Source organism: Erigeron canadensis, chromosome 9 (assembly GCF_010389155.1).
Source record: "Erigeron canadensis isolate Cc75 chromosome 9, C_canadensis_v1, whole genome shotgun sequence".
Classification (NCBI taxonomy): domain Eukaryota; kingdom Viridiplantae; phylum Streptophyta; class Magnoliopsida; order Asterales; family Asteraceae; genus Erigeron; species Erigeron canadensis.
In genome coordinates, this window is record NC_057769.1 from 24,536,876 (window position 1) to 24,658,771 (window position 121,896).

General features: G+C 33.2%; 6 protein-coding genes, 1 long non-coding RNA gene, 2 other non-coding genes and 1 pseudogene across 9 annotated transcripts; 6 read left to right on the forward strand and 4 right to left on the reverse strand.

The window, feature by feature from the left end:
* Window positions 1–1,778: 1,778 nt before the first annotated feature.
* On the forward strand, window positions 1,779–3,022 carry LOC122583387. The gene is made up of 2 exons (XM_043755797.1): window positions 1,779–2,705; window positions 2,819–3,022. Exons 1-2 carry the CDS (start codon window positions 1,779–1,781, stop codon window positions 3,020–3,022), a joined length of 1,131 nt encoding a protein of 376 aa, XP_043611732.1.
* A 41,375-nt stretch (window positions 3,023–44,397) lies between these two features.
* On the reverse strand, window positions 44,398–46,803 carry LOC122583828 (metacaspase-4-like). Its single transcript, XM_043756208.1, has 2 exons — window positions 46,458–46,803; window positions 44,398–45,289 (listed from the first exon to the last, which is right to left on the reverse strand). The coding sequence occupies exons 1-2, from the start codon at window positions 46,801–46,803 to the stop codon at window positions 44,418–44,420; spliced, it is 1,218 nt and encodes a 405-aa protein (XP_043612143.1). The 3' UTR covers window positions 44,398–44,417.
* Window positions 46,804–47,762: 959 nt separating this feature from the next.
* LOC122581164 (callose synthase 2-like) lies at window positions 47,763–65,173 on the reverse strand. The gene is made up of 43 exons (XM_043753331.1): window positions 65,077–65,173; window positions 64,609–64,827; window positions 63,461–63,561; window positions 63,066–63,184; window positions 62,551–62,644; window positions 62,344–62,454; window positions 62,150–62,266; window positions 61,684–61,776; window positions 61,480–61,571; window positions 61,206–61,332; window positions 60,225–60,362; window positions 60,071–60,147; window positions 59,670–59,754; window positions 59,074–59,196; window positions 58,861–58,978; window positions 57,523–57,857; window positions 56,959–57,011; window positions 56,809–56,869; window positions 56,582–56,663; window positions 56,436–56,485; window positions 55,883–55,969; window positions 55,664–55,798; window positions 55,470–55,561; window positions 55,291–55,375; window positions 54,681–54,841; window positions 54,474–54,597; window positions 54,233–54,333; window positions 54,025–54,151; window positions 53,681–53,832; window positions 52,995–53,104; window positions 52,796–52,921; window positions 52,640–52,708; window positions 52,359–52,548; window positions 52,105–52,261; window positions 51,274–51,393; window positions 51,089–51,204; window positions 50,446–50,529; window positions 50,237–50,349; window positions 49,930–50,159; window positions 49,058–49,852; window positions 48,897–48,947; window positions 48,552–48,737; window positions 47,763–48,188 (listed from the first exon to the last, which is right to left on the reverse strand). The coding sequence occupies exons 2-43, from the start codon at window positions 64,796–64,798 to the stop codon at window positions 47,943–47,945; spliced, it is 5,823 nt and encodes a 1,940-aa protein (XP_043609266.1). The 5' UTR covers window positions 64,799–64,827; window positions 65,077–65,173; the 3' UTR covers window positions 47,763–47,942.
* A 14,849-nt stretch (window positions 65,174–80,022) lies between these two features.
* TRNAS-GCU lies at window positions 80,023–80,104 on the reverse strand. Its single transcript has one exon. It is a non-coding gene; the product is annotated as a tRNA-Ser (tRNA).
* Window positions 80,105–80,261: 157 nt separating this feature from the next.
* Window positions 80,262–82,929, forward strand: LOC122581666. The gene is made up of 2 exons (XM_043753912.1): window positions 80,262–81,205; window positions 82,649–82,929. Exon 1 carries the CDS (start codon window positions 80,337–80,339, stop codon window positions 81,165–81,167), a length of 831 nt encoding a protein of 276 aa, XP_043609847.1. The 5' UTR covers window positions 80,262–80,336; the 3' UTR covers window positions 81,168–81,205; window positions 82,649–82,929.
* Window positions 82,930–85,768: 2,839 nt separating this feature from the next.
* On the forward strand, window positions 85,769–93,633 carry LOC122581292 (citrate synthase, mitochondrial). The gene is made up of 20 exons (XM_043753493.1): window positions 85,769–85,944; window positions 86,129–86,186; window positions 87,487–87,549; window positions 88,302–88,343; window positions 88,786–88,851; window positions 89,013–89,078; window positions 89,186–89,299; window positions 89,425–89,488; window positions 89,605–89,687; window positions 90,295–90,344; window positions 90,430–90,507; window positions 90,900–91,028; window positions 91,126–91,168; window positions 91,409–91,495; window positions 91,746–91,847; window positions 92,564–92,671; window positions 92,774–92,824; window positions 92,973–93,046; window positions 93,138–93,189; window positions 93,293–93,633. The coding sequence occupies exons 2-20, from the start codon at window positions 86,136–86,138 to the stop codon at window positions 93,383–93,385; spliced, it is 1,416 nt and encodes a 471-aa protein (XP_043609428.1). The 5' UTR covers window positions 85,769–85,944; window positions 86,129–86,135; the 3' UTR covers window positions 93,386–93,633.
* A 260-nt stretch (window positions 93,634–93,893) lies between these two features.
* LOC122581293 lies at window positions 93,894–94,458 on the forward strand. The gene is made up of 2 exons (XR_006321005.1): window positions 93,894–94,063; window positions 94,147–94,458. It is a non-coding gene; the product is annotated as an uncharacterized LOC122581293 (long non-coding RNA).
* Window positions 94,459–94,704: 246 nt separating this feature from the next.
* Window positions 94,705–96,012, forward strand: LOC122583388 (annotated as a pseudogene).
* A 9-nt stretch (window positions 96,013–96,021) lies between these two features.
* LOC122582573 lies at window positions 96,022–97,944 on the reverse strand. The gene is made up of 3 exons (XM_043754985.1): window positions 97,746–97,944; window positions 96,610–96,717; window positions 96,022–96,535 (listed from the first exon to the last, which is right to left on the reverse strand). The coding sequence occupies exons 1-3, from the start codon at window positions 97,824–97,826 to the stop codon at window positions 96,317–96,319; spliced, it is 408 nt and encodes a 135-aa protein (XP_043610920.1). The 5' UTR covers window positions 97,827–97,944; the 3' UTR covers window positions 96,022–96,316.
* Window positions 97,945–102,002: 4,058 nt separating this feature from the next.
* On the forward strand, window positions 102,003–102,090 carry LOC122584085. Its single transcript, XR_006321436.1, has one exon. It is a non-coding gene; the product is annotated as a small nucleolar RNA snoR116 (small nucleolar RNA).
* The last annotated feature ends 19,806 nt before the right edge of the window (window positions 102,091–121,896 follow it).

Below are 121,896 nucleotides of genomic sequence, written 5' to 3' on the forward strand. Positions count from 1 at the left end.
CTCAGGTGAGAACTGTCCAGAGCCGCTTCAGTTCTTGGCTGGATGGTGGTGTTTCATTCAGTGATGTGGTGAAGGGATCTTATGGGATGGAGTCTAAAGAGAAAAAGATAACTATTCTGCCAAAGGAGAATGCAATGACGGAGATTCATAAGAAGGCTCTTGTTGTTAGATGCAGCTACCTGCATCATCTAAGTAACTAAGACTTAGGCGAAGTTGTCTGAGGTTTAGGTCAGGTATTTGGGTGGCCTTACTGCTCTTCTTGTGTTTCCTGACGAGAGTAAAGCGGTCGAGTTTATTTACAAGGAGGTTATTTGGAGGAAGTGGCTCTCAAAATTGGAAGCTTGGGAAGGCCAAATTTTACCTTTTGAAAGGGTGGCATGGCTCCGTTTATGCTGGATCCCTGTCCATCTTGCCTTACCCAAAACCTTGAACCTGATTGGAGGCAGGATAGGGAAGGTGATCTATACCCCCCTTGTTAACGATAAGTGTATTAATCTGGTCATGGTGGGACTCTTGGTGGGTGAAGGAAGTCCAATCAACATGTTTGTGAAACTTAAATGGAAAGACAAAACCTTTAAAATATGGATATCAGAAGACAGGAGAGGGTGGTGCCCTTTTAACTCGTCGCCAATGATGGTATCTGATGGCTCGCTCCCGGAGCTTTCTTCCGGCATGGGTGGTATGGAGGGTGGTGATGGGAAGTCCAAATGGGCAGGGGTAGTCGAGGAGATGCATGGGAAAGACAAATCGGGAAGCACAAAAAGGTGGCGGCTAAGAAAAATCAAAAGGATTTTATGTTTAATGAAGCATGGGCCAATAAATTCAATGATTTGAATAATAGGCCAAAGAAAAGATAAAGAAAGGAAGAGTTTAGTGGTCCGTGTGATTTAATGGGCCTGAATGGGGACTTTTCACTTCAAGCTTCTAAACCTTAATCTGATGAGCCTAAGTCTTTTGAACTGAACCCAGGAGTGGAGAAGCTCGTTGATAATACCGATCCTGTTATTTCCTCCAATAATACAGATCCTGATATTTTAGGGTTTCCCGTCAATAATAATAATAATTTAGGAGAAGATGAGGTTATGGGAGAAAATACTGGTGAATGGGAAGGAGATGCAAAAGAGAAACAGATTGAAGAAAAGGTGAAAGGGACGTTGGAGATAGGTAATATTGTGGGGGTCGCCCTGCAGACACACGCAGTAAAGATCAAAGAGGCTGTCATCAATGAAGGTATTAATGTGGTTATCCAATGAATTGTTTATCTATCAATATAAGAGGGCTTGGGGGTCTGGGCAAAGCTAATTGGGTTCGGGGAATCAAAAACAAGGAAAAGGTGTCGTTTATTGCTTTCAAAGAGATTCAATGTGCTTCGGTCACAGAACAAATGGTAAGTAATTATTGGGGAAATATTAATTGGGGTGGGATTTTGTCAACCCTTGCGGGAGGTCAGGGGGTCTTGTTTCAGTATCGGATTGGAGCAAATTTAAAAAGGTGGGATATATTAACGGGTCAAATTTCTTGATTATCAAAGGCTTTATAAAAGTGTGCGATGAGATGATTTTTTAGCAAATGTTTATGCTCCACAAAAAACCAGAGATAAGAAGAGGCTGTGGGGTGAGCTTCTTAATCTAAAGGTCTTGGAAAAAGGGTGGTGGATCCTTATGGGGGACTTCAATGCGGTTAGATTCCCGGAGGAAAAAATGGTTTCCGTGTTTAATTCGGTGTGAGCTAGGGACTTCAATGAGTTCATCTTTGAGGCAGATCTTCATGAGTACGAGATGAAGGGTTGTAGGTTTACTTTTTGTAAGGAAGACAGAGGCAAGTTCAAGCTTAGCAAAATTTACAGGGTGCTTGTTGGGAATGAGGTGATGGATAAGTGGCCTAATGCTACTCTTAGAGCCTTGCCCCGGGGCTTGTCTGATCGTAACCCTCTCCTTTTGAAGATCAAGAATGTGAACTACGGTCCTAAACCTTTCCGTTTTTTCAATTCTTGGCTTGACAAGGGTGAGTTGGAAGAGGTTGTACATAAGGCTGTTGAGTCGTTCGTTTACAATGGGCCTGCGGACTTGAAACTTATACTGAAATTGAAGCATACCAAGAAACATGTGAAACAATGGCGAGAAGAGTCAAAAGTAAAAGACGAAGAAGAGATGGCTAAAAGCAAGAAAGAATTGGAGGAGATTGATTTATTGTTAAAAGAAAGGGAAATAAGTGATGAGGAATGTTGGATTCGGACAAAGTGTTTGAAGAACATTATCAAATTGGAAGAGGCTAAAGCAAAAGACTTGAAACAGAGAGTTAAGTGGGCGATCGATGGGGATGAAAATTCTCGCTTTTTTCATGGCTTTATAAATAAAAGAAGAACGGTAAATTGTATTCAATGGGTCCAGATTAATGGTATTTGGGAGGACAGGCCGAAGTTTGTTAAGAAACATATACATAACTACTTCAAGAACAAATTTCATGAGGATTGGGCCAGTAGGCCCCAGTTGTCGAACTGGACTGGAGCTACTTTAAATAGGGACGAGGCGGCTGGATTCATTTTGGAGTTTAGTCCGGGTGAAATAAAGAGAGCCATTTTCGAATGTGGCAATGACAAAGCTCTAGGGCTTGACGGATCCAATTCAATTTTGGATTTGTCAAGCAGTTTTGGTATCTTCTGGAAAACGATTTTGTTGATTTATTTAATGAGTTTTATGTTTCAGGTAAAATCAACAGAGGTTGTGGGGCGTCGTTCATCACTTTAGTGCCTAAAGTGAAGGACCCGGTGGAGCTCAGTGACTATCAACCGATTAGTTTGATTGGGATAATTAATTAGGTTATTTCTAAAGTCCTCTCGAATAGACTTAAGAAAGTATTGGCATCTGTTATCTCTTCTAACCAAGCCTTCTTTTTGGGTGAGAGAAACATCATTGATGGGCCTCTCATTCTCAACGAGGTGCTGGCTTGGGCCAAGAAGAAGAACAAGAAACTGTTTGCTTTCAAATTTGACTTTGAGAAGGCGTATGACAACTTTAACTAGAAGTTTTTGATTTCGATCTTGGAGTGGATGGGGTTCCCGTTTAAGTGGTGTAAGTGGATTTATGGTATCCTCGAGTCTGCCAGGTCTTCTGTTCTGGTGAATGGGTCCCCCACCTTCGAGTTTCAGTGCCACAAAGGTATGAGACAAGGAGATCCCATTGCACCATTCCTGTTCATTATTGTCATGGAGGCGTTGTCGGTTCTTTTTAAGAATGCTATGGAGGCTGGTTCAATTAAAGGGGTGGAAATTGGGAGTGATCGTGTCACTCTCTCCCATCTCCTCTTTGCGGATGATTGTATGATTCTTGGCGATTAGAACGAAGGGAACCTTAATAAGGTGGCGAACTTGCTCAGAGTGTTTAATTTGTGCTCTGGTCTGAGAATACACTTTGGCAAATCTAGCTTGTTCGGGGTCGGGTCGAAAATAATGAAGTGAGGGAGATGGCGAGTCTAGTTAGTTGTGCGGCTGGGTGCTTCCCTTTTAAGTACCTTGGGGTACCAATTGGAGCTAATATGAATCACCTCGCAAATTGGAGATTCCTTTTTGATATGTTTGAAGCCAGGCTATCTAAATGGAAAGCTTCAAGCCTGTCTATGACGGGGAGGGTGACTATTATTAAATCAGTCTTGGAGGGTGTCCCAACTTACTTCCTGTCAATTTTCAAAGTACCGATTGGGGTCATTGATGGCCTTGAATAAATCATGAGGAAGTTCTTATGGGGTAGCTCGGATGAGGTGAAAAAAGTCCATTGGGTTTTATGGGATAAGGTGGCATATTCAAGAAACATGGGAGGTTTGGGTATCTATAAACTGAAATATAGTAATGTTGTAACACCCCACTAAAGCGGAATATACGGGATGCACAGATAAGCACAATTGCACACAGTACAAGTTCCAACACAGCCAATAACATTAAGGAAAGAAGTATAATAGTTATTACAGAACATGGGATATACCCAGAATAGTCAATGAACAAAAGACAGAACAATTGTCTTTAAGTAACAAGGTCTTGAACTGAACAAGCAAAGGAAAGTCTTCACAGCTCCTGATCTTGAACGCTCGAACAATCGCCAAATGAATGAGCTTAAAGGAAGAAGACTCCTATGCTACAAGATCTAATGGCCTAGCCTGAAAAGCATGTAAGTTCAAAAGGTCAACTACAAAAGTAGGTGAGATGCACATAAAGTACGATTTAGTTTACATATAAATAATATGTAGAGTAAGAGCAAGATCACAAGATTCGTACGTTTAACAAAAGTACTTTGTAGTAGTAGGAAAGTAAGAACTAGGTCATAAGATCTGTACGTTCACATAAGTACTTTGTAATAGTAAGAACAATGCAAGAACATATGGTGAACTGTAAGTATATTTGGTCACTGCTAACCCGATTGGCCAGAACTAAACTGTAATGTAAAGATATACTCATAATATTCAAGTAAGTCAAGTAAGATCTAGGTCAGAACAAGAACAGATAATATGCATCCTCCAGAACTGCGGAGAATGAGGGTGGGCCTACCCAAAACAGCGCTATCCATAATTACCTATGGTTCAATCCCTGAACTGTGGGATATGAATTGATAGCAGTGAACAAGAACTGAACGAGTACAAGTAAGAACTAGAACGTGATCATGAACAAGCGCAGTGACATAAATGTATTTAAGGATCCTGCCCATTCAAGACTTAAATACTCTTTGTAAACAATTAAAAATCATATCATAAGTATCTCGTAAGTTCGTATAATAGTACGTGAAATAGCTCAAGAACATATGTACACGTACAAAATAGTTTTCATGCTTTTCAGTCCCCGATAAAAGAACTTGAACAAACTGTACGAAAGGGGGATTAGTGAACTCACAGTGATCTGGTACAAGCACAGTTTATAAGCATAGAGAACAGGCACAGAGATAGATAAGTTATATCTACCGAATTCCAAGCACGTCTTGATGGAAGCCTATGTACATGTCATTGATCATACATAAGTACGTATATTAGTTCATGTGATTAATTATTCACTGAAATGTCCTTGATGAACTGATGATTTGGTCCTTGATGATCTTTTAATGTTTTGACTCAAAATGAGTTTGAACGAACTTTGGTACTTGAAATGGACTCGATTTGAACGTCTTTGAACTCATACATAGGTAATTACAATGTTAAATTAGTTGAACGTCTCTTTAATAATGAACTTTAGCCTTAAGAACTTAATTTGATTGTTCATAGAACTTGTACTTTAATAATTAAGATGAATCATGATTTTAATGTACTTGGTCAAGGATTTGAGCAATGATCTTCGCTAGGATTCGAGTTTGAGCTAGACTTGACATGTTTGTACAGCCTTTAGTGTATATAAAGTACGAGATCTGGTCGAATTAAGTTCAAGTATGCCAGTTATAGGTCAAGATCGTTTTAGGGTTTCCATAGAATTAAGGTCGTCCTAGGTTATTAGCCAAGATCATCCTAGAGACTTGGTCAAGACCAAGATTATCCTAAGGTCTAGGACCAAGATCGTCCTAAGGTCTAGGACCAAGATCATTTTAATCTTCATTTTGAACAAGATCGATTTAGAGACTAGAACAAGATCGTTTTGGATGTGCTATGATCAAGATCGTCTTAAAGGTACTAGTAAAGGGACGACTTTGAGGAGGTCGTTTCAAGGTTCAAGGGCAAGAACAAGAGTACATGATCAATTCTGGTTCAAGATCATTGGATTGAGCGAAACCAATCTAGAAGATTAGCTACCCAAAGAGTGCATGGTTTCCCAACCACAACAACGAAACAACATCACAATCACAATACGAGCTCAAACGAGCAAGCACAAGTGAACAATTGGGGCTGCCCTAGCGCGGTCTTGGTGATCAAGATCGTCCTAGTGCAAGGTCGTTCTAACCTCCAAACAGGCACGAGCACACAATGGAGTTCTAGGTCGATTTTCAGGACTTGTTTGGACATAGCACTAGTACATATATACACAATAACATTATTTGCTAACCCTTTTACTGATTTCAAGATCAAATATGACATGAACAAGTTGTGACTTCAAGAACAAGTTGTACCTTCATTTTCAAAAATGGGTTTTGTAGATTAAAGCATGTTATGACCCAAATTTGCTCATACAAATGTTATTAAACACATTTAGACACAAACCCATTAACTATTAACACGATTTTCAATCAAAATTGGTCCAAATCATCAAGAACATGAACTCGAAAAAGTACACTTTTAATTTGATCCAAAAACTCATCAAATGTTGTTGTTACCTGAGATTTGATTTAAGAAGTATGTTTTGATTATCACAAGGATGCTAAAAGTACAAAAGATTTCGATTAAATGTATTAAAATCAAAAGACGCTCTTGTGTGTGTTTTATGGTGGCTGAGTGTGTGTTTTAGTGAGAGAGTGGTGAGATGGAGAAGATGAGGAGAATGGGATTTCTCTCTCTAACTCTCTATTTATAGTTTTCCAATATTAAATGAACTTAATAAATGCAAGGACTATTTGCGAACAGTTTGAACTAGAACTTTTATGAACACGAACGTTTACGAACCGAACATTATTATTTCATCGTATTTTAATCATAAACTCGTCATATAATCAAGGTTTAAGATCAAATTGACCTTCATATAAGCACATATTTTGGTCTAAAGCACGTCAAGAACTTAAATAAATTGAACTGTCTGGCCGTTCTAATGGCGAAAGTACGATTCAAAGAACTTATTTAGAACTTTTCTAAGACGGTTGTTACAAATGTGGCACTCCTTAGCAAATGGATTTGGAGATTCAAGAATGATACTAACAGCCTATGGAGAAGAATTGTTGCAGCTATCCACGACACGAAGAGAGGTTGGTCTAGCATCCCCTACAACAAATATATACCAGGTACTTGGTCTAATATTATTAAATGTGTCGAGGCTGTCAATATAAGGGGCAAAGGTATCAAGAACTGTATCAAAGGGGTCTTGGGTGATGGGAAGGAAATTAAGTTTTGGGTTGATCATTGGTTAGGAGACGGTCCGCTCATGGACATCTTCCCAGAATTGTTCAGATTAGAAAAGGATAAAAAGGCTCGGGTTAGTGACAGACTAGTTAGAGTTAGCGATGTTGTGAATGTTTGCTGGGACTGGTCGTGTCAACCTTGCTCGAGTAGCTCTCTTTGTGAGCTGGGTAGGCTGACCGCGTGTTTAGAAAACGTTGTAGGGATCAATGGTCCAGACAGATGGGTTTGAACGAGAGGGAATGACGGGGTGCTGACTGTTAAATGTGTTAAGGATTTTCTAAGAAGTGACGTTATCTTTAGTGATAATTATGTCTTCGAATGGTGTAAGTGGGTCCCTTGGAAATGTAATCTTTTCATGTGGAGAGCTCTTTTGTACCGTATCCCCACCATCAAGTCTCTGTTGGATCGGAAGTGTGTCCAGGGCAGTAACACCAATATGGATTGCGTATTTTACAGGGATTCGATTGAAACTGTGGACCATCTCTTTTGCGAGTGTGTGGTAGCGGCCAGGGTGTGGCATATGGTTCAAGGGTGGTGTAAAAGGGCTCCATTCTTTGTATTCAAGCTGAAGGATCTATTGGACGTCCTTAAGGGGCCAAGAAAGTCAAAAGAGGAGAATGACGCATTAAAAGGAATTATTATCATTGGGTGTTGGAGTATTTGGAAAGCTAGGAATGAAATCAAGTTCGAGAATGCTACTTTTAAGATCAATAATATCCTCCAAGGCATTAAATTGATTGGTTATCTTTGGTATAAAAGTAGATCGAAGAAGAAAAGTATTTCATGGAATGAGTGGTGCAACTTTAAGTTTGTATAGTCCGTTGTTGTAAATATTGTATATATAGACCGCCGGCGTTTTTGCCAGGGTGAGTATGTATGAAATCTTTACTTTTCAAAGAAAAAAAAAACTATCTTCATGTGGTAGGTGGATGGTGTCGGACAGATATGCTTTATTTATTAGGTGTTGTTTAGACAATATATTTATCTGAATATAGACTCTATATTATTGTTCTGTAATAATAGATAATACTGTTTGTTGCCTAAATTTTTTTTTTCATAAAAAAAAAAGAAAAAAGACTTACTTCAAGTATGATCATGTAGTTAAAGTTAGATTTAAACAAGGCTTTCATGAGTAAAAAATATATTATAAGCTATAACTCACATCGGAATACTCATTCTCTAGCAGGGGTTCACGGTTTGGTTTTATCCGGTTAAACTGTAAATCGAGTCGTTTAAAAAATATAAAAAAAACAAACCGTTTTTTAAATTTGGTTTGGGTTTGTAACCGAAACCGAATTATATATCTGGTTTTTGGTTTGGTTATGGGCATAGCTGATGAATTTGGTTAAACCGAAAAAACCGAATAACATAAATTTAAATTATGTATTTTTATAAATATTTAGTACTTATCTTTCTTTATATGGAATTATGAATAATTATTAATGTACTTGTTACCTTTGATGTCTATTTATATGTTATATTATTTTTTTCCGTAGATTAATATAAATTGAATTGAAAAATAATGAAAAACTTGATAAAGAATTTTTAATAATGATGACAAAAAAAAAATAAAAAAAATAAAAAAAAATATGACAAATAAAGGTTTATCTGTTAAGACTAATTTCTTTGGTTATTACTCACTTATGTATCTATTATGTATCTATTTTGTGTTTGAAGTTTAATTTCACCACTTTTGAGAAATTTTGTATTTATGAACTTATTTTGGTTGAATACAATTTAGACAAGAAAAAATAGTGAATATGTGTTTTCATATTTGGTTTTTTCGTTTTGAAAACGAAAACGAAACCGAACCGATTCTAATTTGGTTTTTGGTATGGTTTTTCTACTTTTAATTAGGTTTTCGTTTTTAAAAATAAAAATAAAAAAATATTTGAAAAACTCAAACCAAATAGATCGAATAACTGAAAACCAAACTGATGAACACTCCTATATCTCTAGTAATTGTAAGATACAAATTCTTTAATGATTTTGCTCTTTCATCCAATGTAATGCCCACTTAAGCATTTACTTTTGATAGTAATAAATTCTCGTATTATTTTTATTTTTAAAAGACAAAGTACTTGTACGTTGCGACGGTAAGATGCTGAGGGTAATAAGTCATAGAGTATGAAAGGTTATAAGAGATGATATGTTATAAAGTTTGATAGCCAAAAGCTTTAGCAGTACGGGCTCTACCCTCGGATTTAAAAGTGAGTTTTTTTTCCAAACTAGTGTAGTGGAAAAAATTATTTACCAAATTAGTATAGTTTTAAAAATATTTACCATTTTGGGTTGGAACTTAAGTTAACAATTTTTTTCATTAAGTTTAAAACTTATTTAACATTACTTTACCCGCTATAGTGTTGTTATTCAACTTTTATAAAAATAACAATAACAGTAATTGGTTTTCTTACAACTTATACGCATGTAATGACTGTCAATTTTTTTTTTATGTATTTTGGAAAAAAAAAACAATTGAAACTTTTGGTCAGAATGAACTGAATAAATTTTTTTTTTTAAAATTTGTAAATTTAACGATTGAACTGAATAGTTTTGTAATGAAATTCACAAACGTTATCAGAATTACATATTTACAAATATATAAATATGAGTAACACTTACACTTTTGGTCAAAAAGGAAATGAATTATCTGGACTTTTGGTTAAAATGAAATGAATAATCTGGTAATCGGATTCAAGATCCGACTTTCAAATACCGCTACAAAAATTCAATTTTTAGAAAACCATTTATTATTAAAATTGGCTAAATGGGTCGGCATGGGTAATCCTCAAGATCTTATGCAAAGTTTATGTTTTATGATTCAATGTCTAAAATATAACTACAAAGTTATCTTATTTTGCTAACAAATCAAATTCTAAAAAAGATATTTAAAGAGTTTACTTATTAGTTATAAAAAATATAATAAAATATAATGTAAGATGTTTAACGAAAATTATAAAAAGATAATATAAAAATAATAGTTTGTGAAAAAGATTATTTAGAGAGTTTACTCATTAGTTATTTTCAGTAATTTTAAATTTCAAAATTTTAATCAATTTCATATAATAAAATATAATATAAGATGATTGGTGGAAGTTATAAAAAAATAATTGTTTGTAAAAATTTAATGTATAATGATGTAATACCATAATACTATATAATGTTAAATTAAATTTTAAACCAAAATGGTAAATATTTTTAAAAACATACTAATTTGGTAAATAAAATTTACCATCACACTATTTTGGAAAAAAACTCTTTAAAAGTTCGTCGAAAGTATAGCGAATGACATCTTTAATGAAAAAGCATGGAATTTTAAAAACACACATATAATTTTATAATTTATCGATGTACGTTTTTTGAAATAAATTATTTTGAATAAATTAGAAGAATAAAATGATTTATGGAGGTGAGAGAATAATGAGTGGTTGAGATTTGAGAAAATAGAAAAATGAGTGGTTGAGATGTATATAGATGTATTGTACATTATGTATTAATAGGTGTACATTGTTGAAAAGTTAAAATTTTTTGGAGGAAACAAATGTTTTATAATATAGTAGAGATAGAGATAGAGATAGAGATAGAGAAGAGAGAGTAGAAATAATATAAAGTTTTCGTTTTTAAGGAGAGTTTTATTTAAGATATGTAAATTAACTTAATTCCTAGATCTAAAAATCAAAAATTGGACATAAATCTCAGTAACTATTTTTCATAATTTTATCCATTAATTTTTTCAATATTATCATTTTATATAAATTGATTATTAGACATTTAGACATTTAGATAAGATTAATTTATCATAATCTTTTTATTCCCATCGTTTTGTTACCACCACTTGATGAATATACTCCACTATAACATATATGCTTTATTGTTTAGACAAATGACATGAAAAAAAAAAACAGACAATTTAAATTCGATAGAACAATCACTGCACTTAGTAATATAACAAAATAAAGGTTTGTTAATTAAATGCTCTCAATAAAAACTATTACAATATATTAAAACTTGTATTTTCTGTAAAAGTTGGGATGATTTTTGATATATAAACCGTTAAGATTGTCAATAGCATTTTATGCGAAAATTAAAAGAACAACACTAAATGTTAGCAATAAACACATTAATAGTAGTCATAGAAGTTAGAGACATAGAACACTCAGTGTTCAAGACTTGTACACATTTCAGAATGAGTTATATGTTCTTAATGATCACGTGTACTTACTTCACCATTATATTTAGTCATGTTGAAATAAGTGATTGGAGCCTTTGTCTATGAGAGGTCAAGAGTTCACTTTTCATGCTTAGCAAGGCCGGAGGTCGTTTTTATTACCTTTGATACATCTGGATGAAGCCTATCTACCTTTGATAGGGATAAGATTGTCTAAAACTAAACCTTCCCCATATACCGTTGAAAACGGTATACAGACCCAAAACCCGTAAAAACACATTCGGGGGTTATTTACTTTACTCTATGATATTGGGAATAAAATTTTGGAGTAAGCATACCGACATGCTTACATACCAATTCAAGTGTATGCTTTAGTTGTTAACTTTCTAATTCATATCTTTATTCGCAAAATGTTCCATGTAAAAAAGAAGTACATTCGGATTACTATATGGAAAATGCTTTTGATCAATTTGCACTTTACAAGAACTAGTCTAGTCTTTTATTTTTCATTTCTTGTTCAAAATACAACATTTTCAATTTACAACAACCCTATTTAACACAGGTATGCTAATCAAGATTTCTGGGGTGTTGTAAGGAAAAACGGGATGGAGCTGAAACTTTTCTCTCTTTTAATCTTCACACACTCTTTTATTATTGGTCTAATTAAGAAGTGGCTGCACTAAAACTTCTTAAATACATAGCTCTTTCATCCAAAGTCAACAGATATCCTTGACTTTAGGTTTGGGCTTATTTGGTGGGTTTTATCTCATGGGCTAAGGAAAACTAAACCCAACACTTGGTTTGTATATCTACTTTGATAGCAGTTTCTAGAAGTTTAGTCTCTCAACATACGAGTAATACTTAACACATGCTTCGGTAATAAGAAGTTGTCTATGCATTTGAAGTTTCAGTAACGCTCTATAATTGTTGACTGTTGAGAACATTGTCAAATATTTGGTTTTTCTAATAAGTGGTGTATTCTCCCAACTAATTCAGAATCAATTGACTTCCCAACTAATTAAGATTACCGACATATGAAAGATATAAACAATGGTAAATAAGAAATTAACCAAGATATGTACACAAGCAGTGTAAGTGTAGCCGTAATACTAAATACAGGTTTTGAGCATGGCAGTGCGAAAATGCCAAACAGCTTCCCACGACCGATATTCTCGCGCAAGTTCTGTGCACCATCGACCTCCATCTCGACATGCTTTTGTGAATACAACAAAGCACCTGAAACTTCAGCATCTGTTTACAACTATTTCTTAGAAAGGATCAAAGGCATCAAAATGGCAATCAAGATTAGGTATTGAAGGATCCAATTAAGGCCGAGCCACACTCACTGTCCCTCTTTGTTCCTTGTGTTTCCCAAACAAACCATGATAAACGGGCAACGCTTTCGCAGCTGCCAGCTTCTCTTTAACTGCCTTACCATCCAACATCGCTATCACAGGCGGTATACAGCGCCGATTCTTTCTTTACTTTCGTGTTAACACACCTCCCAACCTAAAAGCCGCTTTTGCAGACCGAACCCTCACTCCTAACACACCAACAATCCTTTAGCAGATGCAAAAAAATCAGCCGAAATGAATACATTCCACCCCACACGATACAACTTTCAAAAACTCGACCGCAACTTCCAGACTCGTAACCCGGCAGGCCGGAGCAGAATCCCAAAGCGTTTTCATAACTATCAGAGCTAGCCACCCCCTAAAAGCACAGAGACCGCGTCATCTTCCATAAAATTCTGAAAGTATCAGAAAAAAAACAGACAAGTTCACCAACCGCGATAGCCTGCCAACACGCGGGGTCGCCCACATTCACAATTAATCTCCAAACGATATGGCGATTCCACCGCGCGAGCCAATGAATATTCAATAAGCAAAACAAAAAAGGTGACTAGCTAGTAATTAATCACACAGGCATGCATTATGAGAATTAAACGGAACATCAGAATTAGAAGTATCCTACATCAATTAACGCACTCACAATTAAGTTCAAACAACAGAGTACTCGATACTAATTTAATTAAAATTATAAAGAGTAGAATTAGTCTTGGTCATCCTCGTCCTCGTCCTCTTCCTCCTCCTCCTCATCCTCGTCCTCCTCCTCCTCGTCCTCATCTTCCTCCTCGTCACCAAAACCAAATTCACGATTATTGTCATAATCGTCATCACCAGTGGCGGAGCCAGGATTCTGGGTCTGGGGTCGCCAAACTTTTTTTTTTTAGCACCATATGAGTAAGTTTGTAACACCCAATGCCGTCTTCCACGGGTTTTGGGTCCCAATACCTCGACAGTGTATGGGGGAGGTTAAGATGTAAACAACCTTACTCCTACCACGACGGTGTAGAGAGGCTGCAAAAATATAACTACGTAATAACTTCACAATAGATTTTTCATTCAAAAAGTTTGAGTTGCACGCGACGCTCTCTTCCATCACCAAAATCATATAGAATTGAATGTAAACTAAAAGTTCAAGCAATATCCTTCTCAATATAGAGAACCAGGTTGTCAGAAATGAATTCGTCACTCATTCTATTGCGTAGTCTAGTTTTCACAATTTTCATGGTTGAAAAATTTTCACAATTTTCATGGTTGAAAATGCACACGCTTAGTGGTTGCAATAGACACGGGATGGGTCAACACAAGTCGAATCAACCTATCAACAAGATAATAGTGACTTGTTTTTCTCGTTTTTGCTAAGGCTTAGCATTATCCAGCAATTGGATTCCATGTTTCCCAACAACGGATGATCATTTACATCGGCTTCAAAATACCTCAACTGAAATTCCAAAACCTCTAATTCCTTTTCAGTGAAATCAGTGGAATGATATTTCTTTGGCAAGTTTGCAAATAGAATCTATCTTGAATGATTTATAACCCTCTCTTGGATCTAAAGCAAAGCTCAATTCTAACAACTCCACAACTTTCTCATGAAACATAGAATAAAGTTCTTGCAACTGAAAATCAATTTTTTCGTTGAATATATCAAAATGGAAGTGGTGCCTTTTAGTAATTGTATCATGGTTCTTTCGGCCCCTCCCTACATAATAAGGAGCATCTAAATCAGGAACATACACACCATACACACCATGCTTCTCACAAAAATTGGTGACTTCATCTAAAAAGGAAATTCATTTGTCAACTCTAAGGGTTTTAATAAGCTTTTTTGTTTTGGAAACCAATGAAACTGCACTTAAAATGTCTTGAGACTTTTGTTGTATTACATAGTATTAAATAGGGAAAAGAATCTGTGTGTGTTTGTAACTTGTTTTCGGCTACTATTATAGGAAAGAAACTTTGTTTTGGTTCATTGTATGTAAGTAACCTGCTAAACTGAACGAATCGTGTAAATAATCTGCTAAATGCTGATGTGGTCATTAGGCCATTAAATTGAAGGTATAATAATCTGCTAAATATTTTAAGTGTAAAACTAAACGAACGTATCAGATGTTTGATGGTGCCACGTTAGTATATGGCCGATTTTTTACACAATTCGTTCAGTTTTGAGACAAACTTACATACAATGAATCAAAACAAAGTTTCTTTCTTACAATAGTAGCTGAAGACAAGTTACATACACACACATATTCTTTTCCTTATTAAATAAATATGTAACTTTAAATTGAAGGTATAATATTTGGGTTTAGTATTTGGAAGTGTAAGAAACTTTTACAGTTTTCCTATTGTATGAATATAACTTAGATTTGGTACATTATAAGAAGAAACTTTATAAAACTGTTCAAATAATGTAAAAGTGTATACGTGAAAAATTATATGAGCTAGCACATGTAATCTTTCGATTGGTGCATGTCAAAATGTTACATTATTTGAACAGTTTTATAAAGTTTTTTCCTACAATGCATCAAATGTAAGTTACATTCATACAATAATAAAAGTGTAAAAGTTCGTTACACTTCTAAATACTAAACCCATAATATTTTAAGTGTATAATTTGTGGGGTTGCCATTTACTTTTGAACTAAAAAAATACATGAAAATAGTACTAAAAATATAGAGTTTCATAAAAATTAAGGGGTTGCCATGGCAACCCGTGGCAACCACATAGCTCCATCACTGGTCATCACCGTAATTAGGCTTCTCTTCATAATGACCATAACCAATAGTATTATGAACAGGACCAACAATACCAGCACCATGATCATCATCGATTAGCAAGCGGCCCCTCTATGTTAATCCTCAGCCTTTGAATTTTATAGGGATTAGTTTTCTGGAATGTAACTATCTTTGACCGAATGTCTATAGTAGGAAAAAACTAAATTTATGTGTATTGTATGTAAGCAACTTGAAAAAATGTTTATTGTATGTAAGAAAACATACGTGGCAACCATATACAGGTGCCACTTGTCAGTTTTAATTGGTTGAAACGAAATTCTTACATACAATAAACATTATTTTAAAGTTGTTTACATACAATACACACAACTTTAGTTATTTCCTACTATAGACATTTGTTCAAAGTTTTTTACATTCGAGGAAACTAATCCTAATTTCATAAGGCCAATTAGGCTCATCATCATTATAACAATTAAAATACTCATTATGTGTTTGAAGGATTCCAGGCCCCTTTCTAAACACTCTCACACAATATATAACACTATATATGTATACGTATGGAGTAATATAGTATAAGAGAGTTAATGAGAAAATGCTTTCTATTAAAATGAAAAAGGGTACTGAATACAACAAAAGAAAATGGCTATTTATAGCCTTACAACCTAGAACGTGTGAAACTAAAATCCAATAGGAAACAAAATAAATCAACTAAAAATCTGGTTAGTAGCATGATTATCTCCTATCAATGTGCACCTCAACGTACACTTCCCATTGATTCGGTCAAACCTCTACCACTCCTTTTATTCAACATGTGTCTAAACCATGCTACTAAATAACTTAAACTAGTCCTAAATATAAAACTATAACTGTTGGCATGCACATCATACGTGACCCATAAGCGAGACCCGCATACAAACCCGATTAATTCCAACAGTGTTGTCTTCCGGCTCCCCTTTCCATCATGGTCGCAGGTACGACCAGGCATCTGCATTATTCACGTAATAATGTAAATGTTTTAAGTATTAATTCACCGCATAATATTTATAATAAATTAAAATTTTAACATCATTATTTTAAAAGTTAAAACATGTACTTACTTCCTCGTCGTCATCAAGTCCAAACCGCCAAAAGGCTTTGTCCACCTTGTGGGTGACCTCAAACTTTCCCTCGAGGATCCAAGGAGAACCGCTCGGGGGTATGACCACCTTACCGGTACTTCCACATCCTCAGCCTCTTCCTCATCCTCGTCCTCTTCGTCACTAAAAGAATCATAGTCTCCACGCTGCGATATAAATAAAATAATATAAACGAGACAAGGTATACTAAAATTTAATTAGTCGTATTTTAGAACCATATCGATCATTACAACGTACTGTAAGTAATTAACTAAAGTTGCTACATCTTACATCGAATACCCTTGTTAAAGCCTCCCGTGCCGGCACTTGCATCTTTAAGCGGGTCCCCTCGGAGCAGTCACGACATTCAAGCTAGTAAACAATTTAAATTTATTAGCATATACATTCATATAAGGCAGGGAAGTGATGATATGCTAAAAATTTCATCCATAATTCTAATTTAAATAAAAAACAAAACTGAACCTTTCATTTTTCTTAACATTTACTACAAAATTATTAACAAATGAAAATAGATAAAAAAATGTAAGGACCCCACAACCGTTGCTTCAAGTACTTACCAAACAAAAAAAATTTGTTAGAACAGAAGTTTTAGATTGAAAGGAGTTTTCGATTAGAAAAGAAAGGTATCGAACGTTGAAAGGAGTTTAGATTGGAAAATAAAGGGATCGATGAAGTAGTTATAGGGATGAGAAAAAAAACCGTTGACCCGTGCCCGACCCGGAACTGGCCCGAACCGACGGGCCTGAAACCCTAACGGGCCAGGTCACGGGTCAAGCTTTTGGTGTTTTCGCGGGTCACGGGTTGGACGGGTCGGGTGAAGGCAAAAACTGCATAAGTGTGAAGGAAATCCGTGACCCGTCCGAAACTGACCCGAACCTTCACGGGCCGGGTCACGGGTCACGTTTTCATGCTCTCGTGGGTCGGGCCGAGTTTTTGCGGGTCGGGCCGGGTTTGACCCGTGCTCATCCCTAAGTAGTTAGCTAAAAATATCAACCGTACGTTCTCTATTTTTAAATAATTGTGGACCTTCCAACTCACTATTGAGCTTAAAGAAAAAATTTTGTGTAAAAAATCAATAATTAACCTGTAATTGAAAAGCTAAAAAGGATGTGATATGGTAAATTAGGAAAGTGTAAAAGACGTGGACACGAAAAAGTTGCAATATATTAGTTGGAAACCCCAAAGGAAAAAAATTAGGCAGAAAACCAATAACTAACCTGTAATTGAAAATCCAAACAAAATGTGATTTGACAAAATACGAATCGTAGATGAGAATGTACCGTCGACGAATAGTTACTATTCATAAGTTCATTGCCTTTAATAGAGCATAAGTTCATTGCCTTTAATAGAGTATAGAATTTGTAATTTACGTACCTTTGACCGACTTTCACATTTTGTCATGGATAAGTTAATCAATCAATAAAATGTGAGTTCACTATAACAGATTATCAAGATTAAGTAAATGTGAACTTGACCATCATATTACAAAATCAGAAAAGTTTTCAAAACACAAACTACAGAACATATTGAGTCCATTAGTACAACAACACTCAATCCCAACATAAGCAACTACCGGGGAGGTGGATGTAATTTACATCATGTAAATAGTGTAAAAGGACCGTTTCCACATATGGGACCTCGGGCCAAACTAGAAAGAACAATAGAGCTTCAGCCTGCCAGGCGTATGACACTGTCGAGTTTTCCCTGCAAATCGAAGAATTCAAGTCCGTGAGTGCATCTATGATTTAATATATGGACGTACTCTTACCCATGACTAAATACATACATTACGCAACTGAATTACAATATTCTAACACTTCTTGTTTTATTCAATGCATAATTAAAGACAACATGCATGAAATATATATAAACAATAATAATCACTCTTTAATAATCCGAAACCCCTCCAAAAGGTCCCGAACAAGAAAAGACGTGGATATTTAACAAATTGTGTACATGATTCTTAAAGCGTTGTTGCGTATTCAAATCAGTAATGAAAATACTAGGTGATGCTAACATAATCTAAGAGGGGAGGGAGTGGGTGCGGTAAACCCTTTCCCCGATAGCGGCCCCGGGCGGCAACACCGCCGCCGGTGGTTTGCCGATGGAGAGAGAACCAACAAATCGGGGTTGTTCACCGATGGGGGAGAAGGAGAGAGAGGGATTTGATTGGTTGTCAAAGAAAATGAGGGACCCACAATACTATAGATTTATTTAGAGTGATCGACATAAATCGTCCTTGTGGTTTACCCAAACAGTCAGGTTTCGTCCTTTAACTTTCAAAACCTCAGGGATAATCCTTTATAGGAGGATAAGGTTCAAATTTCGTCATTTCCATTAACCGACGTTATCCCATATCCGTTAGTGCCCTCACGTGTAAACCACGTGAGGGTATATTTGTATTTAGCCACCCTTTGACTTCCTTTGACTTGTTTTTCTCTCTCTTTTCCTTATTATATTAGCAGATTCATATTCATATATATATATATATATATATTTCTCCCTTTTCACAAAAACCCTAAATTAAAAACCATATATTATTTCTTTCTTTGTGTATCATAGCCGATCAATCATAAAATCAAGAATGGTGTTTTGTTGGTGCGGTAAGCAAGCAATACTACGAACATCATGGACTGACAGAAACCCAGGAAGGAGGTTTTTTGCTTGTCCCAAAGAGGTTTGTACTCAAAAATTAATTGTAATTTGGTTATACAATTTGACCTAAATTGGGCGTTGTTGGTTACCAGGGTTCCAAATGTAGATTGATTGGATGACATGATCCAGAAATGTGTCAACGTGCTACTGAAATTATACCCGGTTTGCTTAGGTCAAAAAATCGAGTTGAAAGACAATTGAAACAAAGAGATGAGCAAGTGAAAAGATTGAAGATAATGTTGTTGCTTGCTTCGATTGTAATTTTGTTTCTTGTATCATTGTTATTGGTGTGAACTAGGATCTTAGATGTAGGAAGTGGTATGTTTTTGGTAATTTTGTTATGCATAATTGACAAAAACATTGTAATGCAGAATGAACTTTAAAGTATGAATGAAAATGGTATTATTTTGTTATGCAGAATTGGCAAAAGTACCTAAATGCATAATGAAGTCAAAAACATATGTTGCATCCAACACAAATGCAGAAATATTACATGAATTGCAGAAATCTGGTAATGCGTAATGCAGAAATGCATAATGCACAAATGCATAATGCAGAAATACATATTAAACCTAAACATATTACAAGAGAAAATGCAGAAATACATATTAAACCTAAAAATAATGCAGAAGTGCATAATGCAGAAATCCTAGTAAACCTTAAAATAGTTTTCATTACCAAGAGAAAATGCTAGAAAATGCAGAAATACAGAAATGTAGAAATGCAGAAACACAAACACATATTAAACTTTAAAATAACTGCATCACATTACAAGCCAAATACATAAGTTGCATTACACATGACACTAAAAGTCTTATAGTAGCCAAATACATAAGTTGCATTACATGACATAATATACCAAAAGACAAATTGAATTACATGACCAAAAGACATCAAATTAATCTAAATTTGAATTGGCTTGAGTCCACCCTTGGTTTTAACCCACCTAATTGTACCACCTGGACTAGTAACAGCTTTGGATTTCCTTGAACCACCAACAAATGTACCACTTTGACTCACATTTTGACTGGCTTGATCTCTTACATTTTGCCTTGGCACATTTTGACTCACTTGAGCTGCTACATTTTGTCTGGCACCTTCACTTGGAACATTTGAAGTAGCCTGACTAGATTGGGTTGGAACATTTTGACTGCCAGAAGCTTGCCCATCTTTGCATGACCTCTTGTTATGACCAGATTTTCCACAAGTCTTACAAACAACCGACTTGTGTTTCCTAGACAACTTTCCCATTTTGACCATCTGAAGCTCTTCTTCAGTCTTTCTTCTTTTCTTTCTAGGCCTCCCCACAGGTGTGTGATACTTGGGTGGGATGATCATTGTTGGAATCTGGGATTTGTTCCACATGTTCACACCATTGGTGGGATTGATCTTAAACTTGAACATCAATTTCCAAGTATCAAGCCTATAAATAGGACCAACCCATGTCTCAATTGCACCAACTGGTCTTTTATTTAGTGCCATATTCCAGTTCACACAAACTGCATGTTTACATGGTAGTCCAGTTATTTCCCATCTCCTACAAGTGCATGTCCTTTTCTCAACATTTACCACTGTTTGATCCCCCCAAGGCCCACTAACTTGATACACTTCTCCATTAAATATAGCCTTGTATGGATTAGCCTCTTCTTTCACAGCTTCCAACAGTTTATGTGCAGTTGGTGTAAGTGGTCCCTGACATTTATCAATCACCTTTTGCACATCCCCTATCTTAATCATCAAGTATTCCCTAATGTATTCCAGGCAATGAATTATAGGCTTATCCCTACCCTTGACTGTTTTTCTATTCAAGACCTCACACATATTGTTAAGCAAGACACCAGACTTGGCCATTCCTGTTGGATCAAATATTATTGACCTTAGCTTAATAATTAACTTACTAGAATAAAGGACAATTAGACCATGAATGTTGTACCTGAAAAATGTGATCTGGCCCAATGTTGAGGTGGAATCTTGACTAGACAGTTGTATGCAGGCTCACTATACCTTTTAAACTCTTTCTCAACTTTGAACTGGTTGCTTCTTTCTCAACAGTCTCTTCCTAATTCTATTGGTGTTATCTTCTGAGTCAGAAGCACTTTCAAATTCTTCATTGTTCAATACCTAAACCTCTTCATCATCACCAACAACTTCATCTATAACGGGGGGTACATAGCTACCCATGAACTCTACATTGGGATCAACATGCAGGTGAAAGTCTCTCATGTCCACTTCAACATCCTCAATTTCATTATCTTTATCTACAATGTAGTCACTATCCTGACTATCTTCTCCTTCACTATCTTTACTTTTTTCTGCTTCTTTTTTTTTCACTATCTTGACTCTCTTCTCCTTCACTATAATCACTTTCATTGCTACCCATTTGTGCTTCTTCTAATGGTGCTTTACCCTTAGCAGTTTGATTCACATTCACTTCCTCATTCACATTGTCAGTTTGTATGTTCTCTTGACTACTAGGGGTTAAAACAGGTTCTTTCTCATTCCAATCAAGCAACAATCTCCTATAAGTTCCTTTATTTTTCATGGATTTTGATGGTCTAGGCCTAGATGAAGTGGGTGTATCATCAGGGATCTCTTCAATCACAACTTTTGATGGTCTAGGCATAAAATACTGACACTTAGACAACTTCTTTGTTTAGTTCGTCTAACATTAAGAGGTTCCTTTATTCATGTATCATTTATGTAGGTTTTCAAGAATAATGTAATTAACAAGGTCAAATTTGAAGGGTAAGTGTATTTATCCTAATCTTGCTGCATTTTGTAATCTAATCATTTTTTAGAGAAAAGTTGGCAATATTTATCTTTAAGCTTATTTAGTTTAATCAATATTATTTGCATTTTGCAATTAGTGCAAGTACATAAGTTGATGGTTTAAGATAAAAATGGACTTTTTTGTTACTAAAATCATCAACTTAATAAATGAGAAAATGTTTTTGCAACACAAGAAAGCCCAATGATTCATTTGCTTAATTAGGTACTATTTCATTTTTCATTGTTCTTATAAGAACCAAATCATCAAATTTCAAAGTATAGAAATATACATATCATGAGTAAGCTTTGATAACAGGTTCTAAATGAGTATTATAATGTCGACTCGACTTAAGCGGAGTTGAAAACTTGAAGAGTTGATTATTATGTTTTCATTTGATGAAGTGAAACTTGAGAAGGTTTTGATGATGATTTGCAGGGGGTTGAGGCGATGATGATTTGCAAGGGGATTGAGGCGATCGGATTGGAGAAGTTATGTGGACGGTTTCTCATTCCAAAACAAAGTGATCAAAACACTTCACTATAGAGGTTATTCTCGCTCCTTTTTCGGTTTTCATAAGTGTATGCCTCAAAAGTTATTGTAAAGACAATTGTGATGGTGTATTGTTAATGTTTTTGTATGTTTTGTTTTTGTTTTATTGTTGTTTATGTAGTTTTATTATTGTTTGCCGAGTTGTTGTTTAGTACAGTTTTTATGTGTTGTTTGTATTATAATTTTTGCTTTTTTTAGGCCTGTTTTAAGTGGAGTTAAGTGTTGCTTTTAGTGCAGTATTAAGGCTATTTATGCTCCAGTTGTTACGCTTGTTTTAGGTTGTTGTTTAGGGTTGTTTTGATGTAGTTAAATCTTGTTTTTAGTGCAATTTTAAGGCCTGCTTTGCTGCAGGTTAGTCTAGTTTTTTGGGGCTGTTTGGGGTTGCTATGTAGTGCTTTTCAAGGTTTTTATTGATAGAGTTTAGTGCAGTTTATTGGATTGTTGTTTCCTGTTTGCCACGTCTCTTTTCTTTGCTCTTTTTGGGACCTTTGTTTATTGCTATTTTACAGTTATGACAAGTCAAAATAGAAACTATTGTGGGTGGATGACAGAAAAAGATATAAGGGTTCAAAGTTGATAAGGGTTTAGATCCATGTATAAAACTTGAAGTTGATTTAAAAGAGACGACTATGCTAGCTATGGAACTTGAAAAATGACATCATTATCTCAATATGAAAGGTTAAGGCAATTCGAAAGATATAAAGTGATCCAAATAGCGTGCTTTACATTTTGAGATTTGAAAGAATAATAAAAGAAGGATTGGGTGCGATTTGTGATATAGGAAAGTTAAGAGAATGAGTAAAGTAGTTATAGCTTATTTTAAATCACTCGCACTATCGACCTTGAGCACAATCCATGATTCCATGTGTAAGCACAATTTATGGGCATAAAACATTTTATTTAGAACTATAAAAAAAATAGACCAAGAAAAATAATATGGTGTTTAACTTTCTCAACTGATGATTTTTTGCGTTTGGTGAACTTGCAGGCTCTAGCTAATCGTAGTTTATCTATCTGTTTAGGGTGATTTTGTATAGTTAGCGCTTAAATATATATGAAATTTTGAGATGTGGATAAGAAAATGTTTGTAGATTGCATATTAGATATATATATACATATATATATATATGAGGACATGAGGTTTTATAAAGTTGATAAAAAGTGTACTTAGGTTAACAATTGATGGCGGAAGTTTTAAGACAGTAAAGAAAATGATTTCTTAAGGCTACAAGTCTTTTAGGAACTATGAGATATTGTTGTACACATTATTACATAGCTTCTTATGTGCGTTTTATGAAGTTTCTTTGTGATTCTATAAATTTTATCAGCCAAATTTATCATGTGGAATAGTCAGATAGACTTCATGTGTGGAACTACACAATATCTAAAACTGTTTTTTATTTAACTTTTCGATGCAGTGTTGTGTGTGTATTCGGCCTTATACACGAGGTGTCCTTGGATGGTGCAGCCTCGCAACCATATCTTGCAAGCCATTGCTTAATTTGTAGCTGGGCAAAAGGTCTAGGGTAAGCTACATGTAATTTGATGCTAAATGCATATCAATACTTTTTTAAAGGTACTTGCAACAATATGAAAAAAGGCACAAGATGGTTTCTAACCATTTTCAGTGATGTGCTCTATATTGGGGTGGTCGTTGTCTTTTGTCAATTTCTTTTTTGTGCAATTTACTTTACAAATGAAAATGCTAGCTTTTCTTCTTTGTGACAGTGCTTTTGATTATTATGTTTTGTAAATTTTGAACCCCAGGAAACCGATGTCAAAAACTTACATTTTGAAGTAGTTAAGATTTTTTTTTTTGGTTATGAATGGTTGTTAGTGTCATATGCTATTACTTTTCGTATCACAAACTACTTCAAACTAATAAATTGCTTATAGTGCTTTATCATTCAACTAGATTATACCCGTCCGGTGGACGGGAACACCAAAAATATTACGTAATTACTAACTACTTATGTATATCATTTTATCAAATGATAAATCAAATCATATGAAAAGATATGAAAAGATCATGTAAATATAATAAAAGATAACTAAAGCTACTTTTATAATGAGGTTTAAATGAAACAGGTTGATGAAATTCACCAAACATGTTTTACATTATTGTACTGTACAACACCTTAATGTATAGTTGACAGAAAGAATAAAATAACATATAATATGATTGTAACCAGTACAAATATGTAACTGATGAAGTTGTCGTACGTACTTAGATGAAATAAGTAACGTCAAAAACAATTTAACTTATAGAAAGTCTATCGGTTGTCCGTGTTTTTACACGGGTTTAAAACTAGTGAAGATTTATAAATGATTAGAAGTCATATCTTTTAGAGGGTGTTTGGGATTGAGTTATAAAGTGATTATCTGATTATTGCGTTTGTAAAACGCAAATAATCTAGAAAAGTGTTTCTATGAAAAAGTGATTATCAGCTATGAAAACACAGTTTTGGAGAAACATGTACCTACCTGCTTTTTCAAAACGCAATTTTCAAAACGCATAATCTATTTTGAAAACGCGGATTCTGTTTTGTAATCGCAATACCAAACAAACGTGAATGTTTGTTAATTTTGGAAAATTGCTAATCATATAATATTTTTAATATAAATCGGTTATATATGATTGCCATGAATATATGGTCGCATATTTTAACTCCAATTTATTATCTGTTTTAGTAGATATTAATAATAATTCTATTTTAAACTGGACTATATATATATACTTATGATATGATATGGCCCAAGTAATAATGTGGCAGAAAGTAAACCAAAAAAAAGCCACTTTATTAATAGCAACAGGAAATATAACTTATGAAAAATTCCAAGGCTACATTTGAAGCTACGTACATAAACATAAAACGTTTCACAATACATTTTGCATAAATAAAACATAAATATAACTTGGGAAAATGATCCGTACTGCAGATTTTACCTAAGCTTAGGTACTGCCACATTAAAAAAAATTATAAATTAAACCTTTGAATTTGATAAATATACATAGGCTCCTGAGTTTTACATAACCTCCCTCTAAATTTTACATAACCCCCCTTGCTTTACCTAAAATAAATACTACATGTTTTACCTAACCTTTACCCATATAACTTATGTTCATGGATTTTGCATCATTTCAAATGATCTCTTCTTGGGCATGCTACTTCCAAATTTATTTAAAGTCTCCACATATGCATCATCGTCTTTCACATATGTATCATCATCTTCCACGAATTGAATGAGATAGTTGATTCCTATCATACATAACAAATATTAAACACATCAAGTATATTCGTAAATTATTATAATATAAAATGAAATTGGATTTATACATTATTATTTAATTAAACAATTATAATCATTGATTAAAATAGCGTTGTACCCGCGCGATGCGGCGGTGGTGGTGGAGACGAGTGTTGGTGGTGGATGCGACGTCGAGTGCTGTAGATAATTCATATAAAAGTAATTGATTTAAAAGGTTAATGAAGATATTTTAGAAAAATAAAGGATTGATAGTGTAATTTAATTATTAATGTTAAGAGAATAATGTATTTGAAAATATTTTAAAGGGTTGTAGCCTTGTAGGTGAAAATATTACATAGGAGGACATTTTAGACATTTTCCCATGTAACTTTCAACATGGGAGTATTTTCTTTAATATAGAGTATAGATAGGTACATACCTCTTCACTTGAATCAACTTTTTCAAATTTGGAAACAAATTTGTAGTTGTTCGACACGTCCAAGACTTTATACATTCGGTTACCATTCTCAAAATTAGATTTTAAGATTTTCAATTTGAACACCATCTTCTTGTTTAAGAGAACCTTCACTTCTTTTTTGAAATGATACATTAACATTCCCTACAAATATATATATTTAAGGTTTGTATTGTTAAATATAGTAATACATGTTTGTATCAAACATATGAATTTTTTATATCAATTATTTTAGTATAAACCAAATATACCTCATAGTTTTCATCACAAATTTGATATGCTATTTTTCAGATAAGATTTGAAGGTTGTTGATCATTCATTTTAACTCCTACAGTGGCGTCTAAAATCCCAACTTGCACATTATACCTACAATATAAAATAAAAAACAAAGTTACATTTTTACCACATAACAGAATAATTATAGAGTTTTAATATGTTATATAAATATATACTTATGATTGATAGGAACTCCTTTGTTACATGAACAGCAAAACCACATGTTGTTGTCCCTCAAAGCATCAAGAATGTCTATTATATCCATGTAAAGATCTATCAATATAACTTCCTGAGTACAGTTCACGCATTCCATAGAATACCATAACTGGTCGGTTGGAATAAAACCTATTGTTGCAACAACAGACACTTGATTAAACTGTTCAAATGAAAATGTTTATAAATTAGAATGTTAATTAAAAAGCTAGTTATAAATTTAAAAGAACATAATGTCGTGTAATATAATTGTACCACTTTCATAATTTTAAGGTCTGAGATACATATGGTCGGACAATCATCAAAATTATCCAACTGAAGTGAAGAGTCGTATTGGCATTCACAAAGACATGATTTGTAACCAACACTCCCAAAATGTAACATAAACCCGGATAAAATCACAACATTATGTGCTTATATGTTGGTGTTATAAAAATTGTATATGATAATAAAATTGTTACAAACATCTATCTCTCGTGTCAAGCGGTCCGAAACTATCAGAAAAAGTGAACAATTTACTTGCTTTGTCATTGGCGCTTATAATAGGAACACCTAACCAATTCGTAAAGATTAGTCAATGCATTTTTTTTCACATGGATTATTCAAAATATAAATTCAATACATAATTATATGTACCATTATGTTTGATTATTGAAGCCAGTTGTAAAATAATGATAACATATGATTTTGATGATGACATTAGATATGTACGTAGACATTTGCTTAGCCATTTCATCAAACAATTTACATTTAATCCTTAGTCCACTGTGTAAAGAAAAATATTAAAGTAAATAGCAAATATAAAGGGTAAGATAAACACAAATAGGTAATTAAAATATATACCTAGTAGTTATAGGAACTCCTACCACATGTTATTATCCCTTAAATCGTCAACAATGTCCACGTCAGTCAATTTCACTTCTTGATCACAATTCATGCATGTCGTCATAGAATACCAAAGCTCATCTGTTGGAATAAAACCTAGTGTTCTAACTACAACCACTTCATCAATCCGTTCAAATGAAATTGTTTATATATTATAATGTTAATAAGGTAGTTAATCGTGCAATATAACTGTACCATATTCATATTTTTAATGTTAGAGATACACATGTTGGGACAAACATCAAAATTATCCAAATGTTGTGAAGAATCGGATTGGCGTCCACAAAGAGATGATTTATATCGACAGTCCCAAAACGTAACATCAATATGCATAAAATCAAAGTATTATGTGCTGATATGTTGGAGTTATAAAAAATTTATTTGATAATAAACTTGTTATAAATACCTATCTCGCGTGTCGATTGGTCCAAAACGATCAGAAAACATGAACAATTTAGTCACATTGTCAGTGACACTTATAATAGGAACACCTAACCAATTCGTAAAGATTAGTCAATCCATTATTATTTTCACACGGATTATGTAGGGATATTTCCACAAAACTAAAACTAGTAATAGTATTTGTAAAAGTGAAAATGAGCAGTGAAATAAAATAATTTGATATCACAAACTACAAAACAAAATTAGGAACGATCTTATGATTAACCTCGCCATAGAAACAAAGCCTAATTGCTACAACTTCAGTTAAACCTAACCAATTTTTCACATAAGGACACGTCAAACAGAAGAAACAAATTGCTGATACAAAGAAATTCGACAAACTATTGACCCTCCTGTACGTATGCGTTGATGACCCTTCTCCCTTCAAACAATTTGCTCTATTAATTTCTTGTTTCTTCTTTATACTTGGGCAGTCAATAATAATATATATGTGAATTAACAATTAAAAAAAAAAAAAAAACATACTACAACTAAAATCACATTTATCCTATGCAGTTTTGTCGATCAATCTTGGAACTTGATGGTCATTTAATTGGACTGATATCATATTACACCCGTCATGTCATAAAAGTTAACCATAGATAATCCAATTTAAAAGTTAATTTGTCATAAAAAGTTATCTTAGAATATATACTCTGCATGTAGATATATAATACATTAGCTATATTTAATTTAATAAAAAGAACTGGTCGCTTAACACAATATATGCAACACAACAAACTAAATTAAGTTAAATTGTGTATTACACACAAATATATAATAAGTTAAATTGTGTACGGGTATAAATTATTGAAAATCATGATACGCTTTGTATTAATACCTTCTTTTAATTAACTCCTTAATTTCGCACACAAACTTCTCACATTCACCAATTGTTTCAAAATCTTAGAAGTTAAAACACTGTAATTTCGTTGAGAATTGACAAAGTAGAATCAACAGAACCACGTCATCTTTTTTATTTTCATATGCACATTACGACTCAAACGCTATTATCCAACTCTTATTTTCTTTTATTTTTAAAAATGCATAATTAAAAACATCATGGGGTAATTGGCACGTTTAAATAGGTAACATAATCTAACATATCAAACATTAAAAAGTTCATAAAAAAGATGTCTAAAAATATATCATAGCCGAGAAATAAAAATACCTTATTCTTAATTTAAACGGGGAAAGCATGATCGATAGATCCAAACCAGCAATACTTTTTTTTCGGGTGTGAAACCAAACCAAAAAACAAGACAAACCCATCTTACGTGCGTGAATGATAAAGTTTCCAAACACAAACATATAGATTTGGCCGGTGAGGAAATAGACTAATACTCTCATATATTTGTGAGGAAAGTTATAGATTTCACATACATGTGACTCATTGTAGCATTGCTCTTTCTTTTTTTTATTGATTGGAAGTGAATAAAGTTGATTACACCATCCCATATTTATACTACTAATAGAAAAGAAAAAATTACTAACCCACTAAATTCTACCGCAACTTCCCTGATTTACTCACAATCAGTTTTAATTGACCAAAAAATATGGACAACTAGTTAGACGTACTATTCTTATATTTTCAACACATGGAAAATTAAACTAAGTAATAACCAACTTAATTAGGTGACATTTATTTTCACATACATACATACACAAACAAATATATATTTAGTGATAATCGGGATCTTACAATTTACAAATGTGATGTGATGTGATTTGATCTAATCTAATATATATTTGTTTTATTCTATAATCTACCATGTTGGCTAGCTGGAGAGGAACCCCCACAATATTAACCCATGCAATTCTTTCAAACGGGAGGGATTGACCAACCCATGTGTCAACCATGGACAGCCCTGCAGAACTTTTCTTTGTACATAATAAAATCTGTGACCATCTCCTTGTTGGAAAAAGAGATTAAGATGCTTAGACCACCCAAATAAGAGAGATCGAAGTCTAAAAAACCTGCCCCCAATAAAAGATGAGAAAATCACAGCATTTCGCAACCACAGCCCGGTCGTATAAACTTTTTAAGGCCCCGACATTTGATTCTACCACAATGACTTTTTCCTTCGCCATTTCATTAGAGATAGATAGATGTTGCCAATCACCATATCTTTATAGGACACACCCGAGGACGAGGGCTTCGCCCAGGAATCCTTCTTACGAATCCCCTTCTCCTCCGCATTCTCCAATGCATATCTCCCTATGTTAACCCTGAGAGTAAATTTACCCACCTTCACACCTTTAAGCTGTCTTTCCAGTTCCTTGCCATTCTTGACCCCTTTGAACTTCACAAATCCAAATCTCTCCCCATCCTTATTCTTCCTTCTGGCGATGTAAACACCCGACACCTCTCCAAAACCCGAAAAGATGGAGCTAAGTCCCATGGTCTACAGCCATCCGGGATGTCTGTGACATAGAACTTAACCTCAGACGAGATCCATTGTCTTCCATTATTCGAAACGTGTTTCCTTCTTTGGGACTCTACAAACTCCCAGCAGTCTTCGTTATTTTCTCTCTCCCCCATTCTCGTATCGTGGGTCACTTTAACTTTATAGTAGAAGAAGACTTTTTTTATTTTTTTTCCTTTAAACAATTCAGCCTTTTAATTATTTTTTTTACCCCTAACCCTTTAACACCTATATCCTAAACCCTTAAACACATTTACATAAAACCAAACATCTTCACACATATTTCATATTTCACAACTCTTTTTTCATTAACTACCTTTACATTAATAACCACACCGTTAATGTCATCATCGCCCGTCGTCGCCGCTATACCGCAGCATTGTGCGGTTACCCCTATCGTACCTAATAAAGCAACCCCCCCCCCTTTCTTTTTAAACTTTAAGCCTTTGATATGACCAAAACACCCTTACATGAAGCCAAACATTTTCACACATATTTTATATATCACAAGTGCGCATTTCATTAACAATATTATCCTTTTAAGTCAACTACCTTTACGTAAATAAGCACACCATTAATGTCACCATCATCCGTCGTGTCCGCCCTGCCGCCGCATTGCGTGGTACCCCTCTCGTTTTACAAAATTTGGAGGCATTTGAAACTTAATGATCCAATCATCCTATACCGTTTTACTATGTAGAAAGATTGTTCTCTTTATTATTCTGACAAAAATTTTTGTTATTTGCAAATTTTTTTCTTAATAACTATATCATTGTTAACAAAACATAAATAAAATAACTAAATGGTGATTGAAAAAGATGTTTGATTATGTATTTTTTTAACGACTAATTTGGATCACTCACATACCTTTAATATATTATCGTGTTCCTAGTGGTACCACTTAATCATATCCTAACACTACGTGAGAAACCCACCATTGGTTTTACTTATTTACTTGACGATGTCAATAATGTATTTCTAGCTACTCCAATAGATAAGTCATTAACAAGTAACTCCTCACAATCACAACCAAATCTTGTTACCATAACAAACAAGCACACTAAGGCAGAAAAGTTGTTTAACTATATCATTATATCAAGACTCTCCATCTAGCTTGCTAGAAACTTGTGTTTCCATTGCGGGTTTCCCATAGTTTGCATTGTCCTCGAGCTTCTCTTTTAAGAATTGCTGAGCCAGATTTCCAACCTTGCTCAAAATACCAACACCAGATTCGTTATGGCACCACTATCGATCTTTGAAGCTGTCCACTTGAAGTGGTTGCCTAACGAAATTTCATTGTGGGTTTCACTATAAACGTTTTTCCATTGAAGTGGTTGCCTCATGAAATTTTTAAAATTTGTATATAATTGCATCATAAATTTTTTTTATTGTAGTGGTTCTATTCAAACTCTCAAAATTATCTAGATATGGTCATTAAACTCTCCAAATTTGTACACATATGGTTAATTAGAAATTCAAATTTTGATAACTTTGTAATGACCGTATGTGACAAATTTTGAAAGTAGACTTGATTATTTATTTACTAACTAAATGACATAGTTTTAAAAAAAGATTTGTTTTGATAGACTAAAGATTTATGATGGAGTTTTAAATATAATTATCTATTTAATTAACAAATAATAAGTAATAAAAAATTTAAAGATAGAGAGAGAGAGAGTGCGCTATAGAGTAATTAAGTGAGAGTTTTAGTCCCAAAAAGGGCTTTAAAGGGTGTCAAGTGTACCTCAATGTAACATTCGCAACTTTTGACTATGTTGACTTGTAACGAAACGAAATTTAAGGTATGATTAAAATGACAAATTTCCGGAACGTTTTGACATGTTTTAACGTAACGTTGAGTTAGATTGTGTTTACGGTTTCGTTCTAGCGTTTAAATGGGTAAAGAATAGCTATTAGTCGAAGTTAGCGGAGCGGGAGCCACCTTTGGACCTCTATAGGCCGGCCCCCAACTCCCTCCCCCTTCCTTTCCCTTTTCATTTCTTTCTTTCTTTTTCTCTCTAAAGGAAAACACCAAAACACCTCCTTCTTCTCTCTAAATTCTTGGATTACGTATTGTTGTTTGGGCTAGATTAGTGATAAATACTTCATTATCATCATCATCAACTAAACATCATATCAAAGGATCAAATCTCCAAGTGCAAAGAACCTCCATTTTTGGGTCAAAATCGGATTTAAGGGCTTTTGGAAGTTTTGGTAAGTAAAAACTATCTCATAATAACCATTTTATGTTATTGAACATGTCTCTAGTCAAATCTAAACGTTCTTGGGTCTTGAATCGAGTCAAAACCGGATTTGAGTCGAATTAGGGTTTCATTTAGGGTTTTGAATGATTTTGAGATGAATTCGGAATTGTGGGAAGTTATGGATGGATTTTTGTTATGGGTTATGTTTATATATGTTTAATATGCTTAAAAATGAGTATTTGCACTCTCAAAATCGTTCATAGGTCAAAAATGGGGTTTTTGGTTGGTTTTGGATCGTGCTTAGCTTCAAGATCTTGTGCAGGAAGTTCTGGTGCAGAACTGGCGTAACTTACGCCCCCTCCATCTTCCATTTTCATTTTGCTTTCTGTTTATGCCCATCTTACGCCAGTCGAGACGCCAAAACATGAACTTCCAAGCCACCGTAACTTATGCCCCCCAGGGCCATAACTTACGCCCTTACAATTTTGAACCAGCGTAACTTACGCCCCTCAGGGCCGTAACTTACGCCCCCTCCCTTGAGTCACTTTTCAGATTTTCGTTTGTTTTGCGCATCAGTTTTCAAACGTCAATAACTTTTGAACCGTAACTCCGTTTTAGACGTATGACCTATCGTTGGAATCGTGAGAGAGTATACTTTCTCATAGTATAACTCTTGTAACTTGAATCCCCCACTGTTTCCAGAAATGTCGTGTTAAAGTGTCCTTGTTTATATTCGGTTGAACCAATAAGACACTTTAGGATTGTAACGTAACCGAGTTGAGTCCCAATTGTCCTTTAAGGTTGATTTAATCTTCTAGAACCTGGATAGGGTTTGACACGTGATTTGTAATGTATATGTTAATAGGTGGTGAACGCTAAGCGATTATTGGATGTTTACAACTCGATTATAACTTGTACTTAGCTTGCATATCCAATCAAGGTGAGTTTCGTAAACCCTCCCTACTCAATTGAGATTCGGGCTGAAAAGTGTACGTGCTTGTTTGTTTGTTGCTTAATCGATTGATTGATTGTTCAGCTAACACATTGACTTGTTGCTCGTTTAATTACGCTTTCGCTTATGAATACACGTTGTGATTTGGTTAGTTGTACATACATATAAGATGATCTTACTTTCAATGAGTTGGAGATGTGGTGGGAAGGCTGCGGGTGACCCTATATAAAAGCATCAAAGGTTCCTTGAAAGTAAAATCGTATGAAGTGTATGTGCATTGTGTTGTTGGATGATGGAAAACGTTTTGATATGGAACGGGACATAGGACATTGCATGATAATATTTCCCCCTATAACGTATTATAGATTTGTGATTTGTGATAACGATTAAGTCCATCTTGATCTTATCAAGATAAGCCCACGATTTGTGGTATAACGTTGTTGATAACGATATTGTTTAACGTGTATATTGTATATGAATGTTTAGTTGAAACGTAACGTGATATGACGCATTTGAAATATATGTAAGTCATAACATGATATGACGTATTTGAAATATATGTAAGTCGTAACGTGATATGGCACATTATTCATTATATAAGTCGCAACGTTATGGGTATCTTTATATCCACGTTATGGATTGTTGAATCCACGTTATGGGTATCTTTATATCCACGTTATGGATTGTTGAATCCACGTTATGGGTATCTCTATATCCACGTTATGGGTATTTTTATATCCACGGTATGGGTATCTTTATATCCACGTTATGGGTTGTTGAGCCCACGTTATTGAACGTTGCTAATCATTAGATGAATCGTTGTTGTTAAACGTTGATTGTATTGATATTGTGCTAACGTGAAACCTTTTAGGGTTTCCTTGGAACGTGATTAGGTATTCTAATCCTCGTATATAGTTAACAGTTGTTATCCCGATGTAACAATCGTGGTTCCTGACCTTTTGACCATATGTACAATTTAACCAACTATCGAGTTGGCCAATATAGTTCAAGTGCAATTTGGAGTTCATGTAAGTGCAATGTGTCCAAATAGATCAATTTATCGTTTAATTTAGGACTTATGTGCTAGTCGATATCATCGTTGATGCAAATCGAACCTAAACCTTGAGATGACATTTATATCTATGTAACATTCGTGAATTTTGACTTTTGTTGACTATGTGGTTAATTGTAACGCTCGTGGTGTTGGACCCATTTACTTTCGTTAATTATGTATGTGACATCTGCCTTTTCCTTTTTGGATTCTTCATTCGTGTGTATAACTCGTGTTTCTGATTCTCGGGGTAATAGTCTAAAAGACCATATGAGACTAATTCATAGAGTAATAGTTTAAAAGACAGAATGAGACTAATTCGTAGAGTAATAGTCTAAAAGACAGAATGAGACTAATTCGTAGAGTAATAGTCTAAAAGACAGAATGAGACTAATTCGTAGAGTAATAGTCTAAAAGACAGAATGAGACTAATTCGTAGAGTAATAGTCTAAAAGACAGAGTGAGACTAATTCGTAGAGTAATAGTCTAAAAGGCAGAGTGAGACTAAGTCGTAGAGTAATAGTCTAAATAGACAGAGTGAGACTAATTCTTGGAGTAATAGTCTAAGTGCTGGAACCCCACACCCCCTTATCTTAGACTTATTTCCCTTCCACCCATCTCATTCTATCTTCCCTTTCTCTCTCTACTTCTCTCCCATGAACACACACAAACACATATCTCCCTCTCTCTAGATTTCTATCATATTTATGGAAATTTAAGCAAGATTAAAACTAGAATAATAATCATCAAGATCTTCTAAGCAACACATCAAAGATTTGAAGGTCAAAGTCCAAGAAATTCTTTCATCTAGCGAAAATTCGGGTTTGACTCTTTGAAGATAATTTTGATAAGTAAAACTCATCTCAAATCCACCATTTTATGTTTATAATCATGTTTCAGGTCAAATCCAAGTGTTCTTGAGTGAAATTGTAGGTCAAAAGTGAAATGGGTCGAAATTAGGGTTTCAAAGTGGGTAAACTAGGTCAAATCCGAATCTAAACTAAAAATAGATGTTCTAAATCGATTTTTGCAGTATATGTACCTAATTTTCGTTCATATATACTTCCAAATGAGTTCCAAGCCTTCAAAAAGGCAATTTGGCCGATTTAGGGTTTTTGCAAAAGTCAAAGTGGGTCAAAACGGGTTTTGATGATTTTGTGAGTCATGGGTTAAACTTTTGAAGTGGGTTATGTTCATTGATGTTATTTCATGTCTAATAAAGCATAAAATTCAGTTTTGAAGCATTACAAACCGGTTTCAAGTGTCTAATTAGGGTTTGGATGTTCTTGGTCAATTTTGACTTTTTAGTCAAACCATTCTTACCCATGTTGCTGCCCGTTTTCTTCCTCTTTGTCTTTAACTCGTTTAATCCATGTCATAGTCAATTCCTAACATCCCCCAAATCTCATATCCGTCCAACAAACATCATTTTGATTCTCATGATCGAACGATTCCCGAAGAATGAAATTATGAACGTGTATTGATATGCATATATGTATGACTATAGGTTGTGAACGTGTGACGAATATTGTACGCTTGTGATCATTCTTAACTTAAGTCTTGCCAATCAAGGTGAGTTCGTAGCTCCCTACTCGTTTGAGATTCGGGCTGAAAAGTGTATAACCTTTGTGTGTTAACTTGTTTGTTTATGCAATTATGTGTTTGCCTTGATTGATGACATAGTTCAATTGTGCATACGTTTGATTTCCTTGATGATGACATGACTTGATTGTGCATATGTTTGAGTGTCTTGAGTGATGACATTGTTTGATTGATGGATTTGTTGACGTGTAAATACATGGTTGTTATATGATTATTGTATGTGCATGTTTGGTTGATTATTAGGTTAGTTGTGTATATATGGAAGACGGTAATACCTTCGAAAGGTTGGAGATGTGGTGGGAAGGCTGCGGGTGACCCTATATATAAGCATCAAAGGCCTTTCAAAAGTAGTATCGTACGAAGTATATACACATGGTGTTTGTTTCTGGGTGGACATTGATGGTCATGGTGCAATTGAGTACATTGAAGTACATTACGTGCAATTGAGTACAATGAGGTACATTACGTGCAATTGAGTACAATGAGATACATTACGTGCAATTGAGTACAATGAGGTACATTACGTGCAATTGAGTACAATGAGGTACATTACGTGCAATTGAGTACAATGGGTACATTACATGCAATTGAGTACAATGAGGTACATTACGTGCAATTGAGTACAATGAGGTACATTACGTGCAATTGAGTGCAATTGAGGGACATTGATAGACATGTTTGGCATTATAGAACTTGTTAGATACTTATTGATATCATTATTACTTGTTCTTGTTTACTATGCGTATTCTAAATACCTTGCGTAGTTCATTATGTGAGTACATATGTGAGGGTCATTGATGGACATTGATTGATTATGGATTGTTTGAGTATGATTGATTTATTTATGATTAGGATAGTTGTACATACATGGAAGACGATGATACATTTAATGAGTTGCAGATGTGGTGGGAAGGCTGCGGGTGACCCTGTATACAAACATCTAAGATTCCTTAAATGTAAAGTCGTATGAAATGTATGTGTATTGTGTTTGGTTGTGTTTGATGGACAAGATGTACTTGAGACAATAGGGTGGACAATTGAGGTGCAATGTGTACAAGTGCAATAAACGGGTACTTTATGTACTTAATGAGAATTGAATGACATGAGAACAATTTAGGAACATTGATGAACTTGTTTGACATTTTAGAACTTAATGGCTACTTGTTGATGTCCATATTTTTTGTTCTCGTGCATTACATGTGTTCTAGCTATGGTATAATTTGTGCAATGGATACGTGTGGGTCTAGGTTTGCGCTACGAGCCAACGTAAATTGAATAATTGTGCCTTTTAAGGACTTATTGTAAGTGTGTTCCTTGTTAATTATCTTTGTTCATAATGCGAATGGATTTGGCTTTAGATCCTTGTCATTTGCTCCTACGAACTCACCAACCTAGTGTTGACTTTGTTTAGTACACTTTTCAGGTTTTTCAAGAGAATCCAAGATTTTTCGGTTGATTGATGTTTGTGCTAGAGTTTAGGGCTTGGACTTACATGGATCCAGGATTCATTTGCCCGTATTTTGCATTATGCATTATGTACTTGTTTGTTGTTGTTGGATTCACCGAATCCCCTCTATTTCATATAGTTCATGTTCTACGATAATCCCATGCATACGCTATATCTTTTCAGTAATATTTCGAGCCTAGCTCGGGGTGTTACACCCGACACACTTGTTTCCTTTTACTTGTCCCTACGAACTCACCAACTTTATGTTGACCCGTTTTAGTACACTTTTCAGGTGACAGCTTAGCTCCAGGACGTATTGGATGATTGTTTGATTTTTTATGCTAGAATTGGACTTGGACTCCTTGGATCCGTAATTCATTATTCCCGACTAGGGGATTATGCTTATGTGTGATCCGGTTACTTGCTCTATTGAATGGTTCGTATGGATTACTTGATCCTTTACATGCATTTAGATTTACTCTACATAATTTCCATGTCGTGTTGTGCTTTTCTAAGTGATACCCCATGATTACGCCTTGTTGGGGTGTTACACTCAACCTCCTATTTTGGTTATATGATATATTGTAAGTTTTAGGTTCTTATAACCCAAGTATAAAATGAAAGTGTCCAACCTATTTTATATTTTAGTTATTTACTAGATTATATGACGCGTAATACGTGAATATATATAACAAAAAATTGCATGATTTATATATATATTTATATATATATAAAGCTTGAGTGATCAAAATATTTATATTATATTTGTATCATTTTATTATTAACAAATATAAATAAAAGATGTTAGAAATTTAGTGATGTTGTCATTTTTATAACTTTTTACTTTTGATTATCCTAGACACTATATGTTGATATGTTTTATCTATATCTATATTTCTATACTATATAATAAGGCAAATGACTCTTTTTTTTTCTTTATAAGTTAAGCCTTTAAAAACCCAAAAATACACCTCTCCTTTATTTACTAATTTAAACATTTTCACCAAATATATCTATAACATTCTTGATGAAATAATCTACAATATAGATCTCTTAACCCTTAAAATAACTACATTGTCACCTTAAACATCAATTACCTTTACATTCACCACTATTACCACCTCCACCGTTGTCGCCACATGTCACCACCACCTCCGCTACCCGCCTTCACAACCACTACCCCCACCGCCGTCATGTTGTGTCGGCATAAGTCTAGGTTTAACTATCATAAGATATTAACGATGTAAATTTAAATCCTTATAACTATAACCAATATTAACATGTAATTTTTTACATCGTTATAGTTAAAAGTATTTAAAAAAAATAACGATTTTTAAAAAATAATATAAAGTTTATTAATTATTCTTCAAAATTTATGTCATTAAATTAATTACTTTTTATAAAATGTAGAAAATTACCTTCCATAATTAATGACCATATCTAAAATATATTAAATTAAAAATAAATCTAAAAAAGTTATAAAAGATATATTACATTATCATTCTGAACTTTTAATTAAAAGTTGAGCTATATTCAAAAGTCCAAATTTCCCAGGCCATTTTAGAATTAAAGTTTCTCTTTTATATACATTTGGAGATTGTTTTAACTTGTTTTTAACAAATAGTAATTTTAATTTTATTATCTTAATATATACTAAAGGTAACTGACCTAACCTCAATTAACCAATCACAATTCTTAATTTCTCTAATCTAATGAAATTAACACATGTCATAATATAATTTACACTTTTTTTTTCATCATCACTTTACACTTTTAAACTTTTTTCTTAAAATAATAATTTTATTGAAATAAAATACATAAAATAAAAACCTCATGTTTATCCCAAATATGCAACTAATTAAATAATTTAAAAAATATCTTTTTAATAAATAAAAAACTCAACTTTGCGTACAATTAGTCTTTGTCCAATTATAATTATTACTTATTCAAGTTATTTTTAATTATAACTTATCAAAATATCAATGATTATATATATATATATATATATATAACTAATAACAACTATATGATTTAAAAATTTTCATGAAAAAGAAATACCATAACAAAAATTACAAGAATTTTTTTTTAATTGTGTTAAGAAAACAGTTACAACAACAAGCCTTGACATGAGGTTTTTTCTTTTTAACATCGAGTTAGTAATTAGTAGTTAACAGATAGCATTCGAGACATGCACCACAGAGACATCCATTTGAGCAGTATGCGAAGCTCGAACCACATGTCTGAGATGAAACTCAGGACTCTCGACCCCCCCCCCCTCCAAAAAATAAATAAATAAATAATCCACTTATACAAATGTAGAAAGTAGGATTCAATACGTGATGGATTTTTCAGTATTACATTCTGTTATTTTGATTTTCATTACATTATTTAAATTTACATTTACCGGTTTGTTTTTTCATAATTTTAACTACAATCTTTATACTTGAATTCACTGACTTACTCGTTCACAACTTTTTTTGAGTTATACATATTTAATTTAATTTTTAATATGTGATAAACAGTCAGTGTATTTGACACGAGGCTAAATCAAGTTGTTAATCTAAAGTGAAAAGTCGCTTTTGTATTTATTTTGTCGAATTATATATATTGTAATTTAATTTTGGGTACATCGTATTGGATAGTACCCAACAAAATGAGCCTACTTTCTTTCGAACCGTACTTTTGAGACTTGAGTGAATTACGAACTCGTATCGCAAATTTGTACCGAAACAAACCGTGACTTAAGTTACTATGGCTCCACTAACTCAGTTTTTTTTATTAAAGAATTCAACAGTAATGGGGTTAGATTTGACTATTGGGCTATTGGCCCATAATGTCTCGCTACCCAACAACCTTAATGCTACAAGATGGAATAAACTCGTCCCCCGCAAGATTAATATTCATGCCTGGAGAGTTTTGTTGAATAGAATTCCTGACTCGAAGTGATCTGGTGAGTAAAGGCGTTGATTTACCTTTAATCCTTTGCCCATTGTGTGATCAAGCTACGGAATCAAGTGAGCACGTTTTTGGAGCTTGTAATGTTGCTAGAAGAATATTGGAATTGATTTCCAAATGGTTAGGAATTCCTTTATATTTATCTCATGGACCTTCTGATCTTCTTTCATTAAATGACAATATGCCGATTTCCTTGGATAAGAAGAATATTATTGAAGCTATAGTATTTTGCGGGTGGTGTGGTCTATGTGGAAGTATCGAAACGAGAAGGTGTTTTCACCCAGGAAATTGCACAATCAGTATCTCTTCGATCTTATTGTTACTCATTCTTATTCGTGGTCTTCTAGTATGTGTAAGAAGAAGTTTCTTGAATGGAGTGGTTGCAAAATTCCCTTCTTGTCTTGTAGTTTCCGTTATTCTTCAGGCTTATACGGGTTGCTTCAAAAACAGCACGAACTGAACACCGGTGGCTCGGCCTCCATTGGTTAAGGATTTTTCTCGTATCTCAGGTCACTGTAATTGGCACGAGTTTTGTTATATCATTTTTGTTACCTTCACAATTCAAGCCTCGAGAAATGTTTAGAATAGTTACAGTGTTGATTTCTAGATATTGTAATTGTTCCTGTATTACCTTGGGCTACTAGTAAGTTGCTAGTGCCCTTTTAAATTTAATATATATTGTCGTTCTAAAAAAAATATAATATATACCTTTAATGGTTTATTGTTGGATTCAGTTTGTTTGATTATAAATACTCTGTGTTTTTCCTATTTTATAAAGTTTTTTAAATTTTTAGGAGAGTTTTAATTAGAAAAATAATAAATAAACTTAATTCATATACCTAAATATCACTCTAAAACTCTAAAAATTGGATTGTAAATTTTTTTTACCAATGTCATCATTATTTGACACTTTTTTTTTTGAACAGTTGCTTATTTGACATTTAAGTGATTGATTTATCATTATTTTTTATTGTTAAGACAAATGACATGCTGGAAGGGATAGGACAATTTAAATTTGATAGAACAATCATTATACTTCGTAATATAAGAAAATAAAAGTCAGTTAGTTGAGAACGTAAAAACTATTTCAATACATTATAATTCCTGTTTTCCTATGTAGAAGTTTAAAAGGTAATTTTTAATATATAAAGTATTACTTTTTATACAAGTAATAAGCCGTTAAGGTTATTAGCATTTTATGTGAAAAGAACAAAACTAAACCTTAACAAAACACACATTAAAACTAGCCATAGACTTAGCTACATAGAATACTCAATGTTCATGACTTGCACCCACTTCGGAATGAGTTGTGTTGTTGATGACCATGTACATTTTCTTCACCATTATCTTCAATCAGATGAAAATTCTGGAGTAAGAATACCGACATTCTTACTCACCAATTCAAAGATATGGTTTAGTAAGCAGTTTTCCTTTGTTAACAGTCTAAACTTTCTCTCTAATGTCAAATCCTTATTTCCACATGTTTCATAAATATTAGAAGTAGTTGCATTTAGATTAGTATCCGGATACAACAAATTAAATGCTTTTGATCCATTTCCATAAACTCCTTTTTTTTTCCTTTTACCACCAACTGATTCATCAATCACGAGACCCAACCTCTTTAGATTCACAATGTGCCAAAATTCTTCCCTCAAACGCAACATATTATCCTACAATTATCACATACAATGATATAAGTATGATTAATTTAACAAACAAACTATAACAAGGTTTTTAAATTAAAAATTACATTGATTTCTTTTGATCTTGCATTACAAAAAGTGAGGTTATCATGATCTTTGGTGTGAGTATACAATAAAAGTTCAATTTTCTGTAGGTGCACGACCCAATATAGCTACCTATAATAAAAGGAGACATTAATAAGAAAGTTGGACCGAAATGGACTTGGACGGGGTTATGGGCCGTTGTAAATGTCATTGTGGATAGTTGTAAAATGGGCTTGTGGGCTGCTGTTTGTACTCAAAGTCTAACCTACGAACTTTGTAAACCAGCTGTAGGCCTGTAACATACTAACATATAAAAACTTTTGTATACAGTAAATCTGCTGTACTAAAATACATTAAATCTGAAATAATAATAATCATGTTAAGTAGAATCAACAGAATCAGGTCATCCTCCTTTTTATATGTACATTACGACTCAAACGCTATTATCTAACTCTTTTTTCATTTATTTTAAAAATGCATAATTAAAAACATCATGAAGTAATTGTGCACCTTATTCTTAAAGAGTTGGCACGTTTCAAATAGAAATGAAGCACTTAGTGACAGTAACATAATCTAACATAACGAACATTAAAAAGTAATAAAAAAGAAATGTCTATAAATATATCTAGCCGAGATATAGAAATACCTTATTAATTTAAACGGTGAAAGCATCGCCGATAGATCCAAACCAATAACACTTTTTTTCGGGTCCAAAACCAAACCCAAAAACAAAACAAACTCCTCTTATGTCCGTGAGTAAAAAAAGTTTCCAAACACAAGCATATATTTGGCCGGTGAGGAGGTAGACTAAGAACATATATTTTTGATGAACATATATTTGTGATGAAAGTTATCGATTTCACATACATATATGACTCACCGACCCACACCTATATGTTAACTGTAACTATTTCTTTTTATTGATTGAAAGTGATAATAAAGTAGATAACACCATCCCATATTTATACTACTTATAGGAAAAGAATAAATTACTAACCCATTAATTTTTACCCCTACTTCCATGATTTACTCACAATCGGTTTTAATCGACCAAAAAATATGGACAACTAGTTAGACTATTCTAATAATTTCACCACATGGAAAATTAAATGAAGCAATAAAACTTAATTAACTATGACATTTATTTTAACATACATAAACAAACAAACAAATATTTTGTGATAATCGGGGTCTGATTTGATCTAATCTATTATATAAGCTTTTAATACTTTGATGGTTTTATTATCACAACCAAATCTTGTTACCATAAAGAACACACTAAGGAAGAAAAGTTGTTTAACAATATCATTATATCAAGAATCTCCATCTAGCTTGCTAGAAACTTGAGTTTGCATTCCGGGTTTCCCATAGTCTGCATTGTTCTCGAGCTTTTCTTTAAGGAATTGCTGAGCCAGATCTTCAACCTTGCTCAAAATACCATCACCAGATTCATTATAGCACCACTATCTTTGAAGCTATCCACTTGAAGTGGTTGCCTAATGAAATTTCATTGTCGGTTTCACTATAAACGTTTTTCATTGACCTAATGAAATTTCAAAATTTGTATATAATTGCATCATAAATTTTTTTTATTGTAGTGGCTCTCCATCAAACTCTCAAAATTAATTAGATATGGCCATAAAACTCTTAAAACTTGTACACATATGGTCAATAGAAAATCCAAATTTTGATTAATGACCGACAGCTTTTGAAAGTTTATGGTCATTATAAAGCAAACTTTGAAGTGACTTGATTACTTATTTACCTATTAAATGAAAACGTCGATAATATATTCATAATAACTATAAAGTTAAGGGTTTTGTTAAACGCAGTTCTTCAGGTTGTCGTTAAAACGCATTAAATAATTGACACTTACAATAAAAATTTAGGCCTAAACTTTTGATGTAAAAATATAATTTTTTTATGAACATTAAACTCGGCCCTAATGGGTATTTAATATTAATAATTACCATAATGAGTATACCAAGACAGAACGGTTGTTTGATCATGATTTTTTTTTTAATGTTAACTTACAATAAATTAACGCTACCCAAATTAGGTAGTCACAACACAATTAAGATCATATGTAATAAGCTTGATAAACTTAGCATTGTACCATTTGGGCCTTAGGGGTACTAAAATCAACAAATGAAAGAAGCATCAGCATGTTTATCCTCACAATAAAGGCCTGGTCTTTGCTTGAACCCTTGTTTCTTCATCAAGTCCCTAGCTTTCATCACTAGCTCGCGATTAGTTAACTTAGCATCCGATTCCTCAACGATGGTCTGAATTGCATGGCTAAGAGCACCATAAGATTCAGCCTTACCAGCAGATGGGGTGGCATCTGCAGATGTTTGATCAGTTTGGCAACCACTAATCAAAATCCCATTTTCAGGTAACTTCTTTTTCTTTGATCCTGCATATGCATCTTGCTTGCCAGAAACTTGTGTTTCCATCGCGGGTTTCCCATAATCTGCATTGTTCTCAAGCTTTTCCTTTAGGAATTGCTGAGCCAGGTCTCCAATCTTGCCCAAAAGACCACCACTGCCTTCACCACCAGATTCGTTATTAGCACCACTTCCTTGGAAGCTGTCCATGAGCACCTTCATGAACTTCTTCACCTTTGGAGTCGAATCTTCTCCAAACAAATCAAATAAAGTTGGTCTCACATTACCAACATTTATATTCTCATTCCCGGTTTTTTGTTTTAGTATATCCAAGACAGTCTCAAGAGGCAGTGCTCGATTTTTGATGGTTGAACCTTCCACCAACTCGTCACCAGCATTGTCACGGTGAAATGCAGAATGAATTGCATCTCCAGTCTTTTGTATTATATTCCCAACAAATCCTAAATTCGAACTATCCTCTCCCTTTTCGTTTGAGTCATCTTTGCAGCTCTCACCAATCTGTTCTTTAGCATCATCAATGAGTCCACCACTATGGCATGAATCTGATACAATAGTTATCCTGCAACCATGAGGTACTTTATCCACAAGCTCCCTGAAGTCATCATCTAAAAATGCACCAATATAATTAATCGTGACACAAGTTCAAAATCGAAAAATTATCACATATTAGAAATCAATTGAGACATACAATTAGTTGCTTTGCTAAAAACTCTGCTATTCAAAAGAAAAAAAAATGTATTTGGAATAATGTCTAGCCAGAAGTCATATTTTTGTATATGGTTATTGCCGTCAACACTTTGGCTAATGTATTGAAAGTTAAACCGAAATTTTGGTTTAAAATGTTAGAAAGTATTTATGTGTATGGTTGTCAATCGGGTTCTGGTTGCAGGTAGAAAATCATTGACGCTAACAGACCCACTAAACTTTCACGGCAGAAATTTCACCCTGCCTGTCAATGCAAACCCAAACCATCAACCTGAAAAAAATTGGGTCGGCGGGTCGAGTTTTGTGGTTGGCGCGGGTCACATGGGTTGGTGCATTGGCAGGTTGATTTTAGGTCATATGGGTCGTGTACTCGTGGTTGACGGGTTGATTTCAGATGAAATGGGTTGTGGGTTAGCGGATCAAATGGGTTGGTGAGTCGACTTATTAGAAAAAATTAATAAACTTAGAATATCTTCGGGTTGTTGGCTTGACTTAACATTAATGGTCAACCCAAACCCGACATGAAAAACCAGATTAGTGGATTGGCGGATTAATGGGTCGAGAATTCACAACCCTAACTCAGTTTTTTCAGGTTGGGTTTCATGTTGGATTGATATTGACATCCCAGGTATATGTCTAGTCAAAGGCGGTAGCTGAAAAAAATTCAAAAGATGACATAGTTAAAATAAAAATTAAGAAAAAAATCAAAAGGGGTCAAATATTATTGATCCATATGAAAATTATAAAAAGTACATGTCAAAATCAAAATTTCAAAGGGGTGTCCATATGAAATCTATGATGAGGCGAGTATATTCATATATTAAGTGTAATTTGTTCATTATAGCAAAGATTATATCAAGCAAAATGTTTAATTTTACATTTTAGATGATAATTACTAATTAATTAAATTTCTTAAGGAAAAACGTCGATTCAATATTCACAGATTGAATAATAGTTAACCTTGATAATTCCTTTGTGGCATAATAGGTACGATACCCCTAATATAACGGGAAATTTCATACTAACAAAATAAGTAATCCATATAAAGTAAATAAAAGGATGTCATACCGGTTATAAGGTTCATGTCACATGGAACAATGCACTCATCATAACCGGTATCATCATCTTCACCGGTCTCAGCAGGGAGTCGAGTTCCATGGCCACTATAATGAACAAAGAGAAAGTCCCCGGATTCAGCTGATCCAACGAGATCAGATAAAGCATTGCGAATGTTACGACCTGTGGGCTGAGTAAATGAATCGTCCATATCAATGAGGACCTTAATGTCACCTTCCGCAAAGCCATAACGATCAATCAAACAACGATGCATTCTTTTGACATCATTTGTGCATCCTTTGAGCTCTGCTTTCGTCCCCGTGTAGCTACATCCTATCAATACCGCCTTTTTCCCCATTATATATAAAATCAACTATGTTGGAATATATATTGTAAATAAAATATGATCACGGTGATTGAATTTCTGCAGTTTTATTTTCGAATGAATCATGAACAATAAAAGATACAATGATATTACTATATATGGAAATATGGTTATGGATGCGTTTGAAAATGTCTAATGCCCGAATTTTCTACTCCTAATAAAAGGAAAAAAAAAACTCGTTATTTGTGAATATTAGATTTTAATTTAGACCCGGAGGAAAGAGTGACCATTTACCATGTTTAAAGCATTTATATTGGTTCAATACGAGAGACTGTAACTTTAGAGGATCGTTTTTAACTCATAATTCAAGTACGCATGTATAAAAGATAAACCAAACCGAAATCTGTTGGAATTAATATGACTTCAAATGTTCTAATCTGTTGGAATATGACTTTGTGTCGATCATTTTTCTAATGTTTTGACATGATAGATAGTTTCATTTCCTAAAAAGCAACAAATATATTTACGAGTAACATCTTTTTAGGATTCGGTTTGTTTCTTATGTTTCGAGTATAACAATTTAACCTAGGTTGAATCAGAAAACACAACGTACGTTTTTGATGGACATGGTAAATGAATTTATTTCGTACCGCACATAATACACTTTTGTGAACTAACGCAAAAAAATAATAAAAAATAAATAAAATAAAATAAAAAGTTGCCCTCTAACAAACACTAATGCTGCCAGTTGAGACCATTTATGTGGGTTCGATAAATGCCACTTCTCTAAAGCTTTAATGAGGCTAACTGAACTAGTCCCAGCAAAGCTAACTGGACTAGTTCGCACTGCTTTTGCGTTGGCCGGCGCTTTTAGCACCTAGATGCTGATAATTTTCAACAAGCTTGAACCCCAGTTTCCAGATTTAGATTTGTATTAAGATAACCAACTCAAAGGACAAAACAAGAAGAGATTAAGATCAGTGCAAGTCGTATCAAGAAACGCATGCATCATTTACATATTAGCACTTGCGTGAAAGTATGAGATCTCTCTCAAAATACCCCATCACCACAATCCACGTGGCGCTGGTGTATTTTACATACATGTATGTTTTGTGAATAGAACAAATATGTATTTACATTGTTCCCGTGGTAGTGAAAGTATGAGATCTATCTTAACTGTTGGAGGATTTGTCTTTCTTCTGTCCACCACCAAGAATACGAGAAATCTGTAGACCTCTACTGAAGGCTTGGTTAAATAGCATACGTGTTTGGAACTCTGAGACGAATGGGAACCAAGCTAGAAAAGCGACCGGAGTGAATAGAAGTAAACCCATGATTATTTCATAGTATTGTGCTAGGGTTCTGATCGATGACCACATTCCAGATCGTCTCAGAACTGGCCTCAAGGCTTGTGCAATCTGATAAAGAAGACCATTTAACATTATTAATACACAAGAACAGCAAAGTTAATATCATGTTTCTTTATTTCCAACTCGAGTCCAACTTTTAGAATGGAAAAACTTCATGAGATTGTATCAAAGATAACACAGAAAACACAACATTTTATTGTTAACGTTGTCAAAAGACAAGCCAAAATAAAAAATGATGATGGTAAAATTCATGGAAATTAAGTATAAAAATTGAGATCGTAAGCTATTCCTTTCACACCGCTGACAAATTCAACCATTTCCCCAACTTGAATCTCGTTCAACCCATAAAGAATTATAAGTACATCAAAATTTTGGTGAATGAAGCAACGTTTGAAGATAACTTTTACTTACCAAAAGCAGCCCCCATCCCGTAGGCAGAAATGCTAGGATGCATATTACTATATCCTTTATAGTCATATGAGGTAATGCAATCAAAGTAATCAGAGTAGCAGCAAACGCAAGGACGATAAAACCATTTATCAAACGGAACAGAAGTTGATAGTCGGCACTAAGAGTTTTTCTCCAATATGACATGACCTGAAATTAATTAGCAAAAATAAATAAGGTACATACAAGCTAAAAGTATTCAAGATGTATTTATAAAGCATAAATAAGAGTCAATCTTTCTTATCTGAAGCATAGTTTCAGTGCCATTCTAAATGATTATAAAACTAGAGAATACTAAGTGTAACACACCTTCATTAAAAATAGTGCCCCAATTAACACAATCCATGAAATTCCATAGACCTGCAACCAAGAAGCAAATTTCTCAACACTTGAGTTACGGACTTTTGAAGACCTTGAGGTTACACAGAGTGATAGAGAATAATCAGAACAATCAGAAACATAGAATGTACCAAAAAACTTTTGCTCTCTGTTAAGCTGAGGTGATACACAAGTCCAAACTGATAAATGAAGAACCTAAGCGCCAAAACAATCTCTGTAATGGTACCCCGTACCCCAGAAGATATAAGATGCTCTTGTTCTTTTTCCCACCATGATTCCCAACTTTTATCAACGGAAACACCAATTCCTCCACGATTGCTTATCCACTTGCTCCAATCTGTCCAATCATCAACAATCTTTTGCCATTCGAACCCCGAGGGATTAAAAAGAAACGGGGCAAAGAGCCATGATCCCACCATAAACCACATTGAAATTGTAATCAATATGTATGCAACTGAACCTCTATAAGACTGGCCAAAAATTTCATATACAACAAGTAAGATCAGAAGCTCAATTCCCTTGACAAAGTGGCTCCGAGAGTAAAGTCTATAATTCTCAGCAAACTTGGCATGGAACACGACAAATCCACGACCTGTAGCTCTGTACTGAGCACCTCCATGAAGCAAAGTCCGTCCATAGTAATGGGTTTTTGTTCCGAGTGAAAATGTAAAAAATACAGAAGCTAATTGTAGTTGCATCAAAACAAAATCGGTAAATGCTCTATTGAACCCTCTTTCGAGACCTATTTCCATCATCATTGGCAGTGCCATAAGAAAGCCAATTTGAACAAAAGATTGAGAGGCAAGAGCTACTTGAAGGGGTTTATCGTTCACCACCGCCCTATTAGTAGTCAACTCTCTCTCAAGTCCACTCAGAACAAGGTAGAGACGTCCATAAAGAAAGACATATACAATAAGTACTGTGAGCTGCCATAAAACACAAATTAATGGTCAGTCATTATTGAGTTATAAAATTCAGAAAACATGACATTTTCAAATCTTACCAGTGTATTGAAATAGAATCCCACAGTGGTGAAATAGCATGACATCATGCGAAAGAAATCAAAACGATGTCCCAGCCTATATATATCACGACTCATTGTCTGCTCCCCATTTCCGTTAGCTATCTTTGCCTCAAATAACGAGATTTGGTTAAGACCGACGTCTCTGCCTTTACCAACTTGTATGTATTCATGATGAGTTACATTTCCTCCACGTAATGTAGAATTGAAACCTGAGACAGATGGAATATGTAAACACAAGACAGGCAAATGATAGTGAAATACATGGTAAAATATAAAAAATACTTGCCTGCAAAAATATCCTCACTCAGGTTAACGATTTTAGAAGCCTTGCTCACACCACCTCTGGTCAAGTGAAACAGTCTTTCAAAAACATCTGGATGCCCATAATGAAATCGCACTCTGAATGAACAAGGTTACATGAACTGTGAGGTCAACCTGGGCCAGAACTATATAATTACATGAATATCTGTGATATGCCAAAATCAAAAAACTTACTTTAATGGGTTGGCCAACAATCTTTGACCAATAGTAACAAAACTTGTCTCCTGATTTGACATGAACCATGCAAGAGAGGAAACACTGCAAGCATAAATCATAGAAAAAAGGTTATTAAGTATTAACCACAAAGTTGAGTAATACTAAAAGGCCATAGATCATAAACAGATATTAAAGGCCATGATAAACTAAATGACTATAGACTAATAGATTATTGAACAATTTGAAGACTATCTAGTTTGGATGTTAAATGTGATCTTTTCTTTAATAAGTGTTTTAATTAGGACAACTCATTATCTTAAGTTCTAAAACTTTATAACAATCGTTACTGGAACTGGTTAATTGATTGTGGACCAATTTCTTTATTTGACCTAACTTATTATCTGTATTTTTATTTTTAAGACATCTTTAAAGCTACCAAAAAAACTTCTCAGTTAATAATATGACATGCCAACTATTGCTTTTTTGATTGACTGAGTCACTGAAGTATACAAACCAAATGAAACAACAGGCAATGCAAAGAAAAAAAAAAAAACAGAAGAAGAATATATATATATATATATATAGAGAGAGAGAGAGAGAACAAAAAAAGACATAAATCACACAGCTAGTTGGTAGGGAAAGAAACAATTCCCTAATGTACCTGCCAGTGAATATATGCTCCCTAAGTCCAAGTATGGTCGGGGTCCTTACACCATGCGTAACAAGAAACTCTTGAAGTAAATTTCTCATTTTAAAGGCTTCTTCCATGTAGTTATCCTGTTGATATGACAATAAGCAGGCTAAGACGGTGTAATTTCTAGAATCCAAGGAGATATAAAGAAATACCTGATTCATGTCTATCGTTTGCAGTCCCTCTCCACGTGTAAAAATTATAGCATGGTTCTGGTTTTCTGGCTTTCCCTCCCCCAATATGGCAGGTCCTGGAAGTTTTATACGATATATAACCTGAAAAAACAATATAGCCAATGGTATTAGCATTCTGATTTATGAAAAGTAGTCAAGGAAAGCACATATTTCTTATATTGATTATTCTAAAATCCTACCTCTGTCCTCTACTAAACTTGTATTCGTTATTTTGTTAAAATTCTAACTCCTCTCTTTATCTACAATTCTTAGACTGATCTTTTTGTCATAATACTATACCTGTTGACGTAGCGTTTTTTCATTCTTCTATAGCAAAAATAACCATGAATTACTATTCTATCCAAAAAGTTACTAAATTTTACTTCTTACAATAATAATAATAATATTATAAAGTGATGTTACCCAACAACATATTGTTTTACTATCATTTAGTATCATAGTGAATGTCTAAGATGAGATGTCATAATGGCTCACACTGCTTGAGAACTTATAGATCTATGTAATCTACGCCACACACAAGTATTTGTGTTGGAACCATACTCAAACAACGAAAAAATAGAACCACACACTAACTAAGAGCAGCCTAAATTTTATTATTACTGCATAAAACCTGTGAGATCATTTATTTTATTCCATTGATCTATATAGCCATTGATCATTTATGGCTACAACTCATTTCGAAAAGTTTAAACAACTTTCGAAAATGAGAGTTCCAACGTGTTTCAGGTCAACCTTTATAACATCCCATTAACATGAATGGATTGGGTCTTTACAGAAAGTAGGAGCTTGTACCTGATCTTGGTTTTGAACTGGGTCAGATGAGTCACCAGATTTTGGCACAGCTTTCACAAGAACTGAATAATAAGAAACTTTGTCAACAACTTTTCTCAATTTTTCATCACTGGTTTCTTCAACCTCATCAATATAGGCGACACGAAGAGATGGATACCTGCTCATGAACATAAGGATGTTGAGAGAAGGTGGTATACAATAATACATACTTTCTACATTAATTATATATATATAAAAAAAAAGATATTTCCTACGTTGTCATGAGCTTTAATATGTCATGGGCACGAGCATCAGCACGTCTTTTTTGGATACCATACTGTTGGCAAGATACCACATATGAGAACTTCATATCCACCACGGCTTGACACTGTGTCAATAATGATCTTTCATTGCTTAAATATTCTTCAGTATTAGATGATGCAGCCTTGTAGCCTTTCATCAACTCTGAAAAAGAAGTAAAATGTGTATGACATGCTAATCCAATATAGCACAAACAGCCAAGAAAAGAAAGCACAATGCTCACAGTCACACATACCATCATCTTTTGCCATGTCAAGGAAAGCTTGAAGTTCCAATGCTTGCCGATTATACATCATACCTCGTACTGACATAAGTTCCAAGTGGAGAGAAATTACAAACATAAGAGTTGTAATAAAAGTAAGCTGGTACAAAAGATAAATTAAACACATACCAGTTTTAGTTAGCGTTTGACCTCTATATGATGCCCAATGGCGAAGTTGTTCTTCCGTATCAGGAAGAGCTTTCATTTCATCTTCATTTTTACAGTTCACCCGTTGAAGGAAATTATCCCATTCGTCTGTATAACACTTATTTACTCAGTAAACAGACAGATTCAATAACAGAAGAAACAGTTAAGAAAACAAACTGGCCTGGGAAAATTTTCTGCAAATAGAATAGGATAGAAACCCCATCTTCATTCGGCTTTTCTAGGGTATCCACGGAGAAAAGGACATCCTCATTGAAGTAAGGAGTTAGAATCCTTTGATAAAACAAGTTGTCACAAAATTATTAGGCAACCAAATAAGTATAGTTAACTATTATTCAAAGGATATATATACAATTATCAACTTATAATCAGCCCTTATGTGGATCGCCTCATATGCTATTTTGTAGAAGAGAACCCATAAAACTACCATAACTTTGATTATTATCTCACTCCGTCCAATATTATCACAAAGAGTACCAGTATATAAATCACAGTGGTAATAGATTTATCAAAAGTCGTGGTACCTATATTAACTCCCTTTCTATAAATGCTGTCGACCATACTTTAATTTTTGAAAATCACTTTTTGACCATTTAATTAATTCTCGTTCACCTGAATATTACTCGTATATTTTCTTTTTCATGATCCTCGCGCTATCAAGGACTCACAAAAAGTAAGTGCTAAGTGGCCAAACCAAAGAGACATTGGCAATGGTATATTGTTGTAATTGACATCAAATTCCTTATCATATCTATCAAAAACAATTAAATACTAGTAGTATATGGATGGCCTACTGTCCCCAACATGAGCCAATATTGCATAAAACTAATGCACGGACTGCAGACTTACGAAAAAGATATCATGTTTCGAACTTTGGGTGCTTCAGGCATATCCATAAACAACGAATTTGAGAAGAAAGAGATACGCCTTCTGGCTTCTATGTTTGATGGCACATCCATAGCAGATTCCTTTTCAGTAAGCAAGAGATGTAGCCTTCTTATCTGCAGGCAACAGTAACATGCTTCACATTTACAGCTAAAAGGTAAATATGGCCACTTCATCATAACACAATATTATCGACTGATTTTCACATACAAAGATTCTACTTCTTTTGTGAGTGGGAGTCTATTTTGTTACTAATAATGGAAGATATAATAAGGTAAAAGCAGGAAGTCAAATAAACTTGATCTTACTTTCTCTTTCCATGCTTCAGTTTCTCTTGTAACAGGAAAATTAAGATTTTCAAAGAATTTCTGATATTGCTTATCTTGTGCAACTTCACTATTTCCAAAAGAACCACCAAGGGTTGATTCCATCAAACTACACGTGAAAAGAAAGAAAGAAGAGTTCATTAGAGAATGTTACTTAATTCAGAAGGTCGATAATGCGACTTCACTATACCTAGAAATCGACTCGTTCACTATTATATCTCTTGTCACCACCTCCAACATGTTAAGTAACACAATGACAACTTCATCCTTGTCACTTTTTTCATTTTTTATCTGTAGAAAATAAAGATAACTTGGAGTCAACACTTGCTTGATTGAAAATGCATAATGAAAAAATGAAACAAATTTTATTAAAGGAGATTTTAGAGGTAGAACCACTTATCCCATGCTTTCAAAGAAAATAGTATATTTACCAGAAACTCAATAAGCTTAACGAACTGTTCAGTGAGGCTAGGCAATTCATGCATATCAAACTCGCTTAACACGTCTCCCTTCTCTATATGGTCATCAACGATGGAAAATATCTCGTTCAGGACACTGAAAAAAATCAAACCACATTTTTGAACAAGTTAGTCGAATAAAATACATGTGTGGAATGACTCAGATGCTGATTTACATACGTCTTCTCACGATCTCCATTAACCAGGAAATTCATAATATTTTGGCATGAAGCATAGCACTCGCGAATTGCATAGACCATGTAACGGTCTGAATCCATCCTCTTTTGCAGTTCGGAGTCCCTTCCATTACTATCTTTTGCCATATCCAATGCTATAGGAAGCTGCAAAATGAACCACAACGATGTCAGTACGTATGTATGCCTAAAAGGTGACAATTTTGACCAATTTACTTATGAATAGAGAAATTCATGTTTAATTTATCTCAAACAGGTCAATTATAAAAATAGCTTGAATATACATGAACCAAGGAGGCGAAATTTGCCTAAAGATGTACTTCTAACATAAGACCTCCTAAGGAATTTTGTTTGAGAATCATATTGATATGAAATATTTAGGGATCATATGGAAGTGGAACATGCATAATTAAGAAAAGGTTTGTAGTTTTTGAAGAAAAGAGTTCTGGCTCAGCTTGGCCCATATAGACCAATGCTAAAAATGAACTGTTTTCACTTTTGACTGGTTACCCAACCCACCCGCCTGATCCGCCCATTTCCACCTTTGATATGCCCTTAAAGATTTACGAAAGAACATCAATTGGGATGTAATAAACCTTGCTAGCAAGTAAAAAGGGAGGCCACTGAATAAGATCCAAACCAAGATCTGCCCAGTATGGCATGAGTAAAAGGTCCATTTCCCTGATAACCATTACAAAACACATGTAAAACTCAGTACATACACTATAAAAGAAGATTTTAGAGATATATTTGTATCAAATTCTTTTCATATCACCTATTATTTATCAAATCCTCTTCCCTGAAACTTCTAATTATTTCATTCCACATTTGAGCAAACCTTGCTGCATCCTCTTTGTTAGATGTGACCTGAAACAAATACCCAAATAGATAAATGTAAAAAAAGAAAAAAAGAAAAATGCCAAAAGGTTGTTCGGTGTGGGTTACTATGGACAAGATAATAGATTAAACCTTAGTGAATCTACGTGATAGAGTAGCCTTGAGTCCCTTTTTAGTCTTTTCACTTCTCTCTGCTGGAATTAAGCAACCCTTAAAAGCAATTGGCAATTGCTCAAACCGGCTTCTCAACATGCCCAGAGTCCGTATCTGAAAAGAAATATATTCGAGAATGGGACTGGAGAACACAAAAATAAAAGTAAAAATAAATTAATCAAGTGGCAGTGGACCAACCTCTCCAAGACGACGAAAAGCACCATAGAAACCACCAAATATTGTAGAAAAGATGGCATACCAAATTTGGGTGTCCATAAAATAGACCTATGCAATATTAGAAAAAAACAATTTACTGGACAAACCAAATTCATATGCCAACGGAATAAGGTTCCTAGTGAAAATGGAAAAAAGAGCATGCTGGGTTGGCTGGGTAGCGGATCAGCGGTTCCAGGTCAAAATGGGAAATTATTATTGTCGGTCAACAGATGTCGAGTCTGATTGATTCACAAAGACTTTTTGCCTTCTATTATTTGAATTTTACAGATAACATCATGCTAAACAAGCTTACAAAATATTATTATAATAATAATAACCTTAACTTGCTTACGTAGAACAAATTACAAGGTTTTTGCAATGTAAATACACTTTGACCCATTCAACCCGTTTTCAATTTATCTAGCTTTATGATTTACTCTTTTGACTCATATGGACAAAGAAACAAAGTATAACCCAAATCAACCCAAATCACTCTAGTTTGAAAAATAGAATAAATCAAATAAAAATAACATACAAGAATAATAGGAGCCCAGAGTGCTATGACAACACCCATGTTGTTGCTAGCTGAAAATATAAAAGAAGGATGTGTAAATTAAAAGTTATGTCTAGATGTAATGTATCTACTTGTAATTTAGTGCACAGGATCACAAACTGGATTACCTTGGGGGAAGAACTCATGCCATTGATAACGTCTTACTGAAACTCGCATAATTGCTTTTGTTGGACCCACTAGTGGCTTTATCTGCAATTTATGTTCCAAGCATTAGAATTTATAAGAAATAATAGTTTCATAATCTTCTTTCACTTCGAGTACAAAATAACTGACTGCTATTGAAAAGAAAATACAAATGAATGTCGCAAGCAAAATATGATTTAGCGATACACACCTCTAAGTAGTAACTGAAAGCTAACTTTGCCACTAGAAGGGCAACCCAAAAGAATGTGTACCTAGAAAAAAACAGTAAAGGTTACACAAAAAAGTATTGGATACTAATTTGACCAATATGCATATGTGTTTCTATAATAAGGAGTCATACTTGATTAAAGAAAGAGGATCCTCATGCATTCCCCTTCCGACATATAGTGGAAGCTGCAAATTTTAAGGAATAATTACAAACAATTTCTAAATGACACTTAAGTAATGGTAATACGCATCACTATGTGAATGCTATATATTCTTAAAAGTATAGCTCAAGTCTTGAGGCTTGTAGTGAGTCAGTGAAGAGGTGACAAAACTGGCAGGTCTGGTAACAGATCAAATTCAGAAGAATCTGGTTGGGTAGAATTAGGTTGACCTGAAAACTATCTGTCCAAATGTTTACTTTTTGTTAAACCTTCAGTGTGCATAATGTCTCCAAAAGTTATATTATCAACAATATCAAATTTTGCATTAATTGACTTGTAACTTGTTTAATGCATTAAAATACACTTACCCCTTTCGGTTAAACCAAGTTTTGTAAGACCCATTAGAAAATACATAACCCAATCACCCCGTTTATTAGGAAACAAGTCAAAATTGCCATTCCCACCTCAATTTGAAGAAAGGTGTAGAGAGTAAGAACTAATAAACACATTAAAAGTTGATAAAGGTTTCCATGTACCTGAGACCACCACATGATGAGCCTCACAATTCGGTAATCTGATCTTTCTAGATACCGACGGACAAATGGGAAGAGGAACAATAATGAAGAAAGCATGTTTGGAGACAAATAGACAACAATTGCCAAAATGAACAAAGAAGAGGAACTTGGTCCATTGCCAAACCAGTTCTTCATGGTCTCTCCAAATCCAGACGGATTGTTCAGACTATAAGTATATGTTATTGGTAGAACTATAACCCAGGCAGCTGCAGAAACAGTCTTCAGAACATATCGGAGCTTCACATGAAATGACATGCTGTACCTTGCTTTCCACATCATTACAAGATCAATCACAGCTGAAATGGAAGGACAATCATGAGATTAGCTATGAAATTTAGCAATATGTAAGTCTTATTCACCTTTAAGTATAGGACTTCCCAAAATAAAATTGTAAAAAAAGAGGGTTGAGTGGGCTGTTGAGGGTTCCAAAAAGATTAAAATGGGTCATTTTATATTAGAGGTTGGAACGGACCACACCGAGTTTAATATACCCGTAAATACTTTTACCTCCATTGTTTTACAATACCTGAATAATAGATACATTAACTGCGATTGCAGTAACGATAGAATCACTAAGTAAAAGAATTCAGGAGGTTGTATAGTAAAAGTAAAATTTCGGCAACATTCAACTCGATTGGCCCATTACCGTTTTAAACAATAAAAAAAATTAATCTGTTTTAAATTTAACATAACCTAAATCAACCCATGCATAAGTAGATGGGTTAAAACTGCTGCATATAGTTGGTAACATAGTTGCCTTGATTATAACGTAGATCTAGATGATGAGTTAAAAGACCCAAACTGAGTATGAAGTCAACACCCACATCCCACAAGAATTTAGCCATTTACATGGTACAAAGGACGCATTTGTTCAGTAATTCACGAATTTATGTTACATGATAGCTTTTAGTGCTTTTAGATTTTCCAATTTCAAGTAGAAGGTTAAATATCAAATTTTCAAATGTTAATACTGCTTTTGATAGGATTCTAGAATGGAAAATGATAAATCCTCCTAAAGATTAGCCTAAGAATCCTCCTAAAACTATAAGTAGGTCACATGTGGTATTCACTAATTCTCTTTTCTAATCTTGCCCCTGATTTTTCCACATGTCATCATCTCATTGTTAGGAGGATTTAAGGCTCTTTAGTTAGAAGGATTAAGCATTTCCAGGTAGAATATACATTGTGACTTCCTTTGTCCCCACCAAATGACTAGATATTCTAATATAAACTTGAAATTATTTGTCAGTTGAATGTTGCAAAAAGAATTTGGGTTAGACGAAGTATGCCACTAGTTACCTTGTGCAAGTTTCAAAATTGCAGCTGTTATGAAGATGCTCAACACTTTCTTGAACACTTTCCCGTCAAATATAGAACTTAGATTACCAGACCCATTCCATGCTATAATTATCATTGCCTTTAAGTTGGTTTTTCATGACAAAAGAAAAATCTAGTCAATGAAACAAATCTGGAAAAAAAAACAGCACGCCATCAAAGAAATGAAAAGCATACCTGTAAACATAATATGAAAAAGCTCCACATCCTATCAAAACTTCTAAAGATATGCCAGTATGAATCTATCTCAACAAAATTGATCTTCCCTACCCAACGACCCTTACTAGCAGGTTTTTCCACCTGAAAGATAAATAATTAGTAAAGTGAAGCTGTGATAACTGATAATATCAAATGGAGAAAAGCATTAAAGCCTTGTCAGATCACTTATTTCTTCTTTTTGGAGTGACCATTGAATCTATGTAGGTGAATAAAAAATTTACCGATTTTCAGAAACAACATAGCTCTTTGAACATGTCCACGCACAATTTTAATATCTTGTCTCATCTTTCCAACTAATCGTGAGAATTAATATACACTTTGAAATGCATCAAATAAGCCTTATTTTGAAATATACTAATCAAAACTACCCAAACTAATTGAGATTGGAATATACTTTTATTTTCATCCACCCAAGATACTATGATCATTGCAATAAACCATGGAACAGACAGCTTCGTATTTGCAAGCATATAAATAAAACTTGAAGTTTGCAGGAAATATCAATAAAAAAGCCAGAATCGTAAAATGGGAAACGGGGCAACTACAATACTTACATCGTTTTCTTTAATTACTTCAGGAACGTGAAAAAAATCGGCATCAGCGCGCATTGGCCATCCAATACGAAAACAGTCGACTGACCTACAACATAATACCACTTGAGTAACACATTAAAGATTTAACAAATTTACCATCAAGTTAGAGGTGGCAGTATGTGCGCGTTGGGTAACGGGTTAAAATAGGTCAAGTTCTTTTATAGGTCAGAACAGGTTAAACTTTTGTAAGGGTCGGGTTTGTGTATCCCTTTTGTCCAAATTTTATGAGCTTCATTCAATAATAATCATTGCATTAAATACAATAATAATCTAAAAGAACAGATTAAGTAATCTTGGAGGTTGTATTCAATAAATTATACACTCCAGCATTAATTGATAAGAGGCAAAGGTGAGATTGATACCAAAAATACTCATTCAGATCATCATAATTTCTCCATTGAGAATGTTTTGTCTTCCCCCCTTTGCTTTTATGAGCTTCCTGCAAGGAATAATTATCGGAGACTGAACTACTATTTACACAAAAAACTGTAACACCTCTTAAAGTTTTTACAACACCTTTGCAACTGTATCGTAGATAGGAGTCACAACTTTTCTCAAGAATGCCTCCTTTTCACCCCCATAGGCAGGCTTGATATTCTCACCAGTCACAGAGCTTACACTTCCAGCCAGCATACCATAAAGTTCAAATGCCATCTGGGAAGCATAAAACAATTTTACAGATGCATTGGAATACAAACGGAACAGCTTGAAAACAAGTTGCAAAAACGATCAAGTATTGATTTCTTTAGCATGTTTCAGTGGTAGCAATATCAACCCATTTACTATTTAGTCATTAAGGGTAGATTGATGGGCACCCTTTGGTCCAATGTACCGCATTGGTACCTACATAACCCCCATGCTAGGATAGTATCAAGGTTAACTACCCTTTCAGTTCTACCAAAGGATTTGCGTTCTGCAAGAATCAAACCTAGGTGGCCCATAAGAAATGGTGGCATGGTGGCCGACCCACCTAGTGGGTGGGTTTTTAGTCATTTGTTAATAAATAGGTAACTTTGGATCTTGTTTATCTCAACAAGACAAGTCGAAAAACTACCCGAAAGGGAAATAGATCCAACGGGTAAAAGCAAAAACTGTATGAGAAAACAAAGTGTCAATGGGTAATCCAAACTGGCCCGGTCAGTTTTGACTTATACTAAATTTAACTGCTTCAACCAGATCCCGTTTTGACATGTTGCTCAACCCGCCCATCTTACCACCTCTAGATTGTTTCATATCATTTCTCATTTTCCTTTTGAGTTCAGTTTTCCCAATGTGAAGGTACAAAGATATGAGCCCATAAACTGAAGACAAGTATCATGAAGTAATTACAACTAAATGATGGGCATTTATATTCAGATTTTTCCTATATGTGTCATAAATTCAATAGCATGCACCTTTTCATCTGGTACAGGCTATTCATAAATCAAAATAATATAAACAAAATCAAAGAAACAGATAGGGAAAACTGGAAGACCATAACAGAGTTATTATAAATACATGGTGATAAATGTAGCATAGGCATTCTGGCATAAATCTCAAGTTTGCAGCTTCCCCCCATATGAGAAGATACAGACCCATGTATAAAAGTTTTCTTTGTTGCACTTCTTTTTGAATATTGGGGAACCTATAAATGGCAAATATCGGAGTCAGAACAATGCATATATATAATTAATTTACTCCACATAGAAATCAATTTACAGGTTGAGAGTTGAAATTATCGACATTATATATGATGAGTGGTTGTAAATATGTTAAAGGATACTAGACTCACCAAAGACTATGCTTGCGACCTAAATATTCGCACCACTTCTGATAATTTTTAAACAGTTTATTCATAACTTCATTCACTGCAGCATCATCCAACTACAAAATGAAACGAAAAAATGTACAAGAATTTTTATCACCAACAAACATGTAAATGGCATATTAAACTTATTGCATGTTACACCCTGAAGTATAATATAATACACGGTACCTTAGCTTGTTGGCCAAGCTTTGGATTTTGTCGAATATGAATATTTGCCAATAACAAAATTAAGTGCTCCCTTTGATTTGAGACACTATCTTTCTGCAATTTATAAAGAGTCATACCAAAATTAATTACAAAGAAAAAAAAAAGCTAAGAAGGAAGAGGTTAACTTGATCAAACTAGCTGAAAGTCGGCCAAAGTCTAACTACAATGCATACAAGTATACAGCATCCTTAATTATATTATTTAAAGCTTTTGAATACTTGCTACAAAAATGGTGTTTTTGTAAACAAAATTAACACATCGGTTATTTATAAAGAAAAAAAATTGAAGTTTAAAAAAAAAAAATGTTGGTCAACCTGACCCGTAAACTTTGACCCACACTTAAAAATGACTCCCATCAACCTGAATCTGTTTTGACCTGCCACCCAACCCTATCATAACCATCCAACTTGCCAGCTCTATATATCACCTGAAAGCCAAACATAGCTTGCAGCCAATCCAAAATATCTTCATCATCTTTTTTCTTGTAGCCTTTGGGCCACGGCAAACCTCTGGTGTTACGAAGAGCAGAGACAGAAGCTTGTATCTATAAATGAACAAGTGAAGTATGTAACGTACATATGCGAAATGAAAAACGATCACAAAAAAATTTTAAGAACAAACCTCTGGATATCTCATAATTGCTTGATTTTTACTGTCCGGATCAAGTGGAAGTATATTATAAGGAGCATACATTTCTGTCTTCTCAGCAACCTTTTTCTGTGTTTCAATGATCTGTGCACATGTTTACAATAAATAATCCACCAAAGTTCATATAAAGATATAAATAATCATCAGATATCTTGAAGGAAAAGCGGTATAAGCACTTACTTCTTCTGCAACATCCACAGATTCAGTGAGATTTACAGCCTTTAATACCTCAAACAGAACAGCAGCAGTTTGATAAGCTTTTGTAAGACGGGTGCTGATATTAGAAGCACATATCACAATCAGAAAATAGAAAGGAAAAAAAAGGCAGAATAGACAAACCTAGAGGTGGCAATATCAACTTGTTAGCTTATGAATGGTTCAATTCAGATTAAATTTACCTCTAGCAGGTCTCATACTCACATGGGCAAATTTGAGAATATAGCTAACTAGAAACACGTTGGGATCCCCGAAGTAAATGACAAATGCATAAACCTCCTAAATTACCTTATACAAAAATTGAACAAATGATAAAACTTTATTACTTTGGACAGAGAGTGTTTCGGGTCAACCCAGCATGACATGGCCTGTTCTGACCACACCCAAGAAGTTGGCCCATGCCAGCTATGACCTGTTACCCAGCCTGACCCACCCATTTTACCACCTCTAACAAAAATCGTAGAACAAAAAATGATTACCGGTCAGCTTTATCAGCATTTTGCAACGCCTGAATGTACTTCCCATAATAATGCCGATAAAAGCTTTGCATTTCACGAGCATCACTCTTTGTTCGTCCTGCTAATGTTGTTGCGTCTTCCTGCATAGAGTTTATCGTGTAAGCTCATAATGGACGCTAATTCTGGCTCTTATGCCATTGCACTTTTTGAGAGAAACAAAAGATGACATAGAACAGAACACAAATGATAGCTTTTTAGCCACAAAATAAACATCTAACATAACTTGATGAAGTATAAATATTGGTATTTGGTTTCTCGCTCCCACGTGCGCCACTCGAGTATTTTCAAAAAAATCCAATCATTATTACAAAATTAGCAGCCTGATAATCGAAATGAATTGCAGAAAGAACACATACCCTTTCTAGGCGTTGAAGTAGAGCAGTCTTGAACTGACGAACACCACGACCACTTGATGTTGGATCTAACCTGTGAGCCTTCTCAAAGGCGTAGAACCGGCCTGATTATGCATCAAGTAAAGTTATCTTCATGTCATTACATGTAAGCAAGCAAAAGGGAGCTATAGCATGATGAAGGGATCTGCTTACAATAAATTTACCGAAAATGTTGTAGTTCTTACCTGATTTTTCTTTTATTAATGTCCCTAGCAGATTACTATCTTAAATATTGTCATAACTTGACCAAGTCAAAGAACTAAAGAACTTTTGTCATTGCAAACATATATTCTTAATGCTTTTTCTGATTTGTATGAACACGACCAAGGATTTAATTTCAATTATAATATTTTCCCTTATATACATAGTTCTTCTTATACTTATTAACTTTTTTTGAGTTTTTCACAGTAAGATATGTCATTGCATCATATTCAAGCCAAGCTCACTAGGTTTAAAAATCAAGAAAATAACAACATGATCATAAGCTGTTCCCATAATAAACGCAACTAAATGGTAGGAATTTTGGTTACACAAATTTATTGCTAACACGGTCTTTTCCATATAGTTAACATCTTTTTTTCAAAAACCAAAACTGATTGCATACATCACCCATTCATAAAAATAAAAAAAAATAAAAAAGTAAGTAACTGCTCAGTGCCGCCATCCGCGGGTTTTGAGCCCCAATACCTCGACGGTGTATGGGGGAGGTTAAGATGTAGGCAGACCTTACCTCTACCTAAGTAGAGAGGTTGCTTCCAGTTTCTACCCAAATGGTAGAAAAGGCCCTCCAACCTTTGCATGGGATGAGGATCGAACCCATGACCTCTGTCTCCAGAGGCAAGGGTGTTTACCACTGATCCAACCATGCTGCTACCCATTCATATAAAACTATATTTATCATTTTCCAGAAATTAAGTATACTTCGTTTATTAAGTATAAACTTCAAAAACAATCCAAATTAATTCACTATTTCTTGCTACAAACCAAAGTCATACCCACATGTTCCTTATGAACAAAACCCCAAGTTTTCAGGACTCCAACAACCTAATCCTATATAACATACCATATGAAAACAAAAACAAAAAAAAAAAATACGAAAACCGAAGACTTACATAGATAAGCAACCCTTGGGTTACTTGGTTCAACTTCATTAGCGACACGAAGAATCGGCGCAATTTCCACAAGTGATGACGGCACCACTTCACTATCCATCATCGCCTCCCCGCCCAAATTACCGGCCGTTTGAGTCCGCAGCAGCTGCCTAGCAGGCGGCTGCTCCGACCCTCTTCTAGCATAAGCCATTCTACCTCTACAAATATCTAAATCACCACCTAGTACAAACAAACATCATATATATAAAATAATAATAATAAAAATAAAAAAACATATACTAAATCAAAAAATTATTACAAACACGGTTCCTTAAACATATCAGAATTTCATAACAACCCAAAATTCAAGTTATGGATACAAACATTCTAACATCAATAAAAGCAAAAAATAAAAATAATCCTGAATAATAAATATAAAACAGTAGATATAGATGATGATGATGATGATGATGATGGATATAAACTTACCAAGTAACTGAAATAATTAAATTAAGCTGCATATGAAACAAACTTTTGTGTATCACTTTTTTGTGTGATGTTTTTCTTTTAGTTTGTTTGGATAAAAAGACAACCAATTATAAAATTGAGAAGCAAATATGTTTGCTGCTGAGAAAGTGACATGGGAAAGAAAGGTTAAAAACTTTTATAAATCTGTTTTTTACTAAATGCACCCTTTACTACAACGTATAGTTGTACATTGTGTATAAAATATTGTACCTTAAGTGTTTCTAGGAAAAGAAAATAGAAGGAGAAGCACTTTTTCAAACATATTCTGGAATTGACTATTTGACTTTTTGTTAATGTAACAGTGAGCTCAAATACCACCACCAATCGTATGTTTTTTTTTCTTTTAACTAGTAAGTAGTAATTGCTCCTTGTATTTACGATTTGTTTCTTTTAATTGGTGTATAATTAATTGGGTTGAATTAAGTGGTTGGAATAGTTGTTTTTAATTTAAAGATAGGTTTTCTCTATGTCTAATAAGATTGAAGATTTTTTTACTTTTATTATAGGTTAAAATCAGTCTGTCTACATTAGATATAAGTAAGATTGTCTACATCTTTTTTTTTTGAAAGGTGAACTTTGTTAAAAATTTCGTGTCGTGATTAAATAGCGAGAGATCTAGTATACGTTGTTTTAACCTCAACTTCTCTCAAACATCGTCAAAAACGGTGTTTAGATTCAAAAACTATGAAAAACTGCATTTAGTGTTAACTATTTACTTTTTACTTATTATTTTGTTAACGGGTGCATAAAGGTTTTGAGTTTGGTTTTCTTTATATTTTGTAAATGATAAATGCTATATATGGGTGTTTATTATCTTTTGAGATTGTATTGAATGTTGTATAATGATCAACGTAAATTTGAAGGGAAAATGATTTATGATATTAACATCATCTTTGTTGGATGATGTTGCTTTCACAAACTAACTTAAATCATTTTTTACACATGTCAAAAAGCTCACCATGATTTTAATGATCTGTGAAAGCAACATCATCCAACCAAAATAATATTAACATTATCCAAGTTATCTCCAAATTTGAAACATAAAAAGGTAAACATTTGGATGGTGGACAAAAAAAGTACTCAAATATCTTGATTGGACATATATATCTCAATAGAAAAAATAAATTTATCATCAATTAAATTCAAATAAAAAAACTTAATTTGTTTATTGAGTGATATAGAATATAAATGTTTTTAGAAATATACATGTAAATATCATATATTACAAATTTTTTCATATCTTATGAACTAATTATACTTTAAAAATAACTGTATCTATAGTTTTGTTTATTTTAAATGTTTATATTATTATAACTTTAGAAGCAATTCTTTTTGCAGTGGATATAAAAATGATAAATTTCACCCATTACTATTCACGTCTAAATTTAATTTAAAAAATGGATCTATTTACGAATAAATAAAGGTATGAGTATAATTATGAATTAAATATAGATATACATGCAAGTGGTAATAAAATAAAATATGTAACATTGTTATTAGTTTATACTAATAGTGAATGTTGATCGATGATATGATGAAGTGGTTACAATACAAATAAGTTGATCGATAATATAATGAAGTGGTTACAATACAATTGAACAAAATTCAAATAGAATGATGGATGTTTCTCACTTTCGGTACCATCAATCAAATAAACGACAAACAAGTATGATAAAAATGAAACGACATATTCATATTGATGTGTAATGAAGTTATAAGTCATCTTAATCTTTATATTATTAAATTATTATTATATTATGATTATATAACTTAGATAAAAAGAAACTTGTTAAAACGTAACCAAAACGAGATTTTTATATATGAAGCTATCTTGTCTGAATACAAACGTGTAACTTAAGATAGAGAAAAAGACACGTACAAAACAATTACTAATGACTATCTATCATGATATTTTATCACAAATATTTAACTCAATTTAAATCATGAATATAAAATGTTACTAGGAAAATGATATGTCGACGTATAAATACATCACTATTCACTAGTGTCACCATCATTTATCTATCAATATCAATATCAATTTTATTACCTAGTTTATTCGACTCTTAAAAAAAAAACAAGAAATTACTTGGTTTATCTATAACCCCTTATAAAACATATTAAATTTTCTATTATAGGAAATTTCAGCATTTTTTTATACCCAAAATACCCCTATTTCTTAATCCTAATTCTCCTATACACTAATCTATACTTTTATACTATCTAATACAAAAAAATAACTATCTCTTTAAATGTTACATAAGGAAATTATGTAAAATAAATTACACTACCAGTCCTTTATCTTTTAAAATATCTTCATTAACCTTTTAAATCAATTATCTACATCACTTGACGCCGCCTCCACCACCAACAATCGCTTCCACCACCACACCATCGTCGTCCCGACCACCGCCGCATTGCGCGGGTACCGTGCTAGTTCATTTAAAAGTGATCTAGTAAATATAAGGTTGTTTCTCATTTAAGTTTAGATAGAAAATCCTTAACCTTCGTTAGTAGATAAATCACCTCATCATTTATTACTCCTATAACCTATAATACCCTGTGAAATATTACCCCACCGGCTACCCGTTAATCCCTTGTTAATGTTTTAAGGCACTTTGTAAGATATGCATTTAATTTTAGTTGGCTAAATCTTTTTGTGATTTTCCATAGTGCGATGTTTATTTTATGATATAAATTGTGTTGGGATAATTGGGATGGATAAATGATGATGAAGGATCGTATATTATGATAGTAACATCCGTTCGGAAAGTTGGATGGTCAACATCCAAATCAAGATAAAACGACTCTCATGATCTATTTCTTATACGTCAAAGTTTATACGATAACTACTCGTAATTTTTTAGTAGGCTACAATAGTTATAAAATTTCAGAAGTATAGAATTCCCAACGAAAACCACAAAGAACTGATGGACGGGTTTAAAAATCTACATATTTGCGAGACTTGATAACTGTATTGATATTACCTATACCCAAAGTTGTTTGATATATCGATGCACGTACGTATATATACTCCAAACTTGTTAGATGTAACTTTATAAAACTATAGTAGTGATGATCAATTATGCAAGCATTTCTTTTTGAACGATCTTGGTACCCGCGCAATGTGGCGGCGATGATGGCGGTACGATGGAGGCGGCGTCAGATAGTGTATGTAATTGATGTAAAGATATTTTATTTAAATGGGGATAATAGATATATTTTATAATATAAGAGACTAATTGTGTAATTTAATATTAAGGGTTGGTAGTGATTTAATTCATTAAGGATAAATTTGTTAATTTGCATGTCCCATTTTTTGTAAACTTTCAACATAGAGTTATAATTTTTATATAATAGTATAGAAGTATAGATAACTTAATTATTTTGTAATAAGTAAAGAAAATTTCATTTTGAAATAATGTATGTATTGCTATCAATATTGTTTTTTTTAATTATGCAAGCATTTCTTTTTGAATAACTTAATTATTTTGTAATAAGTAAGGAAAATTTCATTTTGAAATAGTGTATGTATTGCTATCAATATTGTTTTTTTCACAAGTATATATAATTTCATTTTGAAGTATTTCCCATCATATTTCAGTGATTGAGCACCAGTTTTATATGCTGAAGGTCTCGAGTTCGAGACATGGGAATGACACTTAAAAGGAATTTCACATAAAATCCTCCAGTGAAGCAGGTTTGAGTCTTGCAGAGGGGGCAGAGTTTTATCCCAATTAAATGTCGTGCATTCGGGCGGTTTAATTAGTTGGTAGTTTCTCCTCCTACTAGGTATTAAGGGTGAGGGGGCTCTCTAGCGTGGACTCGGTTAAGACAATGTAAGCTAGATCCCCTATTACGAGCAAATGATCCACGCCTTTCAAAAATAAATAAATAAATAAATATAATTAACAAAAGTCACATATAATTATTCTGTAGTGTGTACACATGCACGTGATATGCTACATATTAAAGAGGTTGGCAATGTATGTGTGGTGAGTGAGTGGTTGGTGCCACCACACGCCGCCAATGAAAAAAAAACATGGCATGGTGTTGAGTGGTGAAACCACTTATTTCATTGATGCGTGGTTAATTACCTCTTGCATAACTTTTTTTTTTGTCTTTTATCTTTTATTATTAACATATTATTAGGTATAGTGTGGTGTGAGTAGGGGATTGTCAATGATGTCGGAGCCAGGATACGATGTTTATGACTATTGGGAGGGTCATACTACATAAACTTTGAAAATCTTTGGCCGAGCTATAGAGAATCCGTTGCGTTTGCGTCTATTGAGGGAGGCTTGGCACCACCTAACCCCCTTGCCCCCGCCTTCGGTTGTTAAAAAAAAAATATAGATTATGGTATGAGTTAGAGGTAAATGAGACGACATAAGAAAAATAATCAGAAGTGACTGGTATGAAAAAAACTTACATTGAAGCACATATATTAGCACACATTCTTGTTGGAGTTTTTTTTAGAAATATTTTCCATATCAAGGGATACGAAAAGGGTACCCGCGCAATGCAACGACGGTCACGGCGATGGGTGGTGGTGGTGGCGGTAACGGTGTGGTTATTAATGTGAAAGTAATTAATGTAAAAAAGGGGTAGTGTAATTATTTTAAGGGTTAACAAATGTATCTTGTAAATAATCTCATTAAGAGTATTATAGTTAATTAAATATGTTAGGTGAAAATATTTAAATTAGTGAAAAAAGAAAAGAAATAGTTTGGATTGATAAGGTTAGAAAATATTTTAGGGATATTTTGGATAGATGTGGTGTGTGGGTCAAAAATGTGTTGAAAGTTAATATTTTTAAGTATTTTAAAGATAGAAAGTTAAAAATAAAGGAGTGATAATTTATATTATAAAAGAGTATAAATATAAATGATATGAAATTATGAATAATGTTTATATCTCATTTCTTCAAACTCCACTTTTAACCTAAGAGTTTTGTTAATAACAGCCCTTAGGGTTGTCAGTATTAATTAATTTGAAGCATTAAAATTTGTACATTGTCTTGCGAAAATTTAGGGGACGGTTATTGATATATTGATATATAAAATACTACTTTTATGCATGTAATAAGTTGTTAAGGACAATTTTTAGGGTTGTTATTATCATTTTCTTTACATAATAAGGTCTGTTTGTTGTTCTAAGATAGGCGTACATAAGGTGTGTTGTCGTAAGATAGGCGTACATATGAATAATATTTTTGTGTACACCGATGTCAATGTTAAATCTCTTAACAACTAAACTTTACAAATTTTAGATTCATATCTAATTGATATGCATACACGGAGCAATAATAGTAAGTAAGTAACTGCTCAGTGCCGTCTTCTGCGGGTTTTGAGCCCCAATACTTTGACGGTGTATGGGGGAGGTTAAGATGTAGGCAAACCTTACCTCTATCTAAGTAGAGAGACTGCTTCTAGTTTCCACCTAAATGGTAGAAAAAACCCTCCAACCTTTGCATGGGATGAGGATCGAACCCATGATCTCTGTCTCCAGAGGCAAGGGTGTTTACCACTGATCCAACCATACTGCTTAATTGTTAACGAAAATAATCTACCAATAAACTAAAAAAGGATTAAGATGTTCTTGATACGACATGTGCTGTAATCCTTGATCAATATGTGTCCTTTTATTATTTATTTTATTATATTAGTTTTTTTATTGTATATTGATTCAATTTCCTTATATTAGACGTAGAATTAAACTCTAACTCTTGGCTTATGAATACAAAATACATCACAATCTTATTTGATTGATCGTTTTATCATTAATAATATTATCTCTTTTTCTTTCTCAATTTTTCAGCTCTTATTACTTATATTACTTATAATAAGTTATTAACATGAAATTTTCAAAAATTTGAGTTTACGATCCAAAATCAAAAAGCTATTTGCTGTCACCCACTATGCTTACAAGTTCCGTTTTTGATGTGATTATAAAAAGTTAAGGTAAATCCAAAACTCTAACTAAACATATATTATATTTATCATTACTGTTTATTACAGTATAATTTAGTTTTGATCACTGGTTTATCTTAACCATAATTTATTTCATACTCACGAATCATGTATGAGGCATATTCAAATTTTTTATGATACAATCTATATAACTACCGTATATCATATGGGTATTAGAACTAGTATATGTATATTGAAAAATTGGTGTACGTATACGTATCTACGTATAATTGGCCAATAACTAAATTTAAATATTCTTTTTGTCATGGGCTTCATGAGAAGCTTGAATGGTTAATGTTATTATTTTTCTTGAAGGAAATATGTTTACCATGTTGATGTTGATGTATCCAATTCCATGTGCTTAATGTTAATGTTATTATTTTTCTTGAAGGAAATATGTATCAATTATTTTTACATTCACCATCATCGTCGCCTCCATCACCGTTTTCACTGTCACCCCCACCACCACCACTTCCGCCATCACTACCCCACCGTCACCGCATTACGCGAGCATCATTGTAGTTAGCTTTTAAAGACATATATGAACATTCTTGTTATATTTATTGGTATTTTCTTTTTAATACATTTAAGTCTGTATACTTTAAATGTTTTTTATGACTAAGTCAATTTTTAATTAATCACAACCACATATCTTTCAAACACTTTAAAACTTCCAAAAGCCAAAACATCCAAAACTTCTAATCACAACCAAATATTTTGCTCTAATGTTAAAAGTGAAATGATCTAACTAAATAGCCTAAACATCTTCCTAATCATGAGATGATAAAATGTGGAAAAATCAAAAGCAAGATTAGAAAAAAGAATTAATGGATAACACATGTCATGATTTTGAAGGTTTTACTATAGTTTTTTTCCAAATTGGTGTAGTAGGAAAACTTATTTACCAATTTGGTATGGTTTCAAAAATATTTACCATTTTAGTATAAAACTTAATTAAACATTATATTTATAATATATAAAAACAAGAAAAAGGATTAATTATCATCTGTTTTTCCATTATCATGTTCCTGTATTGAGCGGACAATGATAATGATAGAGTTGATCTCTAAATCTAAGACGTTAAATATGATGATGGGTTGATATAAACTTAAAATATATAGCAGAAAAATCAAATCAAATTTATGGATTTTCAACTTAAGCATATTAACTCGTCTTTCGTTTATATAATGCCATATAAGGATGAATATAAATAGTAAATGTATTTGCTAAGCAAAGTACTTGTACCACAAAGTGATTGAAAAATCTGAGCATGCAGAAAGTATTAAAGTTTGTTTGCTTATATTGAGCAGATTCAAGATGAAAATCAAAAATAAATAAATTTCATATAAATATATAGAGAAAGATAATTAATTTGTAATAACAATACATACCAATAATCAGAACTATGACAGCTTAGAGAAGTTAGTTTAAAAATACTTTTTACTTGATTAAAAATGATAGTCCTTATTCAATGTTGTGATATATTAGTACTTTAATCTCATGATGTTTCAATATATTCCGTACTTGAAATCATACGAGGAATATGAAGAATTTTATTAAGTTCTAAATATTAAATTGAAAAAAAGGAACTTAAATGTTATCCAAAAAGAAAACATAGGTCAGCAAAGTGATCCAATGATAACAATTTAATATTCTTTTTCATTCAAAGGTTGTAACTTTTTTAGAAATAAATTAAGTGGTTGTTTAATAGTTATTGGAAGATATAATGTTTAATTAAGTTTTATACTAAAATGATAAATATTTTCAAAACCATACCAATTTGGTAAATAAGTTTTCCCATTACACCTATTTAAAAAAAAACTCGTTTTACTATTTTAAAAGGATTTTTAAGAGAATATTTTGGATGATTGATCATTTTCTTTTTCCAATGTTAAATACATTTTCACACATCTCATTTAGTCTTTTTGGCTCCTTAAAAAAGACTACTTTTTAACAAATTATTATGCTTTAAATAATGAACCGTTATAATTTAATAAAAGATTAAAATACCGACATTGAGGTCATGGTCAACATTAAAATAATTGTTAAATGACACAAGAAATTTCGCAAAACATCATGCATCGAGACAATACAAGCACAACTGCACAAGTGTAATTTTGTCGCTAATTTTACGCTATTTTTAATTAACATAGCATATGCTGCCCAATTTCAAGTCTTCAGCTTTTCAGGTAATGCTAAGTCGCTAAGATTAAAAATTATATTCAATAGTATAGATGGTTCATATGTTTTGGTCACACGTTTCATTGAAATTAGATTCAATTGATGGCAATTTTTCATTTGTTTAAACAGCCGATTTGTTTTGTACTGTTTTTCTGATGATGATTTGAAATAATATCATGTACAAGTTTCCAACAAATATGTATGTTGATGACCAAAGATATCGTTATGTCCCACAATTCATGTATGTCAATCCATTAATGACATGTTAGGTCACAAATCACAATCAAAGTTTTGTTACATTAGACAAAACTTAAAATGTCATCATTACATACGTACGTAGAACTAATTTTAGAAGGCTAGAAATAAAGCTCGGTTTTTTGATATTAAGGCAATGTTGAAGATAGATGGGGTTTGTTAAATACAGCTCTTAGGGTTGTGTTTAAATTGCATACAATGTTTGTAAATTTACCAGGAAAATCAGGGGGTGAACTTTTAATATGGAAGATACAAGTTTTTTTATACACATTAAATATAACCTTGTATTTAGCATTTACCAAGATATTATGTAAAGCATCAGGACGAGTTGAAATTTCCTTAGTACAAAATTAGATCTAAGAATAAAATGATTAAGTGGAAAGGATGTTGCAAGTAACAACTGATGTAAATTGTGTATTTATGTACGCTGTGATATTTTGACCCAATGTTTTGGGTTTATGTATGAGTAAAATTCAACTTTCAAAAAGGAAAGATATATACGTAGAACTTTCTTTAGACAACAAACATATATGTGTTAATGCCTCATGTTTATCTTAGTTTTCTGCCACTCTTAATTATTTTGGTCGAGTAGTAGTTTTAATTTTAAGATGCGAATTACTTGAGGTCTATCATACATTAAAGTGAAAAGTTCACATATGCCATTAAAAAGTCACATAATATCATATTTGTCCAATTTAATTTTAAAATATCATTAATGTCATTCTAATACACTTAAATTTTAAATATGTCACTCATAAGATACTCAAATATCAAATATGCCATTGTTAAAGTAAAAAAAATAATATGTACCAAAATACATTATTAAATATTATATATGTCATTGAAATTTATATCAAATACTTTAAATTTATCATTAAATTTTAAATTCTAAATTATCCTTTTTTTAATTCATTACTTTTGTTGCATCAAATGTCATTGGAGACTAATTATTAAGCAAAAATAAAAACATTACATATGGTTGAGTTACTTACTAACCATGATCACAACAATTATTATATACCATGAATTGAATAACGAATTTAAGAACATCAATCAAATTAATCATGTCAGTAATTAACATTGAATTAAATTTACACATTTCGGAAATTAAAATACCATGGATTGAATTATAAAAACTGTGTAACTGTAAATTTTAAATTTTTCATTGATATTTTTTTTTAAAACATTATGTTTTATTTTGACTAAATTAGTTTGATGTGGCATACATATTTTATGTATGTTAAATTTAACAATAGAATATGTAATATTTAAAATTTTTATTTGGATATATTTAATCTTTTTTGTTTAACAACGACATATATGATAATTGGTAGATTGAGAATAACATATAGGAAGTGGATTCGCTAAAATTATCCCAACTTGACTAGTCAAGTTAAAAACATCCTGACCCTTGATTTTTCATCTAATGGTTAAAATTTCCCAACTTGATTAGTCAAGTTGTGATAACTTTAGGGAATCCTAATTCTAACATGTATGGTACTATTTTACTAAACAATGACATATTTGATATATTAATAAATTAAAAATGGCATATATAATATTTCAAAATTTAATTGAGCAAATATGATATTTTGTAACTTATGAATGACATATATGAAATTTTTCCTATTATTTTAATCAGGTCGTACAAAAGAGTTCTCTCAATAAACGAGTCCCCAATTAAACCCTCAAGTCTAACTTTTTTATTTGTTTATTTATTTATTTTTTAAAACGACAGAATTATATTAAAACTCAAAGACCACTAGCAAGGTACTAGAGGTAAAGTATAAAAAGTTAAAAAACTAGAATACAAAAAGTTACACATCTAGATCCTTCCTGAAACATTGACATCAAGCACCTTTCTCAGCTTAGTAAAGGCTTGTTTCCACTCATTGAAGATTCTATCTAAAAAAAAGGAAAGTTTAATTCTATCTTTTCAAAGCTCAAACTTGAGACCTTAGGCCGCTCCCTATAAGGTCGTCGATGCCTCTTCGATGAGCTCGTCGACGTCGACCTTATAGGGACTCACTTCGTCGACGGGAATCTTTCAAGGCAAGTCGGCCCATCGATGAACGAAGACAAGGAAGAAGGCGGGGTCCACGTTAACGCAAACAAAACAAAAAAACAGATTTTTTTTAAAAGTTTGAATAAACAACGGCTAGTTTTTTTTTTTTGTTTTTTTTAAACTTTCCTTATATATATATACTCCCTTTTCACTCTCCTTTTTCACACTTTTCTTCACAACTTCTTCCATTTTCTCTACAATTTCTTTCATTCTATTCACAACTCCAACAAACTTTTTCACCATGTCAAACAACGAAAACCAAATTAACGATATCTGGAATCACTTTCTAGAAAACGCGATGGCGGGTATGCCCCCTATGCCCTCTATGCCGCCCATGCCAGCTATGTCGTCAACTAACCAAGACCAAACAAGCCATGCTTCAGGCTCATCCAACCCGATCCCAATGGGTCCTTCACCCCCTTGCCTTGTTAACCCATATTCTCAAGCGTATTACAATCAAATTGGTCACAATCCACTTATGGGTCAACCTCAAACTTGGACCGAGTCTCAACGTTTGGCGTTAATTCAAGTCCAAATTCAAGCTCAATTGGCGTTTGACTATCACCAACAAAGACCAAGAACGCCACAACCGCCATTGATTATCAATGAAAATGTCCCCGACAAAGATAGTGTCGCGTTTGTCAATGATGAAGAAGAAGATGAAGTTGTGGAGGTGGGTCGTGGGAAGAGACGAGCCACAAAACCGAGAGAGAAAAGGAACTGAGAAAATGATGATACATTGTTGTTGGCAAGGTGTTGGGTGCATTGGTCGCAGGACCCGGTGGTGGGTAATAGTCAGACGGAGGGTCTTTTTTGAAAAAAAATTGGTGGAGATGTTCAACAGCAAAACGGCTTATGGTACACGTACCAAGAGCCAAATACATGGCAAATGGAACAAGATTAAAAAGGGTGTTAAGAAATTTGGTGCGGCGTTAAAGAAGGTTAGCGAGCATGGCCGACAAAGTGGGGCGGATGAGCGACAGGTGATTGATGCGGCTGTGAAACTATACAAGAAACAAACAGGGGAGAAGTTTTGGCATTACCAGAGTTGCTATGATCTTCTTAAAAACTTGGCCATTTTTTGGAATGAAAACCAGGCCACGACAAGTCGACAAGCTCCGGCGGTAGATTTGACCGCTGATGATGTTCCATTTGGCGGGACCCCCAACCCCACCCCGGCCCCATTTGAGACTTTATTTGGGTCGGACCCCATTAGGCGACCACCGGGTCGTAACGTTAGCCGTAGGCTGTCTAGTTCATCCAATGCCACATCGGGTCGATCTTCGGGTTCCGAAACGACTCAACAAATTAGTTCTTATCTTCAAGAACAAAAAGACGCTTTGCGACGAGCTGAGATTAGAGATGCCATGAAGTTTCTGGGGAGACCAATTTCCACGGGTTTGTCGCAATACGACCTAGAAGCACACATGAGATATCGTCAATACTTGCAAGAGAACTATGCAAGCTCGTTTTATGCACCACAGGAGGCACCGGAGCCACAACCGGGTCCTAGCCACATCCCAGAAAATGACGAGGACAACCAGACCGCCGACGAGTAGTGTGTTTTATTTTTAAATAATCGTAATGTTTTATTTTTTAGTGTGTTATGTGTTTTATTTTTAGTAGCAATGTTTAATTGTAATGTTTTTTTAATTAAGTTGTAATGTTTAATATTTAATAAAATTAAGTAGTTTTTTCATTTTGTGTAAATTTGAAATAAAAAAAAATAAAAAGTGTGGAAGAGGTGTGAAAGAGAGGTTATAGGGAGTGATTGTGGAAGAGGTGGATGAAAAGAGAGAAAAGCTGACGTGACAGTGTGGAAGAGGGTAAAGAAGAGATGTTATAGGGAGTGGCCTTAGAGAGTAACTCTCTCCTGCCGCGAGATGATGGCTAACCCACCTAAGTATTAAATTACGTAACATTGTAGCTGGAGTAACTTGTGGAAGCCAATTTAACTAAGAGACCCTTAGTCTGCCCGGCGTTGATGGGCTAACAACAATGCAACCAAAATGATCAACAGTTGCAGCTCAGCTGATCAAGAATCCTTAGTCTGACCAATTGTGTAAATTAAGATATTAAGTAAATGCTTAAATGTGAAAATTAACATGTCAGCTAGGAAAATATAGGTCGTCTGCAAAATGGTGTTTTTAATTCTTATATCACATGGATCGTTTTCCATGAACTGTTTTGTTGAAGTACTATAATAACTTATATAATCATTTATTCTACTCTTTTGGCTCAATATATACCCCAACATGAACCAAAAGTTATCCATTTTGACCCATTACCTAACCCTCACATATTTTGCCAAATCTTTTCTATAGCATATCATGGAGCAACTTGATAGAATCATCATATACCTTTTACTATTTCTAGTATTTTTTTGACAAGCAAGCATTTGGTAAACTCGTTGGGAGTTCATTTGTGCCCACTCTTTGTTTACGGGATTTCACAAAGTTATTCATATCTATAGGTTAGTAGTGTACTTGTATGTTTTAATTTATATGCCAAAATATGAAAAAATATTAGCGATAATTGGGATTTGCTAACTTATATGCAAAAGGTAAAGATAGACTTAAAATCTTATATTGATTCACATTAAAATCCTCATGACTCTTGAAACTGGGTGTTGGTCTTAGCTTACTTCACTAGCTTACTTCACTAGCTTACCTCCTTATTGGCATTTGCATTTCAAAAAGCCACATTTTACTAGCTTATAATCTTTTTTAAGCTCACAAATCACAAGATGGACAAATATAGCAGAATGTTAATAAGACCATCCGCAACGGTTGAGGTTATCCTTTCAACAAAGGTCCTAATCAGCATGCCACAACAGCTTTTCACTCATTCTCCCCACAAACACCAGAAGCTCTAAAGGGTTGGAACTCAAACTGACGAAAGAAAATGGCGCTAAAAATGGGGGGGCAAAACAGAAGAGAATTTAAAAAATTTACAATCCATAACCAGCAAACTTTATATCTCAAATTCAAGCCTGCAAACCTAGAAAAACTTAACAGCAATACAACGGCTCAAGATCGACACGCCTACATATACAAGTGTTTGACTTGGAATGAAACAAGAACAGATTTGCTAAGAATATCAGTAATCCAATTTAGGCAATAACATTGACCATATAACCAACAACTCGTCATCATCCTAATATCAACATCAATCAATGCCTAAATAGAACTAGTATACGGAACCTAACATCTAATAAAACATGGAATTGTGTTATTCTAAATGTTTTTTTATCTATTTATTTTAAAAACAGCATACAAGATTTAAAGTGCAACAAATTAAATGTCAAAGATACAAGCACACAAATGAAGTGTAAATAACTTCATTAGTAAATAAACTTGCAAAACTTTGGTTAATTTGGTCATCTTCCGACACAAAGTTGGCACAGATATGAGCCTATTTGCTTTATAGATGACACCACATCATAATTACTCAAAAAATAGTAAAATACTCACGATACGATTTACTTTGGGTTCAAATCCAGAAAACTGATGTCAATCTCAACATATATCCTCGCTATGGTAAGAAAAGTAAATAAACTTTATATTCCAATAGCAAGAGAAATAATATGTCAAGATATATATGATTTCTATAGTCACCTTCAGACACAAATTTGGTACTAAAACACCAAAGTTGCTGTGTTGGTGACAAACAATTTTACTTACCTGTCTTCAAAAAACTTCTCGAGTAAACGTGAACACAAATACAATAAATCGGCGTTTTTTTTATAGAGCTGGCCTTCAAAACCCTAGGGTTTATCCAGTTTGGGCTTCTATGGTTTTGATAACGTACAGATGGGTTTTTGTCATTTCATAGGGGGCTTGTTTGGTTTCCTTTATTAACCCAATAAGTAGCGTCTTCATTATGTGGCCCATTATTAAAGAATTTGCTATAAAGTTCATTATCAAGGTGGCAGAAAATATATTTAATTGCTATTATTAATTGTATTTATGTAAAAAAAGAAAATTTCCTTTCAATGCCGAGTTAGTTGTTAAATCCACATTAACATCTAAACTGGTAGTATGCGGATCACATACCACACTTCACACGATACACTCGTTACCACCCTCAAGAGATCCCTTTGTGGTTTACTGCGAGAAGGGAAATAAGGCTTGAACCCGAGACCCTATTCAAAGAAAATAACCCCCACCAACAAATGGAAAAGCAAAAATCATCATTCATGAATCTTTAGTTTTTGAAAAGATCCCGAGAAAATTTGACAAAGATTGCAAGCGAACATTAAAAAAAAAAATCAGTATTTTCTCGGTATATAAAGTTGTCACTAACATTTTAAAAATGAAAGTACTAAACCACAATGACCATCTGTGTAGACTGTAGTATATTCGTACTTTTATTATGTTCTTGTACAAAATAAAAACACATATGTAGATGAAAAATTATTACAAGAAAAAGAAACGTCGCCTGAGAGATTCGAACTCTCGCGGGGAAACCCCATGTACTTAGCAGGCACACGCCTTAACCACTCGGCCAAAGCGACTTTTGTCTTAACTTTTTCTTCTTTCTTCAATTGTTTTAATAACAAAACATTTATGAAATAAAATACTACCAATAACAAGAACATACCACCAAAACCAACTAATCATTGGCCCCATTTCCCACTCTCCTCCATTCAAAACCCATCCAATCCACATATATATTGCAATAAATAATCCATACATGTAAAACATCACATTTTATCATAACAAGTAGTAGAAGTCAAGTCAACCACCATGGACCGTCGTACCTACTGGTGTCACCAATGTGACATGAGCATTTCCTTAATCCCAACAACCTTAACCACCATAACTTCTTGTCCTCATTGCACTTCTGATGTCCTAGCTGAACTTGATTCCCCAATCACTTTCAATACCCAAAACAATGACACAACAACTTTGATCTTTGATAGCCCATATTTTCACCATGTAATAAACCAGTTATTTAACAACAATTTTGATCATGATGACAATACTAATAATAATGATCATTTGTCGAAAGGAGATAATATAAAAGGTATAAAGTCAGTTAAGATAACAAAAGAGGTACTTGGAAATGACCATGTTGTTATATGTGCTATTTGTAAGGAAATGTTTGAGATTAATGATGATGTTAAAGAGTTGCCTTGTAAGCATATGTATCATCCTAGTTGTATAATTCCGTGGCTTTTGATACGTAATTCTTGTCCTTTATGTCGGTACGAGATTCCGGTTCAAGAAGAAGAAGAAGAGGAAAAGGAGTTGAAGGTTAGAAGGAGGTCGAGTTCTAGCTTATTGAGAGCAGAGGTTTTTATGGATGAGGAACATGATACTATTGGTGAAGAGGAATTATTCGGGTTTGGGTTGAGGCATTTTGCTAGGAGAAACCGGGTTATTTTACCCATGAGGCATAATGATGAGTTGCCACAAATGCAAGTTGATGAGGAGGAGGTTGAGGTTGGTGATTCGGGCACAACAGGCAATTTGGATAATGGGTCAAGTTGGCCGAATTGGCCTGTTGTTGATGGAGATGAGATTGCAATGGGTAATGCTAGAGTTAATGATGATTTTGGTGTTATTATATCTTGAGCAATCCAAAAAAAGGATCCTTTGTGGATAAAATTAAGGTATACATTATGCTTGATTTGATAAACGTGTCAAATTTATTGTTTTATTTGCTTCTTTGGTGATTTTTAGTTTATGTTGCCTGAATACGGACTACTGCTGTGTCACTTTGCGCGATTGTAAAACCTATGAAATGCTTACTAATATCCGTTTCTTGTTTTCTCATATGTCGAGTTACTAACCAGCTTGATTAATTGTATTAGATACGAATGAACTAGAGAAGTTATTTTAGTCCCTATGTAAGTTATTAGCTGGTAAATTTAGAAGAGGCAACTCATGTCTAGAATTACTAATCTGATGCAATTAGTGTCCTGCAACAGATAAGTTGATGCTTTAGTGCTCACTCTGCGTCAGGACTTGGATGCTTCCTGGTAACGCATTCTTGGAAATTAGAAATAAGTAGACTTCAGTAAAAATCTCTTTGACTAATTTAGACACTTTCACTTGTTTTTGTTGGTTACCTAAGTTTAATGGATACATCAGTCCATTAATCCTAAAGGGTACTTATGCATATGGCTAATTTGGGTCAATATTGCTGATCCCTGAGATTAGCGTCTCTAAGGAGAAATAATAACTTTCAATACATCATAAATGGATACGATAAGTTGCAACTCTAGCTAGGAACTGACACATCAATGTGTACAAAGCTTATGATATTTCCATTTCGCTGTGGAATCTAACCCGAGTATGTTACCTTGTCAATGAAACTATAGGGTTATTATGTGTTTGTGTTTTTTAATATTTATTTTTCAGGCTGCTTTAGTCTCTATCTAAAGGTTAAAGTATATGTCAAAAATTAGCAGCCGCCTTGTGTTTGTTATCATATTCAAAGTTTATTATGGTCGGTTTGTCCTAGCCTTGTGGAATTATAAATGCTTTGAAATGACTCCTTAGTCATCTCCAAGTCATTTTGGATTATTATTCTTTCTTTGAATGATATCAATAAAATAGTCAGTATGAGGAGTTATTATATAGGACAGAAACATAATGTGGCTTTGCAATGCTGTGAAGAATGCAGTGGTGCCCCTTAGCCATTTATACGCACCGGGATTTAATTTATATTTATCTCCATTAGGCGTGACAAAATGAGCGGGTTGGATAATGGGTCAAAATTGGTTCTTTTGCGTATAGTGTGTCAAAAATGATTACATAATCATATTATTTCAATTGCACTCTGCGTTTTCTACTAAAATGATTCAGGAATTCATATTATTAAAACACTTTTTGGATGACTTTTGGTCGTTGACCCATTTGGCCTATCTTCTTACCCGACGTACATGAATAAAATCTGATTACTTTTATCGACTTATTTTCTTGTAAATGAGGTAAAATGGTCACCTTTACTCTCAAATGAAACATCCAAATATCTTGAACATGCATATTATGTGGTTAACATTTGTTCTGTCACTCGAATAATGCTTAACTTTACCTTTTTACATATGCAGAGTTGCAGATTATATATAGGGTGGTTCTTACGGTTCCAAAGTACCTTACCAGCATGAAAATTTAACCAAGTGTAAAAATCTGCTGGTATTGTATGCTTACATTTTCTTTCCGCTTTTTTACTGAGCCAAAGGCGCAGATGACTTCTTTAATGCTAAACATTTTGCGTTAGACTTTTCTGTAATAAAGGTTAAATAGCCCTTTCTCTTTTAAATAATGGGCATGTTTGTGCTCTTTGTATTCCCCAAAATGTAATGTAGACTACTGTGGTTTATGGGTGTTATTGAAATGAGTTTATGAGCCAGTATACCTCAACCTTTTCTTTTAGTTATATTATTGATAACTATGAAATAAATATTAAAAAATAAAAGATTAATGAAGAGAGAGTATTAAGCTAAAAGATAAGGATTATGGGTGCCAAGTATACCCCAACCTTTTCTTTTAGTTATATTATTAATAACTACGAAATGTTGCACGAACGGTAAAGTGGGAATGAGAAATAATGAATCATGAATTATACTTTGCATCCGTCTACATTGCAAAATCGAAATTAAAAAAAACTTTGTATCTATCTACTTTATCATTTCATCGTTCTTAAAGGTTTGACTTTTTCCTTTCTTGACATCCAAATTTTACATTTTAGCTTGAAAGAGAAATTAGTTCATAGAGGTACATAAAATGCATGCATTATGGAGTTGTATCATAGAAAGGTATTTTACATTAAAATTTATAATTTTAAAAATCTATATATACGAAATATAGCATTTATATAAATTAAAATCGATATTAATAAAATTATCAACATTGAAGATTTATATAATTCTTTTATCATATGATAGTCAAAGCTAAAATACAGACTTTTTTTTATATCATTATTGTTCATCGACGGTTGATAATGTCGGACGTCATCACCTTTAATTTTGCTTTTACATTGAAACTATTACACAACACAACTCTAGTTACACTGAAGTGTCTTAAGCATAAACCTTTGTAGGGATTTGTTAATTTGTGTTGCTAGTTACAACGAATTGAACGTAATGTAACTTTCCCAACAAAAAAATAATTTTACCATATGTGTTGTTATTCAAAGCTAGCAATTGCTAAAACCGATATAAACCATTGTCATGTTTTGCCGCCAGCCATCCTCATCGCTTGCCACACTTATTAATAAAAGATTTTGTCATTTCTAAATGTGTTATACACCAAAATAAAGTTTTATTTGTTAATTTGTATTTTCTATCTAATTTAACGATAAATTTATTTTACTTTTATAATCTTATTTTTTTTTCTCAAAGAGTTATTTTTTATAATAAATTTAGATATAACAACGTTGACTTTGGAAAAACCTATCTCTTAGTCCGAGAACATTGGACTCGCAAGTCATACCTGGATTAAACCTAAGGTGGGAGGAAATGGTTAGATGTTTATCAAAGTTTACCAATTAAGTAAAGTATATAAAAAGGTATATTAATAAGAATAGTAATAAGTAAAGTATATAAAAAAGTATATCAATAAGTAAAGGATATAAATAAGTTTATTAATAAGTAAAGTATAATAAAAGTACTATTTGGATATATAGTCCATTGAAGAGACCTATGGCGGCATTCAATGTTTTCCACTTCGTTATCAAACCATGAACGGTTCGCGATTTGCAACCCATAGTACGCGCGTAATGTTTGAGAACGTGCTTCCAAAACCCCTTCACCTTTTGCTCATTCCCATATTTTTTACACTTAGATATTTGAGTCTATACTTGCGCCAAAACCACCTCTTGTACATCATTCCAATTTCCACGCTTTTGCTTAGTGCCAAACGCTTTTTTCTTCCTTCGCACATCAACTTCTTGAATCTTCTCTTTTTCATCCAAATCTACATGAAAAAGTAAGTATAGTTACTATTCATAAAGTAAGTATGTAGATAAAAAAAAGAGTATATATACTATTAATAAATATTTTGAACGAAAAAGTAAACCTATACCGGTTTGCTTGTTGTTTTTGAATTACGGCTACAAAGTCCTTCGTATAGTCTTCGTCTTGGCCTGTGAATGGTTCAAACTCGGTGAGTGAGCGGTCCTAACAATGTTGTAGTGTTGAGAATTCATTGGTGGAGGAGAACCCATATTATACCCAAAACTCGGAGAAGCGGGTTGTGGAACGTAAGGGGATGATGGTTGAAGAAATTGTTGATTTAGTAGAGAATAGTATTGGTTAGGATATGAGGTTTGTTGCGGATATTAGTGGCGACCCGGATTATTTTTTTGAGTGGTGTATTTTTTCCCCTTTATTGGATCCATGTGTTGGTATTTATAGTGAAAATGATTTGAAAAGGGGGTAAAATTTTTTTTTTTCCTGAAAAAGTATGTAATAGTCATAAATTTGACCGTTGTGGGCCCCAACCACAACGACTACCTTCTCTCTCCACCAGGTGAAGTTCACCGATCCATCAACACTGATTGCGTTCGCCGATAGGCGGTAGCGGTGTTGCTTACGAAAGCTGCTCGGCAAACTACGTTTATCGCGAGCATTCTCGCCCCCTAAAATCTAAGTATTCCAAATAGCAATATAAGTTTAGAGTTTTGTTAATCGAAACCCTAAAGCCTTTGTTAAGGTGCATTAAATAGTTGTACACTTATCATAAAATTCAGAGATGGACTCTGATAGAAAAAAAGGATTAGTACTTCAAAATGTGAACAACTTTACACAAAATGCCATAGTGTGTATCGAACTTTAATCATATGCATTGTATGTAATGAACTTTCAAATCTTATGCATTGTATGTATTCGATCAATCAACAACTTATAGGTGACAGCGTATGTGATTGGCATATATATACTCAAATACAAACAATGCACAAGATTTGAAAATTTGACATATAATGCATAAAATTGAAGTTTGATATATACTATGATATATAGTATAACAATTCATATAAAGTTGTTTACATTTTAAAATATTCATCCCGAAGAAGAAAAAAAAAAAAAAAATACAATCTTGTTGGGAAGTTTAACCCGATATGAACATGGACACAAACTGGTTTTTCTAGAAGTGGAAATAGTGTGCCCCTCCCCGGTTAAGTTGGAATTCCAAAAAAAAGTTGGTAATAGATTGACCAGTCTTGTCTAGCCTGACGGCTTACGACTCTCCATACACACACACACCAACCTCCTTCTCATTTCATTCCCCATTTCCTTTTAAAATTACTCCTTATTTCAATTCAACAAACCCCTTCGCATATCATCACATTTTCAATATTCTTCTCTTTCTCATCATCTTTCTTTTCGAATCTTAATAAATAAAGGTATCATTCTGTAAACACACACACACACACACATCTTATTAATCGTAATCAATATAAAAATTCCGTTTTTCATCACTATCATCTCTCACCGCTTGATTTTGAATTTCCTCAGATCTGTATATATATTATTAACGTATATATATTATTATTATAATAATAATTGTGTTATTTTTTTGTATCTCAGTAGCGTGATGGTGTTTTTCCGCAGCGTTTCGCTCCTCACTAAGCTCAGAAATCGTGCTGTATGTTCTCCCCTTTGTAATGTACTTATATATTAAATATTAAATATTATTTACAACAATTTACTGCATATATATGAGTGTGAATTTTTATAATTACTTATTCAATACTTGTTATGATATTATGCTAGTTTAGAATTCGGTTTGTTACATAATATCTATATACATACATATACATATAGGATATGGGTAACACTCCGGTGAAAACACTTTTAAAATAAGAACGGTGAGAACACTTAAAAACATCATTTTGATGCATTAAAAGTCCATAAAACTAACATAGTGCATAACTAATTATCATTATTTAAGTGTTTAACAACACATTGATCCTTCAAAATCGAAAAAATCACGTTTTTTGTTTGGTGCATCCATCTTGGATGCATATATCAAAATGATGCATCCAACAAAAAACATTATTTTTTTCGATTTTGACGGATCCATATGTTGTTAAACACTTAAATAATGATAATTAGTTATGCACTATGTCAGTTTTATGGACTTTTAATGCATCAAAATGTAGTTTTTAAGTGTTCTTATTTGTTCTCATTTTAAGTTGGTTCTCATTTGATTGTCACCCTATAGGATATAGATATAGATATAGATATTTATATAGTGATTTTTGTTTGTTAATGAGACATGCTTATGCTTGAAAAATAAGCTACATTTTTTTCTTATGAGAATGTATTCTAATCTCTATGCAATACTTTTTATGTTACTATGGTAATTTAAAACATATTAGCTTAGATATATTAGATTACGGAACTGCTTTTTTTACGGAGTGAATATATTTCGTTAGGTTCAAAATATTGTTTAGTTCCATGGAAAATAGTAAAAACAGTAGACATGAATGATCTGGTTTATGTACTCGGTATGAAATGAGAATCGTTTATAAATTATAGTTTTGTTTTGTTATTTTTTTTACCGCGACATTTGCTATCGTTGTTGAATAAAGTGTTTAAGAAAAGAAAGTTCCAGTCCTTTTTTTGCCGATAAACATTTTTTCCCAAAGTTCATCATGTGCATCACATATTCACATTCTGTGATGCACAATAAAAAGTGATGCAAAATCGGTTTTATGATGCTCAATCCAGATTTGATACACGATGGTTTTCTCATCCTTCTTATGAATTTGATCCTTTTTGTGATGCAAAATTTGAAATGGAAGCATGGAACTCGTAGTTTTTGTTGAATAAGAGATTTCGAAAACTTAGCATATTATTAATTAATGAAAATTGTTTGTTAGGTATCAATTATTGGTTATAGGATCTTGTATAATGATCATGGGATTTTGTTTGTTGAACAGGTTCAACAACCTAGTTTGACCAATTCAGTACGGTGGTTGCAGATTCAGACTTCTTCTGACCTTGTAAGTTTTTATAATTATAAATCGATATGAGCTTATACATACACCAAAGGTTACTGAAGTTTTTATATTGATAAAAATTTGAATTATATTATTATTAGTATGGGTCAATGGACTATAGAACATTTTGAAGTAATTAACTGTAAGAGGGTTAGTAATGTCTTCTAAGATATCATTCGTAATAGGTTAAATTAGTTTCTAGAAAATAGTTGTGCCTGTTAAGTTGTAGATATATGAGCATTTACTCTTATGCTTAATAGATCCATATGATTTCTGAGTCTAGTTTGAACATACAAAAAAGAAAAGTCTACTGACTGGAAAGCATGTAGAAGATAATTTACTTCTGTTTACGTATCTGCCAAGATTAAGCAAATGGAAGGCATTCTCCATACATAGCAAATGTTGGATGTGATAATGGCTTAAATCTTTTTGATGATATAAATACGTCTACATAAGATATGTAATAAACAGTAGACACAACTTTGCTATCATGTATGTATCTGTGGGGGGCGTATTCCATAAATGTGGTCAGCAGCATGTTACAAATACCTTTTTATACAGGGCTTTGAACTGAAGCAAATTCTACATTTTCATATCATCAGCACATTAGTGAGATTTCGTGTAAACCTGCAAAGGAACCTTGTAATAAATAAAAAGTTTAACACCTGCTTGGATAGTAACCGAAATAAATTCATAAAGCATATTCGAAAGTACATGTGTATATCCATCCACGTGACATGTTTAATTTGATGCAGGACCTTCATTCCCAGCTTAAGGAATTGATTCCAGAGCAGCAGGTACATTTTTTGCGATTATGGTTAAGGTGTCATGTTCTTTTTAGTGTTTCTTTTTCTTAATTATGAACTTTTTAGTATATAAATGTCTAATTAAGCATGTAGAGTTCTTTTTTGTGTTTTAATAAGTTACCACATATATGTTCACCACTTGACCTTATATTAATCTGAGGTAAATAATAGCATGCAAGGAGTTGTAAAAGTTGAATACCCGAATGTGCAGATATAATATGAGTATAGAATACATGTATAACTTCTACTAAAGGCTATTAATTAACTTTCATCACAAATGTGATAATGATTCTTTATGAGTTGCTTAGCTAGTGAATCATAATCACATACTATTGATTTGATATGCATATTCAAGGTTACTTCTCTTATAGCACTGAATCTAGATCTTTCTTCATGATCATTTTCATCTTTTGGTGGTTTCGATTGTGTGCAGGAGCGTCTAAAAAAGATTAAGTCAGATTATGGAAAAGTTCAGTTGGGTAACATTACTGTTGATATGGTAAAGAAATTTCTCTTTTGTTTTCTTACTTTTTCTCCATTATTTTCTGTTTGAAGCTAAAAGGCAATGCATATGGATGTATTTTATATTCATGTTGTTGCAGTATGTTATAGTACAATACATTATGTGATTTCTACTCTCTCTTGTGTCACAAATATAAGGTACTTGGTGGGATGAGAGGAATGACAGGTCTACTTTGGGAAACATCCTTGCTTGACCCAGATGAGGTATGCACCCGGTTTCCATGTGAATATAACATTTTATTTGTTGAAATCTAAAATTATGAGAGTATTGTTGGTCTTTCAGATTGTAAATGGTTTTTTTTATTAATCAGGGAATTCGTTTCCGAGGCCTCTCCATACCTGAATGTCAAAAGGTATTGCCAGCAGCAAAGCCTGGTGGAGAGCCATTGCCTGAGGGTCTTTTATGGCTTCTTTTGACCGGAAAGGTAGACTACTAATCTGTGATATTTTTTTTGTAAATAATATCTTGTATTTGCTAACTACTACCTTCAATATATTACACATTGTTATTTCGGCCATGGCCTAATTATTTCATTTTTTCTTAAATCAGGTACCAACTAAAGAACAGGTTGATTCTTTATCCAAGGAACTCCGCAGTCGTGCCACTATCCCAGGTCCTCTACTTTTCACTTCCATTAAGTTTGCACATAACTTCAGGACTTCTTGATGTCAATTCTAGCATCATGTCGTATACATGTACGTATTGCTAAACTTCATTTGTTTATTGCAGATCATGTCTATAAAGCGATTGATGCCCTACCTGTCACAGCTCATCCAATGACTCAGTTTACCACTGGTGTTATGGCTCTTCAGGTTTATATAAAGCTATCCATCTATACTCCTTTATAAAAATTATCACACCCCCCATTTTTAGAAACAGTTACACAATAGTTACATACAAAATTACTAAGTTACCCATACTAAACACCCACTATGGAAAGAGTTTTTATAAAATACCAAATTTGCCCTTAATGATTAATTTACACTCTAAACCTCTACTTTAATAACTAACACTTTAAGCGCTAATCTTCTAAAAAATTCGCACTATCACAATTACATCAACCTACAACACTTGACACCCCCACCACCACCAATAGGCCATCACTGACACCACTAGATCGCCTTCCCCACCACCGTCGCCGCATTGCGCGGGTACCATGCTCGTGTTTCTTGCATTTTCTAGCGGAGAACTATAATTGATTATTTAAACATTACTTTTATATATAGAGAGAGCTCTGATCTTAAGATATAGAAAACATTATTTCTATTCCCTGTTATGACTCAATTTTATAGATAGAATTCTTTCTTTTCACTCATTGAAGTAATATGATGGGGAGTTAAGTTACACCTAGGCATAATTAAATTGTAGGATTAGTTTAAACTTTTATATCTTGATATTCAACTACTCAATCTTGGTCAGGTACAAAGTGAATTTTCCAAAGCATATGAGAAGGGGATCCATAAATCCAAGTGAGTTATTTCAGAAAGATTTATCTGTTAAAATAACTCTTATACTCATTTACAATTAAATGTAAGATTTTTATCCTTCTTATAGATACTGGGAGCCGACATATGAGGACTGTCTTTCATTGATTGCCCAAGTACCAGCTGTAGCTGCATATGTCTACCGCAGGTATATTTAATTTTCTATAGTAGTGCTCATGACTTCAGTTTTTCATCTCCTAAATGTTTATCCAAAAAGCTAGATTATTATCGAAATAGTATAAGCTTTGCAATCATATTAGATACATTATATACTTACAAAAAGGGTAGCACTTTTGGAAGAAAAGTGATCCTCGTTAATTCTATACTATTCAATCCAACCCCCAACATAATGGTAGTCATTTTGACCTACGACGTACTTGACCCATTACCCATATTGTCCAACCCTCCCAATTTGCCATCTCTATTATTGCATCCTTCTGTCAGTTGAATAGTTAACTTGAACTGTCAAGTTTTATGCATGTGGATATTCTTCTCTAGCTAATAGGTTTAAATTTACTCTTCTGTTTAACTGTTTTGAAGGATATACAAAAACGGAGAAAGGATACCCATGGATGACTCGCTAGATTATGGTGGAAATTTTGCACACATGCTTGGATTTGATGGTCCTGAAATGCAAGAGCTAATGAGACTATATGTCACTATCCACAGGTGGGCCTTTGTCTCTGCAGCACTGAGACCATGTCAGATTTATATTTATTATCATAAATTCTTTCTGACTATTGAATTGTTTATTGAATTGTTGTAGTGACCATGAAGGTGGAAACGTCAGTGCTCACACTGGTCATCTTGTAAGCTTTTGATCCTTTTCCTATACATATCTAGTCAGGGGTTCTTAAGAGTTTTAAAGATATACCGTTTAAAAGGGAATAAGACAATACATGGTACAAGTATATTCCTATCACTAATAATGTGTCCTAGTCCATCTTAACATTAAATATGAGCTATTTCAAGTTGTTCCCTTTCTCTTATTTCAGCGAATGTAATTGGTTATCTTGCATGCTCTTTTAATCTTTTTTATGATTATTTAGGTTGCTAGTGCCCTCTCGGATCCATATCTTTCATTTGCTGCAGCATTGAATGGCCTAGCTGGACCTCTGCATGGTTTGGCTAATCAGGTATACCTTTGCTGGTGGTGTTTTCTTTTATCTATATCCCTCTGTGCTGTTTCTTCCACTATTATCAGAAAAAAAGAGCTTTATATCATATGATGTCCTATATAGTTCACCTTTTTTGTGAGGTTTATGACTGAGAGAGCCTGTTATATGATCTTGTATCTCGTTTCGCTACACACAAAGTAACTGTGACGTATTCTGGTGAAAATATTTTGTCCCTGCTTCACTTTCTCACTGTATATTATTGCTGCAGGAAGTATTACTATGGATAAAGTCTGTGGTAGATGAATGCGGGGAGAACATAACCAAGGACCAACTGAAAGACTACGTCTGGAAAACCTTGAACAGTGGCAAGGTAATGTGATGGAGTTCTGTTTTTTAGATACCCAACAGAATGTTTGTTGATATATATATATATATATATATAGACACACACACACACACACACACATGGATATCCGTAAAATATGATTGAAGCAAAATAATCACGATTGGTTCATGGCTGTATTACAAGTGAGCTCCACCATGTTTAGTTCTGTGCATGCTGATTTAGGTTTTCCTTTCAGTCCAAAAATGAAAATAAAATGTGCTGGTTAGCCTTCCATAAGCTGGCTGGGTGGTTTGCTGTTATTCTAAACTGTCACATACAGTCCTGGTTGTGATTTGAAGGTCTAAAGTCTAAACCTGCTTAGGCTGAACCATTCGTCTGTATCTATACACACTATTCTAATTCATTTACGAGAGAACATCGAGCTTTTAGAGTACGCAGATGTTCAAGACCTTGTTACCTAAACTGGTTTTAAGATTTGCTTTAGTTTTCTTATTAAATATTTTAAAAACCCAGATTTCTCAGCCTGAGCCAGAGCCGCCAAGTAATGATTTCAAAGCCTTAGTTGTTTTTGGTCCATCTGGAACACTATAAATTCGTATAGTTCGGTCTGGAAAAATGTGAAACTGAGATTAATTGTTTGGGTGAAATATATAAGCCAAAGTGAACCCTGGTCATCCTTACTTTCATTGTAATTGGTAGTTCATTGTATCTTAAATTCCACCTCTCATTTTAAAATGCAGGTTGTTCCTGGATTTGGGCATGGTGTTCTGCGAAAAACAGACCCCAGATACATATGCCAACGAGAATTTGCATTGAAACACTTGCCTGATGATCCTCTATTCCAGCTGGTTAGCACCTCACACTAGATATGGGAATAGGTTTTCAATTTACATCTAATGGACTCAGATACCTGACCATCTATTCCTTTTCTGTTCATCGAATTTTTATAGGTGTCAAAACTTTATGATGTGGTACCACCAATACTAACAGAACTTGGCAAGGTAAGCTGATTTATATATAAATTTTGTTTTTTAATCTTAAAAAGGAAATGAAAGTTTTTATCCAGATTGGTACTTTTTTTTCTCGGTTATCCAATCTTGATAGTGGAGCTCATGTTTCATCATTTTTTCTCTCTATTAATGTCTGTAGGTGAAAAACCCATGGCCCAATGTTGACGCTCATAGTGGGGTGTTGCTCAACTACTACGGTTTAACTGAAGCAAGGTATGCAACTTTTTGTTTTTCTGAATTTTTTGTTTTAAAAGAATCATAATGTGATGCCTACACTTTGTGGATACAAATGTTGAACTCTCAGATATTACACTGTTCTCTTTGGCGTATCGAGGGCAATTGGAATCTGTTCTCAGGTTAGATCTTGGATTTCAATACCTTTCATTTTAGTCGTTATGATTCTTTTATTGTTTATCACATAAGCATGTCCTACTCTTACTGTGGTCTTATTCTTTGCAGCTCATATGGGACCGGGCTCTTGGGTTGGCATTGGAAAGGCCGAAAAGTGTTACAATGGAATGGCTTGAAAACCACTGCAAGAAATCTGCATAATTTTGTAAACAAAACGAATCCATTTCATTTATTTAAAAATCCAAATAATAATAATTGTTTGTAGATATGCAGTAGTCGTATGAAAAGCCTAGGCATGAGTGGTGCCTATTAAAGCATTATTGTGGTTATTTGGTCGGCTTACATTTATAGTTACGAACTAACATATCTTGTAATTTATAAATCTGGTGTTCTTGGTAACAGCTATGCCGGTTTTGCTGAAGTATGGAAACATCTTTATTATCTTGATATTTACAATTCTATTATTCTTGGGAACTCTTGACTTGATTATCATGTACTCTTTGTATTAGTAAGAAAGTACTAATAAAAGTAGTAAAAAACTAAGTGTTCGGTGCCCAGAAAAGCATTTTCAAAAGAACTGTGAAAAAAGTTTGGAAAATGAAAATACAAAGGTAATATTGCATGTACTTGAGTAATTTTTTTGATAGTGGTTATTCTTTAACCCTCCCCTAGTCCCTCCCCAGAAAAAAAAAAAAAAAAAAAAAAGAACACCTTACTATTTTAGTTCTGATAGAAATGTCTATCTTTCTAACGTAGGTCTGAATTAAATTGTTCATTGTTAAAGTCTTAAAATAATAATAACAAGATGTAATTGATTGGCAAGAATTTTGTGTCCCTCAAGACCCAGGCAGATGGCTTCATGGTGGCCAACCCACATAAGTGAGTTGGTTTATATTTTGTTGTCTTAAGGGTCACATATTTATCATTTTTGTTGTATTGATAGATGTTTCCGAAATATACAGCTCTTTGGACAGACAATCGCTCCTCCACCGGTCTGTTAAAAGAGATGATGACTTTGTAAAAATCAAAGGGCCAGAAACGGGAGGCTGAATATGATGCTTAGGACGAAGAATCTTTGATAGTTTCAATAATTAATGGAGCACTAAGTTTATTTTCTAGTGTTAGAGATTATGATTGTATTTTGTATGTAGATGTTTTAGTAAGCATGTACAATTCTTTTGACCTTGCTCATTTGCTAAAGTTGATGTGCATAAATGATTAATATAGAATACATGTATTGTCATGTTATACAATCAGCAATTTGTTGAACTTTAGAATCATGAGAGTATGGTTGGTCATTCATGTTAAAAATGGACTTTTTTCTAATAATCAAAATTCATTTCGAGGGTCTCTTTATACCTGAATGTCGGGAAGGTACTGCCAGCAGCAAAGCCCGGTGGAGAGCCATTGCATGTGGGTCTTTTGTGGTATTATCCGTATTATCCAACCTGTCCAATCTGCCATCTCTACCATTTATATCTCTCAGTTAAATAGTATACTTACTTGAAGGATATGCAAAAATGGAGAAAGGATACCCATGGATGTCTCACTATATTATGGTAGAAATTTTACACATGCTTGGATCTGATGGTCCTGAAATGCAAGAGACCATGTCAGATTTTGATTTATTATCATACAATCATGTGACCGAAATATGCTTCTGACTAATGATTTGTTGTAGTGACCATGAAGGTGGAAACGTCAATGCTCACACTGGTCATCTTGTAAGCATTTGATCCTTTTCCGATACATATAGTCAGTGGCCCTTAAGGGTTGTAAAGATGCACCGTTGAAAAGGGATTAAAACAAAGCATAGTTTATGACTATATATATACACATATCTTTCCCTTTCCCTTTCTGTTATTTCAGCTAATTTAATTGGTTAGCTTTCATGCTCTTTTAACCTTTTTTATGAATATTTAGGTTGCAAGTGCCCTCTCGGATCCATACCTATCATTTTCTGCAGCATTGAATGGTTTGGCTGGACCTCTCCATGGTCTGGCTAATCAGGCATATCTTTGCCGGTAGTGTTTTCTTATTTATATCCCTCAGCATTGTCTCTTCCATTATCATCAGAAACTATAGAAAGGGCTTTATTGTATATGCTTATGTGAGGCTAATGACTAAGACAACCCATAATATGATCTTGTATCTCGTCTTCGCTACACACCAAGTAGTTGCCAGTGGTAGTTTTTTGTTCCTTCTTCACTTGCTCATATGTATGTTATTTAGTACTGGAAGTATTGCTATGGATGAAGTCTGTGGTAATGAATGTAGGGAGAACATAACTAAGGACCAACCAGAAGGCTATGTCTGAAAACCGTGAAGAATGGCTGTCATACAATATGAAACCTGCGTAGGCTGAAGGTCTAAACCTGCTTATTGCAGTTAGTTTAGGACCTCAAGCTTTTAGAGTACAGGGATGTTCAAGACCTTGGTACCTAAACTTGGTTTAAAGATTTGTTTTAGTTTTCTCATTGTATCTTTAATTGTTCTACCTCTCATTATGATATGCAGGTTGTTCCTGGATTCGGGCATGGTGTTCTGCGAAAAAGTGCCAATGAGAATTTGATTTGAAACACTTGCCTGATGATCCTCTGTTCCAGCTAGTTAGCGCCTAATAGTAGATATGGGAACAGGTTTTCATTTTACATTCCAATGGATCTGAGATATACCTGACCTCATCTTTTCTTTTTCTGTTGATCGGATTTCTTTAGGTGTCAAAACTTTATGATGCGGTACCGCCAATACTAACAGAACTTGACAAGATAAACTGCTTTATATCGGGTTATCACATCGAATGCTCATCATTCATCAAATATGGCTAGAGCTTAGAATTCATGTAAAAAAATCAATCACCATACACTTCATACTTTGTTATATACACCATGGGCATCTCATAGTTACCACAACACTGGAAGAACACAGATCCTTGCAATTAAATGAACACAAGAAACCAAATTAAGTTACAAATCTAAGGACACCCATTAAATCTCGGATGCATAGTCGAACATGATATAAGGAGACTTATTTTCCCATTGTTCAATTGAATAAGTATAAAACTTTTAGCCAAATGAATTTATTACTTAAACCAAAGGCAAATAGAACATAAACCTGACACGTATTAGTATACTACTTGGACGACTGTTCTGCCACTTTATCATCAGCGTCAATCGATGCTGCAATACTTCGTCTTTGATCAGAAGTTGCAGTGATAACCGGCATCCATACATCAGCAGTATTACTCAACAGTGACTTCACTTGGGGATCAGAAGCCATGGCTGAAGATATCATCTCATCAACATTGTCAAGCTTTGCAGATAATCTATCCAACTCTGATGCTAGTTCAAGCTGATATATTCAACACAATTTTAAGTTACTTAAAAAATTGGTAAGAATGAGTATGAAGTTGAAACCGGAATTACCTCATCAGGAATCTGTGTAGACTTTGAAGGAACTTTGGTAACTTCTAACCCAAGAGCTTCGATTTTGGCACGTAACTCAACTTCTTCCTGATTTGTCAATGATTCCACCTATATAAGTTTAACACAAGCAACAACTTTTGTTAGGGATATGTGTGAGATGAGTCCACTGAATAGCAAGATTTGGGAACTCGACCATTTGGTGTCTTCAATGACTAACCAAGCTGAGCTTGGGGAAAGCGGCCTCAAGTTTGATATGTTGGCGACTTTAAATGATTCTATCCAATGCAATTTACTCTATTTAATAGCCATTTGACTTAGCTTGGTGAAAAAAGATTTGACTGTAATGTTAAAGAAAAGTCTAACTTTAGTCCTAAACAAGCTTTTTGTGAGCCAGGTCAAGTTAAGGGTCATGCCTAACTAAGGTATGAAAGCCCATATGCCATAGAAACCAAGTCGATCCAAGCTAAAGCTGAAGCTCAAGCTTTTGGCAATTCTTGCAAAAATGAGTTTTTAAGCTTGCAGAAGACCATAATGCCCTTCCGAAGGTGGCACTTTTCACCCATTTACCTAAAACTTGTGTTTAAACTCAGATACATTAAGCTTCAAACTTTTCCATAAACAAATCGAATTAATTGCATCACCACGTCGAGTGGGCGCGTGTTAAAAGTTTCTCTAAGTATTTTTCAAATGCTTACAATGATCCTTGGCATAAATTATCCACTACATTTTCAATGACCCTTAGCGTATATGAATATTACCGATCAAACGATGACATAAACTCCAAATATAACACATTAACTACCTAAGAGCATTAATCTAAGTTTCTAAGTACGCCAAATCGGTATTAAAACTAAACATTCAGAAGTCGTCCATTTCCTAGCTCGATCTCTTCGTTCCCCATTTAAAGTAATAGAGAGATCCTTAAAAATCAAACAGAAAACTAAAAACAACCGGAAAACTATAGATGTTTTTACTTACATTCTAACTACATATGATTATGATTTATGAACACTCTATCAATTTTATGATTTCAAACACCCACAACATCATATCTCCAAGCATAAAATACAAATAATAATATTCCCTAACATCATAAAATTTATCAAAATTCTCAAAATCCAATAATTTAAGAATACCTGTTGTAGGAGATTAGATAGAAGGCCAAAGAATTCAGTGTCTGGAACTGATGACGACGTTGCTTTACGTTCTTCACCCATTTTTTATAATTATTATATTTTCTTTCTTTCTTGGCAATTGGATATTGCTTTTCTTCCCCCTCTTTGTGATTCAGATGAAGCTCCGTTTCCTTATTCTATGTTTTTAGTTTTTTACATTTATTTTTCTATTGCAAAATAGAAATAGACACCGAGCGGATTGAATTATTAAAGTCTGGTCTAGTGGCTTAAGTTTTGAAAACCAGATTATTTGGTTCAGTTACGACTTGATCAAAGAAAAAACTATGAAAAACCGGACCAGACCAGACCGTACTTCTTCATTTCACAACTTGAAGAAAAAATGACTTTATCAAAAGTCATAAAGCTTAAATATTCTCTGAAAATAAACACTTTTATGCTCCAAATTTTTTAAAGTTTCATTATAACGAACAAACTTATATTTCAAATTTATAATCTTTTTTTTTAAAATTTATTTCAAATTTATAATTAGTTTTACATTTCTAGTATAAACAAAAAAAACTTTTTCAATATATAAGTGTTATATCTGTTATTAATATTTGGATAAAGTTTTTACCTAAAGTTGGAATACATTAAAACAAATAGTTTGACACGCTAGTAATTCATTTAATATTTATATTTTTAGTTTTAAGTGTTTGTTATGGATCTTAACCCAAATCTTGACATTTATATACACAATTATACACAATTACATGTGATTGACTTGCATACATGTGATCATAGCAATATTCGTGTACATGTGATCAAAAATCCAAATCTCCACATAATTGTATAACGAATGATAATTCATGCCTCCACACAATTATAAACTTCAAAATTACACATAAGTTATTCAGAAAACAGTCAAAAAACAATTTTCATGTAAAGAATAATCATCGGTTGGGCTTGATTTGAAAAGTTCTCAAAGGTTTTCGCAAAAAAAAGGGTTCTCAAAATAATTTTACCCTATATATATATAAATCATACAGATCATTGTTTTTTAATTGCAATAATTTGTTAAGAAACTCAACCCAAAACATGATAGCATCATAAAACTAAGATCAAAACTTACATAGGATAGCATCACTGTACATACAAATAGAAGTCAATTGCCCATACCATAGCATCACTGCCCATACACAAATAATCCATGCTTGAGTTCAAAGTGATCCTTCACTATTTTATAGTTGTACAAAAGAAGAAAAATAGTTGTTTTTCCAAGGCCATCCATACCAACGAAAGAAAAGGAAAAGAAAATATAGAAAAAAAATTGAAAAAAAGAAAAGAAAAAGAAAAGGAAAATAAATGAACAATTTTCTAAGTGAAATAAAGGAATGATATCTCCAACCTCCCAAAACTAACTCTTGATGATACCTTGAGCAATCAGTTTGAGTGACGGATGGCCGTCAAAGTTTTGTTCACCTAGCGCAGATTGAGCCAATAAACACATAGATACCTCCTTCTTCCGCATGGTGACAAGAAATTTAATTACTACCATGTGCCCCAACATCAACATCAAAAGAACTTTTAAGAACCCATTTGTTGTGGTCTTCATTCCACATATTGTCTTAAATGACCAAGAACCTTTTCTTTGAAAGTTTTTCTATAAGGGCAACATGAAGCAGATCCAGGTTAGCAAGTTCTTTGTTATCACCTACAACTTGATAAATTTGCTTACTAATACTGAATACATCAAACTAGTCGAAACACAAACCCAGGTCTTGAGATCAAAGTGATCCTTTACTCTCATATCGTTATACAAAAGTCGGGAAAGAGTTGTTTTTCCGACGCCACCCATACCAACTATGGACACAATCCTGACCACGTTTTGATTACTATTGCTTGTCTCTTCATCCCCCAACAACTTCCCGATCAATGCAAGTTTATCTTCTTCCATACCCAAAACTTTGGACACATTAACAGATGATGTTTCCTGGGATTGTACATCTGTTTTATTTGAACTTTCAATTTTCACATTCATATTCAAAGATAGGTCCCTTGACTGCCCGAAAAGATCATGCAATCTTTGGGTAATATCCTCTAGGTTTTCGATAACTTTTTGACGATATATGATGCTACTAGGAGTGAAATTCAGAAAACAAGATAGGACGATTCTCATTAAGTACATCCTTTATGTCGTACGCCAGACGCTCGAGCTCAAGCACCCACAGGTAAACAGCTTTTTGTGTTACTTCCTTCTGGTCCGCATGAGCCAGCACAACTTGAATTAGGGATAACTTTCTCTCCCATATCTTCAGCTGAGTATCGATTCTTTCAATTCCAGAAAAATTCATCAAGGTAGCAGAGCATAACTTATCAACAACCGTATTCACAACAATGCTAACGACGGTTTCAACCATTTTTAGTAATGGTTACAGGATTGTTTGTCTGCTTAGGAATTGAAAATGAAGATGAAAAGCTAATTTGTGGTTTCTAGTGTTTTTTTTTTTGAAGATTAAAACTTTATTGGAGATTAAAAGCTAGGGAGAAGCTGGTAAACGATGTTGAAACTAGAAGTTAAATTCTCTCCGAACCAATTTGTATTTAGATCCACTTATGGAACAGAGCTTAATGGATGAGGTTGCTTTTGAAGAGTTAAAAAGGAGTTGTATTAGATCAGGAAGTTTATTAATGATTAAAGAGTAAAAACAATGATATCAGATGCTGTATGGAAGTGTAATTATATTGAAGAGTAAAAACAGTGATATAAGATATTGTACGGAAGTTGCACAAAGAAGGTGCCAAACCCTTTTTCTTTTTCCTTTTTTGAGTCTGTATGTTCAACTTCTATTGATGATTAGTATATAATACCATGATGTGGAAAGTTTTCAGCTGTCAACTTTTGCTAATAATCACTCCCGCCTACTTTTAGTAGTCTCACTAATCAACCATCATTTCTAATTTAGATAAAAAAAATAAAAAATACTAAGGACGGTACCCGCATAATACGTCAATGTTTGTGGCGGGGACTGTATGGTAGTTAGGGATGACTATTGGTGGTAGGAGCGTTGTCGTATGGTGTAGATAATTGATGCAAAAGTAATAGATGTAAAAGTTCAATTGGGATATTTTAATGGATAAACACTGATTATGTAATATAATTATTAAGGATCTTTTAGACATTTTTTAACATTGTGATTCTTTTTATACCGGAAGATTCATTTGGCATCAATAGTTATGTGCAAATCTTGTTTGGGAACTATAGTTAATTTATTTAATCATACATGTAGTTGTCTTACATTATATATTCATATAGATAATAACAATGTTGTAAAAATCGGTCGATACACAATTTTCCCAAATCATTTTATGTATCAATGGGCTACCATGACAATCTTATCATAGTCGAACTAAAATCGGTCAATAGGTCAATATCACATGCTCGGGTCAATTTCGATCAAACTCGACGTATCGATCAATTTTGGCACAAATATAGTTTATGGATTCACTTAAAAAGAGCTGGAAATTTTTGACACGAACCTGTTAGCACGACATGACACGACCTGGTTTTTTCGTGTTTGGCCTTAACGTGTCCGGACATGTTAAGACACAAATAGTTATCGTGTCTTAATAGGTTCGGACCTGTTAAGACACGATAAGACAAGTAGTATATATATGGACATGTTAAAGATCTGTTAAAGACACGTTAAAGACCTGTTAAAGACACGATAAGATATGTTATCAGGTCCCTTATCGTGTAACTTTTAATAGGTCTCTTAACAGGTCCCTTATCGTATAACCTATTAAAAATCATGTCGTGTTCATGTTTGGAAAAACTGACACGATTTAGCTATCGTGTCGTGTTCGTGTCTTATCGTGTCGTGTCGACACGATATGCCGGCTCTAGCAATTGTATTCAAAGCCCACATATCACTTTTTATATATTCAGCTATTGAGTTATTGACATTTGACAGATCAAGTAAAAGAACCCATTATTTTGGGCTGCCCAATAATCCGTATATTGAATGATGGGCTATTTTTTTTTAAGCTTTGGAACTAGGGTTACATTACATGGTTCGCTATATAACCACGCCACACATGTTCCTTCCGTCTTCACATCCATTTTTCCTTGATTCTGCAAATCCCATCGATCCCTTTTTTTTTTTCAATTTTATTCAGACATATTTATATTTATTACATTTCTAATATTCAATTTGTATTTCTACTTCTATATTTATTCTGTACTTTTGTATTGTTTTATGATTACTAGTTTTGCAAAGAAGGCTATGATGACTAAAAAAACATACCATCAAACTCTGAAAGCTCATACAGCTTCTTTGATGAGTTTTTTAACATTAATACTGAGCCTATGATTATTATTTTTATTATTATTATTATTATTATTATTATTATTATTATTATTATTATTATTAATTTTAAGGCAACAATTTAGAGTCTCTGATGTGCTTTTCAATAGTGCAATCAGTGCTGTACGTTGCCAATAACAATATGTTACTGAGATTCTGGCATATGTTTGTTTAATCTTACTTATGCATTCAGATGTTTCTACATTTTTGAACTTAATTTCAATTCAATCGAAACTAGTTTTTATAATTATGATTTTTTTTTATATCAACATGTTTGTTATATGGCATCAACATCTTTGTATTACTTTTTCAGGTTAAGTCACCTGAGTAACAATATACTTTTTCTCATTTAGATAGTTGATTATTGAACTGGATTATTGATGTGTATCATTTATATACTTTTCAACTTTTTATATGGTTGAGCAACTGCTGACTTTGATGACCTGTTATTACAGGTTAATCTTTATTTACATGGTTGCCTATTAAACTGGATGACTAATGTACTTTTCCTCATTTACATGGTTGTTCATTGGACTGATATACATCAGCCCATTGAACTGATAGAAATAAAGGAGATTATTATATAATTATATTATAATATTATATAATGTATAAACATATATTAAGTATGTATGTTTATATTTTTAATAATATCATAATAATATTATTGTACTAGCAATATAAATTAGTATATAATCTTTAACCTTGGAAGCTTTAACAACCCACCAATCAACTCAATCTGTTATGACCTGTACTTTAGGATTTCACTTTTCTTTTTGATCAATAATAACCCGCCTGAAAATACTTTAAAGTTTAGTATCACTTAAATTTCTGAACTGATGACCCAGTATGACCCAATATGACCCATGACCCAATTTATGGACATTTGGGTCAATTTGAAACGAAAGACCATGGTTGTTAGAATTTTTACCTCAATTTTTGAAGAAAATTGATGAAGATGATGAAGATAATTTTTTCCAATATAGAGTTTAATTGTTCTTGTAGATCATTTGGTTAACCAAGTAAAAAATAGAAAAATATATTGGTTATATATACTAATAATCCAGTTTAATGAGCAAACATATAAATGAGGCAAAATACATTGATCATTCAGTATAATGAGCAACCATGTAAATAGAGATTAACCTGTTATAACAGGTTATCAGGTCAACAGTTGGTCAACCATGTAAAAAATTGAAAAGTATATGGGTAATACACATCAATAATATAGTTCAATGGGCAACTATGTAAATGAGGGAAAATACATTGTTCATTTAGTGACTTGACCCTATCTTTTTTTTTTCTTTTTCAAAACCACGTTAAGTTTTATATTACGTAATATGAAAACAAAAAGTTATCATAAATATACCGAAACTACCGATAAAAAAAATGAGACTTGTCTTGTTCTTTAGTCGATATGTCTTTTAAGTTCTAAATTTTGAGTTACCTTATAGATATCAAATAGTAATATATGTTAATTATTATATTATTGTGTAACTATTTAAGGTATACTTTTTATCAATATTTTGAACGACAATACAGTAATACACTATCTATCCATTATGAGTTGAAATTGGTAAATACTCGTATTAATTATTATTATTCTATCGATTAATCTATATATATATATATATATTAGGTATTTTACCCCACGCAATGCGCGTATTATTATAAATTATTGTTCAATTAGTGTTGATTTAAATGTTTTGATGTAGACATACACAATAACAAATATTTTGTTTAATTAGTTCAATGTGATTGTTCTTATTAATTTCATAAGCATGTGAATATAAATAAAACAATGTTAAATATGGGTATAATATATCACTATCAAAATGTTATTAAAGATAAATATGAAAACAATTGATGTTTACACTTGAATATTTTCAAAATGTTCATTGGGCATTATGGAGGTTTTTACCAACTAAATTGATGAACATTTTCCTTCAACCTTAATCATAATAATAAGAACATATATAAAAAATAAAGAGAAAAGTCCTCCATGTTTATAAAAAAATTTAAAAAAAAAAACTTATATTAAATAAAAAAGAAAATTGTTTTTACATGATCACCAAGAAAAAGATAATAAAAAAGAAAACTAAATTAATATATCAAATGATAAATGTGATATAGTCAGAGTTTATAATACGTAAGATTAAATATAACTATTTTGAAAACTAAATATATTTTCAGTTTTAAAAGTATATTTTAAGTTTATACAGTTTATGATTTTTTTTTTCTTTGCTTTTGAGTTTTGTAAAAGACATATATAAAATAGAGATAAATATTGTCAAAAATTATAGAGATGCCACATAGGATAAAAACTATGTGGCAAATTTTAAAAATAGCTTTAAATTTGAAGAGGCCTTTAAAAGGCTAGGTTAACTATTGTTTTAAGGATAAAAACCTATGTGGCAAATTTTAAAAATAGCTTTAAATTTGAAGAGGCCTTTAAAAGGCTAGGTTAACTATTGTTTTAATAATTATATAGATATATATATATATATATATGGTAGTTTTAACGTGAGAACCACATATATATAGAGAACCGTGAGAACCATTAGTTTTTCTCTTTTTATTTTTTTCTTTTTTTTGTGGTTTTTATTTTTTTAATTTTTGTTTTTTACTTTTTTCAACTTTTTTTTTTATATTTTCTTTTTAACAAAAACCCATTAAAAAAAAATTTGTAAAAAATCATATGGGTTACGCGTTAAGAAAACGTATGAATACGGTACGGTTGTTGCCCTACATTCGTTCTAAAGGGGTTGTCACCGGACGCATATGGGAATGGTATGGATTTGATGGCCGACGATTCAATAGATGGTGACGGTTGTTACGGTACATGCGTAACCTTTAATGCTAAGGGTTCTCACGGTTCTCACCATATATATGGTTCTGATCCCTTCTCTCTCTCTCTCTATATATATATATATTCTTATTTTTATTTTTTTCACCTAAACATCGAATTTATATATACATTTATTTTTATTTATCTATTATTTGATACATTTAAAGTTTATTTATCTATATTTACAATTGAAAGGCATTCACTATATATTTTTTTTGGTTTATATTAACTACTAGGTTAGTTACGTGCACGTTTATATATTGATTTCTGGTAAATTATATATAAAAAAACAACTATAGAATTTAAGGTGAATGATCATATATCATAAAAAACACGTTGGAATTGAATGAAGAGACGGATATAATCTAAAATGTGACAAACTTGTTCATCTCTTAACATAAACTCCAACATAAGATCTTTATCACTCTCATTTAACATTTAAGAAAAGAACTCTGACACTTTTAGTGTGTGTCATAGGTTTTTGGTTAATTTAAAATTATTAATGCTTATTAATTTAGATGTTCATAGTATTTTTATTAAGTTTTGTGAGATTATATACCAAATATTTATTATGTGTTGTAAAAATTAACCAAAAATTTTATTGGATCAAATAGTTTATGTTTCACATTAAAATCTTGAAATTGTTTTTTTTCTTCCTCACTTTCACTCTATCACAAGACTTCTTTTTATAAACAATACTATTGTTACCAACTAAACCCGTTAAGAATCTTTGAGTTGCTGTAATCAAATTGATATATCTTTATGGAAAATGATTAATCTTTCTAACAGAAATATAACTTAAAGATTCTTTTAATATCATAAAATTTTGACAGCATCACTTCATTTCGTACAACCATATATAATTATTAATTATCAATTAATTTAACAAACAAAATCTTGACGCTGGTTCTAAGATAAAGGTATACATTATGCAATATCACCTAGGTTAATCATGCACAACCCATTCATGCATCATCCAAAACCACTATTCTATAAATATGCATGGGTGATCTAAACCATCATAAACAAATAACAATTATGGCAAAACAAAGAATCGATTATAAAGGAGACAAAGTTGATTCAATTAAGTAAAACGAACATGGTTTTAAACTTAGATTTTAGTTTTTATAGCAATTGATTGAACTAAACTATATATATAAAACTAGATTATTTTCACGCGTAAAACACGAGATTAACGTAATAAGTTTTTATAATAACATAATTAGTAACTATAAAAATAACATGTTAGAATATGATGGTAAAAAGATTTTAAAAAATCAAGATTGTTTGTCTGCTTAGGAGTTGAAAATGAAGATGAAAAGCTGATTTGTGGTTTCTAGTATATTTTTTTTTTTTGAAGATTCAAACCTATATTGAAGATTAGAAGAATAGTGAGAAACTAGTAAAAGATGTATAAACTAGAAGTTAAATTCACTCCGATCCAATTTGTATTTGGATCCATTTATAGAACAGAGTAAAAACAATGATATCTATATGGAAGTGTAATTACATTGAAGAGATCTGGAAGTTTATTAATGATTAAAGAGTAAAAACAATAATTGCTTATGAAGAGTTAAAAGGGAGTTGTATTAGATCTGGAAGTTTATTAATGATTAAAGAGTAAAAACAATGATATCTATATGGAAGTGTAATTACATTGAAGAGTAAAAACAATGATATCAGATACTGTACGGAAGTTGCACAAAGAAGGTGCCAAACCCTTTTTCTTTTCCCTTTTTTGAGTTTGTGTGTTCAACTTCTATTTTTAGTAGCTTATCAACAACCGTATTCACAACAATGATAATGACAATTTCAGCTATTTTTAGTAATGGTTACAAGATTGTTTGTCTGCTTAGGAATTGAAAATGAAGATGAAAAGTTGATTTGTGGTTTTTGACTTTATTGAAGATTAGAAGCTAGCGAGAAGCTAGTAAAAGATGTTTAGGGGAGTACAAAATATAAGGAAAGAAATTACATCATAAAGATTATATATGGTTGCTCGAATCATACTATTACTGTGTATATTTTTAAATCGTTTAAGTTGCTCGAATAATATTGATGTTAATTTTTTAGCTTTTATTAATATATTCGAAAACTAGCTGTTCATCGAACGTACGTGGACATTAAAAGATATATGTCATTTAAACTTACTTTTAAGAAGATCAAACTAGTCACACGTTTACACGTGCCAACCTATCCAAGATATAACATTTGCTTTTAAGAAATCAATTTTCATACGTGAGTCACGCCATGGAAGGACATCCTGATCTTGATTTAAAATGGTTATTTTAGAATCCGATTTGAAATACTTAATTTTTAACTAACTAGTGAGAAGTGATATAATCATCATATATTTTTAATGAAATAATATATTTCCTACCAAATCACTCTGATTAATAATCATCAAAATGCCTTTTTTTCATGTTTACAAAATTAAGCATCAATTTCCTTAGCTAAAATCTTTTGTTGAAAAATTAATATAATAATAAAAGAATAAAGCTTAGTTTGCTAAAATTTTGACTTTAATTTGTTTTAAAAGTAAATTTTGTTGGAAACTTCATGTCACGATTCGACAACGGAAGGTATAACATATATTGTTTTAACCGGGTCCGTATTAAAGAACTCTTTCGTAGCAGAAATGCTTATTTCAAATAACTAATGGGGAAAAATCTCATACTAATCCGTCCGAAGGCACGACGATTAATAAGGATAAATCTTTACCCCTCTAACTTAAATCTGATTATAACCAAAGTAAACCCTTATAAAAAGATTTAAATTTTATGTTATCATCAAGGCTTGAAAATAAATTCTCATGCAAGAGGATAACCTTTTATATCTAAAAGAATTTCTACAAAATATTAATTGTATTTCATATATCATTGCCTGCCACGTATAAAGTTAATCGAGGCTTTTAATGACGGTGACCAACTTTCTTGAACAACCAATCCCTGCTGATTTTGTTAAAAGATGTTTGTGTTGGTGAGTTCGGTTTTTGTAACAACAAACTAGTTATTTGCCATCCCGCGCTTCGCTGCGAGTAAAATATGTTTTATGTTTTTGAACATGAATGTTAACATGTCAATATTCATGTAAAGTAAGTTGACTTTGTTTAATTGAGAAGTTAACAAAAGTTGGCATAAACCAAAAAAAAATACTTGCACATATTTTAACCCTTTGTATATTAAAGTTTACCAGATGTGATTTGTTAGCTGTACACGTGTCCCACATAGACCGTTTCCTGATGAAACTTGGCATAAATCAGAAAAAGACTTGCACATATTTTATTTTCGAGCTTTTAAAGAGAGCATAACGGTACTTTTCATGGAAATGAGTATAAATCTGAGATGCGAAAGATGTTGTTGATGATGGGTTGGTAAGTTTTACATAATATTAAAACCATCATCACCGCCATCCCCTAGATATAAAGTGGGTTTCAAGTTTGAACGGGTCCTCACCGCACCCTTTTTCCAAAATTGCAACTTCCGACGACAACCCACTTTCATGGCGCGAGACAGACGCTCTTACAAACTATAAAAAAAAAAAAAAAAGCTTTTCAAGATTAAATTGATTTTTTTTTTTTGAGATATTGTTCCCACGAGCCACACGATGTAGACGCAATTGTCACATGCCACCTCATACACAATTGTTGTCCAAACCTTTACAACCAAAAAGATTAAACAAAATAAAAGATAAAAAACCATAATAAATTATTTCAAATATTGTTACTTACTTACTTTATAAATTTCAATATAGGTTAAATTACTACATATTAAAAACATCATATTTTTTCTCACAATCTTTTATTATACTAAAACACAATTATTTTAATAACTTATTAACCAATTACATTTTCTTGATTTCTTTAATTCTCAATATTTCTGTAAGTATATAACTTTAATTTTGTATATTATCATAATATTATTACTCTTTTTTTTCTTATTATTATTAGATATACAAAAACTGTGATTGTATCACTTTATGTTCAGACTTTAGAGTAGTAAATTTTGTTGATTTTTAGTGAAAATAATGATTATTTTTCAACAGTTTAACCTATAGTAAAAAATTCTAAAAAAATGTTCTTATGAACTTTTTGATGTAATTTTGACTATTTTCAAGTAACTTTAGTTCAGATTTCAAGTTGATGAGGAGGAATTTTGAACACATATGAACCTCTAATGAAATTACCCGTGTCCAATCCGGTCTACAAAACATTGGAAGTTAGAGGGTTTGGGTGATATATATAGGATTGGGTTGTAAAGGGTGACTCGTGTAATCTGTTTATTAAATGAGTTATTTTGGGTTGGACTGGTGATAAATGGGTTGGCCTACTAACCCGTTTAAGTAAATGCGGATTTGATTAAGATAAAAAATGTTATATAGATAACAGTAACATCCGTCATTTTAAAAACCTGGATTTCAAAAAACTTTTCCATACGGCGTTTAAAATTAGCGGAAAATGATCACTTTAAAACTGCTTCATCCATAACCGGATGGTACCTTTATAAAATGGTGTTACTAACGTGCATCGTCAAAACAATATAAATGAAATCCAAGTTATGACACCAACATAAATGCCATCATGGTTACAGGTTCATGAATCGTAAATAAAGTAGCCAAGACATAAGGCTAAAAGGGGAAGTCTAAGCATCTAACAAACTATGCTAGTCTTCATTATTGCATCTACCTATCTCACCGAGCTAATCCTTTCCTAGCTCAAACCTGCTTATCCTGAAAGACACAACATTTTTATAAAAGCAAGTGTTAGCTAATAAATTAGCTAAGTAAGATACACACATTTATAAAACGTTCTTCATTTTACTTTCATAAAACTTCGTCATATTTTACTTCTCAAAACATAATCACATTACGTATCATCCACAACAATCATAGATAATCCCATCTTTACTTATTCCTACATCCCAACACATCATATCATATCAACATATATATACAACTTAATCAACATCTCCTATCTTGGCATAACACACATACACATATCCCACATATACATATTAGCACGTGTAGAGTATATACTCCTAATTGTGCCTATCAACGATACATCATACTTATCACACGTCTCAACACATCTTATTAAATCCCACGTCACATTGTAATCTCACGTCTTAAATTACATGTACATCTTTCTCACATATTCATATATTTATCTTAATCAACTTATTCTCACGTCTTACATCTTTACATGTTACGCACTAGCTTTACAACTAGCACGATTTCCCACGTCTTACGCACTAGCATTACAACTAGTACGATTTCCCATGTCTTACGCACTAGCTTTACAACTAGCACGGTTTCCCACGTCTTACGCACTAGCTTTACAACTACCACGGTTTCCCACGTCTTACGCACTAGCTTTACAACTAGCACGGGTTAAGCTTAACACTTCCCACGTCAATCTCACGTATTTAGCTATAACATTTCCCACGTATTTATATCTTTCTTACTTTTTATGCACTAACACTAAGGCTAGAACGGTTTCCCACATCTCACATTTCACTTTAACATTAGGTACAATCGTCACCTAATTAGTCCCACGTCTACTTTGCATTTACTCCCACTAACGTGCATAACTAATAACAATTCTCACGTGTATCCAGTGAACTAGACATATCATACTTAAGTCCCACATACAAGCCATCACATATCAACAATAAGGCATCTCAACGACATTATCAACGACACATATCTTAAACATATCATGACAACGTAATTATAAGCATAATATGCACATATTTACTTCTACTTTAAACATCATCACATCAACATAAATCATTTTAACATGCATACATTCCCACATAACCTCTCGCATTACTCGGAAACCCCACACACATAAGATAATCTGATTAAGAGGTTAATTATAAAAAAACCACATTTTGTTGTGCCTCCAGCGTGAGAAAAGTCATGTATCTTACCTTGGTACAGCTTATCAATGAGTTATATATATCTTACAGTGCTTGCTTAATATCCCCGACATCCTATTATACGTTAAACATACATTACATGAGTTATAAGGAGCGAAAACAGTAAATTACAGTTAGTGGGGTGCACCAAAAAGTTAGTGGGTCGCACTGAAGACACTCTCACCCCAAACTGACCCTTAGTGGGTTGCACCACTTTCCAGTGGGCCTCACTGGCTTCAGATTTATCAAAAAACGGGATTTTCTTGTTTCATTCGTTTCGAACTCATCTCAGACCTTTACGACCTGAAACTTTCTAGATCACTTCAAGACATCTTTTAGGACTTAATTAACACCATGAAACCACCAATTGATCCTTGAATCAAATACAACAATGATTCACTCTTTAAGACACCCGAAAAACGTAAAATCGGTAACGTGTTGATCAAAATCTCAATACATCAAGTGGGTTTCCAATTAACCACCTGAAATAGACTCTAATGCATCTAAACAACATAATTCATCATTAAAGTTTGCAACTTGATGTTGCTAGCTAAGTCAATTAACGACTTTATTCACGAAAACATCAATTTTTAACCGAAAACACTTATATTGATCTTCCGCAGCCCTCATGGCCGAATTATATGGACAAAATCTTACCAAAGAGCCTAATTAACAATCAAGGAATGATGTTATACCTGTAGGGAAGATAAACGGATCGAAAACCTATGGAAATCACCACCGAAATCACCCGAATCCTTGGAAATCACCTAGGGTTTTGTGTGAAAGACTTTTCTAGGGTTTAGATATGTTTTTCCAGCATTATGGTTGACCTACATGCTCTATATATACTGGAGGAACTTTGGAAACTTTACATCTAAGCCCTCGCACTTCGTTACAACTCGTTTCGGCCCTTAACGGCTCTTTTAACGCTTACGAGAACACTTATCGACCCTTATATTTTATCGGGAACATTAATTGACTTTATTAAACATTATCAACTTTAATTTCATTACTTTAACCACTTTAACACATATCTCACGTTAATCATTTAATTCACATAAGCACATACAAAACACATAGTAACTAACGGTCGCTAACGGCAAGTTAACGGTCAACATCAAAAAGTTTTGAGATGTTACAATAATGGTTGATTTAATGCATCAAGTTAGAATGTAAAGATAACGAAAATCTTTTGTTTATTTCTTTTCACAATTCTTGCTGTTATTTTGAAGTTGTAAATTTTTTACAATTACTTGTAAAGTGTTTGATGGGTTGAGAATCCAACACCATTTGACATTCTTGACACGGGAAACCCATTTCACCCGTTTAGATAAACAAGTTACATGCGTCGTGTCTTGGGTTGAGTTTGTCCAGGTTTTTAAAGGTTTTTAACACACTTATCATATGGTCGTATTTTGGTTCGATGGATCTAACCTGTCATCTGTCAACCTAAACACGACCTGATTAACACCGCTAGCTTTAATTGAATTCAGATTGAATTTATATATGACTAGTATACACTACAAAAAAAGAGGCTTCCAGAGACTGAAAAATCAGTCATTGTTGATTATTCAGTTACGGAAGCTTAGTCGTAGAAAGTACCAGCCTATAGAAAACAGGAAAATCAGTCTCTATTTTTCAGTCTCTGAAGACCTGTTTTTTTGTAGTGATAATGATATCATTTGTTAATTAGGTTGATAGCTCATTGGAAAGTTTTTTGATATTGAAATAATCCATTTGCGTTCAAATTTTACCTTTTATTCTTTAAGAGGTAAACTAATAAGGTTTTTTTCGAGAATTTGAAGTAATTATATTTTAGACGAGATAGAGTTTGGAAACTATAGTTAATTTATTTAAACATACATGCAGTTGTCTTACATTATATATTCATATAGCCGTACAAATATACGAATTCACTATATACATATCTGATAAATAGTTTAATAATAATCTATAGACCCTTATAAAGGTATTGAGATTAACAAATTCAGTATTTTTTTCTTCCCTAAAATGCTCCGAACTTAGCTGTTGTACATCCAAATTTACCCCTCCCCCTCTCTATCCAAAATAGACCACCACCTCCCCCCAAAAACCAATCGGCCATGCACCTTCAGCAGATTCAATGACATCGCCATCCCGCCGTTGTCCTTCATCGCCGCCCACAGTGGCGGATCTTAAAATTTTTAGCGGTGGGGGCCAAATTTTTTTTTTTGCCATCGCTATGTTCCGGGTATTATATTATGGTCATGCAATACACTTAATCGGGTCGGGTCAAACAAAAATAACAATAATAATCTAAGTTTTCCATTCATATTATCAATACATAGTTTCTAACCAACAAAAAACTACAAAGACTTATGAATATACCAAGAGAAAAGGCGTTGAATTGTGGATTGTGGGAGAAATACCTTGTTACATGGATTGTGGATTGTTGACTAAAACATAGAATTATGAATGGACTAAGTGAATTGTGGGTTATAAAACTAAAAAGGTAAATTTTATTTTTTAAGGAGCCTAAAACTCAAAAAAGGGAGGAAGATCTTGTTATGTGGATTACTAAATATCTTCCAATTTTATATTACACGTTAAGGTGAAAGAGTATCAGTTTTTGACGATACACTACCAAATATTCATTTATTGTGTTGTACAATATAACACTAGAAAACACAATTAGTGGTGTATGGTCAAAAATTAGTGGTGTACAGATCACTTCCCTACACGTATAGTTACATATGTAATTTAAAATAATTTTTTTTAATAACAAAATGCTGGGTAATAAAAATCTTCACTTGACAAAAGAAGAACACATGAGTTATATAGAAAGAATTGATAAATGCAACTGGTCATCGGAATTAAGCAGATATATTGGAGAAGTTTGAGAATGAACGATATTGTTGGATATGCCTATTCATATAGAGTTCGAGAGTAATGTAGGGTACTGTTATGTGAAGCTTTTGTAACTATTTTGTGTCCATTATAAACGTTATATGTTTGTGTGGGATGGATTGCAGAATATATATCCAAGCAGGCATTTGTGTGCCACTAAATGGCATTTTATTTGTAGTGTTTTGCAAAGCTATGAACGGCAGAATAAATGGGGTACATTGGGCGTGAGGCAGATGGGTAATGGTGCGGGCGTGTAATACAATTGGTGTCTGGTTTGCGGGTTCGTTGTGTAGTCTCAAAGTGTAAATTTGACTCGGGTTCCACTGGATTGCTTGGTTGACCCGGGTCTGGTTTCAAACGTTGTCTTCTAATGTGATGTGTTGTTCGGTTGTTACATATTTTTTCTATTTAAGTGATTTTCGTACACAAATATTTACTTAGTTACTTCATAGTATTCTCACATTAACAAAAGCACCAATGATTTTTCCCAATCAACGGATTGAAAATATATTACTTTGTTTATCTAGAAAATGCATATAGTGTGTAACTATGGATTTGATTTCTTGACACATATTGAATGATTTGTTTAAGACCGTTATAATAGGCGTCAAAGCACCATAATAGCTACTTACAAGATGAAATTATGTGTTTATTGTAAACTAAACGATTGTTACCTTTACGATTATCGTCCTTTTGGCCTAATAGGTAACTTGCACTACTAATAAGCCTTCTTTTTCACACATTGCATGGGGAGTACTATCCTAATCATCTTATCTTAGTATATACTATAAGACAGTTGAATTAATGACTTATTAACCAATTAAATCGCTCAATTTTATCAAATTGACTCTCGCTTATGTCATCATTTAGATAAACTATAAATTAAAAATCCTAATAATAATTATCCAAATATATTATTATATTAATATTTATAATAATTTGTAGAAAAAGTCTCATTAATTTACACTTTTTGTTTTCCATAAAAAATTTACACTTTTTAGCCTTCAATACTTAATTATATTTATTTTTAACCATCAACTTGAGAGGATTTTTTAAAATTTTTTAAAAAAAGTTACAAAAAGTATTTATATTTAATTTATTTTAAGTTACAATTGCCATTCAAATAAAAAGTTCTAATTGTTATCAAAGAAAGTAAAAACAATCATAATTGTTATCTAATTATCATAAGACAGGTGATTGAAAATGATCCTGCATCATGACAACATACATACACTTGAATGCAAACTACAAAATCAAAAGTATAATTATATTTTAATTCATAATAATATTACATTGTGAGTATAACTGATTTTAAAAACTTCTATGATAGGGAAATTATTTTATCATGTGCCTTGTGGAATACCTATGTCAAACAATTCCATCAATATGTCTCAGCTAATAATGACAGTGACGAACATGCGATTATTGTACTACAACTTGCACATTATAAAACTTAGAACCGTATATCTTCAAAATTATAAGATTTTATAAATTAAATGTATGAAGATATAATATTGATAATATCGTAAACCCCGTGTCAAGTGTTGGACACGAGTCTAAAATCTAGTGTTATCTATATCTATGCTTTTATACTTATATTATATTATAAAAAAATAGTCTCCTTATTGAAAATTACATAAAAAGAATTATCTAAAATAACCTTGATTAAATTACACTATTATTATTTTATCTTTAATATTATCTCAATTAACCTTTTATGTCAATTATTTTTATCTTTTAAAATATTTTCATTGTCTAAAATACCCTTTATATCAATTATTTTTATATTGACGTCGCCTCAACCACTAACAGTCGCCCCCACCACCACACTGTTGCTACCATGACCACCGTCGCATTACGCAAGTATCGTGTTAGTCTAATTATAAAGAATCAATCATGTAAAGCTTAATCTAGCAAGAATGACTCTTGCCGACTTGTCGTGTTGGTCTTGAGATCAATCACGTAAAGAATATAGTGCAAATTAAATTGACATAAATAGAACTTACACCAATTAAGTAAACTTCCGTCTCTAGGTTAAGATTTTATAAATTTTATATGAGCATGGTTGAAAAATTAATTTGTTATAATTTGTTAGACGGAAGTGACATATTCCGTTTAAGTAGGTGCAATATAATCTTATCATTAATCGAAGCACGATGGATTTGAAAAACTGTAAATACATACGCATACCAATGGTATAAATTTTAATGTATGACACTTTAAATTTAATTACCATTTAAAGCATCAGGCATGCATGATTCTCTATTAATAATTATTAAAAATTTTATAGGTGCTATTAAAAGTATTTAATATAATTACAATCACGTAATTATAAGTTTCATTAAATTTCTAATATACGTTTTTTAATACTACTAGAGTGCATGCCCGTGCGTTGCACGGCTAGGTTAGCGATCTTAGCTAAAGATAGTTAGTACATTCATTTTTTCATGCTTGTTGTATATATTGAGTTAAAGTTGTTGTATAAACTACAAAGTAGTGTTATATGTTGTGAAACAATTCCAAGTTTGAGTTCCAAATATGTAACACTTGCAATTTGTAAGCAGAGTTAGTATTAATGGAATGAACACAAAGCAGGTGAAACAATATCAAGCTGAGCTCCAAGCATGCAACATCTGCAATTTGTAAGCGGGATTATTATTAATGAAATGAATTTCGAATTCAAATATAATGCATGGTATTAATTCAACTAATAAACAAAAATTAGTAAATATGATTAGGGAATATGCATGAAGGGATCAGTGGTAATCATTCAAGTCATTAACGTACTCAAAAGTTTCTAAATCGTTGTGTGTTTATTATATTGGATATAGACATATATTGATGTATATCTATTCTAAATTCTAGATGGATTACATAGGTTCAGATATAGCCATATACCTTATATCGTCTTTTATTTATAATCGTCCTATGAAACTTTTGAATGTCCATGTCAAAGATTGTCCATGATTATTATTAAAGGGAAAAAAATGAAGGTTATCAATAGACACCATAAATCTCCCCATAAATGGAGAAGTAAGCGAACAGTTGAGTAATTAACATACTCTACAATTGTAAAGGTGTTAATTGTGATGCTATATGAGAGGAGCATTTCTATTGGATGCATCACCCTTAACCAAGGTTACAATATTAAGTATTTACCAAACCACCATGGCACGTCTGGAAAACTGGGATTTCAGCAAGAAGATCCAGTGCTATGTATTTAGTCTCAATAACATGAGAAAGAAGCAAGTAAAAACAATAGCATGGGTATTAGATTTGGAAGAAACAATTTAAGGGACATCTTACATATGAATGTCCCAACTGGGAATGACTGTTGGGAGAGACGCAGGTTGGTTGTGTTGGCATATGATCATATTATTATAAGTCGCATGTTCGGGAATAATTTAAGCCTACGGGGTCACACGAAATGACACGGTAACTCGATAATAACAATTGATATATTAAAGTAATATATTAATTGGTTTGATCACGAAATAATTAATTAAACATAGTTAAAGGATTAATTATATTTAATTAATTAAAAAGGAGGATTAAAATGTGAAAATTGAAAAGTGGGCTTGGACCTTGGTCCATGTATGGGGGACGGTTTCATCAAGGCTTTCCATAGCCTTGATGTTGCTTAGTTTTCAAGTTTTGTTTAACCTAAAATTACCCTATAAATACAAGGGCTAATTCCTAGGTTTTTCATCCATTCATTCACATAGAAAATTCCTCTCTTTTCTTCTTTGTCTCTCGGTCGAAATCAAATACATTGGCTGAAGTTTGTTTCATTCGTGGAACACTCAAACAATTAATATAATAATTCATAGCATTAATTGTGATTATTATTTGTTTGACGGCAACAAGAAGTTTGGTTTTATTCCAACTAGTTGTTCGACAGAAGTGATACAAAGGTTTATACAAAGGGGTTTGTTGTTCGTGATCGAAGTACTAGCATACGGTATAGGGGTGTCTAGTGTGCGATCGTGGAGGGGTTTTGCTTTAAACCCTAACTAATAATAATAATCTTATTATTATTTCAATTGGATCTTTGCATATAAGGTACACGTCTCGATTCTCTCTTTGTTAATTAATGTGATTGCATATATGTTTCGATTTCTTCCGTTACGCTTATTCGTGATCTTGTATGTTTATATGTTTATATATTCTAACAGTGGTATCACGAGCCACATATGTGATCTATTAATTACAAAGATCAAAACTTGAAGGGGGGTTTAAGGGTTGGTTGAATTTTAATTAATTAATTAAAGTGGTTTTCTTATTTTAATTAATTATTAATTTCGTTTTAATTAAATAAAAATTAGGGTTTTGTTTAATTAAAAGTTTTAACCTTGTTCAATGGAGATTGAAACCCTCAAACAAGTTTTGAATTGTGAATTGATTATGTGATGAATTGCATGATTACATGTATCGTTTTATTTAGTGTTAAATAAAATAGTAAAATCATATGAAATTCATGCAAAATTTTATTGTGATTTTACTGGATATATAAAGAGTTTTATTATGCAAAGAATGTTGATCCAATAATTAGGGTTAATTATTAGATAATTATGTGACAATGTGATTTTTGCGTGTAAATTTTCTGATGTGCGACAGTTTACTAGAAAAATCATATAAAATAATCTGTAATGAGTTAGGAGTCGTGTTTTGGACTGTAGAAGCCCAACACATAGGGCTAAGACTTTGTAGTTTTGGTCGAAAGCTGAATCGGACCAGAAACAGGTGTAAACTGGTCATCAAGTTGCAGGAAATTTCCAGACAGCAAGTTTTTGTGTTTTATGTGCAACTTGTTTTTGTTTAAAGGCTTACGCAATCAAGGTAACTTGATGCATGTGGTCCTTTTCTTCGGAAGGGGGAGCCGGAATTGAACTTTTGCATGAACCATAGTGACCATGTTTAGGTGGCCCACCTTAACTTGTTATTTGATTAAATAGTTCGGTAAATTAGTAAGTTTATTAATTTTGTATTTTATTTATAAGTTGTATAAAGGTGATGCAAAATTGGTTTTGAAAATAAACTTGACTAAGAACTATCGAAATAGAGATTTCTTTAATAAAATTGGAGTCTTGCAACCTTGAGATACACCGGCTCACCCATTTGAACAAACTCTAAGAGAGGTATAAGTCGGAGTGCGTTAGCCTTCTAAAAGGGCGGGTTTTTAAATCGCGTTTATCGCATACCTTTGCCCTTGCGCTTCTTTGTGCGTTCAAATGGAGCTACCGAGCTCTCTTGTGTTATAAGACTATACAAAAGATTTTATTAAATATTATGTTTTGAAGATTATGCATGAGTCTTCAAAACATAAACTTTTGATTCACATCAAATGCATTACCCATTTAAAGTTAAGTCAATGCCACCCACTTTGCTAAGAACACTTGCCAGTGCTTTTTGCTCTACGTGAGACGTAGGTGAATTGTATCTCTTCAAGGTGGATTACCACTCATCGTGAGACGACGGTGGACTATCTACATGTTCTTAATTGGGCGACTTAAAATGAGTTAAGAGGTGAGACCTTAACCCGTGGCATAAGATGGGACAAAACATGTTTACAAAACGCTTAATACCCCTTTACAGTGTTATTGTAAGTCCCATAAACCTAGGAGTTGCATGAATGCAATTATCGATTTTCGATTACCTTTTGAATGCCGTCATTTCTAGCAGATCAACTGATGAAATGATTGTATGTCAAGTTGGATCCTAGCCTTAGTGAAAGTAATTTGTTAGATGAATTTAACAAGGGTAAAATTACATTTCTTAAGGATAATTATCGGAATACTGATAATTGAACTTTTTGTCTGTTTTGTAGATGACAACAATCAATACCACTCAAAACATACATCAATCGGCGTTCAGGCTGATGTTGGAAAGGGAAAAGCTTTCTGGACCGAATTTCAATGATTGGTATCGTCAGCTCCGAATTGTTTTGAGAGCTGAGAGGAAATACCAAGTCCTTGAAGAGCCAAGACCCGTTGCTCCTGCTGCCAATGCTTCTACTGAAGCATTAGCGGAATATGCGGCTGCATATGATAGACATATGTTGGGAAGCATGAATGCTGACTTACAAAGGCAATTTGAGAATTCATTTCCATGTGATATGCTCAGTGAACTCAAGTCTATGTTCGAGAAGCAAGCTGGCGTGGAGTTATACGATCTTATCGATGTACTCCATGACTTGCGACATGAACAAGGAACACCGGTGAACGCTCATATCCTTAAGATGAAAGGATACTTTGAGCAGTTGGAAAGGTTAAAATTTCCTTATGCAAAGCAAGTACAAATTGGTTTGATTCTCAAGTCCTTATCTAAGGATTTTGAAGAATTCGGACGCAATTATACTATGCATAGCATGGATAAAACCGTTCCGGAACTTCTTGCAATGGCTGTTGAATTTGAAAAGAAGTTACCAAAGAAAACTGCTACTCCCAATTGTCTCATGATAAAGGGGGGTAAGGTCTAAAAAGGCAAACAACCGAAGGGAAAGGGCAAGGCTGATGGCAAAGGAAAGCAAGTTGCTGCTCCTAAACCTAAGAAGACCCTTCCGGCGAAGAAGGAACATCTCGCTAAGAACCTACCTTGTTACCATTGTAATGAAGTGGGTCATTGGAAGCGGAATTGTCCCAAGTATCTTGCTGAGTTGAAGAAGAAGCAGCCCGGTACGTCCGGGACTTCAGGTATGTTCTTCACCATTGAATTATATTCATTTTCTAAGCGGAATTCATGGGTTTACGACACTGGGTGTGGTACTCATATCTGTAATTCTTTACAGGGGCTTAGAAGAGGAAGGAAACTGAAGCCGGGATCTTTACAACTGTTCGTGGGAAATGGCCTACCTGCAGCTGTGGAAGAGATAGGGATTATCATTTGGTTTTACCTAGTGGTTTAATAATTGTCTTGAACGATTGTCATTATGCACCTTCTATTACTAGAGGTGTTATTTCAGTTTCTTTGTTGAAAAACAACGGTTACGTTAATGTCTTTAATGATATTGGAATTTCAGTTTCTCGAAATAATGTTCATTATTTTGATGCTATTGCTTGTGATGGTATTTATGAAATTGATATGCGTGGTTGTGATTCAAAGGATAGTTTAATGTATCAAGTTAGCAAACGAGTTAAGTCCACTTTGGACTCGACTTATCTTTGGCATTGTCGGCTTGCTCATGTTGGCAAGAAACGCATTGAAAGACTTCAAAGGGACGGTGTCTTGCAATCAAATGATGAATCATTTGAAAAATGCGTGTCTTGTGTTTCTAGCAAAATGACAAGGAAACCTTTTCCAAATAAACCGGAGAGGGCTAAAGATCTACTTGGACTAATACATTCGGATGTATGTGGCCCATTTAGACATGTGTCAAGGAAAGGTGCTAGCTATTTCGTCACTTTTACGGATGATTTCAGTCGTTATGGTTATGTTTACTTGATTAAGCATAAACATGAAGTCTTTGAAACATTCAAGGAATTTAAAAGTGAAGTGGAGAATCAACTCGGTAAAACCATCAAGATCCTCCGTTCGGATCGAGGTGGTGAATACTTGAGTCAAGAGTTTAAGGATTATCTCAAAGCTTGTGGTATAGTCCAACAACTTACTCCTCCATATACTCCTCAACACAATGGTGTTTCGGAGAGGAGGAATCGAACCTTGTTGGAAATGGTTCGATCGATGATGATTCATACAACTCTTCCTGTTTCGTTTTGGGATTATGCCCTTGAGACTGCTGTTCGCATTCTCAATATGGTTCCAACTAAGAAAGTTGACAAGACACCGCATGAATTGTGGCATGGGAGTATTCCTCAATTGTCTTACTTAAAGGTCTGGGGATGTGAGGCGCTCGTGAAACGAGATACGCCTGACAAGCTTGCTCCTAGATCTGTCAAGTGCATCTTTGTATGATACCCAAAGGAAACGATGAGTTACTACTTCTACTTTCCTACGGAAAACACTGTCAAGGTTCATCGATATGCCGAGTTCTTTGAAAAGAAACTCATATCTCAAGAAGACAGTGGGAGGATTGTTGAACTTGATGAGCATCAAGAAGATGTGTCAACTTCTAAAGATACTAGCAATCTTCAACTTGGGGGGGAAAATGTTCAAAGAGATGAATCTCAAGATGAACTTCAAGTTGAAGATGAAGCGAT

Bases quoted from the DNA above. Each gene is read 5' to 3' on its own strand.
- LOC122583387 (XM_043755797.1), top strand. From the start codon at position 1,779: ATGAAGGGTTGTAGGTTTACTTTTTGTAAGGAAGACAGAGGCAAGTTC. The intron at 2,706-2,818 runs GTAAAATCAACA...ATAATTAATTAG, and splicing joins TAATGAGTTTTATGTTTCAG to GTTATTTCTAAAGTCCTCTC.
- LOC122583828 (XM_043756208.1), bottom strand. From the start codon at position 46,803: ATGGGGAAAAAGGCGGTATTGATAGGATGTAGCTACACGGGGACGAAA. The intron at 45,290-46,457 runs GTATGACATCCT...GTGCATTTTTAG, and splicing joins TGACATGAACCTTATAACCG to ATGATGACTTCAGGGAGCTT.
- LOC122581164 (XM_043753331.1), bottom strand. From the start codon at position 64,798: ATGGCTTATGCTAGAAGAGGGTCGGAGCAGCCGCCTGCTAGGCAGCTG. The intron at 57,012-57,522 runs GTACATGGAAAC...TAAAATTTGCAG, and splicing joins TCATCATGTGGTGGTCTCAG to CTTCCACTATATGTCGGAAG. The intron at 50,160-50,236 runs GCAAGTATTTTT...CATCTGTCTCAG, and splicing joins GAGTGAGGATATTTTTGCAG to GTTTCAATTCTACATTACGT.
- LOC122581666 (XM_043753912.1), top strand. From the start codon at position 80,337: ATGGACCGTCGTACCTACTGGTGTCACCAATGTGACATGAGCATTTCC.
- LOC122581292 (XM_043753493.1), top strand. From the start codon at position 86,136: ATGGTGTTTTTCCGCAGCGTTTCGCTCCTCACTAAGCTCAGAAATCGT. The intron at 89,300-89,424 runs GTAGACTACTAA...TTCTTAAATCAG, and splicing joins GGCTTCTTTTGACCGGAAAG to GTACCAACTAAAGAACAGGT. The intron at 93,190-93,292 runs GTTAGATCTTGG...TATTCTTTGCAG, and splicing joins CAATTGGAATCTGTTCTCAG to CTCATATGGGACCGGGCTCT.
- LOC122582573 (XM_043754985.1), bottom strand. From the start codon at position 97,826: ATGGGTGAAGAACGTAAAGCAACGTCGTCATCAGTTCCAGACACTGAA. The intron at 96,718-97,745 runs GTATTCTTAAAT...AAACTTATATAG, and splicing joins TATCTAATCTCCTACAACAG to GTGGAATCATTGACAAATCA. The intron at 96,536-96,609 runs GTAATTCCGGTT...TGAATATATCAG, and splicing joins CTACACAGATTCCTGATGAG to CTTGAACTAGCATCAGAGTT.